Source organism: Rhinichthys klamathensis, unplaced genomic scaffold, assembly GCF_029890125.1.
Source record: "Rhinichthys klamathensis goyatoka isolate OS25496 unplaced genomic scaffold, OSU_Roscu_1.1 h1tg000098l_1, whole genome shotgun sequence".
Classification (NCBI taxonomy): domain Eukaryota; kingdom Metazoa; phylum Chordata; class Actinopteri; order Cypriniformes; family Leuciscidae; genus Rhinichthys; species Rhinichthys klamathensis.
In genome coordinates this window covers 4,456,182-4,558,255 of record NW_026606637.1, presented here as the reverse complement: position 1 = coordinate 4,558,255, position 102,074 = coordinate 4,456,182, and the positions used below count along the sequence as shown (strand labels likewise).

At 37.3% G+C, this 102,074-nt stretch overlaps 3 protein-coding genes across 4 annotated transcripts; 1 reads left to right on the top strand and 2 right to left on the bottom strand.

Moving 5' to 3' along the window:
- Positions 1-4,873: 4,873 nt before the first annotated feature.
- hap1 (huntingtin associated protein 1) lies at positions 4,874-36,837 on the bottom strand. Its single transcript, XM_056252623.1, has 17 exons — positions 36,833-36,837; positions 35,870-35,965; positions 24,919-25,211; positions 22,671-22,865; positions 14,168-14,244; positions 13,934-14,050; positions 13,135-13,226; positions 12,941-13,049; positions 12,756-12,834; positions 12,534-12,664; positions 12,370-12,444; positions 12,038-12,249; positions 10,788-11,003; positions 10,368-10,687; positions 9,158-9,352; positions 8,856-8,958; positions 4,874-5,690 (listed from the first exon to the last, which is right to left on the bottom strand). Exons 1-17 carry the CDS (start codon positions 36,835-36,837, stop codon positions 5,309-5,311), a joined length of 2,697 nt encoding a protein of 898 aa, XP_056108598.1. The 3' UTR covers positions 4,874-5,308.
- An 11,655-nt stretch (positions 36,838-48,492) lies between these two features.
- jupa (junction plakoglobin a) lies at positions 48,493-84,686 on the top strand. Of its 2 annotated transcripts, XM_056252734.1 has the most exons (16): positions 48,493-48,648; positions 67,944-67,998; positions 69,787-69,954; positions 70,149-70,402; positions 70,561-70,799; positions 71,625-71,826; positions 72,083-72,227; positions 72,529-72,632; positions 73,305-73,643; positions 75,362-75,514; positions 78,602-78,721; positions 78,861-79,011; positions 79,552-79,673; positions 81,475-81,514; positions 83,345-83,502; positions 83,614-84,686. In XM_056252734.1, the coding sequence occupies exons 2-15, from the start codon at positions 67,986-67,988 to the stop codon at positions 83,497-83,499; spliced, it is 2,205 nt and encodes a 734-aa protein (XP_056108709.1). In that variant the 5' UTR covers positions 48,493-48,648; positions 67,944-67,985; the 3' UTR covers positions 83,500-83,502; positions 83,614-84,686. The 2 variants fall into 2 exon arrangements, with proteins under 2 accessions (XP_056108709.1, XP_056108708.1); XM_056252733.1 differs by lacking the exons at positions 83,345-83,502; positions 83,614-84,686 and having other exon boundaries at positions 69,790-69,954; positions 81,475-81,534.
- Positions 84,687-85,938: 1,252 nt separating this feature from the next.
- Positions 85,939-96,302, bottom strand: cdc6 (cell division cycle 6 homolog (S. cerevisiae)). The gene is made up of 12 exons (XM_056252738.1): positions 96,176-96,302; positions 95,285-95,551; positions 94,914-95,183; positions 94,634-94,833; positions 93,912-94,066; positions 93,683-93,789; positions 93,170-93,309; positions 92,983-93,083; positions 92,825-92,895; positions 89,084-89,256; positions 86,429-86,569; positions 85,939-86,340 (listed from the first exon to the last, which is right to left on the bottom strand). Exons 2-12 carry the CDS (start codon positions 95,523-95,525, stop codon positions 86,251-86,253), a joined length of 1,689 nt encoding a protein of 562 aa, XP_056108713.1. The 5' UTR covers positions 95,526-95,551; positions 96,176-96,302; the 3' UTR covers positions 85,939-86,250.
- Between the last annotated feature and the right edge of the window lie 5,772 nt (positions 96,303-102,074).

Genomic DNA, 102,074 nt, shown 5'->3' with positions numbered 1-102,074 from the left:
TCCTTGCAATGAACCACTGCTTCGGAGCTTGTATCATTACGTCACTAGTCACGTGAAAATGACGTCTGAAGCAAACACACTGGTTCACTCCTGTAGTGAACCACCTGACTGCTTTGACAGCCCGATCCAGTGTTGACAGATTTGAAACCTGGCGGCTGTATTTCTTATAAAAGTGAAGCCAAACCATGGCAACACCGTGGGTTGTAGTAGTCAGTGTTTGGATTGGCGTTATTGTTGAGGAGAGTGGATTTTATTTTTTATTATTAATTAGAGAACATATGAACATTGTTACATAAAAACATGCATCAAAGACAGAAACTTCAAAAACCCTCTGCTACATTATACAAGTACAACTAGTTACACAAGCACCTCCTTTTCAACATACAAAAATATCAGTCCCACCAGTTAAGTTATAGAGTTCTGCTTCCTACAGCTAAACAAGATAAAGCTTTCACACATGATGCTGCCCTGCTAAAAAAAAAAAAACTATAGAAAACATTACAGAAATTCTATTGGATTTAATGGTTTACATTATGGAATTTTATTGGTTTTCATAGGAATTTGATTGGTTGTAATGGGAATTATAGTGGTCTCTGTGGGTCTCTACTGATATGTGTTGGGTTATATTGGTAGGGGCATTAAATCCTAATGGAATATGTCCCAAACACACTACAAAAAAATAAATTATTTTATTTTATTCTTTTATTTATTCTTTTATATTTAATTCTATTATCGTTTTAATAGAAACCATTAAAATTTCTGTGATGGTTTCCAACTTTTTTTAAGCTGGTCTGATCTTCTGTCTTTGTCTAAAGAAATAATTACACACACACATTATGTTTAATGTTTTATTATCAAGGTGAACACATGAAATTCATCAGTATCTGTAAAATTCACCTACATAAATGAGTTTCACAGCACTAACACTGTTTCAGCTTTGATCGCCTCGGTAAACACGTAATAAACGGGGCGTTAACATAAGCCTACTGACATTTTATGGTTGTCAGCTTTGTTGCATTACAGTTACTTCACCAGGAGATGGTGCTGCAATTTCTCTCTGAATGAAGCTTCGTGTAATGAACCATTTTCGACACAATTGTATCAGAAAGCAATAATGCTTCGAAACGCTTCATTTGGCCATCACTATGCATATTAGGCGTGATGTCCGAGGAGTGGGCTCCGAGCTCGGAATTTGGCCCGAACCCAGAGTACTCCCCCTGTATTTCTGGTTAGGACAGTAACCAGGCGAGTGTGAGGAGACGGGGTGGTGGAGGGATGCTGAAAATTGTTGAGTCGACTGTGTATATAGGCCTCCACTAATTTGCTGATTGGGTAGATATGTTGATTACTGATAGTTGACAGCTGGTTGGAATGACGTGATGATTGGAATGATGATGATGATTGGAATGACGTGATGATTGGAATGATGATGATGATTGGAATGACGTGATGATTGGATAGATAATTTGAACGTGTTTCTACCGAACTTTGTTAATAAAACATCAGAAAATGACTAGACCTGTTCAAATACTGTATGCGCACAAAGCGTGAACATGGCATAAAGGATGTGGTGGAGACGTAGTCTCCTGAGAAGCAAGCGCTTGGAGCATTATAACCTGTGCTCTAAACGGTGTAAACAATACTTTGGACAGATATCCACATCTGGGACCTGACCATACAGTCATCTTTACCAAACACCATGCAAGCCGTGTCAGTAGATAGAGCATGTAAATCACTTACTCTCTTCCCACCCCCCAAAGCAAATAAAAGTGCCATCTTGAATGAAATCACTTTTGTTTCAAAAGGTGGCCCATAAAAGTGCGCTAAGCACCAAAGAAAAACCCAGACAAGTACTATAGGACAAGAAGGATGCAGCTCCTCTTGGAATCCCTGCTACCAAACTGTACTTACCTACTGAACGACAATCAAGGGGCGAGTCAAAAAATTAAAAGGCAGCAATTTACACCTTTAGAGTGGATGGTGTGCTCTGTTATCCAAACAGTCCTGTAGAAACGACAAAATGACAGACACAGCACAGGTCGCTGGGTCCCAATTTTTTGAGTGCCCCTCACACTGACCTGTCAGACATGCAGGTTCCATAGCACCGGCTTGGAGTGCCAAATAGTGCCCATCCCTCTGTAATGGAATCTGCCAATGGGGAGCCACCAGAAGATCCACCAGTTCTAGAAACCACAGCTGGGTGGGCCAGTTCGGAGCGACCAGCAGCACGGTCTCCTGTTCCTCCATGATCTTGTGCAGCACAAGCAGCATGATTTTAAAAGGCATATTTGTGCTTCTTTCGCCAGTGGCTTGATAACACTTGCCCCTTTAGGAGAGCACTCATCAGTGAAAAGAACAGCGGGCAATGCGCGTTCTCCTCCGAGGCAAAGAAATCGACCTCCACTTCTCCAAACAGGCTCCAAATCATCAAGGCTGTCTGAGGGTGTAGCCTCCATTCACTGTGAACTGTGTCACCCCTGGACAGTATGTCCACGCTGCAGTTCAGACGGATGGGAACATGGACTTTCCGTATCGATATGGGGTTCCAGTCCACCCTCAAAAGGAAACGTTCCACCAGCCTTTGAACCAGGCAATAAGGAAAATCCCCTTGGTGATTGATGGACAAGACCACCGCCACGTTGTCCGTCTCAACCAGGACATGACGATCCTTCACGAATGGAAAAAAGTTCTGCCAAGCTAAAGATCTCTCAGCTCTAGGCAGTTTATGTACCACTTTGACTGACTGCGCACTTGTCTAAGGGGCTGCCATCGCATAGGCCTCCCCGGCCCATCAACGATACATCTGTCATTGCGACTTTACAGTCCTGAGACAGGCACGCTCGTATCAAATGCGAGTCAAAGGATCATACCCAAGAACGCAATGAATCTGCGAGGGATGGAGCATTCTCTTCCGGATGTTGATGGACAGCCCTAAGCACAACAAGTGATCCAGAAGCTATTTCTTCTGGATATATAAGCTGGATTTCTAGCACATTCTGAGACTGGGCCAATCGTCCAAGTATTTCAGAATGCGCCTGAGAGGAGAAAGAGCTGCATTCACACACTTTGTAAACGTTTTGGAGCCACAGCCAGCCCGAAAGAAAGGACTTTAAACTGACAGTGGTGTCCTCGAATGCAAATCTCAGAAAGCGGCATCTGAAAGTTGCAGTTGGTGGTTAGTTTGTGTGTAAATGTAAATTTTTTACCAAAGTTTTCCACTTTTGATGCCATTTCTTGCGCAACTTTCAGATGCCATCTTTCTTTTTCTAGCTCAACTGTCACCGAATGGAATTCATAGGATTATGGGAAATCAAAGGCAGCAAAGGATACATCTATGCTGCCTTCAAAAATCGATCAGGTGAAGGTATCCCAGGTCAGGAGGCAGGAAGTGAAGATAACATTGAATTCGGACGTGCCTTGATGCCTTCCTACCTTGGAACGCGTCCTCAGAAGGCAGCAAGTTTTCGGATGCAGTCAATGTGTTAGATAGAAGAGACATACAAAATGTGCAGAGCAGTGGGTCGAACATATCCTTATTATTTATAATATAAACCTTATTTTAGGCATTTAACCAAAAAAACAACAACATTGACTTTGGGACTATGGAACCAGAAAGGCTAACTTGCTTCCAGGTTTTGGCCTACAAAAATATGTCATCCCTGCAGCTCTCTATTTTTCACACTGTTTGATGTGCTGTTTTCAGACCATTTTAGGACACTTTTTGTACTCTCTTTACTATATCAAAATGTAGGTTATTTCAATTTATGTATTTAAAATTAACATAAAAGAAAAACAGGTCAGTTCACACACATATAAACATGCAGACGTTTCAAAATACACTGAAATCTTTATTGCCATGTAACACAATATCATATCAGTGCCCAAAAAAGTTACTTTTTAGATATAGTGAACTCAGTGGCTTCAATTCATTGTAAGACTAAACAGTGTTCTAATGTAAAAATACAACCATTACTCAACCTTTTTCCTTCTTTAAATTAATAATTCTTTAAAAAAAAATCATTATCCTTTTTTTAAAAACAACTCTATACATTTTCTACAAAATTATGACCAGGCATTGTGTTTTGTACAGTGGTATTTCAGGTAGATATTTATATATATATATATTTACTACTTTTTAAATAACCATTTTGTTTTCAGACACTAGATCAGTAAATACTACACTGCATTATGTCCCTCTGAAAATCTCAAATGCATAGAAGGCTTTCCACATACAGATATATTACCATGTTTCTTTTCATTTGGCTGACAGACTCTAGTGGACATAATGAAATACGTTGATGGAAAGACAGGTTGTTGAGGGGAAAATAAAAGCTGTGTTAAATGGACAATGCACCCAAGTGATCTTTTATCCAGTGATATAAATTCCCAAGACGACTCTATATTATAATTACCCGATTGTGTATTTACTATTTATGGCTCTAGAGCACTTAATTCAAGCAGAACTGCACCATTGACTTTATTACTGCATCCCTGATTCTGACAAAACACAATCATATGCATTACAAACTTTACAATTGGGTGAAAATGTGTCTGTGACATTAAAGTTACATTACATACAGTACATACGTGTGTGTGTGCGTGTGTGTGTGTGTGTGTGTGTGTGTGTACCATCACAAGAGGTGTTCTTGCATTAAAGCACAGTGAAAATAAAGCACAAGATCACTTCTATTTGCTCAAAAAGTCTGTATAATGTTCCCTAAATTGACCACCAACAGAAATACAGCTTCTCATTTTTACAGTGTTTAGACTGCAGGTACAGTACATAACTTCACATAATGTACCCTGCATTCCCTAGAAAAAGGAGTTTAAATGCCCTGAAAAGTGCTATTATGAACAAATGTATTTCTCAGGAAACAGAACGCACTACTGACATTGATGCTTGGTTGGCAGCAAGCAAAAAATGAGGCCACATAGTGCATTTTTCTGTAGTGTTGCTACAATTTCATAACAATAAACCTGTGATTTCAAGACTGATGATGACAATGTCTCGAAAAAATAGACGACATGTTAAAAAGTCAACAAATGTGCAGCTATTCTCTTCTGAAGAGTGTTCAAAACACCCAATGACAATGATACAAAAGATGTGTTTGACTTCATCATGAAATATATTGAGGTGCAGTTCATAATTAAAATTCCTAGTGACGCATACATTAAAAAGCTAATTTGATGTCATTCAACTGGTATGGCTTCTGGAATGTCCCATAACAAATGAGAGAAGTTTAGCTGCATGCCAAAATGAGCGTGATGCACGAAATGGCACCTTTAATGATGAACAGCTCTGTGCGTTTCATGGGGGACTATTGTACGGGTCTGGTTTTTCTGTTCGACAATAATCCACCAATCCTCTGGCAACCACTTTGTACAGGCCCAGGCTTCTGAGCTTTTCCACAAGGTTGACGCTGAAAATGTTTCTCTGCCGTTCCTTTTCTCTTTTTACTTCACTTGTATCAAAGGCTCGTTGTCTTTCCTCTGAGGATGCGGTGAGGGAGTGAACGAGAGGAGAGCGAGGATAGGCTGCGGCTGAGATGCCATGCTCGGATACAAGTTGCAACAGGCCGAGGGAGGAGGTCGGGTGGAGGTGTGATGTGGACCCAGAGACGCACTGAAGGCCTGATGACATCCTCACCTGCTCACAGCTCCCACAAGCGGACGCACTGCGGGGCCGAAGGCTAGGGAGAGAACAAGGAAGAACAATGTCAGATGCTCCATGGGAAACTTTAGTCAGCTACACTAAACCACACCAGAAATGAACAGGGCAGAACACAAGTGTTAGTAAAAGCCTTTCCGGATAGAAACGCATACGATTTATGATCATGCTTATGAATAAATGGATGTGAAGATGAGACTTGAACAAGTTGGTTAACAGGTTCAACAGCATTTAGAAGAAGAGTTGACATGCACAGTCTAGTATTAGTAAGTCATTCTCAAAAAAATATTTCAGTCATGATAAGGATTTTAAATATTCAAGAAACCAATGACATTTTAATGATATGGTAAAATCTGGAAAAAAATCCCTTGTCCTCTTCATCTGGAATATTAATTAAATGAAATGTACAGCTAGCTAGCTACCAATTTATTTAAAGCTCCAGTCCATAACTTTTTTAAGTTAAAAATAATCCAAAATAATTATATTAAAAAAAACTTATTCTGCCAGTGGTCAAAACTATCTGCTTGCCATAGCTAGATTCAAAACGGTTAGCTTGTAATAATGATTTTAATTCCAGTGGTACTGGTGGGTTTCCGCGGGAAATTCGAGCATGTCTTTGCGTCATTACGTCACACCCGTACATATAAAGAAGGAGTTTCGGCTCCTTCGGCTATACTGCGCGTGACGAGATGTTTAGATGTATAGGCTTTTCTCGCAGCACTTTACATTATTAAACTTATGGCATCCAGAAAGATCCAAACAACAATCATCAGTGTCAACTGGAGATTCAGCAGTTATAAAACCCAAAAGACTTCGTACTTCGGATTTAAGGTGGCTAGAGAAAGAGAAAGAAACCGCCTCATGCAAACACAAGGATTTAAACATCGGCGGGGCTTTTGAAAAGTGCGTGAACTCCGTGTTTTGAAGGGGTTCAAAACGGAAGAAGAGACGGCTTTTTTCTGCTGAACAAGTAAGACATTTCAATAGTTCAATCGTGTAACACGTTTTCTTAATTCACACAGTTATGGAGTTTCCTTTGTTGTGCCTTTCTCGTTTTGCTATTATGGAGAATATGAATTCTGAACTACACAGGTAACCATAAAACACATTAAATTTAACATTAGTCACGCAATGCTGATGTTGTTAACATGAACAATTTGAGAACAAAGTAGGCTATAATTTGCACGGTTGCTGTAAATCGTGTTGATTAAATCTAACGAAGCTTATCATGTCGAATGCTTTTTCCCCCTTAGTTGGTCAGAACAAAAATGGATGTTACTTACTTGTTCAGAAGACATTTTCTTATGAAAATTCTTATGTTGGTCAAACTTTCAAAAAGTGAATCTGTGATTCTGTATGACAGTAGGCTATCCACACAGCGCAGTGACTGACAGCAGCACTCGCCTCAAAGCACTGTGTTCATCCGCGCTGTTTCATGCCGATTTACAACCCACGTAAAGATGATAATTCCGCGAATCACTGCAGTTACAGATTTCGAACAGAGAGATGGCGACAAAGAGGAAAAGTTACGGACTGGAGCTTTATTTAAATGAATAAATATTTTTTTCCCAGGTGGGCAGAGTGCAAAGAGTTAAAAAAATTCAAACAAGAGCAAACAATTATAATAATGCAAACAATTAAGAAAAGAATGTCCATTTTTTATGTCAATGTTAAAAACTAGTATTTTGAAGGTACAAACATGTTTAAAAAAGGACTTTCAAAGTCAGAAAGTTTGGAGAAAGAACATATTGTTCTACGGAGCCCCTAAGGGACATGGTGAAGGAACAAAAATATGGGAGGAAAAATACTTGTCTATGCTTTTGGGTTCCCCCGAGAAACTTTGCATTCACTCACAAAAAAAAAAAACATTTTTGCAAGCAAACGTTGCAAAACTTTTGCAAGTGAACGCAAACACATTGAAATATATATTTTTCTCCCATCTCATATTTTTTCCATTACCATGTCCCTTTAGGGGCTCCATACTGTTGCTCCAAATGTGCAAAAGGTGATTTCCCCATGATGTTGAAAATTATTAATATACATTTAAATGTATTTTTTTTTTCCACTTGGTCCTTTTGAATGTTATTAATGTAAAGTATTTTATTAGAAAATTATTTAAGGAATGATTTAATGAATTCAAATTTGTATAATTGTTTATTTATGGGAATTTTTCACTGGCGTTACAATCCTTGTTTAAAAAAAATACAAATAAAATAAAATAAGTGAAACTTTACAATAAGGTCTCATTTGTTAACATTAATTAATGCATTAACTAATATGAACTAACAGTGATCAATATATTTTTACAGCATTTATTAACCTTTGTTAATGTTAGTTAATAAGAATGTTCACCATGCAACAACTAATGTTAACAGATACAACATTCGATCTTAAAAATGTACCGGTAAATGTTAAGATCAATATTAGCTAAGAATAATAAATGCTGTAGAAGTATTCTTTATTGTTAGTTCATGTTAACTTATGAAACCTTGAAATAAAATAGTTCAGATTAGTAATGTCAAAACGTTAATATCACCAGCATTTATGGGAGAACTTAACTGTATTTCATAACTTTAGCTTTTTTTTGAGAATGACATTAGTACATTCATTTTCCTTAATAAAACATGATCTTAGCAGAAAAGTGTTATGTTAAAACAGATGTGCGATGCATGAGACATAACAGCACTCATACCTAAACCTATATATGAACAGGAGAGAAGACGGAATCAATAACAAAACGCCATGAATCTGTTATGCTACGATGTTTTTTTTTAGCACATGAATGAAACCTAAGGTTAGAGAGAAAGAAAGTTAGTTGAATGGATTTCACAATTGCACAGATGATCCTAGTAAAGGGATCGAAAAGATCATGCCTGACACGTCTTACTTTACGGAGGATGGTATTATAACTGTACAAAGAGCCGGTTCCAGCGTTTCCTGTTACAGAGGGAAGGAGGGAAAATAAGCAGGAATACTAAAAGAAAGTAGTAAATACTAAAATATTTTTTGATTGTGAAATTTGACACAGACATTTCAAATATTCCGCCAAGTGCCTCATTTTGTTTTTAAATGTAAGAATTTAACCAATTGTCTAGTTTTACACAAATGTCCGTTAAAAGCAAGAGCAGGAGAATTTTGATGGATGAGTGATAGTCCTATAATAAGCACCATGTGAATCATGTCTTACCTGGTGGAGAAGGAGGAGAGGAAGACAGAGGGATGGAGGATCTGACAGCTAGTGGTCGGGTGAGTGGGGGAGGTCTGAGGGATGCTAGGTCTGGATGAACTGACTGCAAGTTTATGTGAGAAAACACAAACACACGCTAAATCTCAGCTATGCAAGACAGCACTATAGTAAAAACAGGGTGGAATTGCTATGAACTGAAGCATGGGGGAAATTATCAATTTGGTCATTTAAAAATACATATATACTGAAATCTAAACCCTTTTTAAAAGAAAATGTGTTGCTGTAGGTGATGCGGTTCTTACCCACAGTGCCGTGCAGGGGGTTGGGGAATTTGGACAGATCAGGCTCATCCTCCTCGAGGTCGTTGAGGCTGTAGACATGCTGAAAATCCCCATCCAGCTCTCTGAAGTCTTTGGTGAGGACACCAGGCCGTGGGTGCAGGATACCCCCCAGATTGGGCTTGGCCAGCTGCTGCCACTGGTGCAGAGTCACTGAGCCTGTGGGCAGTGGAAAGATTAAGTAAATGGGTCAATTAATTTGTTTGTCCCAAAAAAAAAACATTTCAAATTTACAAACCTCTCTGTAGACTTTGCAGAACATATTTGACATAAATGGTTATAATGGCACTAAACAATCACTAAACTTTTGTCATTTGCAATTCACTCTGCTAGTATTATACATTTATTAATAGAAATTCTTAATTTTATATTTTAGAAAACTGAATAGTCGCCTAATATTTTACAGTCAGACTAATACTCGCTTTTCTTTTTTCCATACTTATCCAGATCTGGAAATTGCTCAAATCAAATTCCATACTTTTCATAAACTGGGAAAGGACTCTGTATTTTAATAAAGAAGATGCTTATAAGTTTCACTGCTTAATAATATTTGAAAATGTACCTAATCAAAATCATGTGGGGCAACCAACATGCAGAAACATGATGGGAAAAAAACATCAAACTGGAAATGATATCATACAGAGGATCCCTGCGTCAAATGATATCATACAGAGGATCCCAGTGTTAGAGTCAATACATCTTTTTTTAAGAATCCCATAATTTGATCATGGCAAGATTAATTTTGGTTGTATAATTCTGCAACTCCCCTAAAATGTAAAGATGTATATATATATATATATATATATATATATATATATATATATATATATATATATAATTATATCTAATATATATATATATATCTAATATATATATAATTATATCTATATATATATATATATATAATTATATCTAATGTTTTTTTGTGTTTTTTATTTATTTTTATTTTTAAAAGTACAATGAACTGAAGAAATTCAGCTGAACAACAGCCGAAATGCATCATTTTTCCTGTTTATCACTGTAAAGCTGCTTTGAAACCATCTGTATTGTATAAATATACCTGTAAATAAAGGTGACTTGACTTGAATATATTTTGTGGTTTGGAAAGCCACAAAATCAGGGTTGATCTAAATGTTTAGCTTTCATGACTACTTGTGTGTGCGTATCTACTGACCCTCCAGCGGCTTGACTATCTGCAGCCGTTCGGGCAGGTACGAGCGGGAGGAGCCTGTGCCTGACGAATGCGTGGAGGTGCCAGAGTAGTTAGTTCCTGTGGATGCAACGCTGCCATTGGGCGTCAGGAAGCCGCTGGAGCCGCCGCCACTGCCGCTGCTTCCACTCTGCAGGGCGCGCAGTTTCCTTTCTCGCTCCACCTCGAAGAACGGACGCTCTGATGTGTGGCTCTCCTGACGCTCTGAGAGAGACCGTAGCGCTTCCTCTAGATCCTGCCCACCGGGCGTACCTGGCTGGCCCAAACGCTTCAATTCCAGCAACCTATGCAGGAAATAAGTTAGAATTCATTATTAATTGATTCATTCTTAAAAGTGAATTTTTGTGAAAAATTTAAGAGAAACTAATTGTAGCAGACACTGACCCATGATCCTGTGTGTGTGTTGGAGGCGAGTGCTTATCCTCCAGGTTGACGCTAACATTGTCTGATTCATAATAACTGGTCCGTGGTGTACTGATTCGACTAGAGCGCAATGATGCAGGGCTCGAACCCGTAACCTGGGGAGAGAGATTCTGGGAACGTAGCCGAGCCGCATGATTGACCACTTTCACCGTCTCAAACACCCGCAATGGATGATTCCTGCACAGCAAATTCAAGAGAATCACATCATGTTGTTGCAGTCCATGGTTATTTTACAACATTTATGTACATTAACATTATGTATACAACATATGTTAGGTGCTAAATAAACAGAAAAATATATCTACACGTTAAAACAAAAATATGTATTATTTGAGATGCAAAATTATCTAAGATAATAAATAAAGCATATAGATAATAATAAAGCAACCTTTTTTAAGATTTATGCTAAAATTTGAAAATAATTTGCCAGTGGAATGAGAAAAATAAAATGTAATAAAATAATAAAAAATGCACTTCTGTTCAAAAGTTTGGGGTAAGATTTTTTTAAATGTTTTTGAAAAACGTCTCTCTCTTCTGCTCACCAAGGCTGCATTATTTGACAAAAAGATACAGTAAAACAATAATATTGTGAAATATTATTACGCTTTAAAAGAACTGTTTTCTATTTTAATTTGATGTATTTTATATATATATATATATATATATATATACAAACACACACACATACACGTACTGTATATTATATAAACACAAGCTTTAATGGTAGATGCAATTAAATGCGATTAATCAATTTGACAGCATTAATTTTAATACATTTTCAAATACACTTTTTAAAATGTAAAAGAAAAAGAAATATTTCTTATTATTATCAATGTTGAAAACAGTTGTGCTGCTAAATATTTCTGTTATACATTATTATTTTTAAACCGTGATACATTATTTTCTATTTGAATAGCGAGTTGAAGAGAACAGCATTTATTTGAAATTAAAATCTTTTGTAACATTATAAATGTCTTTACTGTCCCTTTTGATCAAAGTCCCTGCAGAATAAAAACCTTACTGAATAAAATTTCAATAAAAAACTACACTGCATGCATATTCTTCTGAAAATCTTGCACACTTAATATTTTATTAATATTTATAAAATGATGTCTTGTTTAACAGATATTTAGATTTTTTTTTTGTAAAACGAATCAAAACTGCTGATTTGCAATATATGAACAGCTGTTACATGTACTCAGGTGACTAACTTGTACTCAGTGGGCGCTGGGCTGTCTAGGCCCTTCCGGAAGGTTCCTTCAATCTCAGCAGCAAGTGAATCCATTGGGAAGACCGCTGCCAGGGTGCTATAACGCTGCACAGTGCTGTTGGGCAGACTCTTATTGCGCAGGTTTTTAATGTCCTCTCTGGCTTCATGGAGCATGTCCTCACTTTCCGAGTACCTCTCCTGAAGTTCCTTCAGCTGACACCAGAGGGAGACAGAACATAATAAATCGACACAAAAGCCACTTCTTGAAAACAATAAATGACAGCAGCAGAATGCTGGGTGAACATTGTGATATTGATATTGTGAGGATTATACCTCTGTTTTAACCTGCGCCTGGGATTCCCGGGAGGCATTCAGATGTTGCGTTAACTCCTCATTCTCAGCAGTGAGCTGAATTTGGAAGTAAATTTGATTTATTTATTTATATAAATGTATTCTCTAAATGGTGTGAAAGATTAAATAGAGTTTGCGTGTCTAACCCCTTTGCAGCGCTGCTCCAGGTCGACAATCTGTCCCAGCAGGGCACTAATCTCCTCTTGTTGTCTTAGCGAATCTTCCACCTTCCGGGCCAACTCATCTGACAGAGATACGGCCCGCTTATTCGCTGTCGCTGGTGAGAGACGGAAGAAGAGGAAACTTTAGTTTGTTAACTTATTTGAGATACCGAACGATGAGATGGTCATTGTGGGTTATTTACTCACTGAGTTCATCCACACACACCATCATAAGCCGTTGCTCTTGTTCCTCGTAACTGTTGGTCTCAAATGTTAACTCATTAGCCTAAAAAAAAAAAGTGTAACGGGTGTGAAAACATGGATCTAATTGTAGCACAACTTTGATATTTTCTTTGGTGAATGTATGTACGGTAATACGCGTTAAAACACACCTCTGTGCGCAATTTGAAGTTCTCCTCTTCCAAACCCTTGAGTTTCTGTTGCAGAAAGTCGTAATTGACGTAATTGCTGAGAGATGTGGACGAATCATTCCGTATAAGCCTGAAGAAGGACACACTTATCAGAATGAAGTCATTGATCACTCTGTCTCTGTCTCTCTGTGTGTGTGTGTGTGTGTTTGACTCACAGTGTTTCTGAGGCATGCTCTATATCTTCAGTGCTGGCATAAAAGTGCAGGAGATCGTCTCTCATGGAGAGCTCATGACGCAGCTGAGAAATCTATAAGAACAGACCCAGAATCAGTGTTAAATTCCATGTACATTCCATGTACCACAAAACACTAAGTGCATTGTATCTATTATATCATTCCTAAATTAGGAAGTACTTTGTTAAACTAAAAGCAGTGTACTGCACAAATACTGATAATATATACATTTTTTAATGAAAATAAAATTGTTTCCTTTAAACAGTTATATTACTATTATTTTGTCTAAAGCAGCATTTTAATATATATAAATATATATATAAAATGCTGCTTTAGACAAAATAATACAAATACTAATAACTGTTTAAAAGAATATTTTGTATTTTCATTAAAAAATATTATCGGTATTTGTGCACTCTCACTTCATTTAAAACCTTATTGTATTTATTCTTTCATTTGACCAAAAACTATTTTTTTAAGAATTTTGAACACAGCTCTTGCCAGACCTGTAAAGTTCTAAAAAAGACCCCAAAAAATATATAAAAACACCATAAATGTGTCATAAAATGATGATTAGCAAATTATATATAGTCACACTATATTATGCTTGGCACACATAAGTACGGAAAAAAAATTCTTCAAAAAAATTACACTTTTGTTACACAGATACCACAAGCTTACATATTTGGGGGCAATGGGTAAGTAATGAAAGATTGACATTTTTGTGTGCAATACTCCTTTTAAAACAAGTTGAAAAAAAATTTTTTTTAGCAATAATAACCTCTTCCTGAGCAATTTCCAGCTGTTCGTCCAGTAGTTTGTTGCGTTCAGTCAAGGCTTTATTCTGCTTGAGCAGCGATTGGCCAATCCGGGCTGCCAATTCCAGATCCCGCTCTTTCTGCGGATGAAGACAAGCATGTGCGGGACTTTTATTATGTCATCACGGAAGCACTACAGTGGTATAATTTACACCAACTATTGTGATTTATGAAGCAAACCATGTTGTCTCTCTCACCTCCTCAAGCAGATGTGTAACTGCCTCAATGTCATGATACGTCTTTGTGATTTGACCAACTCTCTCTGAACACAGCACTGCAGAGGAAAAAAAGAAAGAGAGAAAGAGACATAGGGTTGGCTGATGGGCTCATGATAATTGATCAGAAACAATGTAATAAAGATGATAGATTTCAGAATAATGTCAGAAAACACCTCTGATGTTCAAATGGATCAAACACTGCTTATAAATGTGTGATCTATGCGGAACTGCATTACACAGAGTCAATGTGACCCAACCTCGACGGGACAGGTAACAGAGACGTCTAGGCAGTCAAGAACAAGAGCCTCTTAGCCTGATCCTCATTAAGGATTCATTTTCGTTTTCATCTCTACTTATAAATCTACTGATCGGGCCTGTGTTACAAACATCTTTCCAGACCAGTGGTTCCCCACTAGGCATACTTTTTCAAGGGATATAAATAATAAAATATATATATATTAAAATATCTTACAGAATTTTTTATTGTAAAACACAATGAACATTTCAAATATAATATAATTCTTTATAAATACATATATAAATATAACAAATATTAAAATATAAATATTACATATTTATTTAATATTACAATCTAATATTTTTTTAGTTTTTTAAAGGAAAGTAAACCAGCAAGATGTATATATTTGCTAAAAGATATTCAGTATAAAATGAGTTAAAAGGAACAGAATAGCTATGTTTCCATCCAAAATTGCGAATTTAACTTGTGCTCAAAATTGGAATATCGCATAAGACATTTGCGAATAGTTTTTATCCCATGTGTTCAAGAGAACAAAATCGTCACTTCCTGGGACATTGGCGCAAAATATCTGTAATGAAAAATGGAAGTGGATGCAATCAGGAAGCCACTGTTTTTTGTTTGTTTTTTCACAAATTTTGCGCATCTTGGCGTATCCATCCATCAGTTTTTTTATGTGATGTCCCAAAATGCACATAAAAATAGGTGGATGGAAACATAGCTAATGGTACTTGATGTAACTGTCAGGATACACATGTCAAAAAAGGTTGGGAAACACTTCCCCACATGAGTCACATTCCCTGGACACAGATCCAACGCAGGATTTTTGGGGTTGCTGCTCTTAAATATGGACACTGGTTACTTTTTTTTTTTTTTTTTTTTTTTTTAAGTAATAAATCTGTGCAAAGCACTACCATAAGTGCAATATATTTTTCTGCTTTCTTTCCAGAAAGGTATTTTCACTTGGTTGGGTCTTGTTTTTCCTTGAGGCATAATCAAATTTCAACTGGAATGAGACGTGTTTGACTTTGCTAAAATAGGAGCTTGGCAGCGGTTCCCGGCTCTGCAAACGACGACTTGGCTCAGAAGAGTCCACATTAATAAAGCTTTAACCTTCTACACCAGGGACAGTGAAAAGCACTGCAGAAACTGTGTGATAGCAAGTCAAATAACAAAATCTGTTCTGGCTTGCAGCGGATAGTGTTGCAGACAACAGGGAAAACCAAGCTAAATGTAAAAATTAAATGCAATTGACCACATCAATGAACAGAGTTTGGAAAGCAAATCAAATAACCTTTGAAAAATCTTTTGTTTTTTGACTATGCATCTAATGAAAGCCTAGTGTTTTGAAAATGTAACAAAAGGAAAATATTAAATAAATGAAAATACAACTTTGACTTAATGTGCTTACTTGGAATGACAATAATCATGATTTGTGCAATCACAATGTGTTTTGGATGGCAATAGCATGAAACCACTGGAAGTCAAGACATTTAGAAACTTAAACTAACAATTTTTGTTTATGCGATGAACAATTTTCGTTCATAAGCAGTTCAGCGGCAGAGCGCATGTAATGATTATTGTCAGCATGTGTCCTTTCATTCAGTCCTCCACAAGCTCTGGCCAGTGACGGAGCCGCTGCTAAATCTGCTCACCTGGCCTAAAAAGGGGTTCAGGTCTGCTGTGATTTACGTCACTGACAGAATTAAGAACATTAAGGACAGTAAGACAGTAGTCTGTACTATGTGACACTGGACTGAGCTTCTGTGGCTGGACAGATTAAAGTGATTTAGCCCTTGTGAAATGACAGCAATGGACCCAACATCTTTCAAAGTATAAATCAGGAAATTGTGATTAAATGTTTTGCTATGATTAAAACAAAGACTTATACAGAAGAGATACAGAAATCAGAGTTCTGTAAATGGGATGCACAATTTTTTAGGAATAACTGACCTTGACAAAAAAAAATATATTCAGAGACCTCAAATGTCTTTAAAACACACATTTTAAAGTGCAAGTTGCATAATGTAAAAAAAAGTTGGTAGCACACATAAAACAATTTATCTGCAAGCCAATTTATCCATCTACACTTATAGTGTAGAGATGCATATCAACGAGGTCAAAACTCCATAACCTTGTGTGTCCATCACTATGAAAAACAAGACAATATCACACAAGGACAAAGACACTGTAACCACATATTTGAGGTGAAACAACACTGAGATCTTCAGAGAAGCGCAAACAAAATCTTCTGCAGATGATAATGAGGATTTATTGACATGCTGTGCATGTTGATCAATACCATCTTCAGCAAATAAAGACCTTCACGATTCACATGGTGATGACTGATGTCTCCCACTATTTGTCTCCTTATCTTTCTCTGTTACCTTGTACCAGCTCCCTGCACAGTCCTTTAGTGTCGGGTTCCTCTTCGTCCTCTGGTTCTTCATCGTCTTCATCATGGCTTGTGCTGCTGTCTCTCTCGCTCTCATCCATTCCCGAACTGCTCCACACCTCAATTTCTGCACTCATCCTTTGATATGATCTGTCTCCTCTGCAATGCGGTCTGTCTCTCTCTCTCTCTCTCTCTCCACAGTCTGCGCCAGGCTGATTTATGACTCGTTAAACAATCCGTCTGTGTTTCTTGCGAGTCACCACGGCTGTCCCCTTGGCTTTCTGCTCACTAATGCACCTCTACGCATGCTGATGTTGTTATTGAATCTGCTGTGAGTGTGTGTCCCTGCAGCTCATGCCTGATGGCAGCTCAGACTCACCTGGCTGCTCTGAGCCACAGGAGGACATCAACTCTGAGAGGAGGGGAGGACGGCTGGCGGAAACTTAGAGGAGTACATGAAAGACCAGAGGATTTGTGCATGTTTTTGCAGGCATTTGGAGTCTTGGAGTATTGCATCATGTGTATTTGTGAGAGATTTTTGCAGATTTGATTTGAAACAGCTTGTGTTATTGTACAGATGGAACACCCTCCCCCGTTCAAACACAATATGGTACCTTCCAGATTAATGCCATAATACTGCAGCACAACAGACGGACACTGCCACACTCACAGGACACATCAGTGCTGTTATTGTTAACTAAAACTAAAACTATTCAAAATATTACGTTTTTGGTAATTGAAATAAAGCTGAAATAAAATAAAATATAAATATTAGATGAAAAACCTTAAAGACCCACTCCGATGAAAATAATGTTTTTCTAGGTGTTAACATGTTCTTGTGACATTTTTCTTATGTTAGAGGACAAATCTTGAGAAAAATAAGCTCAAAGTTGTATTTCTGAGTATTTCTACATTCAAATGGCTGTGAATCAGTAGCAGACGCTAAAATGCCATTTAAAATAGACTGGAGTTGTGACGTAGTAACTCCACTGGGCGGGGCCACAAGCTTGTTAAAATGAATCGAAAGTGCCCCTCTCAAACAAATATCAATGATAATATTGTTTTCAATAAAAAAAAATGCATTTGATTATAATTAACATGACAATGTGACAAAATTCACATTTACTTGTATGTTTCTGTTAGTTTGAGCTGTCGTTGCCATGACTTGTTGCTATGGGTTGCGTCACTTGCGTGTCTTGCATCGGACTCGACTGAAGGGGTCAGTCTCCATTTTCGAGGCCGAGGGTCAGTAATGTGGACGGCAGGAGCGCATAATCGTTGCAAAAGTTGTGCGTTTTAAAACGAAAACGCACTGTACGGCTGGATAGCTCCAATATTGCTCTCAATTTTTGTTGCACCGGTAATGACAGGTTGGGGGTGTAAGCTAGCGGGAGAGACAGAGCTCTCAGCAACGGGGAGGGGGAGGGTCATCTCCGTGCCAACGGCTCCGCCCACAACGCAGAGGCGAATTGCTAATGAGCTACTGCCGCTCTGCTGAAGCAAAGTCCCAGAAAACGCCACAGGTTTTGTGAGTTTGGCTAAAAATGGCACAATCATAATTTAAAGACCACTGGGAATGTTTACAAATAGCTCAAAATATGATTGGAGTGGGACTTTAAACAAAAATGAGAAATGTTGCCTTCACAATAAAGTTGAAGAAAACTTGTTCCAAATCTGTATGAGTTTCTTTCTTATGTTGAACACAAAAGAAGATATTTTGAAGAATGTCGTAACCAGAAAGTTGACGATAGCCATTGACTTCCATAGTAGGAAAAAAAATACTATGGAAGTCAATGGGGTACATCAACTGTCTGGTTACGATATTCTTCAAAATATCTTATTTTGTGTTCAGCAGAAGAAATAAACTCATACAGATTTGGAACAACATGAGGGTGAGTAAATGATGACAACATTTTTGGGTGAACAATCCCTTTAAGCTCTGTAGAAATATTTTAAAATAATAATAAAAAATAACAAAAGCACATACAAATTAAAACTAAAAATACAAAAATAAAAGTTTTAAATGTAAAAATTAAAAATATTAATAAACACTATACGGTAATAGTATATAAATAATATTAAAATGACACAGCATTTCCAGCAGGAGTGTGTGTATGCAGCTAAAACTACAGCGATCTGAATCTTAGAGTCAAATGTTTTTAGTCAATGAGTCCAAAAGAATCCATCTAGCATTCAAGCTGTCAATCCCTCCGCCCCCAAAGTCATACCGGTACCACTGTTGAATGCCAAATGACAGTGGCGATGTGAAAACGTGGTATCGAATTCAACACTGTATATCTTTCACCTTTACTCTTTCTCTTTCAGACATGTTAAAATAATCTGGGCCAAAATTGCTTTCTAGACAAATTCTGAAGGGCTCTATCAAATATTAAACTACACCAGTAGCCATGTTTCCATCCACTTGACAATCGAATTATCTGAAGTTCGGTAAAAAACCTCATGTGAATGAAGCTGGTGAAAGTGTGTTTCCATCAAACGGCTTTAAAGCGGATAAAAACCTGTGCGTAATGACGTCACATGCTGTTTTGCGATCATCAAATTGCTATATCGAATTGATTTGAGACATGTTAAGGTGTTTCCATTCATTTTCTCACCGAATTGCACAACATTCAAGCCAACATTTGCGAACAAAATTTTACTAGGCAAAATGGATTGCACCATAATAACGTTTCCATCCGCGTTTATCGCATAAGCCGTGTATCGATCAAGATAAAATCCGATGAGACCGATCGTATTTCATTTGAGTCGATATTCATGAAATTCAATCGAATTTTACTGTTTCCATAAGGCATTTTTCATTCGATATCACTTTGCGGATAAAAACGTGTGGATGGAAACATAGCTAGTGTCAATTTTTCATTGTGGTCAGTGGATTGCAGGTCACACCATCACCACATGGCATGATGCACTTAAAATCTGACCAACAAAACACTGGGAGTGTTTACCAGTGAGAGTTCAAAAAGACAACACATTGTGAGGAAACTTCACCAAGATCACCACAATGGGAAGAAATAACCATTTCCTATTTGTGCTATATCTACCACATGTTCATTTATAATTAATCAACCTGGTGCAACTAAACACGCAACAGTTTCAAGACCGGACAAAAGCAAACAGATTCTAATTTAAGTAATAGACCTATAACCGAATCAATTTTGCTTAGGGTGATGATGGCAGAAATAAGAAATATGAAAAATAAATAACTACGTCCTAAGTCAAATTGTATCCGATGTTAGTGAAACAAACTTGATAACACAAATATACATTTTCTAATTTTACATCACATTTGTCTGAGGATGGCTTTCTAGCTCAGAATGAAATGCAAGTGTCTAAGGTTACTCATTTATGCCAAACCAATCATTTACAGTACCATAAATATCCCTAATCTGCCTTCAGTGAAATGATAACCATAGCACAAACAAATACAAATAGGCAAATACAGTGAAACAAGAAAGACTATAAATAACAAAACTGAAATCTCTACTAGAATACAGGCTTGAAGTGAACGTGTTTAGATAATTAGGCTAGAAATAACAGCTGTGTTTGGGCTGCAGCCCACGTGAAGAGATCAGTGCACTGCAGGCAGGTATGAGAACACGTTTCCATGCCAAACGGATTAGAGCTAAATTAGCAGCAAGTCCATCAGAGCAATCTGTTTCCTTTTCCATCATTTTAAATCGGCAAAATAAACATTACACTGTAAAAAAAAAAAAAAAAATTGCTGCCTTCAATTTTTAAGTACAATCAACTTAGATGTTTAAGTCATTTCAACTTACATTAAACTGACTTAAAAAAATTAGTTGAATCTAAAATGTTTACTTAACTTATTTTGATGAGTTAAAGCAATGTAAAAACATATGTAAAAACTTATTGATCATGTCATTTTTTATAGTGTACAATTCAAAACTTTGGGGTCGGTAAGATTTAGACTCTTCTGCTCGTCAAGGGCCAGTATTTATTTGATAAAAAATACGGGAACAATTTTGTTAAATATTATTATTATTTAAAATAACTTTTTTTCTATTTTAATATGTTTTACAATGTAATTTATTCCTGTGATGCAAAGCTGAATTTTCAGCATCATTACTCCAGTCTTCAGAGTCACGTGATCATTCACAAAATCATTTTAGTATGATGATTTGGTGCTCAACAAACTTTTTTTTTTTATTATCAGTGTTGGAAACTGACACCTTTTTTTTTCAGGATTCTTGGATGAATAGAAAGTTCAAAAGAACCAATTATTTGAAATAGCAATCGATTCAATTAAATGCAATTTATTTGCCTAGCTCCCAATACATAATGTTTCTTTTGTAACACTATAACGTCTTTACTGTCACTTTTGATCAATTGAATGTGGCCTTGCTAAATAAAAGTATTAATTTCTTTATAACGTATTCATTTCATAAATAAATAAAAAAAACTGATCCCAAACTTTAGAACGGTAGTGTATATCTGAGTCCAGCAGGTATTTGTGGTCAATCACAGATAGTTTTATGATGCTACAAAATTTATTTAATGAATGTACTGTATATCACAACCATGAAACAAACTAATGATTTTTTTTCAATCCCGTTAAATCTCAAAGAATGCCTGTCTGAGAATCCAAAACTTTAGTTTAGCCTAATGTGAGCAGCAGATAGAAACTGCAGTGCTGGTGTAACGTCAGGGCGCCTGACAAGTTTGCCAGGTCGTAGAGAGAGAAGCCCCTGAGAACAGCAGAATGTCTCATTATCCTTAAGTAGTAAGGAGCTAATCCTCTTGATGGCATTTGCATCTGTGCTCCAAGAGGAAGGGATGTGGCTGGGATTACAGTATTGCTTTGGCAGGGTCAACAGTGGCACTAGAGCCTGTAATTGGTACAGTGAGCTGACGTACTGCCATACATTGTAATAAATCATTTAAGATATTATAAAGACAACATGTTGTTTCCCAAATAAAATAACTATCTTTCATTTGTCATTGCAGTACAGCCAAAATTCATGACTGAAATCATCAATTGTGGTGACATACATGAGGCGAGTAAATGATGATGACATTTTATTTTGGGCCGAACTATTTCTTATTCCCTGTTTTCTTTTCACTCCCAAGTTTTCTTAAAAACTTTATAAGTGGTTGGATTTACCAGAAATGGAAAAGAAGTAGGCAGTGCCAAAGTACGCAAGTTGCGAAGGGCTCCCGAACCACCAGAATTTTGATTCTGAATTCTAATGATTATGAAAACATGATGCCGCATTCCATTCCTTTCCTTTAAAGCGGGACGCTGACGCCCTTCCTAGTACATAACATCAAAATCAGTCAAATCATGTACTGCAACATGACTTTCATAATATACAGTCTCCTGCCAGACGTGCGCAATACTAAAAAAAGTCAAGTTAAAGCATTTTGAGCTGCGAAAGAAATGCTGTTCCATAGGTGGCGAGATGGAGCAAAACTTCTTTGGGCTTTGGGTGTTTGCTTAAATGACAAATACACACAAAAAAGTCTTGGAGAGTTTTCACTTTAAAAAAGCCAGTTATGATTACTTTTTTAAATTTCTGTATAGGCTTTTATTAGTAGTAGGCCAAATTGTTAAATTTCATTTGTATGTTTTTTTCAATTTTATTTATCCTATTGTTTATCATTTTATTTTTTATAGTTTTATTACTAATGTTTAAACTTACTGTGCGTTTGTTGACAGTGAAACTGCTCTGAAAGAACAGATTAAGGGGTCAGGGGTCATTTGGGGGGTTTTATGAACGCATTGACAGTTCCAGAAGTCTAGAACTAGCACTGGCAGTTGGCTATATTATGGGAGAAAGGTGTGGACTCACAGAAGTACTTGAGTGTCTCATCGATCTGCTCATGTGTAAGTCCAAGAGCGGCCTCTGGTGGCAGCAGAGGTGTGTGCAGCCAGTCGTCATGCTCGTACCCATACACGTGGTCTGCCCGCAGAGTGTATTTGGGCAGTTCTTCTGTAAGCAAGCTGACGATCTCCACCTCTGGCAGATCCACACTGGAGCACAGATCTGTGTGATGAACAGAAAGACAACCATTTACTTCCACAACTCTGAATGTTCATTTAATAACTAAGTTAATCTGAAAATATCGAATTAGTTATTTAAGGTAAATGTACGTTACATCATTTAGAAGATTGTATTCATTGATGGAATAAAAAAATAGGCTACAGATTGAGAAGTTAAATTAAAATTACAGTGTGGACATGAAAACATCTGAGCTGCAACAGAGGCCAAAACAACTCCAGCATGATGTGCTGTCTTTCCAAGTCAAAAAAAGCAAGAGTTATATATTATTAGTCAATCAAAAATATTAGGTCTACATTACTCATAGCGGCTTACATATGCAGTGTTGGGGAGTAGTTAACTACAAGTAGCGACGCTACTAACTTAACTACATTTTTCAGTAGCTTAGCAGTAGCTCAGTTGCTTTTTAAACAGTGTAGCTTTTCCAGTAGCTAACTACTTTTTGCAGCAAGTAGCGGTGTAGCGCGAGCAAAAGCAACATTGTGTTTTGTTGAGCCTGCGCGAATCAGCCAGGAATCAGCGCGATGCAAGGATATTCTTCTTCTTGTTAGATTACAAACTAATTTGTTTTGCCATTACCGCCACCTGTTGTTTATTCACGCATCTTGCGGCTAACGGTTCACTGACGTACAGAAGACCTCAAGCTCAAATTTAAGGACGCACATACAGGTGATTAATGGCCATTTTAAAATGTATTAATTATCCTGCTTTATTGCTCTCTATGTTACATCAAACTTCTATTTCTGATTTAATTACAATGAACCGCCATGATCTGTCCGCGTTTGGCAATGAACATAAAAGACCACTAAACTAAAGTTTGCGCCATCGTGTTTCAGTTGAACAAAAAATGTAATCTTAGTTTGTTTATCGCACGACAAAGGCTTTGATCTAATTAAATTGGTGTATAGATGTGATGTGACTGGATCCAGAGCGAACCGAACTGTGCTCACAAGCAGCTTGTGATTCAGGTTCTTCTTTCACAGTAAATTCTGCGAGCTCCATCACTGCATGTGAGCGAGTTTAACGTGCATTGTCAGTGCCACATGTGAGCGGTTGTTCAATGTATTTTCTTGCCAAAATGCAACCATCTCACAGTCACAATCGGTATTTTTGAGAAAAAGTCTATACATGCAATTTACGTTGGATGTATATTTTGTTCTTGCAATGTTGTATTTGTTGCAATTTTGCACTTTTGACAAACAGTCTGAGATATTTGAGTGTTGTGTGTAATAAAACAATAAAAATCATAATTGTATTGCATTGTTTTAAACACTAAATATTTTACTTAAAACATTTCTCAGACACTTATTCAGTTATTTATAATATATATGTTGTTCAAAAAAAGCAAAAGTAGTTTCAATGTAGCTAGCTACTTTTTGATCGTAACTTGTAGTGTAGCTAACTACTTTTCCAAAAGGGTAGCTTGACTGTAGTTTAACTACTTTAACTAACGAGTAGCTTGTAGCTTGTCAAACTACAGTTTCAAAGTAGCTTCCCCAACACTGTACATATGACATATGAAACATATGGCTGAGATGTTTCAATCAAGAAGATGATTTAAAAATCATATGTGAGTGTTAACAGCTATTATAAAGCTACAGCAAACACTCTTGAGCTTTCAGAATGGTCCATAATTAGAAAGCAGCACACATAGGTACTTCCTTAGTCACTATGGTTTGTACCACCTTTCCTGCCTTTGTCGGCATTTTTCCTGCCTTTGTCTGATTTGATGCTCACGATTTCTTATCATTATCAACATTGAAAAGTTAAACGTTGTGCTGCTTAATTTTCTTTTTTTTCCATGATTCTTTAATGTAAAGAAAGTACAAAAGAACATCATTTGTTTGAAATAGAAATGTTTTGTAACATTATAAATAGCTTTTGATCAATTTCATGGGTCCTTGCTGAATAAAAGTATTGTTCCCCAAACACTTAAACGGTAGTGTATCTGCTAAACGTACATTAGCATATAGTTGGCACTACAGCAAACAGATGCAACCTGGGAACAATCGCACACCAACAAAACCCCTTCCTGTACCTGTGAGAGTTGAGACATCATGGAAGCCTTGTGCTGGCAGTGGGTCCTCCCTCAAGTTCCCAGGAGTGAGGCCGATCTCCTGGGCGAGGGTCCCGCATCCCTCTCCCTGCTCTCCATGGAGGGCGAGGGGCCCTGTGGGCTCCAGGGAGGGCTGAGGGGGCCGCCCAGAAGAAGAACAGTGAGACAGTGTGACAGGCCTGCTGGGGTTCAGGGTGCTTGAGGCCTTCAACAGACTGTTGTGCTGCCTCTCCTGGATCAGAGAATGGGTGTGGAAGCACACGTCCTCATGTGACCTGGTGGAGACAGACAGAAAGAGAGATATGTACACTCATATTAACAAACTGATTATAAGAAAAGAGCTTTTTGTGTATTAAAGACTCCCCCATCAGTATCTAGTTAAATGAAAAAGGCGTATGAAAACAATGATGCTCAGGGCACAGATCATGTTCATTGAAAGCAGGCCATTGATTGTATTGTGCTACTGATGTGAAACTTGATAGGCCCTCGCGTAACCACAGCAGTGTTACTTTCAGCTTGATATCTTCCAGTGAAAATGTCTATCAGATCCAATATCAAATGACATGACACTTATAAATAATTCAGCTGGTGGCATATAAAGTCATTCATGACTTTTTTGAGTCATGATATTCTGAAACAAATACCCTGTGGTAAGAATATATCACATGTTTAACCAGGAATTTTAGTAAAGGGTGTGTTATGACAATGCTAAAATATGATTGAACCAATAACACTCCTCCAACAGAGTTAAGCTCTGCCTTCTTTGTTACTGTTTTATCAGACAAGCTTTACATGACATCCAATAGGAATGTAGGAATGAATTGGAGATATTTGTGAACAGTGAACAGATTTTTAGCAAAATGTACTCATAAATGGTTAAATTGGATATTATCCAAACATATAATGATTTTTTATTTAATTGTGCAATAAGCCAAGCATTTTTATCTACCACTATTCTGCAAAGAAATTAAGTAACACAAAAACATGATACAAAAAAATTATGAATCAGATCTGAACAAACACTTCTATCAATTAATGAAAACAGAGAAGCCTCATTTAAAAATGCTTCAGAACAGCATTCTAACATACTACTGTATGCTGTACACATGCATTTATTATATATTATGCACACTATACACAGTAATTATGCACATTTTATATGCATAGAAAACCCAGATGACCCACAGTAAAACTGCAGAATTGTGCACATTGCGCACTCTACACAATGCTGTATCCCGCAAAGCAACCAGTGCAACAAATGTTGACTCCAGAAATGTAAGATATTTAACACAAAACTGAATATGCTTACCAAAGCAACATTATTTGATCTAAAATACAGTAAAAACAGTTTTTACTCCATTACTCCAGTCTTCAGTCACATGATCCTTCAGAAATAATTCAAATATGCTGAATTGATCCTCAAGAAACATTTATTATTGTCAATTACAATTATTATTATTATTATTATCAATGTTGAGAAGTGTGGTGCTTATTTTTTCCTCCACGATTCTTTAATATATAGAAAGTTCAAAAGAACAGAATTGATCTGAAATAGAAATGTTTTGTAACATTATAAAATGGCTTTACTGTCGTCTTGATCAATTTCATGGCTCATTGCTGAATAAAAGTATTCAATGAGATTTTTAAGAGATACAAGAACAACAATTATAATACCGCTTATAAGCTCTCTAGGTATCTTGTGTCAACATTATAAATGCCTTTGTTTTTGTATAATTTATGTAAATTCCCTATAAAACTGTCCAAACACATAGACTTGCAATAAAAAAGCAAAACTTGTCTAAAAATATGGCTACAGTTGGTAGGATTGGTCAGTAGCGGTTTTAAGGCGGGGCTTAGTGTAAATTCAATAGAGTGCTGCATGAATGACGTATTTTTGAAGGCTAAAACCATTTACCATTTTAGTACTTCCAGTTCTATCATCCTGAAGTCAATGGGTTTTTTTAATGCGTTTTAGGTTAAATTCCTGTAATGAGGTCTGTGGTTAACACAAGCTCAAGATATTTTCACATTTTATTCTACGACACAAAATACATCATCCCCTGTAGCCTGTTGCTAACAAGTGGCTAAATGGGTAAATAGATAAACTCAACTATTGCCAGTTCACTTTCACAGCCTCGTTGTTAGAATTGCACTCTTCCAAACTATTCTAACTCAAACTTTCAGAGAAAATATTCAGCATGGTGTAGTTTGTTTAAAGTCCACATTTAGCTTTTTACTTCTGGCAATTGTATTTAGACCTCAATATTCATAAAAGTTGTGTTGATTTGTGAAGCTTATCGTCATGAACAAAACATGTAAGAATGATAAACAGAGTAACTGAGCTTATTTTCTGCAATAACCCAAAATCCAATGGAAAATCCTATAGGATTTTTATCAAGGGGAACCAGGCTTGGCCTACAAAAATACATCATCACTTCAGCGCTCTATACAAACTTTGCATTCCAAAACAAATTTGAACACTATATTGTTGATTTTTAAATATTGACCAAGGTTTTAAGTCACTCTCACTTTTAGCCAGAGATTACGGACAACCTCAAGGTGACTGTACACAAAACCGGACTCACTGCCAACCAAACTCCTGCTGGAGGTGCCTACGTGTGTCCTTTCACATAGTCTCTAGGGCTCTCTTCTCAGAGAAAGAGGGAGGCCAAAAGAGAGAGAGCGTGATAAAACCAGAGAAAGTGGGAGAGGCAGAGAGAGGAGGAACAAAGAAAGTCTTTTTTTCAGCCTATCAGAACGGACACACTTGAATTACGGCTTAAGTTAGGGGGAGGGGCATGTTCAATGTTCAGAAAGCATGTGTTTGGCTGAAAGCAGCGTGCACTCTGAACCGACCGTTTCCTAGGAGACCTGAGGACTGTGAACGTGCGGCTTGGTCACATGATGCATCTGTCAGAGGGCTTTTATGGGCAATTAAGGGCTCATGCAAACACGTACACAAGGACGTCTATTTGCAAGTATACAGTGTTCCTTTTCCACCGAACACCAATTTTACAACATTGCCAAAGTTTGTTCATATGTGTCCCTACAGTCTTACTCTTAATAATCTAGTATAAATCACATTGTAAACAACACAAACACATTATTGTAATTCCCTAAGTCACAAAGAATTAGTCCTGAGATAAACAATTATTACAAGGAAAATCACTATTTAACCCTCTGGGGTCCTTCGGCCCAAATGGACCCGAAGCATTTAAATATTTATTTATTTTTAAATCATTGCTTTATCGGAATGGTCCGAAATTTGGTGACTTTGTTGGTACTTGGCATATGAACACCCCAAAAAATTGGGGACAGGATTTGAATAGTCTAAGTGGTTGTAAAAAAAATAGTCACACTCAGGACCTTCGGGTCCAAATGGACCCGCATAGGAAATGAATGGGAAATTGGCAAAAATGTGAAAATACAGAGTTATTTTGTGCGTACAAACTACAAATCAGCCACGATCCAGAAAAAAAGCACACAACAGTGAAGGGGTGAATCTATAAAACATCAAGAGTGCAAAACAGACACATCCACACACACACACACAAACACACTTTTATACACATACACACTAATAAATTCAGATTACATATGGGTTTTGAATTTTTAAAATGCTCAGTTTGTCCACCAGATGGCATCCATCTCATTTCAAAAATTGCTTTCATGAGGCCTAGGCTTGACTCTAAGGGTGCTTTCACACCTGTAGTTCGGTTCATTTGGTCCGGACTAAGGGCGAAAAATGATACTTTGTATCATTTTCAGGCGTTTTGGTTCCTTTTCAGACCACACTGATTGCTCTGGTCCGAATCAGATGATGAGTTGATGAAACGAACCAAAATGCAGTCACGTGACAACATCCACATCACTCGTTGGCCAGAGGTAACTGCACTTCGATTGGTCAGAATCAACGTGCGGGAAAATTCCAGAGCTCCCGGAAGTAAACAAAGAGGAGGAAAATCCGGCAGACAGCGTTTGACTATGGAGAGTCTACGACTGCGTGGGCTGATAGTATCCCTGGTCATAGTATATTACTTTAGGCAAACAATTACATTTCATAATGAATCGAGGATGCGGCTTGAACAAAATGTTTTAATGCACTGCACGCGGCGAAGTCGCACCTCCTCAGAACTCCACGTTTGTCCGCGAGCTGCATGCTAGTGCAAAATGTCAACAAACATTATTCCTCATCCCATAAAACACAGCGCGGCTGACTACGGCAGCTGGTTTAGTCCAAAAATACGCAGTTCTCTGACAGTTGGGTCTGTTCGAGTTCGGATCACGTTCTCACCACAAACGAACCGCTCCAGAGTTCGTTTGAAAGCGTACCGAGACCACCTCTTCGAGGAGGTCTCGGTACGCTTGTTTGGTCCGCTTTTGGTGCGCACCCGAGTGCGATTGCTGCTTTCACACCTACCCAAACGAACCGCACCAATTCGGAAAACGAACTCTAGTGCGATTCAACCGAACTAAACAAGGCAGGTGTGAAAGCACCCTAAAATGAAATACAGGTTTAAAAAAATTTTAAAAAAAATAAAAATATTTTTTTTAAATTTCTATTATATTCAATGGGGAAAAAATGGGTCATAATTATTGCATTAATATTAATTATAAATCATTTTTATTTTTGAAATTATCTCAAAACACCAAAAAAGAAAAGAAAAAATATTCTAAAAAACAAGTAAAAAAAAAAAAGATGATTTTTTTTTAATAAATATTAATCCCACCCTTCCGGCCCATTTGGACCCGAAGGTCCTGAGTGTGACTCTGAAATGAAGGACCCCAGAGGGTTAAAAATTGAGCTCAATCCACTTTTCTTTGCTACAGGACACACTTTAACTGTAACTTTCCATACAACATTTATTTCCATCAAAATAAGTGCTAAGCAAAAATCAAACAACTTCCTACAAACTGCTCAATGATAATCAGCCATTTGAGGAATATACATGCAGTTCAAAGGGAAAATCGTAATTTGAACAGTTTTCCCTGATAAACCCTGTCAAGGTTAATGCTAGTGTCCTATTCTCTCTCACCTTGATCAAATATATTAGTTGAACAATATAGTTTTTAAATGACCAATGCCAATGCCGAAATATCGGGGTGGCAGAAACTTAATATAATGCCAGTATTAAAATAATGCAACTTAATTATAGAAAATGAGGCAGACATTTAAAGACCTTTAAAACAATACAAAAATGAAATCAAGTAACATATACAGTATATAAAAAATATATAATAATATCTTCTCTTGTCCCAGTATTATTAGTGCCTTGACAATAATGATTTACTGTATTTTAGAATAATTTGTCAAAAATTCTCTTTAAAATTATTCAGATGTACAACACTGAACACTTACATGAGAAAAGAGCAAAACTCATCTGGCAATAATGGCAGATGGCAACAGCTGCTAAGGCAGATCAAAATATTTGAAAACTGCATATGTTTTATGAATTGAAAAGCCCATTGATAGATTTTGGAAGTGACATAAAGGAGAACTAACTCCTCATGGCAATATACTGAAGCATGCAAATCGTCCAATGCCAAACATCTCAAAATGGTCAAATATCCACAAATTAACCAGCCTGGCTGATATAGTATCAGTCTATCAGTGAACAGAAAGATTCACACCAGAACAAACAATCAGTCCAAAGAAAACACATCAAGAAAACAAGGAAGCATATGCTCATTTTCTGTAAATTACTGTCAGTTACAAGAATCCTTTCCAATAATTTGCCTCAGTCAGATCAAGTATCTTGATAGCCGACAATAAACCATGACAGTTCAGACCAACAAAGGTGTGGTTGGATACAGATATAAATGAGTGCAATAAGGCAGTCTGCTCTGCACAATCAAAATCAGATTAAATAACAATTTTGGAGGATATGTCCTTCAAAAACTACACTTTCATCATGCACAGATGCAGAAAATTAAAAATGCATGAAAAGGAATAATCCATTACCTTCATAATCTTTAAATAAGAACTGCTAAATTCATTTTTCAAGCACGTCTGTACAGTCTGAAGTCATGTAGGCTAGTCATGATGTTGGCTCTCAACAGCAAGATCAGGTGCTTCTAAAAGAGATCTAAGGGAAGAACTCTGTCTCTGCCCAACAGGTGATAGATAAGTTTCTCCTATCACTGCTGTATCTGATCATGTGTGCCGACTATACAAACAATCACCATTGCCTACGAGCAGTCCTGCACACACTCTCTCAGACTTAAAAGGACAAATAAATCATAAAAGTACAAACAATGTACAGTAAATAAAACTTTGATGATGCAATATGCAGTTGAAATATTGTGGAAACCTGTTTTGCAATATTATTATATTTTGGTAGTCTCCAAATTACACGATTTAGCTTAAAAATATGAAAATTCTGATATCTTCTGTTGTTTCAAACCAAATGCAAATTTGCGCCTGTATAGTAGAAGGAGCAGCTCAAAGAAATTTTTCTGCTGTGCTGCCATTCTGGATTGCAGAAGAATAGAACGCATGAGATGAAAGTTTAACACTCTTACTTATGCAATAATGAAAAAAAATGTATTTATCTAAAGTCATTTTTGCTTATGGCTGAATTGGATCATCGCAGTTCAGCAGCAAAGACATTGATTAATAAAGTGAGATGAAATACATAAAGTATATTTGTGTAATTTAACATATTTAATTATTGCAGGTTTGTGTAATATTCTAAGTTATAGCAATAGCATATCACTGTTTTTATTCATTTTAAGGGATACTGAATCTGTTTTTGTGCAAATGAGATGAGTGAATGAGATGCTCACCTTTAGTCTAGAACTACAATAACCATCATGTTTACATGCACTTACTCCCTATTTCTCATGGGGACTGGAGAGGTGCCAGTCAATAAATAAGAAAACAAAGTAACTTGCATTATTTATTTGAAATAAAGTAACTCAGATATTTTGTTGTAAAATTAAAACTAATGCATTACTTTACAAGCTACTAGAGTTACCCCCAACACTCCAGAAGTTTGGAAAGATAAAAACACAAGTAAATAATGACATAATTCATCCTTTAAAGGGGTGGTTGATTATGATTTCACTTTTCTAACTTTAGTTAGTATGTAATGTTGCTGTTCGAGCACATCTTCAAAGTTACAATGCTCAAAGATCAAAGCAAAAGGAGATATTTGCTTTTAAAGAAATTGCTTTTTAAGGACTACACTGTAAAAAATGATCGTGATTTTAACGATAAAAGAAAAATGCTACAGTGCAAAACTGTTAATTGGTTAACAGAAAGTTTCCTTACTATATACGGTAAATAACTGTGATAGATCTAACGGTACATTTAATGTAATTTTACTGTAAAATACCGTTAAATTTACAGTTTTTAAAAGTGAAAAGAACAACTCATTGTATAATTTACAGTGAAAACCCGTAAATTGACATTCCCACAATTCCCTGCATGACACTTCACATTTGATTTATTTTTGTTGAAATAACTATGTTTCTTCTTAGTTTTCTTAGTTATTTTTTAATAAGTTATGTACATTAGGGTTTTATGTTACATTTAATGTTGTTAAATGAATGTTTATTGCATTTTTAAAATTTCATGTGTGTTACCATGATGGTGTTTAATGTTTGTGCAAATAACACTGTGCAGCTTCAATATAATAGTATTAACTTTTTTGTGGAAGATTGCTTGTGATGAGCTTTGCTTTATCATGTGATTCTCATCACTGTTGTGATGGTTGTTGGTTGTCAGTGTGTTAATGGTACAAAACAGATATTAATACTTCAATAGGTTGGTAAATTATCATTATATCAGATAATAAATTACGGTTACTGTATATTTTACGTTAAGTCTGTAAAACCAAAAACGTTGATACCGTATTTTTGACGGTAAAGTTCTGGTAACCACAGCTGCCAGTTTTTTTTCCGTAAAAACAACAGGATTTTTTTTACAGTGTACAACAAACGGCTTGTAGGGACTACACGAGCTTCCTCACGGGTTAGGATTATCAAGACAGAATATGCTAATCAATGATTAGAAGATAACTACACATCAGCTACATAAATTCATCAATAACCATTCAGAACCATTCAGACTCTGTTGACATCATCTGACTCCGGTTTGAACATAAAAGGCTAAAAGTTTTTTAAATTTTCAGTGCATGTGTGAGGTAAAAGGACACAAGCTGTTGTAGCTCCACCCTCTGTACTGGGAGCAGCAGCTCATTTGCATTTAAAGGAATAGACACAAAACGGTGCGTTTTTGCTCACCCTCAAAAAGTGACAACTTTAACATGTTATATAAAAATATCTGTGGGGTATTTTGAGCTAAAACTTTACATACACACTCCGGGGACATCAACAACATATTTTACATCTTGTGAAAAACGCCATTATACCACCCCTTTACACTGGTCCTTTAAGGCTCTGCACAGATAAAATGGGTTCAATTAAAACTGTTTTAATATATATTAAATGGGCATATGAGACTTTAGGACAACAATAAAGTTAATTAAATATGTACAGAGACAATGTGAATCCAAAAATGAGAGGCGACAATCACGGTAAAGTTTATTTGCTTGAAACCGAACACTGACTCTCCACACAGCTCTGAACTCCAGCTAAAGACTAAATGGCTCAGAGTCATAAATATGACATCACCTCTATCTGTCCAGCCCCTCCCTTTCTCTCTGACAGGTGGTTTGGTCAGGTTTTCACCTCAATGTAAATCAAACCTAACAAAGAGTGGACTGGGTGCGTGTTACATGTTAACCTGAGGACATGAATAATAAAAACCTTCCTATGGGTCATTAAAGTTCTTCCTCGAAACATGTTTCCTCAAAGATGATGTAGTTATATGAGACTTGGAATATGAGAGAAGATGTCAACATCATACAGTAGCACGAAGAAGAAAACGTGATGTGTGCTGGTAAGTTGGGCAGGGATCTAAGATTAAGAGGTCAAGTCAAGTTATGTTCATGTATTAAATGACATCAGTGCATATAAAGGTGATCATCTGATCTGCTACAATGTCCCTTACTGTTGCCTACAAGCAAAAACAAAAGAGAAACAAATATAATATCCCAGATAACTTCGGTGTTCTGTGCATTTGGCCAAAAGAAGCTATACTGGATGAAGTAACTTCAGTAACTTCTACTGCAATGTCTCACTCCTTTATCAAATAATAAATCTTCATTTAACCTGACTAGAATAAATCATATACTACTGTTTAAATGATTAGGGTCGGTAAGATTTTTTTATGTTTTTGAAAGACGTCTCTTATGCTCACAAAGGCTGCATATATTTGATCAAACATACAGTAAAAACAGAAATATTATGAAATATTATTACAATTTAAAATAACTATTTTCTATTTTAATATATTTTAAAATGTCATTTATTCCTGTGACGGCAAAGCTGAATTTTCAGCATCATTACTCCGGTCTTCAGTCACATGATCATTCACATATCGACTACTATGCTGATTTGGTGCTCATAAATTATTTCTTATTGTTAACAATGTTGAAAACATTTGTGCTGCTTAATATTTAGTTGAAACAAATTTTTTACGGATTCTTTGATGAAGAGACAATTCAAAAGAACAGTATTTGTTTAAAATATTTTGTAACAATGCAAAAGTCTTTACAACCACTTTTTGATCAATTTAATGCATCCCTGCTGAAACAAAGTATTAATTTCAAAACTTACTGACTCCAAACCTTTGATCAGTAATGTATGTATATTTTATATAATCACACCGAACAAAGACCTCAATGTTCGGTACTCATTGAAGTTAGTATCTAATGTTTTGTAAAACAACAAAGTGCAAAATTCTAAATAGAGCAAACTTACACATTAGTATGTGCTGCATAATGCAAACTATATGGAAAACAATGTATGCACATTGCACATTTTGACACACTGCAGTAGATTACTATGCTCTTTGATTCAGAATTTGTCCAAATATCCAGTTAGGAAATAAGAAACATTTAGTTAGGAAATAGGAAACATATAGGAAATCTGTCGAGGCATTGTCAATCTCTACTGCCCCTTCTATTCTTTGTGGAAACAAAATTACTGAAAAAAAGAGCAAGTTTGTGAAATAAGAAATTACATAACTAAAAAGATGTATTCAGCAAAATCATAGTTAAAGTGATATTTCATAAAAAAAATCTGTCATAATTTGCTCACTTTGTCATTTCAAATCTAAAAGACTTTCTTTCTTCTGTAGAACATTTGAGATGTGTTTTTTTCATTCATTCAATGGAAATCAATGGGCGCCAATACTGTTTTGTTATCAATAACCAAAATATCTTCTTTTGTGTTTTGCAGAAGAAAGAGACTCATACAGTTAGAAACAACATGAGGTTATGACAAACTTTGGGGGAAACTATCCCTTTAATTTCTAAAAATTTCTATAATGCTAAGATCTTTAGATCACAGTCCTCTGAATATTTGTTTAAAATTGTTATGCTAACCTCCTTCATTACACAATGAGCAATGTTGTTGCATAACAACATGCAAATTCTTGACTTTAAGAGCTAGGCCTATATATTATATGGTATTTATAAGTCCTTAAATAGGCAATTACATATTTGTAATGATATATGTATTGTATGTATTGTAATGTCTTCCTTTGTTGTGTTACACTCAACATTGCCTAAAAGGCCTGTAAACAAACTGTAGATATATCACATTTCACAGCAGGACTGATATCAGTTAAACATCAACTCTCTACAGTCTCTTTTCAATTTAGGGTTTCTATAGTCTCTTTAACAATGTAGGAAACCAAAACAGACTGCACCAAAGATGTCATGTCCATCTGTGTCATATCCCATAAACATCTACAGTAACAGCAGCCGGTTGAAGCACAACTGATGGTCCCGTAATAGGGTGTACGGACAGCTGTAGCTAAAACTGCGAGTCAGACACATAAAAGAAGTCTAGAGCTACTTACAGCACCTGATAGATGATCTCTGTATTGGGTGAAAGCAGAGCCGGGTAGACAGACGATAGGTCACACACAGGAGCCTGTGTATTTCTTGAAACTGTCCTTTACACCTGCTCAAGGTTGCCCTGTCTTGTTCGGCTCACTCTATCGACTGGCCTGTGCACTGAGAAGAGTAGAACGGAGCGATAGGGAGGGTGGAGTAAGAGGAGTGGGTGGGAGCAAAAGAGAGAGAGAATAAAGAGAGGCAATCTGTGAGCCGGCGCTCTGCAGCTCATACAGCTAAAAGCAGTTTCACCACTGCCAGGTCAATTTAATCAAATGACTCAATTCATCAACTCATGGAACCAACAGATTTACTGATTCATTTAACCTAATCATTCATTTTACACTCATGAATGATTTGTGGACACCTTTGATTATTAAATTGCAATCAATGCTTTATTCATTTGATAATATTACTCACTGATGACTGAATCACTCATTTATATGTGTCAGTGATTTTCAGTCATGAATGATAAGTGTCATGATACGGCTGTATGTGGCAGAGTGTGACACTTGTATAACATAGAATCTTCAGCTTCTGCCAGTTTTATGTTCCAGGGGTTGTTTTTTATTTAAACTTAAAAGGATCATGACATGAGAAATCAAATTTGCCTTGATCTTTTGACATATAAGCGGTCTTTGTACCATTAAAACATCCTGCAAGTTTCATAGCATAAAACATTATAAACAAAGCATTGATTTAATCAAGCTCCAAAAACAACTCATTTGGATATTGTGGGATTTGTGACATTACACAGGCAAGTACATTTGCATATGACTGCCTCCAGAGCATGACATTGACGAATAGTTTTTACATCATCACACCATAGGCCCCGCCCACCCATTATAATCATTGACACTGCGCTTACATGCACCCTCATAATGTGATTATAATAGGATTTTGGCAATATTGCGATAAAATTTTACCTCATGTAGACGCAATACTTTGATCAAACTACTGTGATTAAGCTCATAATCATAGTAACCATACTCGTGTCGCATTGAACTATGTGGTGTACGCCAATTCCATTTTTCTTTTAAAATATAGTGTATTATTTTGTGTATTATAGTGTCAGGGAGACACTAACAATGACTGATTATTAAAATTAAGGTGGTAACACTTTACAATAAGGTTCATTAGTTAACTACTTTGTTAATGTTAATGTCAATTTTTACTAATACCATTAAAGCTGCAGTCCGTAGCTTTTTTTGGGGTAAAGATTATTCAAAATACATATTTGAGAAAATACATAACCAGCCAGTGTTCCAAACTATCGGCTTGCCTTAGCTCGATTCAAAGCGGTAAGCTTGTAATAATGTTTTTAATTCCAGTGGTACTGGTGGATTTCCACGGGAAATTCGAGCATGTCTTTGCGTCATTACGTCACATTCTGTACACATAAAGAAGGAGTCTCGGCTAGTAGGCTATATTGCGTGTGAGGATGCTGGAGGTGGAGATTTATAGCCTTTTCTCACAGCACTTGATATAATTAAACTTATTAATTTGATGGCGGATCCAGAAAGGTTCAAACGACAATCACCAGTGACAACAGATTCACACGCTGTAAAATGCAAAAGACTTCGTTCGGACTTCGGAGTGAAAAAAGAGACTGCAACCGGCTCATGAGAAAACAAGGATACATATCGGAAGGACATTACATGTAGTCACGCAATCCTGATGTTGTTAACATTAACAATTTGGGAACAGTATAATTTGCACGGTTTTGCGTGATATGATAAGCGATTTTTTGATTTAATCAGCACGATTTACTGCAATGTCAGAACCAGAAAAAAAGTGGATGTTACTTCAAATGACATTTTCCGGTGAAAATTATTATGTTGGTCATACTTCCAAAAAGAATCATCTGTGATTCTGAATGCCAGTATCCACACCGGCGCGGTGATGACAGCCTCACACTCTCCTCAAACATTGTGTTCATCCGCGCTGTGCGGTGTCGAAGTACAACTCACGTAAAGTTGATAATTCCGCGAATGACTGCAATTGCAGATTTCGAACAGAGATGGCGACAAAGAGGAAAAACTGCGGACTGCAGCTTTAAGGTAAATATGAAAATATGTTATATCATTAAATCGTTTTAATACATGAAATACTACCTATGAAAAAGTCAGACTTTTCCCCCCAGAAATGATTAAAATGTCACTTCTAACTGAAAATGTTTTTTGATTTAAAGGTGACCTATAATTCAAAATTGAATTAACCTTGGTATAGTCAAATAACAAGAGTTCAGTGCATGGACATGACATAGAGTGAATCTCAAACTGGACTGTTTTCGCGTTCTCATTTAATTCACGTTTATGAAAAACACCCCTGAAAAACGGTCGGTTCTCCACACAATACCAACTGTGACGCAATAGTCGGGATCATTAATATGTACGCCTCCAAATATTTGCATAATGCCAGCCCTCAATGCCAGGCGGAACTGCGCAGCCGAAGCATGGCAGTTGCTCAGTGTGGATGTACACATGAACACAAAAGTATTTTTTAGTTCCTTCATCTGAGCCTCTGAAGAAACAATGGGTTAATTTTATTTTCTCTGGAAATTTCCAAACATTTCACCGACTGTTTCCTCAACTTGGGCCAATACAGAGCTGGCCTCGGATCGAGCTACCAAGCAACACTTTCTGATGTGTAATTGTTCAAGTTCAGACAGGTAATCTTTCTCTCAAAATCGTTCAATACTGTTTATGCATCAGTAAGTCAAGCCAGTGACTAAAATATCAGCTTCACATCGTTTCTTTTAGTAAGATGAAAATAATCGTATTTAAATTGTGAACAAATTATATACAGAAAGCGATCAAAGAACAATCTTTCCACACAGCGCGAGTTTATCTGGACACTTGCCAAACTCGTTATGAAATCAATGACGCACGTTACTGCACAACGAAGCTCTTACTGTATTTACATCATCGTGTTTGCATTGGGGAAAGCAGAGAGAGTGCAGAAACTGCTTTGCAATGATAAGATCTTCATTCTCGCGATCAACACGTCATCTGCTCAATGCTCATCACGGCAACATTTTATGTGATGGGAATAGATCTAAATACTTTAAAAACATCTCACGATTCGTTAATCTCGATAGCTGTTATAGTAAAAACGTATAATAGCAGTAGTAAAAGTATTCGGGAGAGAGTTTCACATGTAATGCGTTGCTATTTCATATGCAAGCATGTCAGCCAATCACAGCAGTGGCTGGCTACACTGAATCCCACAGCAGACACGCCCCTTCAAACAGAGTGTTCAAATCAGAGGCTAAAAGCAGGCTAGGAAAAATGCCATTTATTTCTAAATTATGATTATTTTTTATCTAAAAAACATACTAACATTATAAGGGTAACCCAGGAAACATTATAAAATAATAAAAAAAAACATTCTAGGGCACCTTTAAGTAATATATATACACTCACCTAAAGGATTATTAGGAACACCATACTAATACTGTGTTGGACCCCCTTTCGCCTTCAGAACTGCCTTAATTCTACGTGGCATTGATTCAACAAGGTGCTGAAAGCATTCTTTAGAAATGTTGGCCCATATTGATAGGATAGCATCTTGCATTTGATGGAGATTTGTGGGATGCACATCCAGGGCACGAAGCTCCCGTTCCACCACATCCCAATGATGCTCTATTGGGTTGAGATCTGGTGACTGTGGGAGCCATTTCAGTACAGTGAACTCATTGTCATGTTCAAGAAACCAATTTGAAATGATTCGAGCTTTGTGACATGGTGCATTATCCTGCTGGAAGTAGCTATCAGAGGATGGGTACATGGTGGCCATAAAGGGATGGACATGGTCAGAAACAATGCTAAGGTAGGCCGTGGCATTTAAACGATGCCCAATTGGCACTAAGGGGCCTAAAGTGTGCCAAGAAAACATCCCCCACACCATTACACCACCACCACCAGCCTGCACAGTGGTAACAAGGCATGATGGATCCATGTTCTCATTCTGTTTACGCCAATTTCTGACTCTACCATCTGAATTTCTCAACAGAAATCAAGACTCATCAGACCAGGCAACATTTTTCCAGTCTTCAACTGTCCAATGTTGGTGAGCTCTTGCAAATTGTAGCCTCTTTTTCCTATTTGTAGTGGAGATGAGTGGTACCCAATGGGGTCTTCTGCTGTTGTAGCCATCCGCCTCAAGGTTGTGCGTGTTGTGGCTTCACAAATGCTTTGCTGCATACCTCAGTTGTAACGAGTGGTTATTTCAGACAGTCAAAGTTGCTCTTCTATCAGCTTGAATCGGTCGGCCCATTCTCCTCTGACCTCTAGCATCAACAAGACATTTTCGCCCACAACTGCCGCATACTGGATGTTTTTCCCTTTTCACACCATTCTTTGTAAACCCGAGAAATGGTTGTGCGTGAAAATCCCAGTAACTGAGCAGATTGTGAAATACTCAGACCGGCCCGTCTGGCACCAACAACCATGCCACGCTCAAAATTGCTTAAATCACCTTTCTTTCCCATTCTGACATTCAGTTTGGAGTTCAGGTGATTGTCTTGACCAGGACCACACCCCTAAATGCATTGAAGCAACTGCCATGTGATTGGTTGATTAGATAATTGCATTAATGAGAAATTGAACAGGTGTTCCTAATAATCCTTTAGGTGAGTATATATATATATATATATATTTACTGTGTGTGTGTGTGTGTGTGTGTGTGTGTGTGTGTGTGTGTGTGTGTGTGTGTGTGTGTGTGTGTGTGTGTGTGTGTGTTTGTTTGTTTGTGATGACAGAATTTAATGCATGTTGGGCGAACTTCAAGTTTTGATTTTTTTTTTTTTTTTTAAATGTCTAAGAACCAGAAATACCAATACCGTAATTCCTCAAATAAAAACCGGGAGTCAATTAAAAGCCGGGCCTCTGATAGTGGCCGGGGGCGGGGTCAACACATACAAATAAAGGCCGGTCTCAAATTAAGGCCGGGGGAAATTTAGTGTTGATGATAGGTAATCTCTTGAGCCTTTCATATAATGACATAACATAAACATACTAATTTTCCACAAGATATTTTCCTCTACATCTCATCATCGATGTCGGCCCACTCTGCAGCAGCTGACCACTGAGGAGCGAATGTACAGTGACGCGACATCACTGCCAGATTCAAACTGTGCTTTCGTGCTATGGCTGGCGCTGAGCTAAAGACTTTCAGCGCTTGTCATACCGTATTATCACAGCTATTCAGTGTTTTTAACCACATCATGTTTATTTTAGGTTTCGGACATTTAAATACATATAATTAGAAAAACAATACATTTATAGTTTGTAAAATATACAATGGTGTCTATGGAAGCAGCAATAACATTTCATTCAAATATATTTGCAGAGGTGTTTTATTCATTTCAGATACACCGTGTAAGTAACTATAAAGTTGACTCTGTTCTTCTCCCAGTTCACCGGCCACTTACTTTCATGTATTTCGGGAGAAACGGATGAAATCACGTGCTGTAATAAATCCAACAGACAGGAATCTCTGAACTGCGCCCAAACAAACATCTCACGTTACAGATCAAGATCATTTATAACATTAAAGATCATTTATAACGATCGCGATGCCGTCTCAACATAGTGTGATGTCTGTCAGCCATCGCGAAAGACTGCATCGTCTATCGGCCCAATCCTATTATTTATCAAAAAGATGGAATTAGAAATAAAGGCCTGCCTCTAATAAAAGCCTGCTTCAAATAAAAGCCGGTTACTTTCTGCAGTTTAGGTAAATAAAGGCCCCAGCTTTTATTTGAGGAATTACGGTAGTTAAATCTACCACACTACCATCATGTTCATGAAATCTATTACAAATTGCATTCATAAATTGTTTAATTCATAACTAAAGTGTTCGCAACAACAGCTGACTGAAACACAGACAGAAGCGATAAAAAATGTTCAAGGCCATTGTTAACCTCTGATAAAATAAGTTAATAACAAATATTTTGAAACATTTTGTATTGTTCACATGATATAATGACAGCACAGGATAATATGTTTCAAAATAACAACTGCTATTCAAAACAGGAACATGGAAATATGTCTCCTCAATATAATGTTTTCCATGAGTCCAGAATCAGACTCTACCCTCTGAGTCACCACTTATTTTAACATCATCCTGGAAACTCTATGTCTCTATGTCCCTGTTCCTTCTCTTCCACAACAATAGGAGCATGAGCACAAACTACAGAGTTCTCTGTTTTGCATTTGATGGCAAAGGCTTTATTTAGCTGAGCAGGACTGACCACACTCAGCAAATCAGAGAACAGGTGCGGACAGACTTGGAGAGCTGATGATAAATCTCATGCTGTATTTAAATGAATCCATTCAGGGGCCATTGAGAACAATGGCCATGTTTACAAGCACATTTTCCAATTAAAGTCCATATTCTGGTTAAAACTATATTCCAGTTAAAGCTGCATTCCGTAACTTTTTTGGGTTAAAAATCATCCAAAATAAATGTTTGAGCAAGTACATAACCAGCCAGTGTTCAAAACGATCTGCTTGCCATAGCTAGATTCAGAACGGTAAGCTTGTAATAATGTTTTTAATTCCAGTGGTACTGGTGGATTTCTGCGGGAGATTCAAGCATGTCTTTGCATCATTACGTCACATCTGTACACATAAAGAAGGAGTCTCGGCTAGCATAGGCTATATTGCGTGTGAGGATATTGGAGGTGGAGATTTATAGCCTTTTCTATCCACACCGGTGCGGTGACTGACAGCCACACATTCTCCTCAAAACATTGGATTCATCCGCGCTGTGCCGTGCCGAGGCACAACCCACGTAAACTTGATAATTCTGCGAATAACTGCAATTGCAGATTTCGAACAGAGATGGTGACAAAGGGGAAAACCTACGGAGTGCAGCTTTAAGTTGCAATAATAACTAATTAACAAATTATGCACAGTGATTTAATCAACTTAATTCTCATTCAAAATGTATGTTGTGAGACTATTTTTATATTTATAATACTTTAATTTGTACGTGTGAACATTTTCATAGATAAAAGAGTTGACTTGGGACTACAAATGTAAAATAGCCTGGGGGCTAATTTTGGCATATGTACATTGCTGAAAAACTATGTTCATTCATATGCATTGTCCCTTTTAAATAAATAAATAAATAAATATTCTGAATAAAGTGTTTGATTATGACAGATTTCAGATTGTGTCAGATTTCCAGAAACTGGAATTTTGGCTTTTGACCATAAGGCATTTTACAGTATCAAACATAATAAGAATATGTGTATGTAAACTCAGTCAATTAATCTGTTCGGGTGTGTCTACATCTATCGGTTGCTGTGTGTTTATTTTCAATGGGAAAATCCCCAGAAGTCGGTCCTAAACTCAGGGTAAAGTCCATTTCAAACAAAGCATGCTGTGAAAAGGAATATAAAAAAAAAAAAACATTAGCCTAGAAATATATGTCAGGTGAAAATATTCCACCCACATTCATGTTCATAATGTCCACTTATTGTTTTATTCCAGTTGATGAATAAGGAGCTTCACAGAGCAAATACACTGTCCTTTAATGTCTTCCCAAACAACGTTCTGGCAACAAATTATTCTTCCAGTAACGGTCTTTCAAAGTTATCTGGTCTGGTCTTTATTATTAAACATTATTTATAGCCTACATCATTCATGGAACATTTTTTTCCCAAAACGGTTTACTGGGATGTCCATCTAACATACTTAAATGTTAAGTTACTTGTTTCAGAATGTTCAGAGAACACTCAAAGGTAACGTTTCAATAATGTTTGCAAAACGATCAAATTGAACCTTCCCTTAACCGTCGCATAGCCAAGAAACAAACTTAATGGGCACGTCTATGTTTGCTCGCTAAACAATACGTAACTACAATACTCTTGAGTAGGCTATAGTTTATTATTTTAGTAAAATGACGTCACTGTAAGCAACACTTTTATCTGTATTTTTGAAAGGGCTCAGCGCCACCGTAGGGAACGTGGAGTCTGGACACAGGCACATATTCAACTGCAAGCTGCCATTGCGGATGGCACCAGTAAGAAATGCCCTATGTGTCCACAAGTTTACTCCATTAAAAAGCGCAGCGTGGACACAGAAAACACTGCAACTTTTTCTTGTCCATAACTTAAAAATGGTAATGAGGAAGTGCAGAAGACGGATATAAAAAAGTTTAATAAAAAAAGTGTGGGGGAAATCACATAGACTGCATTAAACAGCAAAGGCGCGTTGAATCCTCCTCCTAACCGTTACAACAAACATCACATTCAAGTGAACTAGATGTTTGTAATCAAATGCATGAGTAGAGATGAAAAGTTCCTCCCTGCCCAACAACGAGAACAGTCTCTTCTCTGTCCAACTTATTCGTTTCACGAATCAGCTGCCAAGTAGTTCATTCTGTTGACAGTTTATTTACAATTATGTGAAACTTACTTTATCTTGTTTGTCCTCCTTTGTCCATGAATCGCTCATGTCTTTGGCCCGGAGTGAAGTTTGTCGGAAGCGCCTCGGGCTGTCAGGAGCCAGTGGGCAGATCTGTGAACGCACGCTGTGCTCGTGCTCCATCAGAGGTCGCTCCATCACTGAGGAATGCTCAGCTGTTCATCTAAAAACAGTGTCTCAGATCTATCAGGAGATCCATTTAAGTGGATTGAAATTTTATGTGGGTTTCTGCGTTAAAGAGTAAAAAAAAAAAAAATCCGGTAAGAAGTCATGCGCATAAAGATGAAAACACATAAATCCCTCAATGCATAACAACAAAAACTCATGTGACTTCAAAGGAGGATGCGATTGATGGACTCATCGGAATCATCATAAGGGGTTGGTTGAAATATTTTTAATGAACTGTTACACAACTATCCCCACCCCAAACAGCCATAACATCTAACTGTTTTAGCATGTGGGTTTGGAGTTAGCATGAATGCAATGCATCAAATTAAACTAGAGAAACGGTTAGGCTACTTTGGGTTATGTAAGTCAAATAATTGTATCTACAATACAATGATTGCTAGGTTGAAAAAAAAAATCTTCATAAAAAATGTACTTTCCTCAAAATCAGGGGGGTTTTCATAAACAAAACGTTGCTCACTGTCACATCACATGCCACTTCTTCTGTGACCTCAAAAAGGAGATGTGAGTGTATGATATTGATGACATCACCACAGCTCTTTTCTGACTTGTCAAGCCGACACTCCCCGGTCTCCCACCTGAATTCACCCTATACTATGGAATAAATCTATGCATTTGTCAGACTGTTTTATCCAAAGCTTACTATATGCCTACATTTAAAGTAGGCCTATACATTTTATCAGTTCGTGTATTCGTTGCTGTTTGGGCTTCAAAAATATTATTCATTTTATTGAATTAAAATTGCATTTCAGGTCATTGTATCACAGTTTTTAAATACATTCTAAATGATCATGCATGTCACTAAAGACTACAGTTAAAATATATTAACGATACAAATATTTAATTATATTTCACAATATTTATTGTATTTTTACCCTTGGTGAGCATCTTTCTTTTAAAAGCAGTCTTACTGACTTACTGAGTTGTATGTTGTCTCTCAGCACCACTCAATGATCACCACTCAATGAGTTCAGATCACCGACTCCTATATCACTGCACACACCTCACTATCTGATAAACACACACCTCAGTTCAGTCTGTCTAGCCTTGAACAAGAAAATAGACCCATTACTGCCATCTCCTGATCTTCCGTACCTGAGAATTGCAGCAAACTTACCTGTGCTTCTCCCTCGTGTTTCGCGGTTTGCTCTCTGTAAGAGAAGGACTTCCATTATTATCATGCATCATAACCAGTATATATCTGTTTGTTTCTGCATCCGCTGTGTGACCAATAAAGTGTTTTTGGATTAACCCTCAAGCTCAGTCCTGACATATAAATATTTTATTCCTTGTATAGTCACAATTGAATGGTAATTTGAAATGTAGTAATGAAACATATAGTTATAACATAATTATAATTATATAGTAATAAAACTTTATAAATTGTGTTACTTAGCATCTGCATTAACTGATCTATAAAAATTAGAAGTCCCCTGCAAAACAAACCTTCACCGCTTAATCATTTAACAAAGATAGCCTTTACAATACTGCTTGCTTTCATTCGTGTTAAATACACTGGTTTGGATGAACGTGATCCTCCAAGCATCATGTCCATATGGCTTCTTTCTCTTTAAAACAATGAGGCTGTTTATTATACAATGTCTTTCTCAGTGATCCTCTCTAGAGAGTATCGAGCTGAATTCAGTGGAGCAGTGGATGCGGAAACATGTGTGTGTCTGCTGCACATGTTGAGCTATTTTGGCTTCCTGAGCTAAGCATGAAAGGCAGCTTGGGAATGCTGACCTCTGACCTCCATTCAGACTATAAGGCTTTTCTGAAATATTGACCACAATCCAGGGATATTATAATTAAATAAAACTAAAACTGTAACTAAAACCATTACATTTTTTAAAACTTGATTTACATAAATAACAAAAATAAAAATTAAATTAAATCAATTAAATTTTATAAAAATTAATAAAACTATATACTTATTAAAAAAACACTATTAAAAAAATTACAAAAAACAATGAAAAACAACACTACTAGCCACAAACCAGAGAGATTATAAGTGTGTGTGTGTGTGTGTGTGTGTGTGTGTGCATATATTAGTACTTAAAGGTACATATTAGTATACTTTAAAAGTACATATTAGTACCTTTTTGTTTTTGTACTGCCCCAGTGACAGCGCATACCTTTTCTCTGACAGTGCTGTTTTCTACAGAGCTGCTTTATAAAGGATTTGAACTCGTTTCATATTTGATGATGTTTGTTATTGAACCGAACTGAATCAACACTGAACTGACCTCAGCTGAACAATGAACAATGACAAATAGTATTTTTAGAGCTGCTTAATAGCAGAATTTGACTCTGTTTGAATCATTAGCGCCGGAGCACCAAAGGTGCGTTTATTGAATCATTATTTTCCTGTTTATCCCTGTAAAGATGCTTTGAAACAATCTGTATATTTAAACAAAGGGGACTTGACTTGACTTCTTCACTCGGTTCTAAGATCATTGTTTTTAAATATCCATTTGGCACTGTCCAGTTCAGAATCATCATGAATAGATCAGTAGTATTGATCAGTAGTAATGAAAGCAGCCCTTTGAGCTCTTTGTTCGCACGTCTGTTCCTGGTTATGTGTCAAAAAGCAGAAGTAGTTTTCAAATCCAAAGCAGTTTACATTAATCCAACATGTACTTTTATTCTTTGCTAAACTTCCTAATTTTTTGACCAATTGATTTTGACTTCTATTGTTACAGCTGTCATGATTTAAGCACAAAGGAGTGTCCCAGCCACACCCCTCTCCCTCCTCCACCCCTTTCTTGCATTTCACTCCCCCTCCTTTTCCTCTAAACTATGTTTTGCACATTGGTAAACAGTAATTTGAATCACTCACTCCACAGCAATTCAATCATTGCCAAATGCATCAGTCTTCAAAGCCAACACCAGAGTTTGTTTTTGAAGCGTGACAGATTTGTTGAGTTAGTTATTTAGAACTGCACGAGCGCTCATTGTCTCTATATATTCCAAAAATACAAATATGTGAAATCTGTTAATTCAAGACTTTTTGGTCTTTCAAGAGATCTTTTATGGGGGCATACAATATTGTTGATTCCTAACTCTGACAAGTAGATAATAAACAAACAAAATGGAGATTTTTTTTTTTTTTTTATAATTAATATTACTAAAAAGTGTAGATTTAACTTTTGGGGACTGTAACCTATAAAATTGGTTGAAGCCTGAGAAGTGTAGAACAAAAGCTCTTTAAATGAATTGGACAAGAGTGTAGTTTAAGAGGTGATTAGACAGCAGGTCATCATATTGCATTGTCTGAGAATAACATGAGTCATAACGCAGCACCCTGAATGTCGTAATGTCGAGGTGCGGCCGCAGTCGCTGATGTGCATGGGAATATGCCCTACAGGTAGAAGATCTCACTGCTTTTGAGAAGCACAAAAGTTTATGACAGATTATGAAAGCAGAAACAAATACTTATCAATGATCACAGACCAGAAACGACAGAGACAAATACGCCTTCCAGCCATTGCTTCAATCACAATATATATATATATATATATATATATATATATATGGTAAACTGGTTTTGACAAAACCATTTACCATATATATAAAATACAGTAGCCTATATAGACCTATAGGTACCAAACACAGTAAAATTGTATTACCGTATACTTTTATTGTAGCCTATATTGCAATTAATCATCTTTATTGCCATTACAGACATCCTTTCCCATGCTTTTACTGAGCCTCCTGATGCTTTAAAAATATTTTATGTAGCCTATAAAAAAATTGTACCGAAACCAATCAAATACTTTAAAGTTTATATATTATGCATGTTTTAAACCTCATATGTGATGCACTTTAATTATATTCCAATGATGAGCGACTAAAACAATCAGATTTTCAGTGAAAGTGTCCCGTGAGTGTTGGTAAGAGTGCGGAGGTGTGGGTTTGGGTGTGGTGCGGGGCTCGCATAGTATCGGGGGCGGAGCTCTGGAGGAGACTTTGCCCTCTCTCCCCAACGCACATTGTTCAGCCTCATCTGAATGCAAGAGAAAGTGTCGCACTCCCTGGAACTCTGTGCGGTCAGTGGGGAAAACTAATAGACTCTTGGATCGTTGTCAGCAGCAGTGTTCGGAGACGAGCGTTTAAAGGTAAACTAAAATCGGATTTTATAATCGTATATTTAGTGAGAAGAAGCTTGTTTTATTGTGATTTTGTGCCGTTGTTGTTATAGTTCAACTTTATCTGTTTTTAATCCAGTCTATAACATCGATCCTATTAAGCAGCCATTAATTCGTGGATAAGTTAGCTCTTTTGGGAAAGTGGCTTATTGTGGCGATCTGGGTTGTCGGTGTTGGTTTACCTACCTGTGCGATATTCGCTTCTACTTCCGTGTGTCTGGTTACAGCTGATCCAAACTTTTAGTGCATGTCCCTAAATACTCGCTATTTAATCGTACACCGCATAGTTTATATAAACATTCAGCTGTATAGCCTATAACTTAGGCGGGTGTGTTTGTTCCCAACAAAGAAACACAAGCAACCCCCCATACTTTCGCAATGTCAACTGTTGACATTAAACATACGTAATAGCCTAATGATAGGCCTACTCAGTCTTACAAATTAACAATAAATCAAAATTTTAAGTGCTGTACGATAGATTTTAAGGTATAGTTCATCTAATGGTGAACTATACCCCCCCCCCCTTCCAAACCTGTAGGAGTTTTGTTATTCTGAGGATACAAAGGGAGATCTGTTACCTTTCATTTTAAAGTGCAATAAAAAGTAGTTAGCGACTGAGGCTGTCAGCAGTGAAAGGTCAACTTTTCAAAATAATTTCCCCCAAGTAATTTCTCTTCTCGCTTCTTGCGCAACACAACATGTCTTTTGGCGCCTCTAGCGCAAGTTAGCCAAGCGTCATCTATTCTAAAGACATTTAAAAACATAAAATAAAAAATACCTTTTTTTTATTTGTAAATGTATGTTAACTTGAAATAATGAGAATACTTACGTTTATTGATGTACTGTCCGATACAAACAGGAATAGAGCAGCTGTTGCTATGGTTTCCTTCTCATGCAAAGACTATTTCTTTTCGCGAGCTTTTAGAGTTTAAATTTGTAGTAGGCCTATAACTTTTTTGTTTACTGAAACATTGTAGAAAATGTTGTGTACGAAATATTTTTTTTCTTCGACTTTTTAATACATTATGAGAGATGTTTTTTTGGGAGAACTATCCCTTTAAGACACTCAGCATTTTGTATTTGATTATATTTTGTGAGGTTATACAATGTATAGCTTTTGTTTGGAAACAGCTGATGTTGATGTGTACTGTTGACATATATATAACCACTGGTTTTGACCAAACCAGCATGGTTTGAATGCTGGTCTGTTTGCCACACCTGTAACACCTTGCAGGTCATACATTTAAACCAAACTGTGTTATAGACCCTGGTATGGTGAAATAAAAGAAAAACAAGTTAATATAACAGGTCTATTTCATAAGTTATTTATGCCTCTTTGTTTTACATTGTTACTCTGGGTCTTATGTTAGTTCATGTGTCTGGGTGGGGCTGTACACCATGTTTTATTTACTTCCCAACTGTGAGCACAGCTGAAAAGCTGACTTACCTAGTTCGTTCAATCTGAAGAAATACGATACAATCAAAGTTTTCTCATAATTAAGTTTCCACTTAGGTTGTTATGAGTGTTTACTACATGTAAAAGAAATAATTTGTGTATAATCTGCCTCGGAGGGAATAACGTTCCTTATGATACACCCTTTCCTGTTTGTCTGGTTAGCAAGGAAGCAAGAAGCCATGTCCTCTGAGTGGTAATCTCTTAAAGAAGCAACTAAATTCCGCAAAACTTAATGACATGGATTTAGCCAGCATTACAGAGTCCAGTGTTGGGCCAAATTGGAATCCAGTTGGATTTTGGATGGCATCAACATGCCCTACTGGGACACAGAAGGAGAATGATTGCGAGACAAGGATATATATATATATATTTTTTTTTTTCACAAAATGTGAAATAAATATGGACAGATGAAAGACCATACGACAGTCTATTTATATATTTATATGGGTCAGTTGTAGAAGATATTAACACAGACAGGATGTGGCATTTGCTCTTTGTGGGAGTTCCTGAGTTGTGCACAGTAGTAGTGCAGTCAGGGGCCAGCTGGTTGCTATACCGACTGACTGGCATTGGTTTTAGGATGAGATTTACAGCATTTGGGCTCACACATAGCCGTTAATCCCCCTACAGGCACAAATCCCTGATATTGTCCTACATTAGGACAGCAAGGGGCAGCGTGATCCCCTCTTCATAAATACACTTTCAGAGGGGGCAAAGGAGATTACCCATAAGCACCATTCGCTTAGGATATCCCTTTGCTTGTATTTTACAGTTTTGTTAGATCAATTAGCATCTTTATCTTTACTTCTCTCTTTCTACCTCTCTACCGTTCTGTATAATTCATGTCTGCTGCATTTTATGGCTTTAGTCCCAGCATATGCGGCACAGAGTGTTCCTTTACACACTCTCTCCATATCTATAATCCCTAATGTGCCATGTATCTTTAATGAACGTGGAGTGAGATCCTAGCTATATGAAATCTTTGGTGAATGGCCAGCTGGCTGAGATGGATAAGATTGTCTGATAGCTTCATAATCTGTACATGGCCAAGCCAATTGCTCTTTAGGACTTTTCTAGGTTAATTGTTTTATAAACCTGAAACTCTTTGTAAAGGCCTGTTTACAACAAGGATGTTAACGATAACTATATGGTTCTGATTCTATGAGAATAGGGAAGTCCACACCACAACTATAATGACAACAACATGGAGGAACATCATTGGAATCACATTTCAAATTTAAAATGGGAATTTAAAACAGCAGGCAACATAATTGCAGCCCACACTTATAATAAACATGATTGTCCACTGGTGTGGATGTTAATGTAGTTCAATCATGAACTACTACAGAACTGTCAGAATAATTTTAGCATGTTAATGGATGTGACAATGTTAATGTATTTGGTCTTGGCCAACTAGCTGCTGCAAAGCAAGTATAGATTTGCTATACTGCCAATAGATTCACAGACACGTTGCTGTGAGTGTGTAAGATATGCTGCTGCATGAATAGGCATGTATAAATCCCGTAGCAGATCTAGACAGGTGGAGCTGGGAGAGGTAGAGGGTTCAGATGAACTCTGATAGCCAGATTGCAGTGAACACTGAATTTTACTCTTTAAATGTTGAGCAAGCATTTAAATAGTGGCATTTGGCTGCAGAATCAGCAGAGGCCAATCAGCTTGTGCCATAAAAGTAAATGATGTGATTGAAGATTGAATGTAAAGGACCTATCAGACATCTACAGTATTTCATTTTATAGTTATTTTCATAGTTATAATTCTTGTTGTGAACGGGCTTTAATTAATACTCAGACTGAAACGATGTGTTAGCATCGGTATAACATAAGTGTGATTCACATTTAATTACCTGTCTATCTTTTTGCACACTGATATCTTTTCCGTACTTGGTGCGGTCAGCTCAGCTCTCATGAAATATTAACAAAGCTCTCCTCAGATGTCAGTAAACACTCTCAAGACCAGCACAGCACAGACATACTGAATTAACACTGAGCAGTCACAAAGGAACATAGTAGGCCCTCTTGCCCCCTCCCCCTTGTTTTTTTCATTGAGTGGAATTTGGGGAGTCAAATTCCACTCAATATAAAACTAACCTCAGACCGTCATATCCTGACAGACAGAGTGAGAAAAGTGAGTTTAACACTGCATAACATGAATAATTGTTTCTGTGATAGTAGCGAGTAGAGGAAGATGCAAACCCCAAATTAAGTGTGATTTGATCAGTTTAACAAGCATTCGTGTGATATTCTTGGTGTGAAGTCAAAAAATAATTATGTGTTGTACGTTTCTGCATCAAAACCACTTTTCCTGTGAAGAAGCAGCTTCTCTTAACATGAGTCAAAACTTGTAGGAGGTTCCGGGCATGTATCATCAAGACAGAACATCTCCACTCCTTAATTCAGGGCTAGGGAGGTGTAGAGTAACCAGGGAGAGGAGAAAGGGGCTGTTCAGGGAATTTTCGCACACTAGTGACACAATCTCAGGGTAATAAATAATCATTCTAAAGAGGCCTCCATTTTATTCTACTCAGTAGCGAAGAACATACCCATTGTCCTTTGTAATAGTGTATTTGTTCTCAGTTGACCCCTATGAGTTGAAACAGCCTGTATGAAAGCTACTACCACGTTTTCAAGGCCAAAACCACATGTTTGTTCATCTTTGTACAGTTTAGAAGATAACATCAATGTACTGTACGTTTTAGTTTAATTTATGCCAGTAATAAATGGCTAACATGAATTTATTTAGTCTTGTCTAAATAAATTGCAGATAAATGCTTTAAACTATAATCAATCTTAATCAATCAAATGCTACAAGTTAATTTGCATCTTATAATGTACAGTATGAAAAATAGATACCGGTACTCATTTTGAGATTTATTAAATATATAGCCTAACATTTTCAGTGTTATTAAATTGGGTAACAATTTATTTTAAGGTGTACTTACTAGTAATAAACACTGTAAACTATGCATAAGTTACTATACTAACCCTAAACCAAACCCTGACCATAACTCTATAGTAATTTAATTAATATTACTCAGTACTTATTTGAGTTAGTAAAATGTAACTACGTCACCTTAAACTAAAGTGTAACCTGATTTGGATAATTTAGAGAGAAATTTACAAAATCTTTCTTTTCAGCTATAACCAAATAGTACCGATATATATCTTGCAGCTCTATACTGTACATCTAGTTTCTGTTTCTTGTCTAGTGCAAGTCAAGCTATACTCCGACTCTTCATAAAGCAGTATCCTAATTCAGTCTCTACTCCTGTCAAACATTAACCAGCTTGTCTTCCTGGGTTAAACGTGCTCTAGAATAGTGTAGTATTCTTTCAAATCTTTTCAGATCTATCCAGTACCAGCCAGGTTTCCCTCAGGACATCTCAGACCGATGAAATATTAAACAACTGTCACATTGGCTCAGTTGTGCTCTACAAACTCAAGCTGAAGCAGCGTGCTTCCTTTCTGTGGAAGAAATGGCTCAATGTGCTTTATGAGAACCACAGACAACATGATGAACTTGCTTCCTTCTATTTGAAATGATGCGTTTCAAAAACCAGGAGGGGCGAATGTTGAAACTTATTCTTTAGAATGCTGGTAAAATGTCAGAAACTCTGACTCTGTCTCAGATAACGCGCCACTTACCGTTAAGTGCCTTAGCTAATGACTCAGACGAGAAACGTCTGACAATAACATGAATTGTTAGTGATAGTCCATCAAGCCACAGGCAGTCACACAGCTGCCCACATTCAGTCAAGTGCTCCATTCAGATGGAATGACCTCTTTCATCTCAACTGGGCTAAAACAGAAGAGGGATTATGGGATAGTTGACGACGTCTGAATATTTACATGATACTGGAAACTGGACTTGCCCACTGTTCAGAGTCTGTCCTATCGCATATCTTTCAATCTATCGCATCGAACTGAATGGAGACACAAGGATGTAGCGAGCAGACATACAGGGTTTGCTAATGCCCTGTCTCATCCTGTCTGTGTTAATCTAAGCACTTACTGCAAGTAACACCCGTGACCAAATGCCCATCATTTAGCTTTTAAAGCATGTAAGTTTAGTATGGATCATGTGCAGCATTGTGTCAGTAACACTGATTCACAGATTATCTTAGCTAAAACTGGACTGTTTAAATGCTCGAAACATTTATGCATTACAGATGGATTACATCCAACAAACGTTTATCTAGTAGTTCTTTAATACAGTTTTAGCTTTGAAAACTTGAGCCACAATACTTTGATTAGCATGCTAACCGTGTGCTTTACCTGCTAGACTGCGTATGGAAATAGTCTTAATTTTTAACTTGACAAGTCATCTTAAAATATTGTCTTTTATAAACAACTTTTAAAGCCCATTCACACCACAGACGATAACTATAAAGTTTTAATAATCATCCTAATTCTATGAAAATAGGGAAGTCCACAGCTATTATAACAACGACATAGAGGAACAATTTTAGTTGGAATCACTTTCAGAGCTTTTTTTTTCTAGCAGGCGAACAATAAAATCATTGACAGCCAATCAGAATCCACCCGACTTGAAAGAGCTTAAGCATTTAAAGGGGCAGCTGACAAAAATTTTTTTTTTTTGCTTTGTACATTATTTTGCTATGGTGTGTGGATGCTGAAATAGTTGTTGTTATAGTTATCGTACTTTGTGTGAACACCTTTTAAAAACCATGTATCAAGATCATCATTTCATTTAGTTTTTATTCCTTTACACTCTGTGTACATTTTCATTGCAAGAACGTTTATGTGACACCCCCTAAAATGCTTTTGGTCCTTAAGACCAATTAATTGACAAGTCGCTTTGAAAATGTGCTGTTTTGAACATTTCTCATATCTGTATGTTATCAATCGTAAACAATCTTTTTTTTTCTAGACATGCATGTCATTTAATAGTGCTAATGGTTTAGCTTGAGGCTGAAATAACGCAGCCTGTTTGTACACGCCTGGATACCTCACTGGTGTTCCACATCAACTGGTTCCAGAGGAGTTTACCTACTGTTGCGTATTAATTGTGATAATGTATTTATCTCATAATTACTTTCCAAAATGGGCATTCTACTTTGCAGTAACAATGCTGTGCAACATGAGCAGAATTGTTTTTTTTTGTTTGGCCACAAGAAGAACAAGTTCATTAAAGCAAGTGATTGTACCATACTAGTGAACTTTTGCATATTGAATATTTAACACTTTTCCCGTGTTTTCTTAAAAAGTTGCCAGCCAGCTAGCTTCATTCATTCTTTTCTTAAAGGGACAATGTGTAAGAATTTCTCCCATCTAGCGGTGAAAATGTATTTTGCATTCAAACGAATTGTGCTCTCCAGCGCCTCGCATTTTCAAATGCGCGTTGTGGAAACGCGTTGGCCTAGTACTTTTTGTCCCTTTCTGCTATTATAGTTTTTCAAGATGGCGGAACTACATGGAAGCCTCCGTGGACCTTCCCGTCCCATGTATATAAAGATAATAAATTCTTTGTTTACGAGGATAAGTCAGATAATTGGCAGAGGTATTTGTACACCATTGAGGACATATTTATGAATAAAAATATTGATTTTAAATAATAAAATACATAAAGTACACATTATCCCATTAACACTTTTAAAAACAATTTTGAACAAAAAGCTGAGAAAATTTGTGTTTTTGTCAAAGACATCATCCGGATTGGATTCAGAATGATGATCAAAACCTAGACTGAGTCCATCAACACCCCCAAAGCTTGCACAGTCGTATACCAATTTGTGGGTTCGACATTTCATTTGATTTTGTAACATTAGGCAGTTTTGATTTATATGCTGTTTTATGTTTGAAGATCAGATAGCTTAATTGTTCATAAGCAATCTTTTATCCTCCCCTGGAATACGCAGATATTTTTCTTCGCTTGTTTTTAGATCCGAAGATGCTGTACTCTTTCAAAAGATGAGTAGCAGTGCCTAATTTGTGCCTCAGTGCCAAAGTCAATTGCAGGGAAGCGTTGTGTCACAAATGATGGAAAATCTTGTCAATGGCGGAGAAAAATACAAAGTTGGGCGCAGAGGCAATTTTAATAACATTTTCTGCAGGGGTCCACTGTATCACTGTAGACATCCAAAGGTCTAGAGCGAAACAAAAAGTGAGATGAATTTCCATATGCAATATTATTCACACTAAGAGCAAAATTAATATTTGTTAGGTTGAACGAAAATAATTTACTGTGGTACTATAGATAGCACAACACACATTTCTGGTCAAAGGGATAGTTCACCTTTTCATTTTACTCACCCTCATGTTACAAATCTGTATGAGTTTCTTTCTTCTGTTGAACACAAAAGATCTATTTTGAAGAATGTTGGTAACCAGACAGTTGACGTAGCCTTTGCCTTCCATAGTTTTTTTTTTTTCAACAAGTCAATTGCTTACAAACATTCTTTAAAATATGTTCCTTTGTGTTCAACAGAAGAAAGAAACTCATACAGGTTTGGAATAACTTGAGGGTTAGTAAGTGATGGCAAAACTGTCATTTTTGGGTGAACAATCCCTTTAAGAAATACACAAGTTAGCTCTATGCAAAGCTAGTAAGCGAAGATGAGTTAGCTTGATAAGTTAACTAAAGGCTAACTGAAAACAAAGAACCGGAAATGTTTAATTTGACCAGTTTTAGTGTCAGTAATATAATGTGATATGAAATTTAAAAGCCATTTATTTTGTGGTACGTTGCATTAGCGATATCTTATTGTGCTGTAGGATGAAAGAACTTCTGACATTGGACAAAAACATTTTGATTTCAAAGTCTTTTTCATAGTAGGCCTTATGATAGTCTTCTCTAATAGCTATCTAGTATTCTGGGGGTATGGCAGCGGTAGTCAGAAATGTACATTATAATTTGCTGTGTTCATTTGACCTCCTATGAAAACTGTATAATTGGATGTGCTGGTTGATGGATCTACATGTTAAGAGGCCTGTGTGTGCATTTCTTCTGGGGTTAAAGAAACCCGCAGGGCCGAGCCAGTGCAGACCACCTGCTCGCCCACTTGATCTCTCCAGCGGAAGCAAGCTGAGCGTCTGGGGAGATCTCAGACACAGCAGGCTCTCAGCAGTATAGGCTCAGCTGGTGACTACCAGGTCACAAAGTCATTAATTGTGTGTGTGTGTTGTACTCTGTGTGGGTGGCTTTGGATTTCATACTACTGAATTAAAGCTATGAGAGGCATAGCAGTATAATCTCTGGAGACTGACTCTGAATCCAAAATGGCTGCTTTTTGGCAGTAATTCAGATGTAAATATGGTAATGGCTCATTATGGTCACTGTAAAAATAAAGACTGGCCACAGCCTGAGTATACTGTGATATTATGATGATGAACGTTATATTTGTAGAAGATGTAAAAAATAAGGAAAACTTTTTCTTTTTCCAAAAAGTAAACTAAACTACCGTATTTTCCGCACTATAAGGCGCACCGGATTATAAGGCGCACCTTCAATGAATGACCTATTTTAGAACATTTTTCATATATAGGGCGCACCGGATTATAAGGCGCATAAGATACTGCAGTCAAACATTTGACTGGGTTTGCGTTATGCATCCACTAGATGTGCTAAAGGGAATGTCAACAAAACAGTCAGATAAAGTCAAACTTTAAGCGCTCTGACAACTCCGTTCACTCCAATGGTAACGTTGTTCAAACGTTAAAGGAGAACTCCGGTCAATTTTAACATTGAGCTAATTTTTTTGTAAATTTGGAGTGCTGTCAGTACAGATAACAACGACAAAAACTGGTGTTGGCTACACTGTGTTATCCTCTTTTTAAAATTTGCACCCTGTTGACTTAAAAGGGGCAAGTTTTAAACCTGCTTTTAGCCTCTTAACATCCTTAATGTGTCATTACAAGTGCACAGCCATGTGAGTGAACACGGTGAATCTGACTGCAGTAAATGTGAAAGATATGAATAAAAATGATGTTTATTCAGCCAGCTCACATACCCGTATTTTCTTCCTGTTTTCGGTCGAAGTCCACAGTAGGCGATTGTCGAGTGCGCGCGCGCGATCATTGGTAACTAAGCAACAGTGGAGACTCAGACTGTCAGCTGTCAGTTCATCCGAATCAGATGTTGAACACACGGAGGAGGTTTGATCGTGCGCGCGCGAACTCGACAATCGACTACTGTGGACTTCGGCCGAAAACAGGAAGTAAATACGGGTATGTGAGCTGGCTGAATAAAGAGATTATTCTTCTTCCCTTCGTGAAAGCTCGGATCACAGTTGAGACTGATATATCAGCCCAGGCATCCACGATCCATTGGCAGATAGTGGCCTAAGTCGCCCGGCGCTGTCTCCCCATCTTGGTGAACGTGTGTTCACCATCCATATATAAGGCGCTCCGGATTATAAGGCGCACTGTCGTTTTTTGAGAAAATTAAAGGCTTTTAAGTGCGCCTTATAGTGCGGAAAATACGGTAAAACCTGATTGTTATCAATCAGGAACATTATTTACATAATATATATACAATATACAACATTATTACTTAGACAGTTTTTGTATTCATGTTGGTTTCATATGATTTTGGCAAACTTTTACACCATTTTTAAGGAAAGTTTTTATTAAATGACTCTAAAATTGTCATGTGGTGTAACAATCAAGTAAAAAGTAATGTTTTCTTTACCCCTTATTTATAATAAATCTTGGTTGTGGGCTTTATTAATAAATAATATTACGTTTTTGAGGAGTCGTACTACATTTAGCACTTGTTAACCTGTAGTCTTTTCTATTATGTCATTTCCTGGTTTTTTTACGTATTTTGGTTGCACCACATGAATTATTGTTATTTTGATATGGTGGATAAAACCTTTGCACTTATTTTAAAAATGTCTTAATAATAATATAAGTTTGTCAAACTACTTGGTAAGATTTTCTTTTCAAGAATTTCATTATTTTGTAGCAATATGTTTTTCTTCATGTTTATATTAGGACAGTTATATCACCCTGACATTTTTGACTTGCCAACAAATATCAAAATTAATAATAATAATAAACCTACAATGAGGAAGTATTTCCTATTTAAAAATACCATAATTAGTATAACATAAGTTAAATATGAAACCCACTTTAAAATGAATATGCATAAAATGTGAGTATATAAATACCAATTAATTTGAATTCAGACATTTAAAGAAATGCTTATCTCTGTGTATTCAAATCATTGCATGTATGAATTGGATTTTAATGTACTTCTGTGAATCAATTAATAGTTGGGACAAATAAATCTTTAAATATCATGAGAGGTGTTAAAAGAGGTTGACTCAGAGAAGACCACACAAACCTGAGTCTTATCAGTGGCACTCCCTGTCTGTCCTGAGGGCAGGGCAGTGAGAAAGAGATTATGGTGACTGGCTGCACTGTCAGTACTCAGTATTGTTGTGTGAATGAGCAACATCAGCACATCTGATTCTGACATTCTTTAGCCGTCAGGTCATGTGAGAGTGAGGCACAGGTCAATGGGAGTGAGTGATTGAGACAGACAACAAGCAATTTGTGTACATGACCTAAAAATGATACAGTAGGGTTCTGTAAACAAAAAGTTAATAAGCAACGAGTTTCAAAAATTTTAATTTAGCCATTTACTGTGATAGAGACCACAAGGTCACAAGGAGAATCGCACCAAGATGTAAACACAGGGGTGATGCTGGCATCCAAAAAAGGTGTTTATTACAAGCAGATGTGCAAATAATATGATCAAGAGCAGAAATATAAAACAGATTATCAATAAAACAGTCTAAAAACAGAACTGGTACTAAAACACCAAGTCTCCTCTTCAACCATTGAGGCCAGTTTTAGTGCACTTAACCATAGTCAGTCATCCAATCCTTCTTTCCTCTATAGTGACGGCTTCCTTATATACACACATTTTCCGGTTTACTAATTGGAGCATCTCTTGCCTCACCATGATTAATTAATAAATAAATACACAAGATGATTTAGAACAATTAAACAAATCAAAAAATAAAATAAATAGGACAGATAAACCCAGCACATTCATTTGCACAAACATTTCCGTGAATAGCTAAAATGAGCGCTTCCCTACAGTTTGTGCTTTTTTAAGGCCATGCCCGCTTAGCTAAAAAATAATAAACCTACATACATATTTTAAAATGCATAGGAACAGTAAGAACACAGTAAAAAACGTGATGGAAGACAACTTCCCAAGGTCTTTCCTTCACATTTACTATTTATGCATTTTATTTTTATTTCAAAAGAAGTTAATGCAACAAGATTTGCATGTCACCAAGCAACAGACTGAGAGTGGAATTATCAGTTACCAGTATTGGTCGATGTTGGATATTTATTTGTGCATACTCTTTTTCCACATGTATACATTAAGATAAATTTGCCATCATCTAATGCTAACTTAAAGGTGCAGTAAGCGATTTCTGAGAAACACTGTTGAGAGCATTTGCTAAGAGTGTGTTCATTCACTCCCCCCACCTAAATTTTTCTGGACGGTATTGAGAATTGAACCCACAACCTTAAGGTTACCAGTCTGACCATGGCTGCCCACACAAATTGTGAGTTTATATCGCACAATTATGAGTGGAAAAAATCTGAATTGTGATTTAAAAATTCAGAATTGCGTTATATTTATAACTCGCAATTTATATCACAATTGCGTTAAAAAAAGTCGCAATTATCTTTTTTGTTCCGGGGCGGAAACAAGCTTCCAGACCATTTGGTTATCACCCATAATTTTAATATCACTGCATTCCTAGCTTCTGATATGATTGTCATTTTCAATGTTTCAAAGAGTGAGTTCAGTCCCACATAAAACTAAAATTGTAAATTTTTAATGTAATTAAAATAAAAATTATTTGGATTTGTTTTAAATCTAATTTAATTGATTAATTTTAGAGCTGGTTGGTTTGGTTCACAGAATTTTATTGAATTAAAAAAAAAATTTATATAGTGTTCATATGGTCAGTGTTGTGCACTACTATTGTGAAGGCACGATTTTGTAAATATATGCCAGTACATGACAGCAAGTCATTGACAGGGTGTGAATAAGAGAAAGTGGGTGGGAGAGGTTGAACACCATGGACTAGTGTGGAATGTCACACCGGGATTAGAGTTTTGGGAATCAGTTCTGGGATGTGTCATATCTACAGCTCATTCTGACTCAAACACATTTCAGAAACAGCTAAGTCGACCGATGCCCTGTGTCCGTTAAGGGATAGGTAGGTGGAGCAGGTCAGGTGGGGGTGGGTGATCATTCTGAAGGGCGTGTGATTTGTAGCTCGGTTTTCTCAGTGTGAAATTGAATGTACAGTAATAAACCTTTACTCATTAACTAATCATCATCCCAAATGTGTGTGAAGTCCAAAGTAGAGACAACAGTACATGCCTCATATGAGTTCAGAAACAGCAGTGAATCAATGGTTCATAAATCATTCCCCCCTCAGCAGATAGTACACTAGATGTAGATAATATTGTGGGTGGCTGCATACTACCTCAAGTCAAAAGAGCCCAATGTTTCTAGATATGCCTCAGGTTGTTCCTTTAGTATTTCTATAGGAGTTTTTCATTTATTTTTGGGTGTGTCATTGTAGATGTGTGATTGACCTCACCCTTTAAAAAAGACCTTGATTCTGCATGCAAGTATGTACTAGTAAGACTTACTAACTGTAATTGTTTGGTCCATGACTAAAATCAGAAAGGTGTAGAGCTTATTTTAAACGAATCTGTCATAATCTGCTGTTTTATAGCTTCTGCTTTTTTTTCGTTTCTTTTTTTTTTGTTGCAAATTACAGTACGGTGTATGGACATACCAAAGTGGGTGTGTAAATGTGATTCTTGAGAAAGCACCCACACCCAGTTTTCACACAGGCAATTGCTATCGTTCACCTGCAGGCCTGGCAGAAGTTGCTGCTTGTTGTGTTTTACGTGTTTTGACAAGTTTTTAACTTGGCTACACCCAGCTAGGTGTGTACTGATCCCATTGCAATAGTGAAGGGAGTTACCACTGGACCTTTATATGCAAAACCTCTTTACAGTTATAACCCTGAATGAAAACTAGTCGAATAAATAAATTCTAAACTCTAAAGAACCATTTCAGTGTAGTGTAGTAACACACGGAAGACTATTTGTGTCAGCGTGAGGCATATTTTGTCACGAGTTAATGCTCACAGCAGTTGCAAACCAACAAACATCTGCTTAGCAATGTTGTTTGTGCTGTTTAGAGAAAAGGTTTTCCAAAAACTCTTTAGGGGCACCACTGTCTTCAAGTGTGGACATGCAAGGCATCCAAAATATGTGTTCAATCTGTTCTCATGATTTTATGTTACGGCACATAAACAGGCTTGTTGATCATGTGATCTTTTTATAGAAGCCCCTTTCACACAGTGCGTTAATCCCGGGAAATTGCCGTAAAATTGCTAGAGTGCCTTCTGTGTGAATGCAAACACGTCCCGGGATCGATGCCGGGATGGGGACCTAGTAACATTGCCAGGTCCAGTCCTGGAACGCACCCTGTGTGAACGCACTCGGGATGTGTGTGAACGCACTCACAGATTCCGGAAAATCACTGGCAGTGTGAATGAACCAAAATCAAACGATCCCGGGACAAATCCCGGGACACATTATCCGTGTATTTTCCGGAATCTCTGTGTGAAAGGGGCTAGAGTGAGTCTAAAATGTTACTAGCTTTCATTTCTTTGCTTTTTGGTTGTAGGGCTGTGGCCAGGCGTTCCTGCTGGTTGGGGAATGTCAACCCTCTGATTAGTGCATTTTGAAAAGTTTATTGGATTACATCCATTAAACCACTTCACTGTGCATTTAGGTGCTTGGTTAATACATAGGCCTAGTAATGTTTTATATAGAATGCTGTTGTACTATTATTATTGTGATTTTTAAGAATTGCGATTCTAGGTATTGTGATTCGATATTCCTATGTATTGCGATTTTTGTTTGTATCATTCAACTTTTCCCCATGGTCTAAAGTTAAAAAAGCACATACATGATGGTGCATGTGGTATATCCGAAGATGTCTCTGTCCGCCATTTTTCACTTTCTTGTGTCCATTACTAGGAGATATGATGTCATGTAAGACACTGACACAACACATATCACCCTCTCAGGACTCAATACTAAGGATTTTTTCTACTATTTTCTGCAGTGATTCAAATTTTTATTTGCCCTGCAAAAAATGTCACTGGCCCCACCACAAAAAAGTAATAAATAAATAAGATAAATAAAATAGTCCTTGTTATTGTCTTAAAACTACTGGCCTAACTCATGTAAATTTCAAATATTTTTAAAGGCATGTAAATTGGCTAAATAAGAACAAATAATCAAATTATGAGCAATAGCACAAATACAAAAGAGCAAACATACAAATAAAACAAACACTGCTTTTCATGTTAAGGTAAGTCTAACAGTAATTTTCAGGTAGAAAAAATGAATAATCAAATATAAAATAGCACTTCATAGTCTTCACTGTATCAATACAGATTCATCCTTATTAAAGTTACAAAAGTTATTCAGTCAAAAACAGTGAGTGTTTCTTTTTCTTTGTCCTTTGTTGTTTGATTAAAGGGATAGTTCACTTTGAAATAAATTTTTGATATGTTTTAGCTTACCTCGAGGGCATCCAAGATGTAGGTGTCTTTGTGTCCACAGTATTTTCAATTTTGATATTTTTAGGTCAAACTATTCTTGTCTGTCAGTCATATAATGCAGGTCTATGGGGTCCACCTCAAAGAGCATGCACAGAGAAGTCCAAATTAAACATGATTTAATGACTCGTAAATGTTACTCATTGATGGCCTAAGACACGAAACGAGCGGTTTGTGTGAGAAAACGAACAGTATTTATATCGTTTTTACCTCTTGTAAACACAGCCACGTCCAAGTGATCTGAGGGCGCGGGCGCTTCGTTCTTTTCCGGAAAGCGCCGGAAGTGAAACCTCGCGCGTGTACATCACTCATTGTTTACACAGAGCAGAGATTGTAGGTAAGACGGCTAATTAAAAGGGTACTAATTTGCGCTTATCCGGGATGTTTAAACCATCGTAAAAGAAAACAATTCCAAAAAAATAAAAAATAAACAATTGTATGAGTGACGTACACGCGCGAGAGATCACTTCCGGTGCTTTCCGGAAAAGACCGAAGCGCCGGCGACCTCAGACCACTTGGACGTGGCTGTGTTTACAAGAGGTAAAAACGATATAAATATTGTTCGTTTTCTCACACAAACCGCTCGTTTCGTGTCTTAGGCCATCAATGTGTACTTACATTTACGAGTCATTAAATCATGTTTAATTTGGACTTCTCTGTGCATGCTCTTTGAGGTGGACCCCATAGGACTGCATTATATGACTGACAGACAAGAACGGTTTGACCTAAAAATATCAAAATTGAAAATACTGTGGACACAAAGACACCTACATCTTGGATGCCCTTGAGGTAAGCTAAAACATATCAAAAATTAATTTCAAAGTGAACTATCCCTCTTAACCTTCTCCAGAGCGTCGGCGCACTGAAGCGTTTTTTTATTTATTTAGTTCAAATATACTATCAGATTTAATGTTATACCTTGACAAACTATACATCATTAAAAAGATATAAGACTCAAGATTCAGTATTTGACCACTATTGTATTCTGAGAAACTTATAGTGACAGTTATGTCTTAATTTGTGTAAGGAGTTATGAAATGAAAAAAACGAGTCGATACCTTTAATATGAATTATGAGCGTCAGCTGGTCCATTCATAAAAAACACTCCGTGCTGTCCTCATGATAGCGATTCACAAAACAACGTCCCTGAGGGCTTTTAGCTCAACAATGTGCAGATGTGGAGAAATATTGATATATTCTCATAGATTCACATCATATTTCTATAGACAGGAATAATATTTATTGAATTTATACCCAAATGCGTCGATGTAATCATAATGATCGCTTCTTACTGAGATGTGCTGTGTTTTCCATTCATACCAATAGCATGGGGGCGCTATTATGTCCAATAAAAGTCCATATATGGATCATGAAGAAGACCCATAGTCATGTGACATTCCAGGACGTCACTGAGTGATACAGAAAGTACAGAGATCGCTGTAACATGCAGATAAAGATGTTTTGAAGACAATAAACATGATTGCAATGATATTTGAGTTACCTGTGTTCTTCAAGCCATGCCAGGTATTTCATAATAATAGATTATATTTATAATGTAATGCTAATCGATATAGCTTTCATCATCGTTCAGAACACATTTTCTGTCTGATTTTTTTTTTATCTGAAGCCAAGTTAGATCACAGAAGATTATTTAAAACACTAGACTTGCGTTATATAGTGAGTTTGGAGCGCAAACATAGTTTTAATCTCATAAATGGTCGTGTATTGATGGTGTGCTAAGCTAACATGCTAGCGAGCCCAGGCGCACCTGCCACGAGCAGTTATTGTTTTATGATTTTTTTCTAAATAGGAATGCTTACTGAAATGTTTCAGTGCATTTGATACCAGTTTCAAATATTTAGTGAGAACTTTGATAAAAGAAATTAGGGTTTGAAACCCTATGAATAGCTTGTGAATAGCCAGTCGTTAGTAGCTATAATGCAAACAAAAGAAATGCATATTTAGAGCCATAATAACCAGTCTGGAGAGGTGTAAATGTGTGCAGGGGAGACTGAGACTGAATGGGGCACCACAAAACAATAGAGACAATAGACTGAATAGATGACTCAGAAGATGACTAAACATCAGTTTGCTAATAGAGTCTAATCAAAATAAAGTAATTTGACATGATCTTGAAAAACATTTAACTAAATACAGAGCTTTATACTTATCATTTTCAGATTTTAAATATAAAATGGTCAGACATGTGGCTTTAGCTGCAGTGCATTTCTAGATTGCTCCAGGGCCAACTTCAATTTTATTTTCATGAAGATGTTTCATAAAAATAAATTTCTAATAACTTTACAAAACTTTGAAGCTATTTAAAATTGTTTTTTTCATTATGACAATAATTAATTCTACATTTACAATAAACAACCAAGTGTCAGCTTTCAAATGAGATCATACTTGTGCTTTTAGTGCAAAGGGTTCATGAACTGTATCTGTTTTAGTTTGGGTATGTCATTTCTGGGGATTTTTCAATAGTGGGCTTGAAGCTTAACAGGTTAACATTAAAACAAAGACAGCAGCAGGTTTATTAGGCTCCTGTCACTGCACAGATCCAATATACTGATACACATGCTTTTTATTTCTCAACTGTTTATATTCACTTTCACTTAAGACATAACAAACTATGTTTACTAGGATGCTTGCAGAGACCAGAATTTTTTGACGTGATTTTGTGTGAATGTCCGTTCAAGCGCAAGAATGCGTGAAATAGAGCTCTATTCAGCATTCGCACGCTGTCTGAGAAGCGGCTTTCTGGGCGCGCGCTTCTGATGTGTGCGCACACACAACTTCTCACACTTTTGAATTGAGCTCTCTTCTGCGTCTTCTTGCGCCTGAATATTTAAATTGGCAAGGCTTAAAATCATGTGCAAATCAGGCCATCGGGCAGTCCTTATTGTCTAGCTCTGCTGAAATAAAAGATTTAACTTTCCTAATCTATCTGTTTATCTGTCTGTATTATTGCTAATAATTTATGTGGGATTAACAGATTTGTAAAATAATTGGTAGTTATGATCTGTCAGTGTTTTCATCTGTCTTCTCTGGGTATATTCTTTGTCGTTTTTTGCGTTCGTAGCTATCCATTCCAGTCATGAAAAAAGTCAAATGTAAATGTCTTTGAAGACGGATGGCAATCCAATCAGTCAGGCTACCTCATAAATTGTTGGTTTGAGGTACAAGATGTGACTTGAAGTGGAAAGTCAAGTGCTTCTTATTTTATTTAAATTTTTTTACTTTACTCCTTCTAAACAGATATTTGCATATAATACAAACGTAGTACATCGTAGTTCCAACAGATATTTCTATTTTATAGAGACACATTTATGTGACGAAGTAGCAATCAGATCATTACAAATGCATTATGTCTAAATAGGCTGTCTGATAAATGCTCTTCTTCTCCTCTGGAGTTCAAAGGTTTTGGAAAGACACAGTCAGAATGTGCTATAATAGAGAGCAAGAGAAATTGAGGATGTACTGTAGAGTACCTGAAGGAGGGTAGGAGAGAAATAATTGATAATGTATGAGGAGGAGTTTAAATAAAGCCAGGAGGGAGACAGTAAAATGGCTGTACAAGGTGTAGCCTAGATAAAACTAAAAGGAAAAAAGTTATGGCAGGCAAATCCATTTGGTCTGTTCTTGGCTATTTTGAGAACAAGGTTTTATTGTTGCCTTGATTTAAGTTAAAAATGGATTTTAAGAAACAATACTGTTCCCATATTGTGCTTTTACCTGAAATGGATATTGTTGTTGTGTGTTTAAATGTGTGAGAGTTGGAGAAAGGGGAGGGCTTTGGTGTGTAAATGTCGAAACACGCAGAGCCGGTTTTGTGAGGTTGTTGTGCTTGCAGTCAAGCATTAGCTCACACGCCTTGTTTGAGAAGCCAAGGGTCAAAATCTACCGCTGGCATTCCCACGTCACTACCGCCCCCCTCCCTCCCTGCTTCTCCACTTCTCCCCTTCTCCCATGATCCTCTGCACCAGTTTCGATTGCTTGTGTTTGTTTGAACTTCTGTATCTAATGGTGTTTTGTCCTGTTGATCAAGAACAGATTGCAGGATGACTTAATTACATTTTTAATGAGCTTCAGCTGCTTTTTGAAAAATATTTGTTTAATCCATGATTGTTTTTTGTTTTACAGGTTTTACTTTTGGGCTGTTTGGTTTGAGTCCGGGAGGCCAAAATGGAAATGCACTGTAAGTACATGTAATTATTACAATATTAAAACTCCACATAATCCAATTATTATTTTAAAATTATGACTGATAACATGACAGGGGTTTAAAGACACTTAATATTCAGTAACATTATCGATTTGTCTGCAGACTTTGCACTCACACTATTGGATCAAAATTAAACTTTTGCAACAATGAAAATAATGAACCGAACAGCTGAATAATTACACTATTGTCTTCTGTAGAGCTGCTTTAGTGGAATTTGTCTCATATTTGATGAAGTTTGTATCATTAATTATTATTTTCCTGTTTATTACCGTGAAGCTGCTTTGAAACGATCTACATTGTATAAAGCGCTATAGAAAGAAAGGTGACTTTATTTGACTTGACTTGATAACCACTAAATGCCCAGTATTGAAATCTACTTTTATTTACTATTTTATGTTTACAAAAGATAAAATAGAAGCTTAAAGGTAGGGTAGACTAGGCAATTTTCGAAGCAGCTAGAAATAGCAAGATAGCTTTGAAAGCATGAGATCCCTCCCTCCCTCCCTCCCTCCCTTCAGTGTCTCCAAAGCCATGCCTTCTTTAAAACACATGAACGCACACGCACAGCAGAGTTTGCAAAGCACCACGGGATGAGAGACAGCGTTAAAATACCTCATCTCTCAAAGCACATAGCATTACAATTATAATCAACATAAACAACTTAAAGAGCACTGACCTGTACCACCTGACTGCTGCAGATTCATTTCAGCGTTGATAGTGTTGCCGTTGAATTGCATTAATTCGAGTCACGAACAGCTCCGAGTATAGCGTCACGGGTTTCCATCTCTTCAAAATTACAGTAGTCATGGCGTGAACGCTGCATAAGCTCATTGTTTTGGTTCTGGAAGAACTGTACAAGGCGGCTGCTGTTTCGGTTGTTGTACTCGGTGACTGACGTCTGTCTAACTCTGCATAACATGAAACGTGTTAATGCCGTGTGATGTCTGCGTGAGCAGGTGCGCGCGCGGGGGTATGAAAATACATACGTTGACAGGCAGGGAGGACATCATATGCATCAGGCCGAATGCAATGATTGGATGAGCATTTTATGCTCCTACACCTTCCACAGACGATATATACATGTAAATACATTTAGACCACTTAACTTATTGATTGCTATCAGTATGTGAAGAGACTTTCAACCAACAAACATTTTTCTGGAACAAATCTCCTCCCCTGCCTTTAAATAGATTTTTTAAATGCTACAAGTGAATTTAGGCATCACAACATTATAATGTACAGTATAAAAATATACATTCATTTTGAGATTTGAAGCATATATTTAACTGTTAAAATTGTTTAACTGATAAATTAAAAAATCTTTAAAATATGCCGATACCTGATATAAAATTTCTCTCTCTTAAGATGATTTTTTTTTAAAAATGTTGTAGTAATAATAACACAATGTCTGTCAATGGTTTTCACAGGATGAATACACAGGGTGTATGTTTTTGACTGAAACCCAATTTATGATGATTAATAAAATATGTGATAGAGCGAATAGATAAAAGCGAATTAAAAAAAGAGTGCCAAGTGTCCCGATATGGGACAGTTAATGGGTTAAAATGAAATGAACATTGTTTTGTGCCTTGTAATCCACGTTTATTAGCTTTGAGATCATCTATCCCCCTTTTTCCTATGTTCCATGATGCTTTGCATGATTATTGGAGTAACTTCAGAGGGAGTTTTTTATGGTTTTGACGAAACAGAGGTAATAGATCAATTCAAATCATGTTGTGTTTGTGTGTGTGTGTGTATCAGTGGCAGAGGCCCCAGGCACGGTGAAGGTCACAGAGTGGCAGCAGTCGTATTACGGGACAGATTCAGGCATCCAATCAGGAGCCACTACGGTTCGCTCAGACGAAAATGGAACAGAGTACAGCAACAAGAAATTCACCTACACTACCACATTCACAGAGAACCCTGCAGGTGAAAAACATATACTGTATATCAAAATAATTGTATTATGTAGCAACTTTCCTATATCAGTTTACCAATTGCCTTTGCCATGATCCATATAATGCAGATGTATTTCAGATTTCCCTCCAAAATAAGCATAGAAAATGCAAAAATAAGCTGTTTAGTTCAGTTTATAATTCTTTCTGTATAACGCTCTCCTATAGAGGTGGAGTCTCAATTAAATCTGACCCGTGCCCAGCGTTTGAGGGCGGCCATGTTTCCTGAGACGTTGTTGGAGGGATCGGCCATCCTTTCCACACAGATCGATCCGTCCCAGCAGACCAATGTTCAGAAGCTAGCCGAACCATCTCAGCAACTCAAAGCCGCCATCGTTCACCTCATCAACTACCAGGATGATGCTGAACTCGCTACACGCGCCATTCCAGAGCTAACCAAACTCCTCAACGATGAAGACCAGGTACCTCGCTGCTTGTATTAAACATCTGTTGATGTCATAACACTCACTCACTGTTCTCTATCTATTTCTACGTCACAAAAACGTATACAAAAAAGAAGTACGTTATTTATGTACTGTAGCTTCATGTCCTGACTGTTGACCCTCTCTCTCGCCTTCAGGTCGTGGTGAATAAGGCAGCTATGATCGTGAACCAGCTGACCCGCAAGGATGCGTCCCGCCGGGCTCTGATGCAGTCCCCGCAGATGGTGGCCGCCGTAGTGAGAGCCATGCAGAACACGTCCGACATGGAGACGACTCGCGCCACAGCCAGCATCCTGCACAACCTCTCACACCACCGCGAGGGGCTGCTCGCCATCTTCAAATCAGGGGGCATTCCAGCTCTGGTGCGCATGCTGAGGTGAGAGAGACTGGAATACTGAAGTAAAGGACTTGTTTGCCTAAAACAAACCCATGTGACGGATTTATTTTGTAAAACACAAAATGAGACTTTAGGTAGAATGTCCAAGCCTCGGTTTTCCATACAATGAAAGTGCACGATAATTCGTTATTCAAAAAGTTAAAAAGTCTTTAAAAAATTTGTGTTCTAAATTCTGTAATACCAAGCTCAGATATTTTGATGTAGTTTATTGATTCATGCGTTTATTGTATGATAAACATAATGGTAAGTAAATGATTACAAAATGTTGGAACTATTGAAAATGTGATTTTTAAAGCGTTCATGTGTTATAGTTGTATCACCCTAAACTAAAGCTATTAATTTATACATTTATTGTTTGTTCATATGTTTTATTTACATTATTTGTAATGTAGATATTCCTAATTATGAGGAAATTTCACCAGTATTTGATTTGAACTTCAAAAGGCTGCAGAAAGGCAGTTAAAAGTCCTAAAACAAATAGTGTTTGGTAAATTCTTTAATAAAACCAAGCATGAATATTCTGCATAATATCTCCTTTTGTTTTTTTATTGGTGAAATGAATAAGGAGAGCTTAGTTGGGAAGACATTAATGACGATATGTTAATTTTTGGGGTAAACTGTTAATTTAAAAATAAAAAAATAAAAATTTTTATTAATAATAATGCTTCCATAAGCTATATATGTGACACCCTAAACTAAAGCTATGTTATTTATTTTTTGCATTAGTCGGAACGTGGATATCCCCAACTATTAGGAAATTAAGCCAGCACTTGATTTGAACCATCTAACCCATTTCTTTTTCAGTTCTCCGATGGATTCTGTTCTTTTCTATGCCATCACCACCCTGCATAACCTGCTTCTGCACCAAGAGGGAGCCAAGATGGCAGTGCGTCTGGCTGACGGTCTGCAGAGGATGGTTCCCCTGCTGAAGAAAAGCAACCCCAAGTTCCTGGCCATCACCACAGACTGCCTACAGCTGCTGTCCTATGGCAACCAGGAGAGCAAGGTGTTTAAGTTATGCATGTTGATCAAATATATATATATATATATATATATATATTATAATTTCTTTGTAAATATAGTTGTGTGTATATATAGGTTTGAAAATATATAAATGATAACTATTCTTATTATTTTAATTTATTAATAACATTACTATCTTACAAAATAAATGTATTAGTCGTTTGTTGAGTTGTTGTTCTTTAAGTTGAGTTTCTTTCAAATGTTATTGTTTGTCATGTTAACGTCTGATTGTCTCACAGCTGATTATTCTTGCAAACGGTGGCCCTGAGGGTCTAGTGAGCATCATGAGAACCTACAACTATGAGAAGCTGCTCTGGACCACTAGCCGTGTGCTCAAAGTGCTCTCTGTCTGCCCGAGTAACAAGCCTGCTATTGTAGATGCTGGTAAGTCAAACTGGAAAACCAAGTACCAATCCACTATGGACATGAATGATGGTTGAAATTGTGGCTTTTTATCAAAATTGTGGTTGCCTGGCGGGCAAAGTGTCATTTTAGTATCATTGAGATACTATTATAGTTTATATATATATATATATTGAATTAGCTTTTATGTTATGCTTTCATTTCAATTCAACTAGCTGAAATAATAGTTTTTTTGTTCAATATTTTATTTCAGTTCATTTTTTTATTTCAAGTAACAAAGATGTTTTGTTTTTTTACAAACGAATCTAACATTTTCTTTTAGGTGGAATGCAAGCTCTTGGTAAGCATCTGACTGGCTCTAGTCAACGTCTGATGCAAAACTGCCTGTGGACCTTGAGAAACTTGTCAGACGCTGCAACCAAACAGGTCAATTTATGCATCTAACACCATCTTAACTATCTTACACACACAAACTCCATAGTTTATGAGGACTTTCCATACACGGAATGATTTTTATACTGTACAAACTGTATATTCTATCCCCTTACACTAACCCTATTCCTAAACATTTTACATCATGCCAAAAACATAACTTAGTATGATTTATAAGCTGTTTTCCTCATGGGGACCAAAAAGATTTCCCCACAAAGACAAGGAATCTGGATATTGCTTTGTAAGGACATTTTGTGCAAATTCTTGGTTTTCATGTTTTATGGGGACATAATGATTTTTGTACTGTACAAACATACAGTTCTCGAAACTTCTAGAATAATGAAGTTATCGAATTTTGGTTAATGAATTGTGGTTAATTCATTTAATATAATGTATCGACTCTCCTAGTTTCTGTTAATTAAAAAAAACGTTGAAAACTAGCATTTTCATAATTACAGCAGAAATAATGGAAATATGTATATATAGTCTATAAGGTTAAGGCCTTTGAATAATGTATTGGACAGTGGGAGGCCTTTGAGTCAAAAAGATTGAGAACCGCTGCTCTATACAAATTGTACTCCAAATAAAATGGCAAAGCCTTGCTGCTTTAACTGAACTTGAAAATTTTCATTGGTGCCAATGCATGCTCTCTGTCGACCCCTGCAGGACGGAATGGAAAATCTGCTCCAAGTGCTAGTTGGTCTGCTGTCATCTGATGACATCAACATGTTGACCTGTGCAACAGGCATCCTGTCCAACCTCACCTGCAACAACACACGCAACAAAACACAGGTGACCCAGAGTAACGGTGTGGAGGCACTGATTCACACCATCCTGAGGGCCGGTTCAAAACAGGACGTGATCGAGCCAGCTGTCTGTGCCCTTCGCCACCTCACCAGCCGGCACCCGGATGCTGAGACAGCACAGAATGCCGTACGAACCGATTACGGCATCCCCGCTATTGTCAAATTGCTCAATCAGCCCTACTACTGGCCCGTCATTAAGGTAAGTGAGAGAAAAACAGAGAGAACTGTCAAATTAGCACCTCAGTGAGCAATCGATGGCTTTGCAAACTACCAAAGAAGGGAGAAAAAAAATTTAAGAACTATTTTTTTTTTTTTTTTTTTTTTTATTCCTAAAAGTTTTCAGGAAACCATATTGATCAAATCAATTAAAGGTGCACTATTATATATTTTTTATTAATTTGTTTCATTTTACTATATAGTTGTTCTAGGCTATATACTGACACTTATTGGTGTGGATGAAGCATTAAACCAGTGCCACTGTAGAAATACCCCATTCACAGGAGCTTTTGTCACCCTTGATTCATTCGTTCCACAATTGAAAGTGTCCAAAATAGTAAGGTTAAAGGAGAACTCCGGCACAAAATGAACCTTTGGTCTAATAAAACATTGGTACCTAGTCAACCGTTCTCTGAGATTTGTTTTCATGATAATCGAATGTAAAGAGTTTTATCGTGTATAACGCTAGTAATGGGGGCATATAATAAGTAAAAAGAAATCGCTAGTTTATGGTAAATGGACTGCATTTATATAGCGCTTTTACAGACCCAATGGCCACCAAAGCGCTTTTCAATTTTGCCTCACATTCACCCATTCACCCATTCACTCACTCATTCATACACCGACGGGCGACGGCAGCCATGCAAGGCGCCATCCAGCTCGTCGGGAGCAGCTGGGGTTAGGTGTCTTGCTCATGGACACCTCAGCACTTGGTCAGGTGGAACCGAGGATTGAACCACCAACCTTCCGGTTTGTAGACAACCCACATGAACCACTGAGCCACTGCCGCCACATGTTTATACCACTAACAAGGCTCAAAATAGCCCCACACGAACACAGTAACATAATGAGGGTCCCTACATGCAAAACGAACCATTGAGAACTTTGTAAGTGTACAGACCGTTTAATAAGAAGATAAAGATAAAGACAGTCCACTTCGTGTATACAGACAGGAGCCATCTTTGGAAAACAGTCTCGACTAATCAAACCACGAACGACGTGCTAAGTGAGCTGAACTGTATGAAGTTCAGTGAACTTCTGAACTGTATGAATGGCGTTCGTGGTTTGATTAGTCGAGACTGTTTTCCAAAGATGGCTCCTGTCTGTATACACGAAGTGGACTGTCTTTATCTTCTTATTAAACGGTCTGTACACTTACAAAGTTCTCAATGCTTCGTTTTGCATGTAGGAGTAGGGACCCTCATTATGTTACTGTGTTCGTGTGGGGCTATTTTGAGCCTTGTTAGTGGTATAAACTAGCGATTTCTTTTTACTTATTATATGCCCCCATTACTAGCGTTATACGCTAAACAGTTTTTAGAGATAAAACACTTTACATTCGATTATCATGAAAACAAATCTCAGAGAACGGTTGACTAGGTACCAATGTTTTATTAGACCAAAGGTTCATTTTGCGCCGGAGTTCTCCTTTAAGTTAAATGAAGTAAAATTGACATGATGTGAAGGGGCCGTATGTAGAGTAAAACAGCTCTTAATAAGCCGCAGAATGTAAAAGCATTTAATTTCCTAGGTTTATTAATTGTGTGACAGGGCTGTTGCTTAAATTCACAGGCCCTGGGACAATATTTTGTGGGCGTCTCCCTCTCAATGAGTAGTTTATACCATATAGGGCCTTTTTGGGTCTCCTGTTGTGCAGTATATAACCATATCTTGCTGACCTCACATTTGTCTTAATCACAGGCTGTGGTTGGTCTGATCCGTAACCTGGCACTTTTACCAGCCAATCAGGGTCCTTTGAGAGACGCTGAAGTCATTCCCAAACTGGTCACTTTGCTTTCAAAAGCTCATCAGGATGCACAGAAACATGGTTCATCTGCTCAACAACAATACCAGGTATGCATTCCTCACCTGTCGCTGTAACATGGACACATAATTTGGGTGGGGAACCAAGTGTTTAACCTTTAAAAAAAAAAAGGACTCTCCTAAAGAATGACTCTTATGTGCCAGTTCTTTTTATTGATTCAGAAACATGTAGCACAATCAGAGGAGTCCAATTCCCAAACAAATTACTCAGTCAATGCTTTTAAGTGTATCAAAAACCAGGGGCACGTTCAAGTTCAAAACGGTGCGCAACGTTTTGCTACGGTTTCCGGGTTGAACGTCATGTTTCCTGGAAACGGCGTGCACGGGTGTGCAACGGGGTTTGAGATGCGTTTTCTCTTGTTTGGTGGATGTGTCAGAACTGCAGTCCAATCAGCAGCAACATGTATATAATGCACGCGGTATTCAAGTGAACTCGTACAATGGGTTCAAGGAAAGTAATTTACAAATGTGTTCTATGCAGCTCGGTATACGCAACAACTGAGGATATTAGAAGACGTTTGTCGTAAGTTTTATTGTAAAAATATAGGATATCAACATAATGATGTAGTTGTTTATAGTTTTAGCTTCATTGCAAGTGTATGACATTTGGTATAGAAATAAACAATGGTAATTAAGTGCTTTTCCTAAAAATGAGAAAGAAAATACAGGGTATTAAAACAGTATGAACTACAAATAAAGTCAGTATGTGAGGCTAAATAGATGCGTTTTAGTCTGAATTAGGTAAGATGTGTGATTCCATTTTAATTTCCACAAATCCCTTCACTCGACTGGGATGTTCTCTTGTGTTCTGGGCGGCAAGTGCAGTAACTGTAACATCGGGCATATTTTGTAGTATTAAACACATATTTATACCGACTTCATCAGTCTCCGAAAATTCTTCACAAAGAATGGCCTTCTCAGCTGCCATAGTTGCAACTCTTGCGTCATCAGAACAGTGTGTTCAACGCATCACCGTTTCTGTTTAAAAAACGTTGTGCAACGTTTTGTCGGGGCTTAACGCAGCCCATGTAACCCAACTAGTATATATCAATTTCCAAATGAATGACCCTAATGAGCCAGTTCTTTTTTTGGTAAATAAAAAAACATGTAGTGCAACAAGTGTATTCCAATGATTCTAATTATTTTTAATTATCCAACACATCCAGCATTCAACTAACTCTTGAGACATTAATCAGTGTCATATGAAAAATCTGTCAGTATGTACAATGTATTTAAAAAAAAAATCACATTAAAATATTTTCTAATTATTATAATCTTTTCTTAAAAGTATTAAACAAATCGAAATAATTGAGAACAATTTAAAATAGTTAAAATTCTTAACAATGCCCATCATTACACACGTGTACAATGTACAGACTACTGTTTCACATTTACATTTAATAATTTAGCATACACTTTTATCCAAAGCAATGTACAAATAAGGAGAGCAATAGAAGCAATAAAACTAACAATAAGGCAACAATATGCAAGTTTAATTTTTTATATATATATATATATATATATATATATGAAGAGTTCAGATGCAAAAGCCTCTAAACGCCAACTCCGTCAAAAATGAGATAATGACATTGAGTGAAAGCTATCTGAACATAGTACACGTTCAACAAATATTTGCTTCAAATCCTCTAAATCTCAGCCTCAGCCCATTCAGAAATATCAGTTTGTCGGCAAAAGCCTCACTTCCCTTTGGCAGCAAAAGCTGCTACATCCGAGAACCAATCAGAAGGGGCGAATCAGTACAGGCTGTTTCAATAGAGCGGCGCGCTGAGGAGACGGATTTTTTGAGACGGCTGAGGAGATTGTTTTGGTTTTGGATTCAGATTTTGTCGGCAGAGAAATGGGGTGGGATTTGCAAATAATCGCAGATCTCATTCAGCCCCCCTGTAAAGAGGTTTGTCTACTGTTTAGTTTTGAAATGAATGTGCTCTAATCTTTTTCAGTGTTTCTAGTTACATTTTTTGTGATTTTTCAGCTATTTACTGTCTTGTCCCAAAGAGGTGGATTTAGAGGTTTTTGCGAAAAAAGTTCAAGTGGATTTAGCTGTTTTTGACACAAAAGAAAATCTAATTTGTTAAAAATCACTGAATTGACTAAAGTGACATTTTTGAAAAAAAGTTATTTTATTCACTGACTAATAACCTTATCAGTACCTTTAAAATGAAACTACTGGACGTGAACATAGGAGCCTGATAAAAAATGCTCATTTAAAGAAAATAAGTCTTTAGAGGGTTTTGCATCTGAACTCTTCATATATATATATATATATATATATATATATATATATATATATATATATATATATATATAGATATAGATTAGTAAGTGTTACTATAAATGGGTCAAGTGTTGCTGAAAAAGATGCGTCTTCAGCCATTTCTTGAAAATGGCTAAGAACTCAGCAGCTCGGGTTGAGTTAGGCAGGTCATGCCACCAGCTGGGACCAGTCCAGGTAAAGGTCTGTGAAAGTGATTTTGTGCCTCTTTGACACGGCACCACATGACACCGTTCACTCACAGAACTCAAGTTTTTGGAGGGCACATAGGTCTAAAGTGGTGAGTTTAGGTATAGGGAGCAGAGTCGGTGGTTGCTCTGTAGGCAAACATCAGTTTCTTGAATTTGATGCGAGCAGCGATTGGCAACCAGTGCAAGTTTATGAGGAGAGGTATGACGTTTGCTCTCTTCGGCTTGTTAAAGACCACTCTAGCTGCAGCATTCTGGATCAGTTGCAGAGGTTTGACTGTGCATGCTGGAAGGCCTGCCAAGAGAGCATTACAATACTCCAGTCTGGATAGAACAATAGTCCGCTTGGACAAGGAGTTGTGTAGCATGCTCCGGTAGGAAGGGCTTAAACCTAATGTTGTATAAGGCAAATCTGCAGTACCAGGCAGTTCTTGCAATGTGGTCTGTGAAGTTCAAATGATCATCAATCACAACTTCAAGGTTTCTGGCTGTCCTGGCTGGAGTGATGACATGTAGATGGGGAAGAGAAGTGGTCCAAGCACTGAGCCCTGAGGCACACCCGTAGCTAGATGTTGCGACTTAAATACCTCACTTGTCACTTAATTAATTAAATTACCCTTTTTTTCTCTCTCTCAGGATGGAGTGAGAATGGAAGAGATCGTGGAGGGCAGCACTGGTGCTCTGCATATTCTGGCCAGAGATCCTATTAACAAAGGCACCCTTGCCGGCATGGGCACAATTCCTCTGTTTGTTCAGGTAACTCTTACACCTTTCCACCAATATACTGTTGTGGCCGTTTTTATGCGTCTGAATGAGAGCGCGTTTGTATGTAGCCTTTGCCCTCAGTCTAACATGCTCAGTGTATATAATAGACATCTGTTTTCTGTCCCTGCAGCTGTTGTATTCTCCATTGGATAACGTCAAGCGTGTGGCAGCTGGTGTTCTGTGTGAACTGGCTCTTGATAAAACGTCGGCTGAGATCATTGATTCGGAAGGAGCCTGTGCGCCTCTCATGGAGCTCCTCCATTCCAGCAACGAAGGAATTGGTGAGTGAGAGAGAAACATCAGAGAAACAAGCAAAATCAGATTGATTATGAGGTTAGCATAACCAAAGCGTAGTAGATTTCATCTTCAGCATAGTACTCGAGTACTGTACGCTCAGAGCCCGATTTTTCTCTCTCACATGCTTGTCCACAAGCTGGCAACACTGGCCTGGGCCGTTGTTTCACAGTCGAAAAAGGGCCTAAGGAGACAGGACAGCAACAAACTACTCAAGACTTTAGATAGATTCCCTCGTTGACAAGCTCTTGTGTGAAGGGGTAAAGATTATCACGCATCTCTACTTTAAACGAGTACAAGGACATTTTTTATCACTCATAACTTCTGGAGAGAAGTTATGAAACTTTGAATAAAAGTATGAAACTTTCTAGTGTGCACGTTTCAAGGGCCTGTGTTTGTGCATGCTATCAAATAGAGTTATACTTCAAAAGTCAATGTGTTCGGCTGTATGTACACACTGAGAGTTTGCATCAAATCTGAAGTATACTTTGGGGTTAAGCGTGTAACAAAGCGTGTTTTTCTTTCAGCCACCTATGCCGCTGCTGTGCTCTTCCGAATTTCTGAGGACAAAAACCCTGACTATAAGAAACGAGTATCAGTGGAGCTCACACACTCGCTCTTCAAACATGACCCTGGTGCTTGGGAGATGGTGAGTTTGCCCCCTGGTGGTGTAGAGGTTTTTAACATTTTAACAATTTTCTTCCGTAATATGACATATTTCAGAGTGAAACAGGATATTCAAAAAGAAAAAACGAATATAGACCTTATTTTATATGGTATTTGCTCTTGAAAATTGGTCTTTATAGTAGTGACCACATTTGTGAAATTGACCGTTCGCAGGCCCCTCCCCCAAAACGGCTATTGTCCAATCACACATCATAGCAACCGTTACTATGTGAGCAGGTCCGTCAAACATTGACTCCAAGAAGATGGTGAAGCGGTGCGCCCACGGCGTTTGTAATTCGGACACTAGATACCCCGAGAGATTGTCTGGAGGAGTTGTGTTCTTTCCGTTTCAAAAGCCGAAAACACATCGTGAGCGGTGCCTACAATGGATAAAAACAGTGTGGACGGCCCCACTCCCAGTTAAATGTTTCGAACATGTTTAACTCGCGTGCAGCGTGCGTTTATCTGCATCTTTCCGTCTATTATGTATAGTTACTTTTTAAACACGAAAATTGCATTCAGCATGACACGCAAGCGGTTGCCGTGGTTATGAACAACCTGCTTGTTAAAGCGAATGAATAATCCTGTATCTGAGGCAAAATTACTAAATATGCAGCTCGAGTTATATATTTCTAACTCCAAACAATTAGCCACTGAAACCGCTTATAAAATCTTCTTCAAGGCTGTGCTGGTTGCATTTGAGGTAGCTAACGTTACAGGTCATGGGGTTTCTCAGATTTCGCTTGAGACCGGTTTGAGAGCCGTTTGAGAGCTTGAGAGCATTATTAGGCTCGATAGTATTCGTGTCTCATTCATTGCGGATTTTTATATTTTGAATATATCCCTCCACTGCATACTATAACCCCATTTGCCTAGATCTGGAAGATATCGCGGAGGTATTGCTCCAAAAAAGGTCATTGACGCACCTCTTCCCGTCATGGCAATCTGTGGCGCTGGTCGTGTTTGACCATTTGTTTGACGGGCGTAGCAACAATAACTAGGGGGCGTGGCTTTTGCGAACGGTTTGGAACAAGGGATATTTCTTACTTCAGTGGACAAAATATCATTGAGATCTTGCTATTATCTATGAATTAAAACAAGGGGGGCAATTCATTTTTGTGTTTTTGTTTTCAATTCGTTGTGAGTTAAAAATACCATTGATAATTATGATATTTGTGGGTCAAACTGACCCTAAAATTATGGAGAGTAGTAGATAGTAACAATTGCAAATCGCAATCTGATCAAAACATTATTATAGTGTAACAAAATTATACATTTACATATACACATTACAAAAATAAATAAAAATAAACTATATATATATAGGAGTATATGGTAAATAAAACCGTATTTAACAAATATTTGTAACCATTGTATTTAACAATTGCTTTTAATGCTTCATTTCTCAAACTGTGATTATCCCCTATACAGTAATTACAACTTACAAAAGCACAAAATAAATTAACATTACGTTTTTTTTTTAAGTAGATATTTACTATCCCTAATTAGGCTTATTATTTTGCATTTTTTATTTGATTACAGTATTTAGCATTTTAGCACAAAGTATGTACTTTCTGCAAATGTATGTCAGATGTCTATGATACATTGGCCATAAAATAAAAGTAATTTTTTTAAATTTCATGTTGACTTTAAAACTGACATCAAAGCCAAATGGTCCTTGTATGGAAATATGGTGATTCAAATCACAACAAAAGAGATAATGTATCATCAATATGTACATAAGGAGCAGGTTTTTTTTTAACAATGTCCTTGTTCCATCTTAGGCACACACCACCATGATGGATCAGGGCCTTCCAGAGGACGGTTAGTATATCATCTCACCAGGGGCGTAGCAACCGGGGGGGACGGGGGGGACACGTCCCCCCCACTTTTAGAAACAGGTGATTCTGTCCCCCGCATTTTTTTTTTACTCAGCGCCAATATTTCCGCCCGTGTTCTCTGATTTGTTACTTAGACTTGAGTGAGCTAACATTCAGCCAATCACAGCGCGAAGCATCTATTGGGCGCGTCTGCCATGAGCTTCAAATCTTTTGTTGCTCTTGCGAATTTTCGTGTTTGTTTAGTCGCTTTGCTGTTTGGCCGTCTATGCACCCCAGAAAAAAAAGCAGAGGACTACATCATTTTTTTCAAACACACACTGTTACAGTATGTCGCGATGACATGAATCACACGTAAAGTTTCCTTGTTGATTTAACCTACTGTAACGCTGTAAGACGTGTAAGACAACAGAACCCGTATGGACCTGTCGAGTGTGTGTTAAATGCTCTCCTACTTGTTGCTTTGGATAAAAGCGTCTGTTAAATGAGACATAACAGATTATTCCCAGCAGGCACACAACGTCATAAGACATTGATATTTGGTTAAATTTTGGTTGCGACGTCGGGTGACCAAAATTCAATGTAAATTCAACATGTCAATGTTAAATTGATGTCCAATACCGAATACATTGATTTAGGTTTTATTTATATATTTTTATAAAATGTCTGTTGTATAAAATTACTGTAGGCTAGATGTAATCTGTTCATTGAACACTTTTTTTTTGGTCCAACTGTTAAGAAGTAAGATACAAGTTATTGTTCAAGTGTAGTTTAACTGAAATATTGTAAATATCATAAAATATATTTATTTCATAAAAATAAAGTATATATGTCCACAGTTATCTGAAAGTCCCAAGTCCTGCAATATTTTTTTATTTCGAGTATGATTTCACAAAAATAGGTTGCTGTAAACTATCATGGCATGTTACCAAAATTGGCACTAGGGTGCTGTAAAATGCCAATTGCTATTCCATCTAGAATTTATTATTATGAACATCACCTTTCAGTCCCTCCAGAAAAACGCGATTATGCGATCGCATGATTCAATAATCAGCCAAAGTCCGCATATGCGGGGGCATTTTTTCAAATACGCCGCACTTTTGCCGTATAAATTGCCGATTTCCACGCAAAATATGCGGGGCTTGTATGATTTCATAATCCCCGCATTTTGTTGCAAAAAAAAGTCACAGATATATCTTAGCAGAAAGTTGAAAAATGTTGCGTTTGCATGAACATCATTGAAAAAAAAAAAGGAAAAAAAGCTGTAAAACAGGAAACATTTTTTTCATATTTTATTTATTCATTTTTACAGAAATTGTAGCATATTCCTTTTGTAAAGCTACAGAACTTGTTTGACTCATCAATGTTTTGTAAGTTTGAGCCATGTGTTTATTAAGGTCTGAAATAAAACAAGATTAAATATTCCAGCACTTTCTGTGATGTAGTATGTTTGCTTATCATAGGAAGTAATAAGAAATAGCTCTTTACATTAAGGTAGTAGCCTAGTGAGAACAGGGTGTTGGGGAATCACTTTTTCTCTCTTCCCGCAATTTCATCACATAAAATTGCAAATATCCTGCATATTCCATCGCCGCATAATCAAGGATTTTTGCCCGCAACAATCACAAAAAAACTCTGCATTTTTCTGGAAGGACTGACCTTTGGGTCACATCACCACACCATTTTGTCCCCCCCACTTTTATAATGGCTGCTACGCCCCTGCATCTCACCATGATTTACCAGCTACTTACCTCTACGGCTGTCAGCTATATCTATAAAGATTTGAAACACCTTGTTGGTTTTGCACATTGTGCAGATGGCGAAGGCTACGGCCCCCCCGTAGGATATCAAGGATACAATGATGGCATGCATATGGATGGCATGCCTCTAGATCAAGAAATGCAAGATGAATATGGACATAACATGGGTTACAACTCCATGCTCAGACCCTCCTACCCTGATAACTACTAACCGGTCAGTACTACTCAAATACACCAGTTGTCCTTCAAATACTCAAATAAGATTGGACCTACCTGCTGAAGTCTGTAACTGCATTAAATTGAGTGTTTTCTTTTTATTTCACAGCCTGATGATGAATTGAGCTCCACTGAAAGAGGATTATAAAAAATACACTAGACAGAAACTCCCAGCAGAGTTTTTTTTTTTCATCGCTGGGTGCCTGTGGTCCATTTCTCAGTAAACACTCACTGACACTGCTGTAATATATGCAATTCTCGCTGTGCTGGGAGAGGCAGAATCGAGCAACTTTACCTTGCCTTTATACAAGGATGACAGCATGTTGCATTTTACATGTCTTTTTGTAGAAAATGTTATATTTTAGTGTTTCTTATGGGTGCATTAATACTTTGTTGGTAAGAGGAATGGTTAACTATGCCAAAGAGATTTTATTCAAATATTTTATAATGATAATCACGTTGCTTTTTATAGGTTTAAGATTTTGGAAAATGCAATCAATGATTTAGACTTGCGATCTCACAATAACTGACCTGAGGTCAGCTTTATGGCTTCGTTCACAGTGGTTTTAGTCAGACGGGTGACCGGAGCTGATCGGGAATCAGCGTTAGTGAGCTGAAATGCCTGGAATGTTGATTTTCTACAGCGCTTGGATCTCAGTGCAGTGCATTATATTTCCTCCCTTAACTGAGACTGTCAAATACTGGAGTTCTTTTGAACTTTTCCCACTTGTTTTTTTTTCTTCACTCCATATATTTGTTCTGCTGAAACTGTCTTAATGTATCGACAAGGAAATAGTGATTTTGTTTGTCTTGCAATGCAATGTGTATGGAGATTTTTTTCTTATTGTTTGCGTGAGGAATAAATGCCGTGCTGATTAAAAGGGACTAATGTTTAACTAAACGATTAAACCGTGTTATAAAAAACTAGCTCCACATTTGTTCACATATTAACTGACAAAGGGATTCTTTGTAGCATTTTTACTTCATACTTTGTCCAAAAAAAAAGAAATAAAACCATGTTATCTAATGCTTTGTGACTGGGATGTTGAAATTGTTTAAGTGTGAACACTAGTGAGATCATTTCATAACACTGTAACAAAGTTTTATTGGGATTCAGAGATGATTTTCCAGCTCAATGTCTATTACAGTATACAACATAAATGAAAGAGTGCAGATACCAGATATAGAAAAAATAATTAATTAAAAAATTTCATAGTAGATGAAAATCACTAAAGAAGAAAAGTTTTAATATTAACTCGGTATTCAACACAATACAGTATACTGTTAATTACAGTACAGTAAAAAATAAATGACGCATCTACACCTTTAGCCAAATTTTTATTAGAGTATACAGTACTACAGCAGTTTCTTGGTCTTCTGGCAAAAGACTTTCTCTTCATTTCTCAGTTCTGCAAAAATGCAGAACTACAAAATGGCTATAATTTTGAGTTTATTGTACATAGTATAGTGAAGATACACCTGTGCTCCTATTTATATTATCCTGAGATTCGGATTGGTGTATCATCAGTTTTGCTACTTAATGTTTGTGTTTTTAATTGACCCGAACAGTCAACTAATCCTTGTGGTGTTAAGAAAACGATCCTCATGAACGGGAAATTAAGGAACGCCGTACATATTGCATCTTGGAAGAACTTACTAATAAGATTGCGTCTCCATGGAAAACCTGTCCACTTCCATCCAAAACAATACACTATACTTACACTCCTCTTGGTCATCTCTGATGAAGACGCACAGTACACATTAAAATCTTAAGGTATTAAAAAAAAAAAAACAGGGTAAGTGTGGCATGTGTGTGGTGGCCTGGTGTAGGGGGATGGGATGGATCTTGCTTAATCTCTCCCTAATGTCCCATTGTGGCATGACACGGGCAGGGAACCAACTTATGCCATGACCACAGAGGGATTATTATTGAAATTTCCTTGTTTGCATAAATGTATGCTATTAGTTTACGGTGCAATGCTCAAGTTAATTATATTGTTTTCTGAATGAGAACACGGTTAAATCAGTGTAAAATGAGGGTGTTTGTGTAGTTTTGCAGTAATCATTAAAATGTAATGAGTTGAAATGTGTAAAAACCGGTGTTAAACTTTTTGTGAAATGTCTGTTTTGAGAACTGAATGAATGGTTTGGGAGTTTGTGCCAGCAGAATCAGTTATAGTGTTTGCATTTGAGGAAAAAAAAACCTGTACATTTTCTTTGATTTTATACAAATAATTAATCTTGATGTGCTGACCAATCTTTTGGCTTCTCATCTTTAGTGAAGGCTGGACACTGGAATAAAAAAAAGGAATTGTTTAATATACACAAACTACACAAGCATGCAAAGGCTCCAAGTTTAACTCTACATGGAGGAACATTTGTGTGCCATACTTCAAATGGTTTAGATGAGTAAATAAATGACTCAGGATCAAACTCATGTACATTCTGCTTTATTAAAAGTGTATCCCCCCCCTAAAAAAAATTACAAAGCTGATGTACAAAATAAAATAGAAGGCAATATCTTCTGTTTGGAAGCATCAAAGAAGAATGACACTTCAAAAGGCAGGTAAAACGTTTGACACAAACATAATAAAATGACATTAACCCTTTTTGGATCAAATCATCCCTCTTTAAAACAGCACATCTCATTTTAATGAAGACTTTCACAGCTCATCAATATAAAATATTTAAAAGGAATGAGAAAAAAAAGAAAATAATAAAAAAAAAGTTAAAACTCGTGTGTAGATTATGGCAGACCAGCCGCTAATATGCTACCAAGGAGAGTTCGATCCTTCAAAGCGTTTTCCACATCTCGCTCTTCAATCTTCAGGGAGATCTAGGAAAGAAGAAAAAAGAAATTTTGAACCCTCATTAAATTGTAACGAATTGAAGTATTGATTACTTTATGATTCGAAAGCTCTTACTTTAATCAACCGAGCTTCTTTGGCCTTTTTGAGAATGAGGATTCCTCTGCTCTCCAGCAGACTGCAGAGAGACAGACACTCCGTCTGTCCGACTCCTCCAACCTGCCTCTGCTTACACAGCTTACTGTACACTTCACACAGCTGGAGAAACAGAAACAGGGTTACCAACACTTCAATGTAGTCGGAACATTTACACTTAAAGGGTTATTCACCCAAAAAATACCCTGGCTCTTCCAAGCTTTATAATGGGAGTGAGTTTTTTTTTTTTAAAGCTCCAAAAAATGCATCCATCCATCATAAAAGCAATCCATATGGCTCCGGGGGGTAAATAAAGGCCTTCTGAAGCGTTTTTGTAAGAAAAATATCCTTATTTAAAACTTTATAAACTATAATCACTTAGCCTGGTTAAAACCAGACCATTCTCAGTTGTAACCGAGTTATGGTCTTGCAAAGCGTCATAGACAAATCATTTCCAGAGGGGCGTCACCAACGGACGTCGCGGATAGACCCAAAACCAATCAGAGCGATGAAGGAGATGACGTATGCAGCAGGCCCGGCCTTAACCAATTTGGTGCCCTAGGCAAGATTTTAAGTGGCGCCCCCTTGCATCGCAGTACAGTACTTGCACTGTTAGTGTACATATACTCACAAGAAACTTAATAGCTTTGTTTTAGACATTCTTTTATTTAACTAAAACAATTGCACATTCAAAATACTAATTATAGTAATAATAATTATTGTAAAAAATACAATAAAATGAAATAATATAAATGAGAAACCTCATTTTAAAATACATGATAAATAGACTATAGTGAAAGAAATACATGTAGACTATAGTGTATAATATACAATGTATTTTTTCAGATACAAATTATATTAGTAATTCATATATTAGTAATAATTTAAATTTTATTGTCATTACAATGAAATTCTAATTAGCAGAATGCAAAAGAATCAGTAAACTGCAGTATAATATTGCATGTGGCAATGCTAAGTTATGCTCTAACATTAATGACGTGCACTTTAACACAGCCACAGGTGTAAATTTTAACATGATAAACACACTTTATAGACAATATGAGCTGTAACACAGTTAACAGCTGGCGTTACAACTATGGAATTATTAATGGTATTTTGATTGTTTATTACAAGCTGGGAAAACGTGAGATAATGATGTCAATGAAATTAACATTAATACACCTGCTGATTAGATCTAATATTTACACATGTGTCCGAGGAAGGTACTCATATTACTATTTTCCATAATAATAGCGCTAGGCTTATTTGTTAGAACCATTGACTGTATATATTTTGGTTAGAACTAGCAGATAGCGCTGGTTATTTATAGATTAGCCTACCATGTATGCTAATGACTAATGGCATTATTGATCATCGTTCTGTAACATCAAAATAATATCATTATTTAACATCATCTTTACTGTAACATTGCCTTTGTTGCGTTTTTCCTCCTCTTCTTTTCTTTTTTTCCTCCCCTGGGCACCAGATAATTTGGGACGCTTTGACATATTAACTTTTTTTGATGCAATAAAAACGAAAAACGAATGGCGGGTAAAAGAAGTCTGATTGGTGGAGGTGGTTTCCCATCCTGCTTTGTGGCGCCTCATGTTTTGTTCTGCACCGTGAACTAAGTGTGTGATCCCTTCAGCTCCCCCCTGGTCACGTTAAAGTAAGAATTTATTAGAAAAATGTGATCCCAAAAAAACAACAACAAGAAAGTCAATGCAGTGTAAATCCCATTATTGCTCCACTCGTTGCAGTGTTAATGAAGTACAATAAAAGCGGAAAGTTCCTTACGCGGCTCTGGCGTCCATCTTTGTAATGTTTTCTACAAAATCTGCTTCAAAATCCCAGCGCTGTCGTCATCGTGTAAAGCCCGCCCCAACGTTTCTGATTGTGGCCTTGATTTCGACGGATTGGAAATGGGCTTGAATGAGCTCTTTGCCAGACTAACTTTCAGAGCAAATCTAAATTTGCCGGAAGTTATCTGGGTTTTCCCAGGCTAATAATCACTGGCTTCTGTACGAAAGTCTCGTTCCGGCTGAGGAGTGAACTCTGACCCGACGCATGATGAACGCAAGAAGCGCAGAGGATAGAGCAAAACAAAACACCGGTTACGAATTAGAAATCTAAAATGAGAATTTTAAAAGAGAAATGTCAGAGGAGCTTGAGTTTGGCGTCTACTCTCACCTAAGCTTACGCTGCTACTCCTACATCATACGCCGGAACTCGACTCTCTCGTTAGCACACGGACAGACGTTACCGGAACCTAGCGATTATGGTTTATAAAGTTGTAATTATGGATATTTTTCTTACAAAAACGCATTGCTTCGCTTCAGAAGGCCTTTATTAACCCCCTGGAGCTGTTTGGATTACTTTTACAATGGATGGGTGTACTTTTTTGGGGATTTAAAAAAAAAAAAAAAAAAAAAAAAAAAAAAAAGATACCATTCACTCCCATTATAATGTTTGGAAGAGCCAGGATATTTTTAATATAACTCCAAATTGTGTTTGGCTGAAAGGAGAAAAAAAAATCATATACACCTAGGATGGCTTGGGGGTGAGAATATTATGGAATCATTTTCAGGTGAACTAACCCTTTCAGTTATGGAAACAATTGATCAAACTTTGACTCACCTTCCCCAACTGGACCTCTTTGCACTTGCCGTTACGGATGATCAGAAGCAGACAGCAGACCAGAAGTTTCTGCTGCAAAGGGAAACTCTCACCGTCCCTGCTGCTGGATGCCATGCGGTCGCCATACACCTCAGACAAAACACGTGCCACTTGAGGAACGCTCACCCGCGACACTGCAACAAGAGAGTCCAGACAAATCCCTCATTTCATTTTCTTTCTAAATAATGCTGGAATGATTATCACTAGTGCTGTGAGAAACTAAGCTTGAACCAATCAACTGAACCAATTGCTTCACAAAATGATTCAGTTTCGAAGGGTTCGAAACGAGACACGCTGGTGACGCCTGCTGGTCAGAACGGTGTAAATGCAGCAAAACCTATTGCAAATGTTTCATTGAAAGTGTAATCTATTAACCCTTTAGGCGCCAGAGGTTTTTTCCTAAAACGTTTGATTTTGACATCTTCATTTCAAAAGGCTATATCTTAAAAGTGAGAAAAGATGGAAACTTTCTGTAAATTAGAGAAATATTAAGGATGACCCAAAGTTTATGTAGGGATTACATTTTCCCATCTAATTTGCATATTATGACGTCATATGGTGGCGGCAATCTTGGATTATAGAACTTTCATGAAAAGTCACATGTTTAAATGATAAAATGCAGCACTTCTTTCCCCCCAAAATGTCCATCACCTTCTGTATGCTATATTGCACAATACTGAATGCTCAGGTATGTAGTAAGTCTGGTAGAAACAAACCGAATGCATGTAGTGGTTGGCCTTTTGCTGTAGAGATTTTCCATTTACTAAATACAGTACAGTGATGGAGTACTCGAGTCCTGAATACTCCTTATTCTCTGGACTCGAGTCCGACTCGAGACTCCATGCTCTGGACTCGTGACTCGACTTGGACTCGCGGACTGATGACTACTACTTCGACTCGGACTCGAGAATATATAAAATCGGACTTGAGCATTCATCAAATGAATGACGTTGTTTCTGACTAAATAGGTTATAAAAAATTGATATAAGATGATACACTTTTCCTGTTTGGGGGTCCAAGACCGGCCGTGATCTATTTTTTCCCTCACAGACACTGCTACCGCTCGCTCTCCTTGCTTGACAACACACTCACTGACGTCACTCACTTTACGCTGCATTCTCGTGAGAGAGATAACGTAACACTCATTTAACACTAGATAAGTTCCTCTACATCTAATCAGCAATTTCGATTTTGGCACGCTTTGCAGCAGCTGAGCGGACCACTAAGGAGCGAATGTACAGTGACGTGACATTTAAAAGTACCAGATTTAAACTGTGCTTTCGTGCTATGGCTGGCGCTGAGCCAAAATCGGACGCGCTCAGCGCTTAATCCCGCTTATCATACAATAACACAATTATGTTTATTTTAGCTAACAAACTAGACGGCGACCTTGACTATGTCACACATCGCAACCACTCTTTTCCTGCGGAGTTACAACTGCTTATAGCACTGCATTTTCTGTTGTTTTTTTTGCCGCAGTTACATTGGGATTTAGTTTGCTTTCAAAATTGTTTTTCTTTTACCATATTCGTCAAGAAGAATGCATTTCTCCTCCTCTGTCCAATTAGGCTTTCTTTTTTGTTTTCTTTATCCATTCCAGTTGACTGATCATCCAAAAATGTAATTAAACAATTAAATAAATAATCGCTCTGATCAAATGGCTCACTCGCACACTAGCTCCGCTTTTGATCGCACTGATTCAATGCGCTCCAACTCAAACATTTTGTATAGAAACATGACGTTTTTTTTTATTCAGGGATGAAGTATGACATGTCTGCTATCCAGTGGAGGGGAGGTCGAACGAAATTTGACACCCAATTTGACAAAATCGGCCGTTTTATTCAGAACCGCATCTTGTCGAGTAAACTCGACCGTGGCGCCTAGACGGTTAAAATGCTAAAACAAAAACCTGAAGTGTCTTTACGGGTTAAGAAATTGTGGGGTTCGCTTTATTTGTTTAATAGAGAACTTTGTAGTCAAGTCTCTCATTAGCCTGATTAACCATGGTTATTTTTACATTTTTTATTATATTATTTAATTACATCTTTAAAATGTCTACAAATGTATAAAAAAATAAATAAATAAAAATCAGGCAAAAACCATAGACACTGGTTCACAGATATCATCGTCCTCTAGTTGCGAACCATAGGAATTTTAAAACATTTATGATGTAAAGAATCCTCGTTTACGGGACTCATGTAATTTCGACAGTTTGATACACTCCGAATCAGAGGTTCAAAACAAATAATTCGCAAAGGTTTCGAAGCTCCTTGAAGCAGTGCTTTGAAAACACCCATCACTAATTAATTGTAACAATGTATCTAACTTGCCACAATAGGACATTTTGCCTAATTTGGTAATATTTGAATAGACAATTTACTGTATTTCCCAGAATATAAATCGCTTCTATTATCTGAAAAGTCCCATGACTTATGTTTTGTGTGCTTGACGTTAATTGCATACAATGCTTTGAAATATATGTAAAGTGTGTATACTTGGCTTTTTTTGTATAGAACAGTTCCTACAAAATGTCCTTATTTTTCCCCATTCTGCTCTGAATACAGTTCTGCTGTGAATTTAAGGATTTGTTTTGGAGTGAGGGGAACAAAAACTGTTTAAATGTCTGTAAACATTTAATTTTATCTACCAGTGTTTTATATCATTTCTGAATATAACTACTTGCGACTTAGGGGTGTAACGGTTCACAAAATTCACGGTTCGATACGATACACTTGTGTCACGGATCGGTCTGTTTTCGATACAGCAAAAAGAAAGAAATGCCAGAGAAATTTCCTTGATTTAATTATATTTTTATTAAAACTAACATCATAAAGAATTACATTTTTTTACTTTGAGCAATGGAGCTATACTTGACTTTTCTTAGGGAGCATATAAAACAAAATTAATATTTTAATAAATAAAAATAATATTGTAGTAGTTATAAACAAAGGTTTATTTTAGTTCAGAATAACATTTGAGGGCAGCAATTGTATTTATAATGTCAAAATAAAACCGACGTAATGTTACTTGAAAGCATTATAGCCTACTATTCCTGCCAAACTTCCATGGCTCCAGTTAGTAGTGTTACTACAGTAAATCCATGGTGAATGTTGCTGATCTGTGGACACTGAATAGTTCATGGCACAATGTTTCTTCCTGGTTTCCACGTCAGCGCTGTTTGATCCGCTAATAACGGAGAAATGTGAATGTTTCTCACTAGATCTCACAGCGATATTATTACTTCAGTGGCGAATTCAAATGCTTTCTTTACTGGATTTCGCTGTGTAGTAACAGTGTCGCTTGATTAAGATCGGCTGGCGCTGCATTGGTGCAAACTGATAAACGGTCCATCAACCAGTAGCTCAGTTTCGTTCCTCTTACATTTGCCATTTGATGATGGGCAATGTTGTGGTCACTCCAGCGTCTTACATTATGTGCGCGCTTGCCACTCGCGACGCGCCTAGATTAGAAATAACGAAATTTTGGTCGGCAGGAAAAAATGGTTCGGTTTAAAAATGCGTACCGAAAACCGAACCGAGAGCCTCGTACCGAACGGTTCAATACGAATACGTGTATCGTTACACCCCTATTGCGACTAGATCTAATTAATATAACTAGATGCGACTTGTATTTCTTCCTTTCAACAATGCTTATATTCTGGTGCGACTTATTTTCCACTACATCTTGTACAGTAATTCATACCTTTAGGGCTAGCCGCAGGTTCGGATGTCGTTTTAGACCTGTCATCCGCTTCCACAATCTCCACAGCCCTCCTGAAGGATAGATAGATGTGTGAGACCCTCACAAAACTAACCGTCACACTTGTGCTGGAGATTTAGCAGTAGAGCCCGCTCTCTTACCTGCAGATGTCGAGTGCTTTGCGAGCATCTCCTGACACTGCTGAGACTTTCCTGGCACAGAACTGAACTGCCGCGGCATCCAAAACACCTTCACCTGATACCTAAACGCACAAACAAGCCCATGTATTAATACCTCAGAATGTGAGACTGGATAAGAGCAAGTAACAAAATATGCAAGTAGGCATACTTGTGTGAGCCGGTCTTGGACGATTGCATTGAGCTCCTCACGGCTGTAGGGAGGAAAGTTGAGCAGTTTGGGTCTGCAATGTGGTTTTGCCTGGAGTCTAGGCAGGATACGGTCCGTCAGGTCCAATGCATTAGCAATACCTAAAGGGTCAAAGTTCACGTCAGCAGACATTCAGTACGATCCGCTTTGTAAAGAAGAACATTAGCAGAAATAAAGTCAGTTATTAAAGATGCAGTAAGTGATTTCTGAGAACAGTGGAAAATGGACCAGACCAACGGCTGCAAGTATGACAACAACACTCATGATGATGATGATGAGGGGGGGGGGGGGGATGTACTCTTGTGTACTGCATGTTAATTTTTTGTTCTTCCTTGTCATTCGTTCACCACCTTCTCTTTTTTTGTTAAGTATTATTTTGCCTATGGGAGGGGTGTGTTTGTTTGGGTTGATTTCAAATATCAACACTGTTTCTCAGAAATCACTTATTGCACCTTTAAATTATAACTATCTTACCAATTAGACAAACACGAGATTTGGGCAGGTAAGGCCACTCAAAGATCGTGTAGAGAACCTCCTGAGACTTGCTGTCCAACTGGTCCATCTCATCGAGAACCAAAAGCCTGTTGCATACAAAAAAAACCAACACAATAAGATTTAAATCACTACAAACTAGTCTAAAAACCTGAAACAATTCATGCAAATTAGCATGAGCGAAGCGCTGTCTGAATGCGAGCTGACTTACACAATGGGCCCAGAGCTGGTCAGGTGTTTCTCCAGCCGAGCCTCGCTGTTGCCCTTGGGAACCCCCAGCCTCTCTCCCAGCAATGGAAAGATGGCATGAGAGCTGCGCAAATTCATACAGTTGATAAGCACAGTCTGAACTCCTTTCAACAGAGCCTGGAAACAGAAGAGAGGTCAGATGACTTCAATTGTTTTTTTTTTTAAATAAACAAGCAGTTGTTTCTTGCTATGATTTCATGTTTCACAATTTCACATAACAGACATTTCTCTGCTTTGAAAAATTAAAGCAGATGTACACTACCATTCAAACGTTTTTGTTTTGTTTTTAAAAACTTTAAAATTGTTCTTAAAATGTAAAATTACTGTTTTCTATTTAATTTTTTTTTAATGTAACTTATTCCTGTGATGGCAAAGCTGAATTTTTTTGCATCATTACTACAGTGTCACAGGACAGAAATCAAATCTAATATGCTGCTCAAGAAACATTTCTTTTTATTCAATCAATAAACGTGTTTTTTCCCACAATGCTCTTTAATGAGTAGAAAGTTCAAAAGAACAGCATTTACTAGAAATGTAGGTCTTTTGATCAATTTAATGCATCCTTGCTGAATACAAGTTAATTTCTTCCAAAGCATTCTTACTGACCCCAAACTTTTGAATGGTAGAGTATATTAAAATATATGCTTTTTTTTTGCATACGCCCATATTTTCTCTTGAGCTCACCTTTTGTTCCTGGAGGACACAGTTTAGACAGGCAGTCTTGCCTGTGCCAGGAGCTCCAGAGATATAGAGGCTGGAGGGTTTTTCTGCCACTACATGGTTCTCCAGGAAGGAGACAATGGCAGCTCTCTCTGCCTCACGAGAGAGAAGACGTTCGGGCACTGCAGTGTGAAGAGCCTGCTTGATGCTCTGGTAACCCGATTCTACAGGGATAACGACATAGATCAATTATCAAGTGTCAGAAATATGTGACATCAATTTTAATATAAATATTAAAACTTACTTTTGACAGGAAACAGTCGAGTAACAGGGATCTTTCCCTCTGTACGGGAGATCGGGTTGGTACAGGGGGTCTCATGCAGCCGTTTTGGTGATGGGCGACAAATAGGAGACAGGGGGATTTTCGGTGAGGACGGGGTGGGACGTGGAGGTGAGGAGAAGACCGGCGTGTTCTCATTGAAGGACAGTTTACGAGGGGAGCACAGAGGAGCGCAGCGCTGCTTGGGCGGAGAGCCGAGCATAGAAGGTAAGAGGTTACATCCGTTTTCATCACCTGAAACACCAACAAGAGCTTCATAAATAAAAGATAAAGCACACCACATTACAATAAGTACAGCAACCAAGATGGTCGTTTAAAGGTGATGATTTAAACACCTGTGCGTTTCCGGGGGCTCAGGGGCAGCCGCTCAGACAGAGAGGTGTTTTTCAACACAGAGTTTCTGGGAGACTGACAGGCACCAAGCGAATCCCCCACATTTGCCTTTCTAGGGGACAGAGGGGTGGACTGGACATCCACCGCGTTCTCGGAGGAGCTTTTAGGTCGAGAACCCAACCTGGAAGACTTCCTTCTAGGGAACTGAAGGGTGGGCTGCTTCTGTGAGCGAGTGCTGGGCATTTTTAGTTTAAAACCAGGAAGCAGATCTGTAAAGAAAAGCACAGTGATAAGATAGAAATCAACGATCTGCAATGCACAAAGCTTTAATAGTTTGCTATTTATTCAGTGTCAGCTTTCCCATTTTTGATTTTAGAACATCGGTTGCATTAAAACTGTTACTTTGCGGAGAAAACAGGGAAACCGTGAGGAATTTAGCAAGTACGTGTTGTTTTTCCTGTAGACTCTGGGGTGTGAGTGATTAACAAAGACATCCGAACATAAAACCTGTTGGGGTTGTTTAATAAAATAGCATCATGTCTTACAAATATTTAATTATTTTTTGTTCCGAATCACACTGATCAAAGATCACAATTGTTCCTCCCATTTGGCGGTTTTGACCCTACAGGTTCTTTATTTGCTTACGCACACAACGCTTCCTATCAGCTCTAATTCACTACTATGCAAACATAAGTACAATTCACAAATTATGTGTGTTTGTTGCAGATCTACAAATACTGTAAACTGAATGCGAGTAGTTTCTGTCGTGGGTCATTTGGCGCCAAGCTGTTTGTTCAAGCGCTGAACGACACTGAATAAAAGTAGTTTATTTAAAGAAACTACAACCTAGCAATCTCTTAAGGACTAAAGAATTAACATATTGAATGTCTTACCTGATTAAAGTTGAAATTGTATTGACAATCGCTGTAATAATTTTCACTTGTGAGCCTCAATGCTCCTCACCACACTGACCCGCCGTCAAACTAGCGCCAAATGTGTTGTGAACTCCTCCTCTAAACAGCTGAGGCTCCGGCGTGTGACGTTGATCCGTGACAACGCATTTCATTGGCTGCCCAAGTCCCTCTTGTTTTAAGTAACCAATGGGATTCTTCTAAGTCCCTTCCCCCCCACTGACTTGACTGTAAAGGCGCGTATATTGTATCTTTGTTGGTATTTTTGGCGGAAAGAATTTCCCGGGAAATATTAAGAAGGTTTTAAACTGCAGTTTTGAAATGCTGCATAAAGAAAAGGCAAGTATTCCACCATCATATTTGTACACTCTTATAAATTAGTTTTAACTCATGCTGGTGGTACTTTACCATTTTCTATCGTTTTATCGCATTTACACATCTCAAACAAACTAGTTTTGAATTAGAGTACTAAAGCTGCTGTTCAAAAGTACCATTCTAATATGAGATATATAATATATGTATAATCTAATATGACAAATAAAGTCTGAGTGTCATGAACATTTTGTAAACAACTGTTCACTCTTTAGCATATTTTAGTTTCCAACCAGATAACTGTCCATCCTGTGATAGGCTGGAGAACTGCGGAAGACGCATGCGCTGCATCAAGGCATTATGGGATTGACTGTCTCTTGATGCCACAGGGCAGGCTTGTATTCTTCAGTGACGGATCTGAAACCATAGATATACATCATAAATATAATTTGTATATTAGAAATGTGACGGTTTCAATAGGCCTATGTATTGTATGCGTTTTATAGGGTTTAAATAATTGTTTTTTCTTCACCATAGAACACAGTTTAAATGGTTAATGATTTATTAAGATTGAAATTTAATCTGAAGTTATAGGCTACATTTCCTCATTATTATAGGCATGGTGACTATATCAACCCCTTTCATTAAGAATATGGGCCCGCCTATAGTGTAATTCAGCTGTATTTCTTTGACTGGGATTTTGTTTGATTTGACATTCATTAATAAATGATTCTACTGAACTGTCAAGATATCATTTTGTGTTTTAGCCTACATAAAGGGCAGTTTTAAAAAGGATTATTAAAATAATGTCAAGATGCCCTCTTTTCAAGATTTATAAATGTGTGCAATAAAAAATACAATGTTTTTATTTATTTCCGTGAATAATAGTCAAGTAACTTATATAACGTTTTATAAAAAACATTGTTTCAATGCAGCTTTACAGTGATAACAGGAAACTCTGTTCAGTTTTGATTCAGAATTGAAAGTCAGTTCAGTGTTGATTCAGTTACGTTGTAAAGATCAATTATTAAATTAGTTCATTTTAGTTCCGCAAAAAAATTATGTCATCGTCCAGCTTAGATCAGTTCTCATACATCTCAACAGCGTCAGTACAGTACAATACATCGTAAAATTATCTCTCTCTCTCTCTATATATATATATATATATATTTAATACAATTTTTATTTTATTTTTTTTATTATACGTAGCGTAGCCAGAAAAGAGACTCTGGGTGTGCATCAGAAAAATTGGGTGTGCCACATTTATTGTCAGATTAATGTGCAAAAAAAAAACTATCACTAACATTACAGAATAGACTGGTCTGATGTATGGTTTTATGGTTATGACGCGCCACATAACCATAAAACTATATCAAATATAACTCAGGGTTCAACATTAAGCCTTTTCACATGCTTGTCCTTTGGAGAAGTTAATCGGTCATTCACTTGTCCGAGTAAAAAATGTGCTTGTCCAGAAAAAAATTGGATTACTTTTTTTGGTGTTGTAAATATAATGTATTCTGAAGTAAAAAATATCATCAGTGTTCAGTCAGCTTTGACATATTAAAATCTGCATGTTTATTATATTTTAACCTTTATAAAAGGGCCTTTTCTCTAATCGATTTAAATGCTTCATCTTTCACTTTAAATTCTTAAATTTGATCAATAAATTAAATTAGAATAATAAGACACTATAGGGCTGTTACCAGTCAAATTAAATAATTTACACTGAAAAATTACAACTGCATTAAATAATGTAATGAGATTGTTTTAAATATTTATTGGAATATACAAATAAGAAATGTTGGAAAGAACTTTTAAACACGAAACTAAACCACCAGTAGGTGGCGCCAGGCGACCGTCTCTAAATTAATTAGACGTTGTGCTATGGTTCTGCTGTGATCTTTATTTGGAACTATTTTCGCTGCTGAAATTGAACAAGAACAGTCACTTAATATTAAGTGACTTAATATTAATTACTTGTTTATTGAACATATGAAATATTGATCATATGAACTGCTTCACATTTTCAATCGTGATGGTATTCTGCACTCTTGATCGTGTGATGTTGCTTAACTGTATCATATGCAATTTAAAAACTCCACATTTTTACCGCAGTATGTTAACTGAGTTTCACGCTCATTTGTTTCCATTTCTCCTCCTGAGGCTGCGCGAGGCTCAACAGCACAGCCTTGTTACTGTCAGTAGGCTATTCGCCATAGGGTGACCACCATAGACTGTGGTGACCACCTGGTTATTGCTCTGTTGCAGGTCAGCAGACCTGATTTTGCGGGACAATGCGGGACACGAGGGAGAGCACTTAGCCTACTATTATTAATAAATATTGATTTTATATTAGATGTCTTTTTGCACTAACATGCTTTAAATTGCTAATATTACGACGCTGACCGGCGCTGTGAACGTCACTAATAATATAAAACAAATTTTAACAGCACGGGTGACGGGGTCTATCATTCAATCTAAATAATTAAGTGACAATAATAATCCAATCGCTAAAAACAAAATTTCTAAATACATAAATTCCTTTAGGAAAGAGTAAAGATTAAATGCGTTCTTACCGGATTGAGTGCATCTTGAATTTATATTTTTTGTCTGATCTGGCAGCTTCGGTGGCATACACTGCAATCTCCTTTTTTAGGGCCACCTGTAACTGGTTTTAACCATGTATATTTCCGGATAGATCAATTTTTCTGTTGCCGTCTTTTCCGGGTTTTTTTTTCTCGTTTGTCAAGTCAAGTCAAGTCATCTTCATTTATATAGCGCTTTTAACAATGGAGATTGTTTCAAAGCAGCTTTACAGAGATAAACATACAATTTACGGTAACATAGATTGTTTTGGCTTTATAGCGATTTTTGTTATTTCCAGCTAAAGTTGGTTTTGATTGATTCACTTCCAGCAAAATTATCATTTGTTATAGGGGCCACTAAGACGACGGCGTTCTCTCTAAACAGACTTTAAACGCGAACCTGTGACCTGATGGCGTTCACATGCGCATTAAAAATTGATTCTATATTATATTCGTTTGAATATGTGTGCGCAGGTTTGTAATTTCCCAACAAACCATGCCTAAACAAACTACTTGTCTTGCCTATAAATTTGATACAGAATTTTATTTTATCACTTTGAGGTACGCGAACCGGATTTTCAACAACGCTTTATCTGTAGAGTGGGAAAGGGATCCGAGGGAGTTTGTGTGTGTGTGTGTGTGTGTGTGTGTTTTCTCAGTGTTTGTTTTCCCGCTCTGGTTAGAACCAATAATAAGTCCTGCGCCGCGCATGTTCAGTGTTTTCTTATTAACATTTTTTTATTGTAGAATTTTAATTTAAAGGACGATGAAATAAAATTATGCAGACAAAATTCAAATGTGGGACACTGCTTATGACTTGGGACGCGGGACAAAGCTTCGAATTTCGGGACTGTCCCGAAAAATGCGGGACAGGTGCTCATCACCCTAATTCGCCACTTACACTTAATGAATGCAGAATCATTCTCTTGTTTTGGCGATTCCCTAGTTTTTATTAGTTTGTTTTTATTATTTTTTTTTTTTATATTGACGTTTTAATCAGGCTAACTGACTTCTCGTTCAAACATCAGCAACGAGAGGCTATTGTGTCCGGCTGTCCATTTTTATTATATTTACATAATAATCAAAATATATTCTTCTATATAAAAAATAAATAAATAAAGTGGATTTAATGAATGAATGTGCATAGAAAACCCCTTTTTCGTTTAATGTAAAAGGGATGTATAATGTCTATCAGTATCAGCGAAAAAGTTCAGAACGAGCCTTGCCTCGGTTGCGGATTAACATTGATGACGTCATAATGAAGCCCCGTCATGAGTGTGGAATTATACAACAGTTAGAAAGGCGATTCACTGTGCTCAGTTTTCTTAATGATAATTCTGCTGTTTTTTATCATCTGTTTTTCTGTTTGTGGCAATTATCATGGCTCTTAAAAGAAAAATGAGTTCTGGCAGCGCTCAGGTGTACGAGCCCCAGCAAATTACACCCCCAACACCCAGCACTAAATTTGCGGCGGAGTACTATCAGTCAGTTACTGTTGGTGGGGGAAATGAGATGGCGAAGAGAAAAAGGAGGAATGAGAGTTTTGACGAGGGGTCGGAGAGAAAGAGGAGGAGGAAGGAGAGTTTTGACGAGGGCCCGGAGAGGAGGAGGAAGGAGAGTTTTGACGAGAGGCCGGAGAGAAAGAGGAGGAAGAAGGAGAGTTTTGACGAGGGGCCGGAGAGAAAGAGGAGGAGTAAGGAGAGTTTTGAAGAGGGGCCGGAGAGAAAGAGGAGGAGTAAGGAGAGTTCTGACAAGGGGCTGGAGAGAAAGAGGAGGAAGAAGGAGAGTTTTGAAGAGGGGCCGGAGAGAAAGAGGAGGAGTAAGGAGAGTTTTGACAAGGGGCCGGAGAGAAAGAGGAGGAAGAAGGAGAGTTTTGACGAGGGGCCGGAGAGAAAGAGGAGGAGTAAGGAAAGTTTTGACAAGGGGCCGGAGAGAAAGAGGAGGAAGAAGGAGAGTTTTGACGAGGGGCCGGAGAGAAAGAGGAGGAGTAAGGAGAGTTTTAATGAGGAGCAGGAGAGAAAGAACAGGATGAAAAAGAGATTTGATGAGGGGCAGGAGAGAAAGAGGAGGAGGAAGGAGAGTTTTGAAGAGGGGCCGGAGAGAAAGAGGAGGAGGAAGGAGAGTTTTAATGAAGAGCAGGAGAGAAAGAACAGGAGGAAAAAGAGATTTGATGAGGGGCAGGAGAGAAAGAGGAGGAGGAAGGAGAGTTTTGAAGAGGGGCCGGAGAGAAAGAGGAGGAGGAAGGAGAGTTTTAATGAGGAGCAGGAGAAAAAGAAGAGGAGGAGTGAGAGTTTTGATGAGGGGCAGGAGAGGAAGAGGAGGAGGAAGGAGAGTTTTGAAGAGGGGCCGGAGAGAAAGAGGAGGAGGAAGGAGAGTTTTGACGAGGGGCCGGAGAGAAAGAGGAGGAGAAAGGAGAGTTTTGATGAGGAGCTGGAGAAAAAGAAGAGGAGGAAGAAGGAGAGTTTTGACGAGGGGCCGGAGAGAAAGAGGAGGAGGAGTGAGAGTTTTGATGAGGGGCCGGAGAGGAAGAGGAGGAGGAATGAGAGATTTGATGAGGAGCTGGAGAGGAAGAGGAGGAGGAATGAGAGTTTTGATGAGGAGCAGGAAAGGAAGAGGGAGTATAGTTTTGAGAAGCTGCCATCTCTTAACTTCTTCAGGCCAGGTCAGGGTCAGCAAGTGGAGGACCAGTCTGAAGTCCTTACCTCTAAACATCTGCAAGTTCAAACCCCTCCAGCTCACAGACCCGTCAGTCCAGCATCAGTTGGCAACAAAGTGGACTTGACAGTTGAGGGTGAGTTTACTGCTATAATCTCAAAGATTACATACTTTTCAGTGCTAAAGTTTCATGTTCATTTACAGGGGTGGCACCCTAAATAAAGCATTGCCACCCTATCTGCCACCTCAGAATCATCACAGTATAACACACACACACACATATATATATATATATATATATATATATATATATATACATATATATA

Coding starts and splice junctions, on each gene's coding strand:
- cdc6 (XM_056252738.1), bottom strand. CDS start 95,525: ATGCCCAGCACTCGCTCACAGAAGCAGCCCACCCTTCAGTTCCCTAGA. Junction 93,310..93,682: donor ATCTCGTGTTTGTCTAATTG/GTAAGATAGTTA, acceptor TTGACCCTTTAG/GTATTGCTAATGCATTGGAC. Junction 86,341..86,428: donor AAGAAGCTCGGTTGATTAAA/GTAAGAGCTTTC, acceptor CTTCTTTCCTAG/ATCTCCCTGAAGATTGAAGA.
- hap1 (XM_056252623.1), bottom strand. Junction 25,212..35,869: donor GAGATCATCTATCAGGTGCT/GTAAGTAGCTCT, acceptor TGTCTCCACCAG/GTCACATGAGGACGTGTGCT. Junction 12,665..12,755: donor GGTGTGTGTGGATGAACTCA/GTGAGTAAATAA, acceptor GTCTCTCACCAG/CGACAGCGAATAAGCGGGCC.
- jupa (XM_056252734.1), top strand. Junction 70,403..70,560: donor TCCTCAACGATGAAGACCAG/GTACCTCGCTGC, acceptor TCTCGCCTTCAG/GTCGTGGTGAATAAGGCAGC. Junction 72,228..72,528: donor GCCTGCTATTGTAGATGCTG/GTAAGTCAAACT, acceptor ATTTTCTTTTAG/GTGGAATGCAAGCTCTTGGT.